Below are 144,179 nucleotides of genomic sequence, written 5' to 3' on the forward strand. Positions count from 1 at the left end.
TCAGTGGTGACTGAGATCAATATATCAAAGAAAATGCAGAAGTGATCAGATAGTGCTACATCCTTAATTACAATGGATGAGATGTTTAGACCTCTACTGATGAGTAAATCTAGAGTGTGTCCACGATTGTGTGTGGGTCCGTGTGTAATAGAGTAAAGAAAGGAAAAACAGAAATCTAGGGTGAATAGTGTCAAAATGCTTGTTTTAGTTATAAAATATTTGTTCTTGTTAAATTAACCGTGTTCATTGATTATTTAAATAATGCATCTTGGAAAAAGGGAAACAACTACAGGCAAGAAGGGTTGAATCAGCCATCTTCTCAGTTCACACAAGCTGTTGAGAAGGATGGTAGGTGAAAAAAACCTCTGGTCAATCGATTAGAAAATGTTGGAAGATATTGTTTTATTTTTGTCTAAAGTTAATTGCATTTGTCTAGAAATGTGTTTGAGAGAACTTTATTCTGTATTTTCTGTTCAGAATGGTAAATAAGTGTGTAGCAGGGTCTTACGTGCCTTACAGGTGGTTGTGCACGCCACGTGCTAATGGCGTCTGCTTTTTATTTCATTTGGTATATTTGTTTGATTATTTTGTTTATTATTTTCTAACAGTTTTATGACCGGACCAGCAGTATTTATTGTCTGTTTGGTGCTCTTCATGTCCTTTCCAGGTATGATGTATTACTTTTCTGCCGTGCAATTTTTGTTTTATGTTTCTAAAAGAAAAAAAAGAGACTGAGTCATATTCGTATGTAAAAAAAAAAGGAGTGTTTAAGTAGTCAGTTCACACAAGCTGTTGAGAACGATGTTTTATGACCGGACCAGCAGTATTTATTGTCTGTTTGGTGGAGGCTACGGGCACACTGGGTTCCCGCTTTTTCTGTAAACATTTGTGAATGTTGCTGCTAATATAGCGGGGACCCGACACATATCACTGAGAGCTGTTATCAGTTGTTTTTGGTTCACCTACACCAGATGGAGAGGGGTTTGGGCCCTGACGTTGTGGCAGCGGCCGGAGAGCTCTCGCAGGAGGAGGAGGTGGGTGAGCTGGGCCTGCAGTCTTTGATGGTTGTGGGGCCCGCCGTTTTTTAGTTGATATCTGGGGGCTTGCAGCGAAAGAGTGGGAGAGTTTGGTCCCAGAATACACCAGTTCCTCCATTTTCTGTGAGAAGCTTAGAAGTGGGGATGCTGGGGAGAGGGATGGTGTATCTGGTGAGCAGGGCTCTGGCTCTGGTGTTTCCGCTGGCTGTGAGATGTCGTTCTGGCTTCCCTGGCTGTTTTCCAGAAAGTCGTCCTTGGGTGCTGAGTCTTGGAGCTGTTGTAATACGTCACAGTCTGCATGTGATGAGCTCTGTGGGCAGGACTCAGCTGGGATGTCCATGAGCAGTGCTTGTTGTGGCTGCGTGGTGTTATCAGTATCCTTGTGGGATGTGTCAACCACATGTTGACTCAAAAGCTGACATGAAGTCCTGTGGTCACTCATAATCGGTCCAGGTGTGTGTGTGCCATTCAGGCCGAGTAGACTGGCACATACCGCTGAAGGATGACGGAGGGAGAAATAGAAATAGATATTGTCTTTTAGCACTCTTGCACCGAGTCTGTTTAGGTGGAGGCCATCCAGTTTAAACAGTTGTCTGTGGCCCCAGAAAAGATTGAAGTTGTCAATGAAGTAGACTCCTTTTATACTGCAGGTTCTTTGTAGCCATGTATTTAGCCCAAGCAACCGTGAGAACATGTTAGTTCCCCTTGCTGGGAGTGGTCCACTGATGAACGACTGGACTTCAAGACTTTGAAGCGTTTCAAAGAGTTCACCGAAATCCTTCTTAAGGAGTTCTGACTGCTCCTTCCGAATATCATTCTTCCCCACATGGAAGATGACTTGTAGTCCTGCTACTGATGTTTCTGATAATAGCATCACCCACTATCAGAGTCCTAGGATCGGCTGCGCTCTGAGCTGAAAGCCACTGTCTGCTCGACCTTGAGCGCCTGTTAGTAGCGATGTTAGCTGTTGGCTGATTCGATCCGTGTTTAGTCACATTTGCGGATTCCTCACCCACATTCATTAATGCTTCAAATCTGTTCTCAAGATGTATAGGGGGTGGTAGGATACCAGTGTTTACAAGTCTTGTCATAGCCGTATCTGGGGTAGAGGATGCTACGGCAGCAATACGAGATACTCGTGATAATCTGATGTCTCGATTTCCTTTGGGTCTCGCTCCCTGTTTGTGCCATCGATTTGTCTGTCGATCTGTTTCGGCTTTTTCCTCTACATGTATAAACTGTTGAGATTCACTAGAGTCACAGGACTCACCGGCTGTATGCTGAGGGGGTCCGTGATGACCATCTGCTGTGTGTTCCACCTGATTTGGAAGTCCAGCAAGTAACTTTTTTTCAAGAACCACAATCCTTTGTAGAAGTCTGTGACAGTTTCTGCAGCAAGTAGATTCCACGGGAGGCATTTCCTCTCGTCTGTTTGGATGTAGACAGCTGTGTTTTTCCATCTCTGGAATGCAAACTGCTGGGAAAGAATCTTAATTTTCCCCAAAAAATGTGTTGTCTGAGCACTGTGCTGATCTGCTGAAGTTAAAATCTTAGAGAGATCTGAGAAAAGTGCAAAAATAGGGAGCAAAGCGCAGAGCAAGTGCAAGAGTGTCTGAACAGTAGCAAAGCCGGAAGAAGGCCAGTCACTCACTGTAAAGCAGTTTCAGAGACTGCTGGGTCTGATGGCAGCTGCGTCCAACGTGATACCTATTGGCCTGCTGTACATGAGACCCCTACAGTGGTGGCTCCAGACCAAGGGGTTCTCCCCGAGGGGAAACCCGCTTCGCATGATCAAGGTCACGCGGTGGTGCCTACGTGCCTTAGACATGTGGAGACAACCTTGGTTCTTGTCCCAGGGCCCGGTGCTGGGAGATCCTTGTCGCCGTGTAATGCTAGCGACGGACACATCCCTCACTGGTTGGGGAGCGGTCATGAGTGGCCACCCTGCCCACGGTCTGTGGAGAGGCCGTCATCTCGCCTGGCACATCAACAGGCTTGAGATGCTGGCCGTGTTTCAGGCTCTGAAATACTTTCTCCCAGACCTAAGAGGTCACCATGTGTTAGTTCGCACCGACAGCACATCAGTGGTCTCTTATATCAACCACCAAGGAGGTCTGCAGTCGCAAACATTTTTCAAGGCACGTCAGTGTCTATAACGTTTTATCTTTTTGAGCATTATCAACTCTGGATGATGGATAGTAAAGCCTAGAGTGTCTTCTTTCCAAAGATACCTAATTTGTTTCTGCAGAAAACTTCTCAGCTTTATTCTCTTTTTGTAATAAAGTCTATTTTCTGGCATCAAAACCCCAAGACTCTGAGAGTGATTCTTCATAGAAAAGGCAGAAGCCACCACATTTCCCAGTGACAAGAATGACTTACTGCAGGTGAGACTTGATATGAATACTTGAATACTTTTACATCAATTACCTCTTTTTAGAAAAAAAATCTATAAATAAACAGGCAAAAAAAATAAAATAACGTTAATTCACCAAAATGTTGTAGCTCACTTCAGTAAGTAACTCACTGAGAGCTACATGTTTAAGTAAAGGTGGAAAGTAATTTACAAAACTATTTGTCCTGAACAACATTAGACACAATATGATCGTACATTTCTGGAGTAAAAGTCTGAGTCCCAGTGTGCATACTATCCATCCTAAATACTATGTACTAGCAGTAGTTTTCAGTACTATTTAGGACAGATAGGGTGGATAGTATGCACATTGGGACGCAGGGAAAGTCTCTTTCTGCTCTAAACACGTTCAGTAAATCACTCCAGAGATATTCATACCAGAAGATGATATTTACCTCATATTCCTGCTGCCCTCAAACTTAATTATGCAGAATAATCCATGTACGACACCAAAAAACAAATAATAGAGAAGACAAACTGGACTCACCCTCACCGTAAACTCTGTTTACACACACAGAGTGATCCTCACGAGCTGCAAAGTGAAGCAGAGCGTCTCGAGCGCCTCCAGGCCCTGCCCCCTCCATATAATATAATGAGACACGAGACAAACTAAATAATTACATTACACTTCCAATATTTGTTTACAAAGATAGTTTTGACTTTGTATGTATTCAAACACGTTCAAGTGTTTGTTAAGTTTGGTTTTAGTTAGTTATTTTATTGTATAACAAGAACAGTAACACAACATACATATATAGAGAAGATCACAGTGTTTTCAACTATTATCAGTTACATTCATAATAGCATCAAAGAAACAAAAGGGAAAAATCTACAGGTGATAACTTACAAGACATTCCCATTAGAAAAGGATTCAAGCATTCTATAAATCCTTTTTATTTCTTAGATCTTTTAAGGCTTCAGTGTAATGCTTAAGTTCAATGATTCACCCAGTAATGAAACTAGTAAAGTATTTATGAGTGAGTTATGGAATCATTCATTCAAACCACTTTTTTATCATTTTAATATAAACAATTGGTGTATTAAATATATTTTAAATACACATTAAAATACTTAACTCATTCAAATCAATTATTTTAAATAGACTGCAGAAATAATATTTTGTGACACATTATTTTGTTTAGTTCAGAATCGTGATCTCTATTTGATTCTCAGTTTATCCAGAATCGTGCAGCTCTAATACGAGATGTGAAATACACACACAGGCATGTCTTCCCTTTGTTGAAACAGAAGTAATGTATTAAGCGTAGAGGAGAGAAACTGAATCTAAAGTATTGATCTTGTCAGGCTCGTATTGATCCAATACCAATATCAACGTTCGTATCGATACTATCAACATTAGGATCAATCTGCCCACCGCTAGAAGGGATGCTAATGTAGACAAACTCATTCAACATCACTCATGTGTGTAAAATATAGTTTATTTGGCAAATAAAAGCTTTGAGAAATTTAAAAGCCCAAAAAGCAATTGTAATACGTCATGACTTTTACATATTACAACTAAAATAAAACTACTTTTTACTGATTCGAATACAATCAGCAGATGATAAAAGTTGACAAAATATAAGCAAAGATAATCTATTAATAAAAAGCTAACATTTAATCAATAATTACATTTAATCAGCAAATACAAAAATGTGCAAACTAAAAGTGAAATCTAATGAGCTGGATCTGTCTCCTACTGACTTATAAGTATGGATGGATATCTGTAAGTTTTTATTGGAGTTATTATTCTTACAATCCTGAAGCAAAATGATACACAAGAACACAACTTTTTGACATTGTTCTTTGGTGACGAACTCCATCTTTGAGTTGATCTGAATCTCAGTTGAATCTGAAGAATAGGAGTTTTGAAGATTATTCACGGTGAAAGCTTTAGATAATGTTTCTTTGTCATGTCACTGCTTGATGTATTAGTGTGTCAAATTTGATGAGGACACAACATCAGAGCTGAAAGAGCTGGATCTGGAGATTATCTATTTACTGTGAATGGTTTTTGTATGTCTGTGTAGATTAGATGAATTATTGAAACACTTCCCACATGCAGTGCAGTGATACGGTTTCTCTCCAGTGTGAATCCTCTCATGTGTTTTCAGATTTGATGACTGACTGAATCTCTTGTCACAGTGTGAACACTTATAAGGTTTCTCTCTAGTGTGGATGATCATGTGTATCTTAAGGTTTGCTGATTGTGAGAAACTCTTTCCGCACTGATCACATGTGTAAGGTTTATCTCCAGTGTGGATCATCTCATGTGTTTTCAGATGTCCTAACAGACTGAATCTCTTGTCACAGTGTGAACACTTGTAAGGTTTCTCTCCAGTGTGGATCATCTCGTGCTGTTTTAAATGGCTCGCTGTAGTAAAAGTCTTCTCACACTCAAAGCACATGTACTCTCTCACACCAGTGTGTATTTTCTCATGTACTTTCAAACTTTGTAGCTGTGAAAAACTCTTTCCACACAAATGACATGAATGTGGCTTCTCCTTTGTATGAACTACCAGGTGATTCTTCAGGTTTGAAGCCGACAAAAATGTTTTGCCGCATTGATCACAAGTGTACAGTTTCTCTCTAGTGTGGATGTTCATGTGATACTTAAGGGTTGATGAGTGTGTGAAACTCTTCCCGCACTGATCACAAGTGAATGGTTTCTCTCCAGTATGAACTCTCATATGACGCTCAAGATGTTGTTTGTTTGTGAAACTCGTTCCACACTGAGTGCAGGTGAAAGATTTCATGGCCCTTTTTTTCTTTAAATCTTTCTGTTTGGGTTTTTCTCCTCAGAAGACTTATTTCTCCTCATTGTCTCCAATCAACTCTGAAACAAAAGTAAAAAGTTACATCATTATAAAAGAAACTAATTACCAGGGAAAGTAACCATTTTTACTTTTTTAACAAAAAAAATATTCAAATACCTCAAACAACTTGGATGCCCCCAATATTAAATGTTAAATGAATGAAATGGTCACTAAATAGAATAAATTATTATTATAAAACACTGTACACTAATCTAAACTATTTTAATGTTTCTGTGGGACAATGATGCAAGAGACACCTATCAAATTCAATTGATTATTGTAAATATTATCAACCCTCTATAGACACCTTGGCAATAGAATCTCCATTGGCTTGTAATTTTTTTTTAAGTTTACTCACCAGACTAATATTAATGATCTTATATATATATATATATATATAAAGCTTATGTTTGGAAAATGGCACAGTTTTTCTTTAAATATTTCACTTAGCATCAGTCAGTCAAACATTATATGATATTATGATAATTTAGCATTAAATTATGATAGAAATGACAAATAATACTGATAAGATAAAACTATGAATTCTACTACTAGTAAGAACAATATAAAACACACTAAGGATTATTGAGCTGCTGGGTTCATGAATATTAATTAGGTTGTCTGCGTTCGCTCGAACTGATTCGCTGAAATCAAAACAGGGAGGATAATAGGTGAGCGCCAGCCAATGAGATTGTTGTTTGCGCATAAATCCCGCCCACTACCGGAAAACCCGGCAGTTCTTAAAAGCTGAAGAATTCCGAAGGAACTCCGTTATTCTGACAGGAAAATACAACAAAGGATATCATTTACATGTAGCGCGTCGAATCTGCATGATACGTTAGACCGCAAACTGCGGACTTGGCAACATAGTGTGCCAACTTGATGCTTTCTCTGAAGACTGCTTAGATGTGGTCGACTTGAAGCAGCACAGCTAGACCGATCGCTGTGTGTCATCAAATACTGTGAGAGCTATAAGAGAGCGGATGTCTCCTTATGCTTTCTCTCGCTGTACTTTGATGTCATACACCGATCGATCTTCAAGTCGAACACACCCAAAGTCTCTTTAAGGGTATTCTATAGTCTTTGACACACCTCTTGTCTCTCGCGTCACGTGACAGCGTGTAGTCGCAGCCTCTGCAGTTGAAAAATCAAAATTTTTCATATCGCGATATTATCGCAAATGCAATTAATCGCTCAGCCCTACTAGATATTAATGCTTATCCAGGACAAGCAGATTTTCTGAAGGAGCAAATGAAAGAAGAGAATTTTACTTGACCGACCGGACAACTTATCTGATTAAAACATCTAACTGCACCGAAATTTCAGCGAGAATGGTTCTGATTTTATTACATTTGGTGTAAGCGGTGATTGATAATGGATAATCAGTTACAACAAGGTCAGGCCAGTTGAAGATCACACAGCCTGTCTATGAGAGAGAGTCTCGTGGAGAAATCAACACAAATGAACACAACTACACACAGAAGAAACTAGGGATGCACCGATACCACTTTTTCCAGTACTCGCCCGATACCGATACTAACATAAAACATAAAAGAATACATAAAAACATTTAAAAAAGAGGAATCAGAGAGGCAAAAACAGCTTATGAGGAAAAGTTGTCAAGTAATTTTACTGACACCAAGGACACAAGGCGCTTATGGCAGGGATTTCGGACAGTAACAGGCTACAAGCCTACTGTACAGGTGACCGACAATGACCCCTCCCTACCAGATAACCTCAACACCTTTTTTTCTCGGTTTGAGATCACAGACAACAGAGCAGCACAAAGGCAGGCACTGCCTCTCACCAACCAGGCATTCCAGCTGACGGCAGACAACGTGAAGAGGGATTTTTCTAACATCAACCCCGGAATGCTGCTGGTCCAGATCATATTCCAGGTTGTGTGTTGAAGGAATGTTCAGAACAGTTGAAGGATGTCTTTACGGACATATTTAACATCTCTCTTAGCCAAGCTAGAGTGCCTATCAGTTTTAAAAGTGCCACTATAATACCCTTGCCCAAGACGCCAAATCCAGTTTCCATGAATGACTACCATCCGGTAGCATTGACCCCGATAGCTATGAAATGTTTTGAGCAGCTTGTCATGAATCATATGAAGTCATGCCTCCCAACAAGTTTGGACCCATTACAATTTGCATATAAAGCGAACCGGTCTACGGAGGATGCCCCATCTACTCTGCTCCACCTCACTTTGACACACCTGGAAAATAGGAACACTTACGCCAGAATCTTGTTCATTGATTTTAGCTCTGCATTTAATACAATCTTGCCACAACAGCTTATTGAGAAGTTGTTGTTGCTGGGTGTGGATCCTGGCATATGCAGATGGATTTTGGACTTTTTGACTGAGAGACGGCAGACAGTCCGTTTGGGCAGCACAACATCTAATATGATTACAGTGAGCACAGGATCACCACAAGGGTGTGTACTGAGCCCTTTACTGTTTACGTTGCTAACGCATGACTGTTCTACGAGTTTCAGTACTAATCATACCATAAAGTTTGCGGACGACACCACAGTTGTTGGCCTCATCACTAACAACGATGAGTCTGCATATAGACGGGAGGTGGCGAGAGTGGTGTAAAATACATAACCTTTCCCTTAACACCAATAAGACCAAAGAGATGGTTGTCGATTTCAGGAGGACTGGTCATCGACACCATCTCCCACTCACCATCAATGGTCATGAGGTAGAGATGGTACACAGTGTCAAGTTCCTGGGGGTCCATCTAGCGGATGAGTTGAACTCCAGTGACAACACCAATGCTGTCATCAAGAAGGCCCAACAGCGACTTTACTCTCTCCGCAGACTGAGGAAGGTGGATCTTCCTATTCCAGCCATGATTATGTTCTACAGAGGCACTATTGAAAGCATGCTCACTTAATGTATCTCTTCCTGGTTTGGTAATAGCACAGCAGAGGAGAGACATAAACTGAACAAGATAGTAAGGACTGCTGAAAAAATTATTGGTGTCTCGTTGCCAGGTTTGCAGGACATCTACACTGAACGCTGCATGAGCAGAGCAAATGCATTCTAAAGGACTCTTTCATGGCATGTTCACACTCCTGCAGTCTGGTCAAAGATACAGAAGTATCAGATCAAGGACTTTTAAACAGCTTTTTCCCTACAGCTATCAGACTGCTTAACTCAAGAACTGCACTTAAAAGACTGTACTTTTTACATTTTATTTTAGTGAATTTTTATTTATTTATTAGTACTTTTATTTATTTTATACCTTTTTTGCACTGAATTACTGAGGTGTGGACGTGTGAAACTAATTTCGTTTTTATGTGAAGCATAAAAATGATAAATAAAGGAAATCTGAATCTGAATAAAATGTAACTTTGTTTTTATATTTATAACAAACAGCCTAGTTAACCAACATGACACGACCAAGAGAGGGAAGTTCCCTGAAAACTACGATTGCAAATTTCATATTTTAAAGAGTTAAAACGAGTAATTAATATACAATTTAGTTCGATATTTGAATCTGATATATTGTCAGCGTTGACTGTTTTTACTCTATTTGGTTAATGCATTATTTTATACAGACGCAGGTAGTCGAAAGTTTGAAATAATTAACATTTATTTTTGACTATTTTTAGACTGTAAAACACTATTTGAATAGTGAAATATTAGTATAAGTATTCTTTAAAGATATTTTCAAATCAAAGCTGAATTTTCAGTATATTCCAGTCTTCAGTGTCACATAATGCTTTAGAAATCATTCTAATTTGCTGCTTAATTATTATCAGTTATTATTTGTGCTCAATTATATTAATAATGATTCTTATTATTATCAGTGCTGAAAACTCTTCTTTTTTTGGAAACTGTCATACTTTAACTTTTTCAGGATTATTTGATGAATATAAAGTTAAAGAAAAAACAGCATTTATTTGAAAATAATTTGTAATAAGTATAAAATCTCATACCGTCACTTAAATCAATTGAATGCAACCTTGTTGAATAAAAGTATTAATTAATATATATTTTTAATCTTACTTCAGACTGAATAGTAATGCATCACATTTTCCACAAAAATATTTGGCACCACGACTGTTTTTAACATTGATAATAATCAGAAATGTTTCTTGAGGAGTAAATCAGCATTAGAATGATTTCTGAAGGACACTGCATTACAGGAATAAATGACATTTTACCATGTATTCACATAGAAAAGAGCCATTTTAAATTGTAACATTGCATATTTCACAATATTACTATTTACTACATTTTTCATCATTGTAAGATTTTTTTTATATTTTTTTCCACAATCGGAGCTCTATTCAATAAAATGACAGATGTCGTCAATATCCTGCAAAATGACAAAAATAAGACCAATAGAAAGGCACCATAACAACACATTCTGCACTACATTCCACGTCTTTCAGACCAAAGCAGAGCAATGTTATATGGACTGATGATATTTTAGTAGGTTCACACTGCTGATATTAAACTGTCCCTAGAAGAGTTGTGCAAAAAGTTTTTTTCAGAATTATTTACTATATGCCATATACCAGGAAAGACTCATTCTAATGTAAAGTAGTATGCCAGTCATTCATTAATGTCAATGATAAGGATTTCAATAATAATAAAAAAAAATAGAAAGCATTTACATTTCTGTACTATGTTATATTTGTATGTTAGTAAGTGGTATTAAACATTGCTCTGTGCATAATGAGCTGGTGGGTTTATGGTGTTGAGGACCACTCTGTGCCAGGAAGTCCAGGGACACTTTTTAGCCCCAGTCCGCGCCTGCAGACAGGTATATCTATGCAATTGTTTTGATAGAAAGATACAATTATAATTTCAACTTTACTTGCATTTACATTTAGTCATTTAGCAGACGCTTTTATCCAAAGCTACTTACAAATGAGGACAATGGAAGCAATCAAAATAAAAAAACAGAGCAATGATATACAAGTGCTATAACAAGCCTCAGTTAGCTTAACTCTAGAGATGCACCGATTGACCGGCCAGGGACTGGAATTAGCCGATTTTCCTTATGATCGGTCCGGACAGTCTGTTGATTCTGAGCCTGTCTTGATAAATGCAGATCTGCTTGATATTTATCTGATGTCAACTTTACAATGTATTTATACATACAAGTATTTAGCTCAGAGCAATAATGTATCTCTGCCCTAAACATACGTGTCTGCTGGTCTGGAGAGGTCTATGCTCCTGTCTGAGGCTATCTGTAGCACACATGGGTTCAGACGGCAAGCCTCAAAGCCTGGCTGTAGAGTCAGAAACTGCTCATCAAGTGTGGGGGTCACATTCTCCACTAAGACCCGGTGTGTAACGTATCTAACACCCTGCAGCACTGACTTTCCTCAGCTGTGACCATGGCCTCGCATTTACCACACAAACACTTAATTAAACAAAAACGTGTTTATCTCTCTCTCTCCTGTGGTGATGGGATATTAACGAGCGTGACACGCCTGATCAACGCTTATTAGTTTCTATTACTGGTAAGTATCAATACACATACTCATAGATGGCCAATACTAGCTCTGCAATTGGCTGATTATATATCGTTAGCTAACGTGTGTATATCTGGAATCTAGTAAACGTTTGTCAATTATGCCCTTCCAGACTCTGTCTACGAAGTAAAGCGAAGTAGCAGAGTTTGGTATTACCAGGCTAACCCTACCGCTTGAGCCATATTGAAATGTAGGGCCTTACAAATGAAGATGCCAAAAGTAAAGTATGTTAAGATCCAACATCTGAAATGGCATTAAAATATCTTTAATACTTCTTGAGTTACAGGCATGCAAACTTTGGAGTAAAATCTTGAAAAGTACGGTTTCCTCATTTTTGAACGGCCACCATTGGCACAGAATGTTACAAAACTTGGGTAAAGTTGGTTTTATATTTGCACATTCACAATATTGATACATTTCCATGTTCAATAACTTTCTAATTATATGTGCAATAAAGTTATTTTTTGCCAATTCTAATCAATGACATCATTGTCAACCTACTTCATTTTTTTTCACAATCGATGAAAATGGCCAAATATTGTTTTAATGTCATATTTACTTGCGAATGTCTGCTGAATGTCCAATGTAGTGTGATTAACACAGTAATTGAATGCAGAAGTGCCAATATAAAACCAACTTTACCCAAGCTGTAAGAAAGACAGCTAAAGTAGGCTTGGCTATGAATGAAAATTGCAATTTTCATATTCTGCAGAAACCCAGGCATTCCGCACAGACTCGCACAATTATTTTCAGAGTAGAATTACTGGATATAACATTATTATTCAGAGAAAAAATCACGTGTTTCCTACATATCTACAAACATATACATGTTTTGCTTTAGAAGAGTCAAAACTTGCATACTGCACCTTTAAGTAAAGAGGATTTACTTTCCTCATTTCATTTGTGAAACTATTTGTCCAAATCTGAATAACTCCATATTCAACTCATCTTTTATGAACGGAGGAACATTAGACACAATGTTCGTTTTTAACAGTTGAAGGGCATTTCTGGAGTAAAAGTCGAGAAGATGACATTTACCTCATATTCCTGCTGCCCTCAAATTTAATTACGCTGAATAATCCATGCACGACACCGAAACACAAATAATAGAGAAGACAAACTGGACTCACCTCACCGCAAACTCTCAGTCCCTCGCGCATGCGCACACCGAGTGATCCTCACGAGCTGCAGAGTGAAGCAGAGCGTCTCGAGCGCCTCCAGGACTCGGTATAGGTCACTAACCCCGCCCCCTCCATATAAACTAATGGGACCTGAGACAAACTAAATAATTACATTACACTTCCAATATTTGTTTCCAAAGATGGTTTTGACTTTGTATGTATTTATCCCGCTGCTGATGCACGTTCAAGTGTTTGTTTGTTAAATAAGTTTGGTTTTAGTTTGTTATTTGTGTTATTGTATAACAAGAACAGTAACATAGAGAGAGAGAGAGAGAGAGAGAGAGAGAATCACAGTGTTTTAAACTATGATCTGTTACATGCATACTAGCATCAAAGAAACAAACAGAAAAAAAAGAAAGAAGGGGAAAAACTACAGGCGATTTTCAACTTAAACGAAATTTCCATAAGAAAAGGATTCGAAAATGTTTTGCTCCTTTTTTGCTCTCTTCAAGTTCAAGTTGAGCTTTATTGTTATTCTGCTACATGTGGGGACATACAGTGGAACGAAATGTCGTGTCTCGCAGGACCACGGTGCTACATAAATACAGACATACAACAATGAAGTAAAAAACACTATAAACCTATACACTACTAACCTACTGACAGATTTAACTATATACTATATATAAATATTTACCCTATACAAACTAAAAATAAAAGATAAAAAATACAAACTATACGAATGCTTCACCTAAACACTGTACATGTGCAAAGATAAACATTGTGAGTCAAGCAGCCGTGTTTCAGGAGGTAGGTGTTTGCATGGGGTTTCAGAGGGGGGCGGGGTGGTTTGAGTTCAGGGCTCTCACAGCCTGGGGGAAAAAGCTGTTGAGCAGTCTGGTGGAGTGGGCTCTGATGCTCCGGTACCGTCTTCCTGATGGTAGGAGCTGGAAGAGACTGTGGGAGGGATGGGTGGAGTCCTTCACGATGCTGTTGGTTTTGCTGGAGCATCGTGTAAGGAAGATGTCCAGGATGGAGGGGAGAGGGGCACCGATGATCTTTGCAGCTGTGTTCACTGTCCGCTGGAGGGTCTTGCGGTCAGCAGCACTGCAGTTCCCGTACCAGACAGTGATGCAGCTGGTCAGCACACTCTCAATGGTGCCTCTGTAGAATGTGGTGAGGATGGGTGGAGGGAGACTTGCCCTTTTCAGCCGGCGGAGAAAGTGTAGGCGCTGTTGTGCCTTTTTGGAGAGTGACATGGTGTTGGTGGTCCAGGTGAGATCCTCTGTGATGTGCACCCCCAGGAATTTAGTGCTGCTGACTCTCTCCACAGTCGAGCTGTCGATGGTCAGTGGGGGGTGGTCAACGGAGTTTCTCCTGAAGTCCATCACAACCTCCTTTGTCTTCTCCACATTGAGGGACGGATTGTTAGTGCCACACCATTCAGCCAGCTGTGCCACTTCCTCTCTGTAGTGCGTTTCATCGTTGTTGCTGATGAGACCTACCACTGTGTCATCAGCAGACTTGATGATGTGGTTGGAGCTGAACTTGGCAGTGCAGTTCTTATTTCTTAGAACTTGGAAAAACAAAAACAATAAATGAAAAGTAACAACAGCGAGTAAAGTCTTCACCTGAGGTTCAGCAACAATTCCAATACAAACATTTCATTTTATATGTAGGAGGTACAATATCTCTCCTCAACAAAATATTCAGCAAATATTCCTTTATTGGATACACAGAAGTTAAGCTCAAAAATTAAAGCATGCCTTTACCCTGCAGTTCTGCAGTGGGCTATCACTGTCTCGATTATGAAAGATTTAAGCAAAACTGTTGCACACACACCACCTCCAAGCTATATGTGTGTGTGGAGGGGGGGGGTCTTCTTTGTTTCTTACAGCTGCACATTTATTTATTTATTTTTTTACTTATTTAGGTTATAATAACATTAAAAATTCAAATCCAGATTTTCAAAGATTTATCCCCAAAATGCAATAAATCCATGACATTTTTTTTCTTCTTCTTCGTAATGCACTAAATCCATTGAATCAATGTTTTTGAATCAATGAAAAGGTTTTTTTTTTCATATTGAAAATACACAACAAAGTAAGTTGATCCACATATGACAGCCTCTGAACTTGGTCAATACTCATTTTATATATAGGCATTGGACTAAACAGCCTACATTCAATCAGTCTTTGCCATGTTATATTCATTTAGTTGACTAGTGCTATACACAGTAGGCTATAACAAAAACATTAGTCAAGTCAAGTCAAATCAAATCAAGTCTGCTTTATTGTCAATTCTTCCACATGTACGGCACATACATACAGAGAATTGAAATTGCATTACTCTCAGACCCTTGGTGCATACAGTTAACATTAAACACTGACAGTAGACGTTCAAATACAGATAAGTACAGTTTAAACATATGTACATACAACCATACAAATATACAAATGAGGACATTGTAAAGAAAATAAAGAGATCAAGTGGCATAAGGCACATGGCAGATAGAGTGCAAACCAGTTAAATAAAACAAAACTGTGCAGATATATGTGTATATTTGGGGGAAGTCGTGGCCTAATGGTTAGATAGTTGGACTCGTAATTCAAAGGTTGTGTGTTTGAGTCTCGGGCCGGCAGGGATTGTAGGTGGGGGGAGTGAATGTCCAGCGCTCTCTCCACCCTCAATACCACGACTGAGGTGTTCTTGAGCAAGAACCGAACCCCCAACTGCTCCCCGGGCACCGCAGCATAAATGGCTGCCCACTGCTCCGGGTGTGTGTTCACGGTGTGTGTGTGTTCACTGCTGTGTGTGTGTGTTCACTGCTGTGTGTGTGCACTATGGATGGGTTAAATGCAGAGCACGAATTCCGAGTATGGGTCACCATACTTGGCAGTATGTCACTTCACTTCATATGTATAGAGTGTATATATATATAGTGCAAGAGGAGCTTATCAGTCTGTTAAAGTGACAGGAGAACAGTCTCTTTATGAGACTATCCAAAGAGGTAGTTTGCAGTCAATGCTGGATGAGGTAGTGATCAGTCCAATGCTGCACAAGTGACAGGTGCTGGTCACAGTTTTTAAGTTTGTGTGTGTGTGGGGGGGGGTGGTGGTCCTGGGGATGTGGGGAGCTGGGGGGGGGGGGGGGTTGTAGTGTCAGTGTTTAGTGTTGCATGGGGTAAAAGAGGGGGGGGGGGGGGGGGGCAAGGCGGGAGGGAGTTCAGCTTTCTGACAGCCTGATGTATGAAGCTGTCCTTCAGTCTGCTGGTCCTCGCCTGGAGACTCCGCAGTCTCCTCCCTGATGGCAGCAGACTGAAGAAGCTGTGTGTCGGGTGGGTGGGATCACCTGCAATGCGCTGAACTACTGGGCCCCAGTGTTCAGTGCGATGGTGCTGGATGCGTTAATGCCGACCCGTACTGCTTGAGGTCTCCCGGTCAGGAAGTCCAACAGCCAGTTGCACAGAGAGGTGTTGAGTCCCAGCTGGACCAGTTTGTGAGTGAGCTGTTGAGGGATGATTGTGTTGAATGCTGAACTGAAGTCTATGAACAGCATCCTGACATATGAGTCTTTTTTGTCCAGATGTGTGAGGGCTGGGTGGAGGGCAGTGGCGATGGCATCATCGGTCGAGCGGTTGGACCTATATGCAAACTGGAAGGGTCCGGGGGGGGGGGGGGGGGGGGGTGCAGACTTGATGTGGTGCATGACTAGCCGTTTTAAAGCACTTCATGAGAATAGGAGTGAGTGCTATTGGATGGTAGTCATTGAAGCAGGATGGAGATGACTTCTTCGGGACTGGAATGATGCTGGTAGCTTTGAAGCATGTGGGGACAACGGCCTGATTTAGTGAGATGTTGAAGATGTCTGTGAAGACCTCAGTGAGTTCCACTGCACAGTCTCTCAGTACACACCCAGGAATGTTGTCAGGACCCGGAGCTTTGCGTGCGTTGATCCTGCTGAGGGATCTCCTCACGCTGTCCGGGGACAGCGTCATCACCTGGTCACCGGGAGGAGGTGAAGTCTTCTGTGCAGTGGTGCTGTTTTGTGCCTCAAAGCGAGCAAAGAAGGCATTCAGCTCGTTCAGCAGGGGATGGTGCTGTCACAGGTCTGTGGTGGGGGCTTGTAGTCCGTAATGGTCTGTATCCCCTGCCACAGGCTCCGAGTGTCTCTGCTGTCGCTGAAACGATGGGCTATCCTCCTGGAGTACTGTCTCTTGGCCTCTCTGATGCCGCGGGATAGGTTGGCCCTAGCTGTCTTCAGGCCCTCCTCATCTCCAGCTCTAAATGCAGCGTTACGAGCCTTCAGAGGTCTGTAGACCTCCCCAGTCATCCACGGCTTCTGGTTGGCCCGGACAGTGATGGACTTTGTGACTGTTACATCATCAATACACTTGGAGATGTAGGCAGTGACAGTCTCTGAGTACTCTTGGAGGTCTGTAGTGTTGTTGTATGTTGCAGCCTGTTTAAACATATTCCAGTCAGTGGTGTCAAAACAGTCTTGAAGTGCCTCTGACGACCCTTCCGGCCACACTTGAATCTGTTTGTGTATTGGTCTGATGACTTTAATAAATGGTCATTACTGGCATTAATAAAAACACTCACACTGACATTTTGCATGAAATTAAAAATAGACTATTCAGTACCAACCATATACAATACTGATTTTGATGAAAAGTTTTTTTTTGTTTAGTTTTTTTGTTAAATGGTGTTTATAGTGTTTTGGAACCAAACTCTTCAATATTTCATCACACATTAATCTTAACAGTTGTTAACCAAGCGACACCTGACCTGTTTTGACAGGATGTCAGTTAACTGTCTAAAGCGCCCTCTAGTTTTTATTCTTTAGAGACGGCGCTGACTTTTTTGAAATTTTAAAATGTCAACCACGTCTACTAAAGTTTTTACTTTTAATTAAAATTATTAACTTCAATTAATTGTTTCACCTGTTACATTAATCTCTTATGTATTTTTATCATGTTGACGAATTAACCGAATCAGGGCCCGTATTCACTAAACATCTTAAGGCTAAAAGTAGCTCCTAAATATTTACTCTGAATATTTCACAAAGCGTTTTAGCACTAAAACTAGGTGCTAAATCTGTGAAACGTTAGGAGTAGTGAAGAGGAGTCCTAAATCACTAAGACCAATTCACAACTATCCTAAAATAACTGTTGCCGCCAATCTGCCTCAGAATATAAACATTTTAGAAACATATGACGATAATGAGCTTTTAAAAAAGGTACAGCCTCTGGTTTTGGAGGTTATTCCAACTCCAAATTTTCCTTTATTATATCCTGAACCAGTTGGGCAAGAAGTAACAGTTGTTATGGTTTTCTTTTACATTTGCATGTCTTACTATCAGCCATGATTATTCTACTCTGTTGATTAAAAGGCTGTTTATATGCATATTCACTAATACGAGCAGCACACATGTAAGAGGCTGACAATTAGCTGAACATATGCTTGTTTAATTAGTGACACTTATTCCTGAATTTTAAAATCTTTATTTGAATGCGGCAATTAACATTATTTTTAAACCTTTATTTGGATATGGCAACATAATATCATGCTCTACAATATTTCTATTGATAAATCTCTGATAGAGACTATCAGCCAATCACTGTGTGCATAGTTAATAAGCATGCTGACATCACCCATAGTGACGAGGTAAACCCCGCCCTCTTACTCTGAGCTTAAGACTTCCCTCTATTCCTTAGTAAAAGTTCGTCTCTTAGGTAAATCTATGAGTGTTATTTAGGAGAAGATAAAATGTTTTGTGAATACGGCCCTGATCTTTAGCTGTGGAGATTAATTCTTTCTTCTCCTGGGGGGGGGGGTCGTAGTGTCAGTGTTTAGTGTTGCATGGGGTAAAAGAGGGGGGGGGGGCAAGGCGGGAGGGAGTTCAGTTTCCTGAAAGCCTGATGTATGAAGCTGTCCTTCAGTCTGCTGGTCCTCGCCTGGAGACTCCGCAGTCTCCTCCCTGATGGCAGCAGACTGAAGAAGCTGTGTGTCGGGTGGGTGGGATCACCTGCAATGCGCTGAACAACTGGGCCCCAGTGTTCAGTGCGATGGTGCTGGATGCGTTAATCCAATAACATACAAATCAGTTTATTATTACAACTATAAATAAGCAGTACAAATATTCTACAACTATTGTATATAAGTATTAAATACAGTATAAATATGAAAACGTTATTTGCTGATGTCATGAATCTGGTCTATGAACTTCACTCGCTCACCACAGGGACTCTTGCACCACACTAACTGTTGCATGCCACATTTTTATGCATGTGAAGGATTTTACGAATAGCCCGTTGGAACATGAGTGAAGTATAAAGCCACATTTAGGCAGTGATCAGTCCAATGCTGCACAAGTGACAGGTGCTGGTCACAGTTTTTAAGTTTGTGTGTGTGTGTGTGGGGGGGGGGGTCCTGGGGATGTGGGGAGCTGGGGGGGGGGGGGGGGGGGGGGTCGTAGTGTCAGTGTTTAGTGTTGCATGGGGTAAAAGAGGGGGGGGGGGCAAGGCGGGAGGGAGTTCAGCTTCCTGAAAGCCTGATGTATGAAGCTGTCCTTCAGTCTGCTGGTTGGAACATGAGTGAAGTATAAAGCCACATTTAGGCTACGTAATACATAATAGTTTAACAACCAAATAATATAAATATGGCAAAAATGGAAACATTTGGATTCTGGCCGAATGAGAGAGGTCCATGGGCGCAATGCCTTTTCAGCTTTGCTTGACGTTTGTGAGCTGCTTATAGCTAATAAATGGAACTAACTTATAGCATGATATATATATATAGAGAGAGCATGAATAGAGAAGAGCATGAATAACTGAAACCATGTCCTGTGGTCTGATGAGACTAAGATAAACTTGTTTGACTCAGATGGTGTCAAGCACGTGTGGCGATACCCTGGTGAAGAGTTCCAAGAAAATTGTGTCTTGCCTACAGTCAAGCATGGTGGGGGTAGCATCATGGTCCGGGGCTGCATGACTACTGCTGGTACTGGAGAGCTGCGGTTCATTGAGGGAAACATGGATTCCAACATGTACTGAGACATACTGAAGCAGAAGTTGATGCCCTCCCTTCAGAAACTGTTTTCCAACATAACAACCACCCCAAACACACCGCCAAGATGACAACTGCCTTGCTGATGAAGCTGAAGGTGATGGAGTGGCCAAGTATGTCTCCAGACCTGAACCCTATTGAGTAGTGTTGCTTTCGTCAACAAAAATTATGACTAAATATCTTCGTCAACGAACCTTTATCACATGACGAAAACGAGACGAGACGCAACGTAAATGCTGGTCATGTGACGATGACTATAATTAAATGTATGATGCAATATTGTTGACAAATAAAAATGAGACTAAATGTGGTTTACAAAATAAAAACTATGCTAAAATGTCTCTTCATTTTCGTTGACCAAAACGAGACGAGATGTTTAGTCGCGTTATTATTAAGCACGTTCGAGTTTAAGCAGCTCTGCGCAGAATGATCAGTTTACACATCAAAGTACCGCGAGAGTGATTCAAAAGCATCAGGATCCGTCTGCTCTCTCATCTCTCTCACGGTACTTTGATGTCATACACTGATCATTCTGCGCAGCACTGCTTCAACTCGAACGCGCCCATTATTATTTTGTGTCTCACTTTGGGAGCTGTATCAGGTCGCACTGCGCAGACGCAGGCGACGTCACTTCCTCAAGCCGCACTCACGGCATTATTTAAGAAGACGACAACAAAAATCTTAACGTGTTTGAGTGATAAAATAAATGCAAATTTAAATCGGAGCATCGGAGCAGGCTTTCCTATAGCTCAAATGATAACAACTTGGGTTGTCCTTGTCCTCTTTAGTCCGGATGACATGGCATCCCAATTTTCCAAAAAGAACTTCAAATTTTGATTTGTCTGACCACAGAATAGTTTTCCACTTTGCTACAGTCCATTTTAAATAAGCCTTGGCCCAGAGAAAACGCCTGCGCTTCTGGATCATGTTTAGATATGGCTTCTTTTTTGACCTATAGAGTTTTAGCCGGCAACGGCGAATGGCACGGTGGATTGTGTTCACAGACAATGTTTTCTGGAAGTATTCCTGAGCCCATGTTGTGATTTCCATTACAGTAGCATTCCTGTATGTGATGCAGTGCCGTCTAAGGGCCCGAAGATCACGGGCATCCAGTATGGTTTTCCGGCCTTGACCCTTACGCACAGAGATTGTTCCAGATTCTCTGAATCTTTGGATGATATTATGCACTGTAGATGATGATAACTTCAAACTCCTTGCAATTTTTCTCTGAGAAACTCCTTTCTGATATTGCTCCACTATTTTTCGCCGCAGCATTGGGGGAATTGGGAATTGCCATCTTGACTTCTGAGAGACACTGCCACTCTGAGAGGCTCTTTTTATACCCAATCATGTTGCCAATTGACTTAATAAGTTGCAAATCGGTCCTCCAGCTGTTCCTTATATGTACATTTAACTTTTCCGGCCTCTTATTGCTACCTGTCCCAACTTTTTTGGAATGTGTAGCTCTCATGAAATCCAAAATGAGCCAATATTTGGCATGACATTTCAAAATGTCTCACTTTCAACATTTGATATGTTATCTATATTCTATTGTGAATAAAATATAAGTTTATGAGATTTGTAAATTATTGCATTCCTTTTTTATTCGTAATTTGTACAGTGTCCCAAATTTTTGGAATCGGGTTTGTATAAAAATATGCGCTAATATAAAATTAAATCAAGTAGTCTATATAAAATCGCAAATAAATCTATTTATCAGTACTTTTTTACTTAAGTACATAAAAAATTTAGTACTTTTGTACTTTCACTCGAGTAAAATTGAAAAAGCAGTACTTTTACTGGAGTAATATTTTATAATACGTATCTGTACTTTTACTCAAGTGCTTGATTTGTGTACTTCGTCCACCACTGCTGCTGGCGATTACATGCACCGCCCCCTAATATTCATGCAGTGCAACAACCAATTATAATTTAATATATAATTTTTTATCTGATTATTTTGTCATTCTTGTTCTGTAATATTGTTTAATGTTTGTTGTGGACTGAAAGGAACTAACAGACATATTTAAAAGATTACGTTTGGTCCCTTAACAAGTGGGAGGCACATATGCAAACTGTTGTAATCCTACACCGTTCACCTGATTTGGATGTAAATACCCTCAAATTAAAGCTGACAGTCTGCAGTTAAAGCACATCTTGTTCGTTTCATTTGACATCCATTGTGGTGGTGTATAGAGCCAAAAATGTTAGAATTGTGTCGATGTCCCAATATTTATGGACCTGACTGTATTTCTACCACTTATTGCAAATAGTGGCAATTATCTGCACATCAGTATTGTCGTAAATTATAAAACAGTACGCAATAAGTTTTATTTTAAATTATTAAATGCATGCCACCTTGTTGGGACAATAAAGCACCTACCTTAACCCTACCCGATACTCTTATTTTTGCATGTCTTCTCTGTGTTGAAACAGAAGTAATGTATTAAGCGTAGAGGAGAGAAACTGAATCTAAAGTATTGATCTCATCAGGCTCGTATTGATCCGATACCAATATCAACGTTCATATCGATACTATCAATATTAGGATCAATCTGTCCACTGCTAGAAGAAGAAGGGTTGCTAATATAGACAAACTCAGTCAATCTCAGTCATGTGTGGAGTAAAATATAGTTTATTAGACAAATAAAAGCTTTATTGAGAAATTTAAAAGCCCAAAAAGTAATTGTAATATTTCATAGCTTTTAGATATTAAAAATAAAATGACTTTTTTCCTGATTCAAATACAATCAACAGACGATTAAAGTTGTTGACAAAATATAAAAAGATGATGCATTAATAAAAAGGTAACATTTAATCAATAATTACATTTAATCAGCAAATACAAAAACAAGCTACGTAAGAGTGAAAACTAATGAGCTGGATCTCTCTCCTACTGACTTATAAGTATGGATGATATCTGTAAGTTTTTATTGGAGTTATTATTCTTACAATCCTGAACATAATATATAACCCATAAGAAAGCACAATGATATAATTTATAGCATGAAGCAAAATGATACACAAGAACACAACTTTTTGGCATTGTTCTTTGGTGAGGAACTCCATCTTTGAGTTGATCTCAATCTCAGTTGAATCTGAAGAATAGGAGTTTTGAAGATTATTCACGATGAAAACTTTAGATAATGTTTCTTTGTCATGTCACTTGTAATGACAGATTTATCCAGATATTTCACTGCTTGATGTATTATTGCGTCACATTTGATGAGGACACAACATCAGAGCTGAAAGAGCTGGATCTGGAGATGATCTATTTACTGTGAATGTTTTTTGTATGTCTGTGTAGATTAGATGAGTTATTGAAACACTTCCCACATGCAGTGCAGTGATACGGTTTCTCTCCAGTGTGGATCCTCTCATGTTGTTTTAAACTGCTTGCTGCAGTAAAAGTCTTCTCACACTCAAAGCACATGTACTCTCTCACAGTACATGTCTTTTCTGATGCAATTTTAAATATTCTGGACACGAAAAACTCTTTCCACACAAATGACATGAATGTGGTTTCTCCTTTGTATGAACTCTCAGGTGTTTCTTCAGGAGTTAAGCTCTCAAAAATGTTTTTCCGCATTGATCACATGCGTACGGTTTCTCTCCAGTGTGGATGTTCATGTGATTGTTAAGGGTTGATGAGTATGAGAAACTCTTCCCGCACTGATCACAAGTGAACGGTTTCTCTCCAGTATGAACTCTCATGTGACGCTCAAGATGTTGTTTGTTTGTGAAACTCGTTCCACACTGAGTGCAGGTGAAAGATTTCATGGCCCTTTTTTTTCTTTAAATCTTTCTGTTTGGGTTTTTCTACACTTCTGACATTATTTTTCTCCTCAGAATTCTTCTTTCTCCTCATTGTCTCCAATCAACTCTGAAACAAAAGTACATTTGTCAGTAACTCATTAAAGAAACAGGAACGTGAAAGGACGTAAAGATGATACATCACAGGAGAGTCTGTAAAGGGTCTACTTTTATTTGTGTATATATATATAAAAAACATTTTTTAACTTTGATGCAAAAACTCTAGGCTACAAGATCCAGTTCTCAAAAGTCTTGTTTATGTATGTATGTTTTATGACCTTATTTCAGTGACTTTAAATTTTGAGTTTTTCACTAACCACGCATAAACATTGTTTTCTCAAAAACACAATCATGTACATGCTGCTCACATATTATTGCAGCCCAGTTTGTGCTAATTACAGTGTTATTAAACTTTAGCCATTAAATTGATTAAAAGCAACTGAAAAGCAGCACAAATGTCAGGGCATGTCAAAACTTCTCCAGGGCCCCAGAGGGTTGAAATAGGCTCAATCCTCATGTTTCTATAGGGAGAACCAGGGCTTGACATTAACACCCGCCAAATGCAGGTGGATTTCAGCTGTGGCGGGTAACACGGTCACTCCCACTAGCTCTGGCGGGTTGATTTTTATATACAGTAACAGACCTAGACATTAATGCTTATCCTGTACAAGCAGATTTTCTCAAGGGGAAAATGAAAGAAGAGAATTTTACTTGACCGACCGGACAACTAATCTGATTAAAACATCTAACTGCACTGAAATTTCAGCGAGAATGGTTCTGATTTTATTACATTTGGTGTAAGCGGTGATTGATAATGGATAATCAGTTACAACAAGGTCAGGCCAGTTGAAGATCACACAGCCTGTCTATGAGAGAGAGTCTCATGGAGAAATCAACACAAACACAACTACACACAGAAGAAACATAAAAATGTAACTTTGTTTTTATATTTATAACAAACAGCCTAGTTAACCAACATGACACGACCAAGAGAGGGAAGTTCCCTGAAAACTACGATTGCAAATTAAAACGAGTGTTTAATATACATTTTAGTTTGATATTTGACTTTGATATATTGTCAAAGTTGACTGTTTTTGCTCCATTTGGTTAATGCATTGTTTTATATACATGCTTGCAGTCGAAAGTTTGAAATAATTAAGACTTGTTTATTTTTTGAAAGAAGGCTGAATTTATCTGATCAAAAAGACAGTAAAAACACTATTATGAAATATTAAATTTAAAAACCTGTTAACTCGCACCAGGCGCCTTACAAAAAATTACTGCAGTACATTGAAGTATATCTGAAGTAAAACTGCAGTGCAAAGTAATATAACTGGACAGCAGTGTAATGAAGTATATCATTGCAGTTCATTAGTTCAACAGCAGTAAAACTGAAGTACAATGACGTGCAACCGTAGATTTGCAGTATAATAAAGTACAGATACAGTATAACTGCAGTTCAGTGATACGCTCAAATTCAGCTGAAGATTTCAGATGCAAAAACTTCTTAGTCTGTCTGATTAAATTTATTTGACCATTATTTGAGCATTCTTTATCAAATATATAGCTCATATGATTATGTTCAGTAATTTCACTTTAATGGCAAAGAGGTTCTGTTCATTGCTAGTAAAGTCTTCTTGTATAGGCCCTGTACTGCAGTTATGCTGTATTGTGCAACATGTAGCAAATGCCATGGTTACAGTAGACTTGGCAAGTGTTTATTATTTTGTAATGTAGACCTATAAAATATTCGTACAAATATATTTTTGTACAAAAGACATTTGCCTATGGAATATTTCACCCGCTTAATCATGTAGATTAATATCCCGCACGTGAGATCTTCCTCCGTTGTCCTGATAACGAGTCTCGCCAGCAGCTGATTACTCGACTTCTCCGTAGTGTCTACTGCAGGATGGATATAAACGTATAAAATACGTTTTGGTTTGACAACATCGTACTATCCGGGCACTTTTGGGGGCCTTAACGTGCCCAAAAACTCTTGAAAATTGGCACGCACGTTGGAACCCGCGGCCATTAGGACACCGCTGAGGCTGGGACCCGGGCGTGGCACAGGGGCTCTACGGCGCCCCCTGGAAAATTGTCAGAAAACTTGATGTATAGCTCACACATACTTGCACGTATTCATATGAAACTCGGTACACATATAGAACTCATTGAGCCGAACAACTTCCGCACAGCATGTCTTAGGCTCCGCCCAACAGGAAGTCGACTATTCAGGGCTGTTTAAAAAGCGCATGCTCTGGAATTTGATATACTCCTCTGAAGATTTCCATAAGATTGCCACCAAACTCTGTGAACATGATCTCAAGACATTGGGGACGCTAAATTGCGAAGATATTTTTGATATCTCGAACGGTTTGCCCGTGGCGAGGCGATGAAGTTATGGCGAAAAATGAGACCCAGGAAATGCCTAATAACGTCCACATACATTGTATGATGTAGATCAATCTTCAGTGATTTGTTCATTGTATGATGCCGATCGGATAGATGTGACTATTATGACTGAAAGTTATAGCGCCACCAACTGGCTGCAGGAAGTGTGTCGTTTTCAAAATGCTTTGAATTCAGCATCTTATTTTTACTCGATTTGCTTCAAACTTCACCAGAATAATGTCAAAACACGGCCGATGTAAAACTGTGAAGGGAAGATTGATATCTAAAAGTATGTTGCCATGGCAATGTGTCAAAGTTGAAAATTCGTTTCTGGTGATTTTGAGGCAGATAACATGTTTAGAATGTCATGAAACTCAACACACATATCAGTATTAATGATAGTTAGACACTGGAAAAAGCTCATAAACGGGCCTATAGCGCCACCTTTTGTCAAAAATGGGGGGGTTAGTTTTAGCTACAGATACCAAACTCAGTGCATAAATTGTTCTTATTAATCCGGACAACTTTCTAATTTACAGTCATTAGATACGAACAACAGGAAATCGGCTATATTTATTTTAATGTGTTTTTGTTTTAAACGGGCTGTAAACAAATTCATACTCCTCCAAACAGAAACACGTAAATCACACCAAACATTTTTTCTCATGATGCCAAGATACTGAAGATGCTAAATTGCGGACGGATTTAAGATATCTTGAACGGTGTTTTAATGGCAATTTATTAAAGTTACAGTAAAAAAAAGAGAACACAATTGTATTTTTTATCTTTTAAGAGCAGCTTCCAAACACTTCATAAAAAATTACATACACAGAACAAGACAGTCTGAGGATATGTGATTAATTTCATGAATTTACAATACACTATGCGGAGGAGAAAATGTAAAAACTATCAGAGATCTCCTGTCACTGTGCTTCTAATGTGTGCGGTAGGTGACTGGGTGAGTGACTGACTGTGTGAGTTCAGTGAGTGTGGAGGGGGGGGAGAGAGGGTCTGTTTAAACTTCTCAAAATCCTTAAAAAATGCTTATAAATCATTAAAGGTGTTATAACTAAGTCTCATTTGTTAACAGTAGGGAATGCATTAACTAACAATGAAAAATATAGTTTTTACAGCATGTTAGTTCTTCATTGATAGTATGAACTTACAATAAAAATATTTTGTTCATTGTTAGTTCAATGTTAGAAAACTTAAATTTTAATAATATATTAACACATTTTGGAATTAATTTTGATCAACATTAAATGGTATATAATTATTAACGATGTTAACTAACAACAGTTAATGTTGTTTTTTAACATTGGTTAATTCACAAATAACATTAAGTATTAACAATATATTTTTTATCAACAATACATATTTATTTATTTGTGTAAGTAAAAAATATTCATGTTACTTCATGGAAAAATAAATCATTAAAAAAATACTTATAAATTATTAAAAGCTTAGGTAACTATAATAAGGTCTCATTTCTTAACATTAGTAAATGCATTAACTAACATGAACTACCAATGAAAAATATATGTTCACAGCATTTATTAATGTTTGTTGATGGTAATCAAAATGTTTATGTTAATTCACAGTGCATTAACTAATGTTAACAGATACAACTTTAAATCGTTTCAGTTTTGAATATTAACAAACACTAATAAATACGGTAACACTTTCTATGAAGCCCGTGTTTATAATACATTATAAGGGTATTCTTAAGGCATTATAATGAATGCATAATGCATTATAAAACACCTTATAATGTGTTATAAAATCTCATGAATAATCATAGCAACAGTTATAATACATTATAGGGTAACACTTTATAATAACTGCACGCTATGAATCATTAGGTAAACATCCTTTATAAAGCATTGTCCCAGCATTAATAGTCATTAGTAAGCAGTTTTTACATACAGCTATAAATGGCTTGTTCTTTATTTATTAGGCATATCTAGTACAAAGGAGATTTAAAGGCTCGGTTATCTTCCTAACAGAAAAAATAAACAAACACAACACAGAGGGATACAGAACTGAAATATTTTTTTCAAGATGCAAAAAATGAAACTGTACACTTTAATTTTTATTTATTTACTTTTTCAATGAAATTGCAGAGGTTTCTTTTTCTTTTTTTTAATCAAGTGTAAAGTTGTTTCATTTTTTTGCATCGTGAAATAATATTTCTGTGTTCTGTATCTGTCATGAATCTGGTCCATTTCTGAAAATCACCATAGACCAAGAGTTTTATTCTCAACTATAGATGCTGTCTTAAATCCAACTGTTGATGTTTTCCCTGATTTGTCTGATTCCTTATGTGAAAACTTTGCGGCCTTTTTTGTCGAGAAGATAACAAGGTCAAGACCTCAATCATCGGCTGCTCTTCATATTTCCCATGAAATAACCGGGCGCTCTTCTACTTGGAGCATGTTTAGTTTTATTTCCCTGCAAACCTGTAAAGACATTATAAATCATCGGAAACCTACGTTTTGTCCGTATGACAGTATTCCATCACACTTTTTTAAGCAAATTGTTGATACTATAGGGCCTGGTCTCCTGTTTTTTATCAATATGTGTCTGAGTACTGGCCCGGTCCCTGACTGCCTAAAACATGCTTCCGTAACTCCTCTTTTGAAGAAACCAAATCTGGATGTGTCTGACTCAGGTCATTTTAGACCAATCTCGAATCTCCCTTTTATCTCAAATCTTGGAAAAGGTTGTATTCACTCAACTACACTCTTTTCTGGATTCTAATTCATTATATGATATTTTTCAGTCTGGATTTAGAAAACTATACAGTACTGAATCTGCTTTACTGAAAGTTACTAATGACATTATGTTGGCTACAGATAACGGGAGTGCTGTTGCTCTGGTCCTTTAGATCTCAGCTCAGCGTTTGACATGGTTGATCAGTCTACTCTCATCTCCCGTCTGGAAAATCTTTTAGGCTTTCAGGGTACTGTTCTGAATTGGATCCGGTCTTTTTTAACTAATAGGACATTCTCTGTTTGTATGGGAAAATACACTTCCTCAATTGCTCATCTTTCTTGTGGTGTCCTGCAGGGATCTATTCTTGCACCAACATTATTCTCTCTATACTTACTGCCATTAGGTTCCATCTTTTCCAAATATGAAGTATCATTTCACCTATACGCTGACGACACCCAATTATACATCCCTTTTAAACACAATGATTCAAGGTTTATAGAGGTTTTGCTAGCTTGTTTTCACGAAGTGAAAACTTGGCTTTCACAAAAATGTTTAGCCTTAAATGAGAATAAAACCGAGGGTATACTGTTAGGTCCAAGTGATTCCTATGACTTTGGTGATCTGGACCTTGGCTACTTAAACTCTCATGTTACTCCTTGCGCAAAAAAATCTAGGTGTGTTGATTCAGGTCTTAAGTTTGGCAAACAAATTAATTCTGTGGTTAAATCCTGCTTTTATCATTTAAGACGTCTTGCAAAAGTCAAACCTGTTCTTTCTATAAAGAACTTTGAAATAGTTATCCATGCATTCGTCACTTCACGCCTGGATTACTGCAACTGTCTCTATTATGGAGCAAATCAATCATCTATCAGTCGTCTTCAAATGAATGCTGCAGCTAGGTTGCTGACTGGCAGTAGAAAATTTGATCATATTTCTCCCATTTTAACCTCTTTGCATTGGCTTCCAGTAAAACTGAGAATAGAATTTAAAATTCTTGTTTTTGTTTTTAAATCACTACATGGCTTAGCACCAACGTATCTTTCTGACATTTTAAAGTATTGTAAGGATTACAGAACCTCAGACACTTTGAACTCCTGAGATGGACAACACACACACACAGTGCATTAACATACAGACATCTGTCTCCACATCCCACTGAGAGAGAATACAAGAAAATGCCTCTCTCACATATGCATCAGTTCCTTTTCATCCCCTTCCTTCCCCCATCCTTCACTCACTCAGCCCACTCAGAATGGTCGATAGCAGAAATGTAATATTCTGCATTAATGCAAGTGTTATTTACAGTCATGTTTGGTATCATTTGAATTGTCTCAGGGCGACTGGTACAATGGTCTCATTCTTATAAGAAGTAAACTAAAAGGTAATACAGATCCCAAGAGTTCAGAGATATTTTACACACTGTAGAGGGCGGATCAGCACCTAGTGGTTTTCATGCAAATTACCTTTTGTTCCAAAAAGGTGTTAACTCGACTTGATTAAATTGCAAATTACAATTGTTAATTCCTGTCTCCAGTTTGGGGAATGTTTATTCTGGTCTGAAGTACTTAAGGAAATTTGGCAAAAGGATCAGGGCGATTCTGTAACCAGAATGCCCGTAGTGTGGGTCTCAATGCTCACACTATGTATTTCTATAAAGTCAGGTATGCATTCTTTACTCATAGATTTATCTTTGAGAATTCTATATTTTGTATTGATATGATTTGATCCCTTTGAATTGCTGTGGAATTGACATAATACATACAATATTTACCTGACTGATAATAAATTGTTACATTTGACATTATTCTGTCTTTGACTCTAGTAGATTACGTTGCATCCTTGTTAAAGACATGAGCAACCGAATGAACGAGTAAATATAAAGTCAAGAGTTAACTAGAATAATCAAATATCAGAATAATAAATTAGAAATGGACAAGCAATCAATTTGTATTTCAAGCTAAATACGAGGTCAAGCTAAAATGGAGTCAGATTAAATAATAAAATGGAGTCAGATTAGAGTTTAACTTAAATTGAAGAACTTTGCACACTGGAAAGACCGAACACGCAGGAACCCTTCTGCCGTGCCATTGGCTGCCGTCGTTGGACCAGTGGACGGGCCTTACAGTATCACAATCCTTCTAGGTCACTTAGATCAGGCAGCCTTGGATTGCTCTCTGTTTGTAGATCTAGGTTAAAACATCGAAGAGACTGAGCTTTTACGACAGTAGACTCTAGAATAGCCTACCGGTATCAATCCAAATGGTGTCATCGCTTTCCTTATTTAAATTAAAACTTAAAACTCATCTTTTTAGTGTGGGTTTGTAATTTATTATCCTAGTGTTTTTGTTTGCTATTTGTGAGATTGTAAATTGTATTTTTATTTGATGACTCTGATCTGTACAGCACTTTGGTCAACCCTGGGTTGTTTTTAAATGTGCTTTATAAATAAAAAAAGTGAATGAATGAATGAATGAATCACCACCAGAGATCACCCACTCACCGCATGGACTCTTGCACTTCACTACAATCCCCATCATTCATTGCACTGACGACACACACAGCTGTTTTCACTGATTACACAGCTGATCACACTATTCACTCAGGCTTTATAAACCATGGACTTCCTCTTGCTAGATGCCAAGTATTGTTTGTGTATATCCTAGCGATAGCTACTCTACGGAGCCCTCTCAGTGATTATAGCCTTGCCTAGTGTTTTGATATCTGCCAATGTTTCCTGGATTAACCCTTTGCCTTATCGTTCGGACTCTGTTGCCCTATTGGATATTGTTGGCCGATCGTCGACCCACGCTTGCCCTAGGATCTCTCGTGTCTTGCCCGTGCCATATCTGTTTGCCTGTGTCTTGACTATGTTTATAAATAAAAGTTTGCACATGGATCCGCAAGTCTCACGTCTTGTTCGCCCCGTTACAGTATACAGATAAATGAGCCTTTCAATCTGCTTTGTAATGCTTTATAAGGTATAAATAGTCCTCACTTTAGATGAGCTCACACAAATAGATGACTGGCAACAGCTAAAATGTGTTATAAATGTTAATAAATTGTTTTATAACTACCTGACTTAATCATGAATTACAGCAGGAAAATGTGTTAAAGCATTTTTAACACACTGAGCAATTATTATGATGCGTGTAAATAATAATATTTATAAATGTACATTTAAATAGTTCTATGTGATTCTAAGTGATCGTACGATCCACTGAAAACTCCTAAATAACTGGTTTGTAAATAACATAATTTAGAAATGTTAAATTGATCATTAATAAAGTATGAACATACAATTATTAAACATTATATATATACGTATATATATATGCTCAAGAACAAAACATTTATAGCTGCATTTATAAAATGCTTACTAATGCCTATTAATGCTGGAACAATGCTTTACATCAGATGGATGACTATTTACTAACGCTTAAGAGTATGATTAATGAACACCATATTAAATATACTTAATTTATAATGGGCTATATCATAGCTTCACATTGTTTAAGATCTGCACAGTACCTTACGACATCTCTTGAGTGCGTGAATGTTTATATAAAACTAATCGTATCAGTAGACTTGGGTTGGGTCGGTAGAATGTTCACATACTTGCTAAGTATCCTATACTCAGTTTGTCTGTCGCATGCAGTATATTCAGCAGACACACTACTAATACTCTCATGACTGCTAGTTGACATGTAGTTCCAGAGTTATAAACAAGAATTTTTAATAAAACATGTGAGCTTAATGGAACAGGGGTGTGCTTAAAGGGTATACAAACGTACCCATTAAGCACAGCAAGACATTTTGCATTTCATGATGTACATCTTTATCAAAATTATTTTATCATTTAAAATAAAATTAAATATTTTTATGTGAGAGATTAATATTTCATTTTAGCATAACTTTTTGTAGAGAAACCAATATCTTGAGCACTAAAAATGTCTGAATGTAGATTTTGGTGAGCTGAATAGGTACGTTTACGCTACCCCTTGAGCCATATGGAAATTCCAGTATTTCTGGAACCGAACCATGTAGGGCAGGGGTTCTCAACCCTGGTCCTGGAGGGCCACTGTCCTGCAGAGTTTTGCTCCAACCTTGATCAAACTCACTTGCCTGTAGCTTACTAGTAATCCTGAACAGTTTAATTAGCTGGTTCAGGTGTGTTTGATTAGGGTTGGAGCTAAAATTTGCAGGACAGTGGCCCTCCAGGACCAGGATTGAGAAAGCCTGATGTAGGGACTTAGAAATTAAGACGCCAAAAGTAAAGTTTGTTAAGATCCAATATATAATACTTCTAGAGTAACAGGCATGCAAACTTTGGAGTAAAATCTTGAAATGTTTTAATGGCCATGTCAGCACAGAATGTAAGAAAGACGGCTAAAGTAGTCTTGACTCTGAATGAAAATTGCAATTTTCACGTACTGCAGAAACCCAGGCATTCCGCACAGACCCACACATTTCAGAGTAGAATTATTAGATATAGCATTATTTTCAAGAGAAAAGACTTGTTTCCTACATATCTACAAACATGTCATTCATACATATCACTCCAGAGCCATTCATACGAGAAGCTGATATTTACCTCACATTCCTGCTGCCCTCAAACTTAATTACGCAGAATAATCCATGCATGACACCAAAACACAACTAATAGAGAAGAGAAGAAAAAGAGGACTCTCTCATCGTACAACTCTTACTCCTTGTGAATGAATGCACACACGAGTGATCCTCACGAGCTGCAGAGTGAAGCAGAGTGTCTTAGCCCTCATCACTGTCACTTTCTAGTCAGCTAACCAATCACAGTAGAGGAGGGGCGGGACTAATGCAACTGAACAACAATGGAGAAGTTAATATTGCTTGTCTCCAAGTATGTATGTTTTTACCAGATGGACTTACCGGAGTACCATAATATTGTTATGAAAAATAATGCTTGGAAAAACATTTAATTCGCGATGCATCTGCCATATTACTTCAGAGATACTCCATATCATAGCAACCACAGCGTTTAAACTGAAAAAAAGAAAAATAAATAAAAAATATGCTGCCTTTGTAAGTGCTCACAGCTGGCTTTGGTGGACACATGGTCTGATTCTAGTTACTTGCAGTTACACATAGCCTACAGCCGGTCTTATCATTATTTTTTAATCAAGTTCTGCAGTGGATTATCACTATCTTGATTACGAAAGCTTTAAGCAAAACTGTTGCACACACACACACACACACCACCTCAAAGCTATATGGCTATAGGTCTTCTTTGTTCCTTTCTAACTAAACACAAAGACAGGAAGCTTGAACTTTATCTTACAGCTGCACATTTATTTCTACTTCGCAGGGACGTAGCCTTCATTTCAGAAGTGAGGGGGAAATAAATGTAATATATATATATGTATAATGTTATAAATAATATGTTTTTTAATAAGTTTCTTCTGCTCACCAAGCCTGCATTTATTTCATCCAAAATACAGTTTTACAATGTACGTCTGCTTTCTATTTGAATATATTGGAAACTGTCATTTATTTCTGTGATCTGCAGCTGTATTTTCAGCATCATTACTCCAGTCTTCAGTGTCACATAAGAATCAGAATGAGCTTTATTGGTCAGGTATGTTTACACATACGAGGAATTTGTTGTAGTGACAGAAGCTCCACAGTGCAACAGAAAGACAGTAACAGGACAGGACACAGGTAATACAACTAAATAACAAGAAATAGCCAATAACCAATGTACAAATCAGCAAAAAAAAAAAAAAAAAACACAATATATAATATAGGCGACTATGTATGTACAGGTCAAGTATGTGCAAATTAGAAATGAGAAAATAAAATGAGTGTGGTGAATGGATAATGTATTAGTTGTGTGTTCCACGTTTATTGTTGAGTGTTCATGAGATGGATTGCCTGAGGGAAGAAACTGTTCCTGTGTCTGGTCGTTCTGGTGCTCAGAGCTCTGTAGCGTCGACCAGATGGTAACAGTTCAAAGAGGTTGTGTGCTGGATGTGAGGGGTCCAGAGTGATTTTACCAGCCTTTTTGCTCATTCTGGATAAGTACAGTTCTTGGAGAGTGGGGAGGGTTGTACCAATGATTCTCTCAGCAGTCCGGACTACCCTATTATTCTCCGTGTATGTAGTCTATCGCATACACTGCACGAGAAGCCCAGGTGAAAAACAAGTGCACTTCCATAATGTACTTAAAGTGCTCTATTTTCGCGCACTAATTTTGTACTTAATATACTAAAAATAATCCTTTAGTACTTCTTAAGATAAACTTAAGATCATCTAAGTGTACTCAACTGTGCTATTTTGAGACACCATGAATATGAACTAAAATGCACTTTTAGCATACTATCTTTGTATTTAAAAAATGTATTTAGCTACCACTTGTAGTACACTTGAGTGTACTAGTGTACACTTGAACCCATCTTTCATACACTAGTACACTCAAGTGTACTACAAGTGGTAGCTAAATAAATAGAGCACTTTAAGTGCATTATGGAAGTGTACTTGTTTTTCTCCTACATAGCCTATATAAAAATTTCCCAGCAGAAGTATGTTTGTTAGCAAGTCATCTTTGTTCGGGGAGGACTTATAGACCATAATATCAGCGTGCTCTTGCGTTATTACCTTATCATTGATCACAAGTGTACGGTTTCTCTCTAGTGTGGATGTTCATGTGTCTCTTAAGGGTTGATGAGTGTGAGAAATTCTTCCCGCACTGATCACAAGTGAACGGTTTCTCTCCAGTGTGGATCCTCTCATGTATTTTCAGGTGCCCTGACCGAATGAATCTCTTGTCACAGTGTGAACACTTGTAAGCTTTCTCTCCAGTGTGGATCCTCTCATGCAGTTTTAAACACCTCGCTGTAGTAAAAGTCTTCTCACACTCAAAGCACATGTACTCTCTCACACCAGTATGTATTTTCTGATGTACTTTTAAATATTCTGGACATGAAAAACTCTTTCCACACAAATGACATGAATGTGGCTTCTCCTTTGTATGAACTCTCAGGTGTTTCTTCAGGAGTGAAGCCCACAAAAAAAAATTCCCGCATTGATCACATGAGTACAGTTTCTCTCTAGTGTGGATGTTCATGTGTACCTTAAGGGTTGATGATTGTGAGAAACTTGTTCCGCACTGATCACAAGTGAACGGTTTATCTCCTGTATGAACTCTCATATGCCCTGTAAGGTGTGCTTTTCGTGTGAAACTCTTCCCGCACTGATCACATGTGTATGGTTTCTCTCCAGTGTGGATCATATTGTGTTTTTTCAGGTCTCCTGACACACTGAATCTCTTGTCACAGTGTGAACACTTGTAAGGTTTCTCTCCAGTGTGGATCATCTCGTGCTGTTTTAAATTGCTTGCTGTAGTAAAAGTCTTCTCACACTCAAAGCACATGTACTCTCTCACACCAGTATGAACTTTCTGATGTACTTTAAAACCTTGTGGATGTGAAAAACTCTTTCCACACAAATGACATGAATATGGTTTCTCCTTTATATGAACTCTCAGGTGTTTCTTCAGGTGTGAAGCCCACAAAAATGTTTTGCTGCATTGATCACAAGTGTACAGTTTCTCTCCAGTGTGGATGATCATGTGTTTCTTAAGGTTTGATGATTGTGTGAAACTCTTCCCGCATTGATCACAAGTGAACGGTTTCTCTCCAGAATGAACTCTCATATGACGCTCAAGATGATATTTGCTTGTCAATCTCTTTCCACACTGAGTGCAGGTGAAAGATTTCTTGGCTCTTCTTTTCTTTAAATCTGTCTGCTTGGGTTTTTCTCCACTACTGACATTATTTTTTTCCTCAGATTCACTCAGTTCTTCTTTCTTTTCATTATCTTCAATCAACTCTGAAACAAAAGTAAAAACAGTAATTTGTCAGTAACTCATTAAAAAAACAAAACAGAAAAGTAAAGGACATAAAGTTAACCCTGATATAACAGCAGAAAGTAGACAATTGATTATTTTGATGCAGTTTTATAAATTATACGTCCCTGAATCTTTCCTTGAATGAGGAATACTGATCTTCAAATTATTATTTTTAAAACATTATAGGCACAAATCTGATGTTTCTTAATGGAGAACTTTTAAAGATGTTTGATCAACAACACGAAGGATCTGAGGATCCTCAAATACAAACTGTGGTGCGACTATACATTTGTGTTATGCTTTTATTTTCTTGTTATTAATTTACAATTTTTTTCATACAATCATTTATAACCATTAGTAATTTATGTAATGCTTTTTTTTTTTTTTATTTACCATTTATATAATTTTATTATTTGAAAATTCATTAATTTATTATTTAATTTTTTTTATATATATTGTATACTTATTTTCTTTGCTTATGTATTTGTATTGTTTAATCTGATGATTGTGAGGTTTAATTAACTGTTTTGTTAATAATAGGAGGGAATGTTTATGGAAACTCAAGGTTTATTATGGGATGTTGTTGTTAGGTAAAACACTACTTGTTGGATTTGTGTTCGTCAGATGAAGTCTGAGCATTGAAACACACAACTAAGATTATTCAATACACTTTGCTCCTTTTTATCATCATCACTTCGTCTCCTGCTTCTGCTCTTCTCTTCTCTGGCTTTGTTCAGTCAAATTCTTGGTTGATAAAAGACTGTTAATACAGTTTTGATACCAGACAAGACTTAATATTAAGGGGTTTTGGGTATCAACTACCCTGCTGACTATTTGTTCAGAGACCAGACAAAATGGATATTTTCTGACAGGATCTGGCATCCAGGACTGGATCTTAATTATCTGGCGTGGAGACTCAATCTAACATACATTTAGTTGAAAAAGAAAAGTACCCAGTTCATAGGAAGCATCCCTTATTATTTGATGCTTCAGCAAAATTATTAAACAGCTTTAAAAATGTTTCCTATTACAACAAACCAAAATCTAAACTGTGTGAAGTTTTCTAACCGTCAGCATTATTAATGAAGAATGAAGAATAAAGAGCAACCTGTTAGTTGTTCAGTATCTTCAGTGTGTTTGATTCTGCAGGGTTCTGGATCTCTCATCTTCTCTCTGTCCTCTTTAATAAACTCAGTCTTTGATCAGATTTCAGCTCTTCCTGATGCTCTGATGCCCGTCTTCACTCATAAACTGATGGGAATATTCCAGCATTTATTGCTGAACTGCTGAATGTGTGATTGTTGTGGGAGGAGCTTCACTGAACATGAATTTCTGTGTGGAAGAAGCAGATTTGCCAAAATAAACAAGAAATCAAAGAGTCAAAAATGTTTCCATTAAATTGCATTGTATTTGTTAAAGGGTTAGTTCACCCCAAAATTAAAATTCTGTCATTAATTACTCACCCGTGTGTCGTTCCAAACCCGTAAGACCTTCATTCATCTTCAGAGACACAAATTAAGATGTTTTTGATTAAATCAAAGAGCTATCTGACACTCCATAGACAGCAACATAACTGAAATGTTCCCAGGCTCAACTTCAGTTTTGCGACGCTACGAGAATTATAATTTTCTTCTTTTGCGCAAAGAAAACAAAAATAACTATTTACTCAACCATTCTACTCCCCCAATTTATGTCTTCCGCCATTTTAGAGAATAAGCAATGCTTCATACACAGATTACGTTCATGCGCACACTTTCCCGCCCGAACGTAAATAACGCTGATTACATCAAATACGTTCTTAGGTACTCTCCAAAATGGTGGAAGGCGTGACTCGGGGGAGTAGAATGGTTGAGTAAATTATGATACTTTTGTTTTCTTTGCACACACAAAAAAAGGGATTCTCGTAGCGTCGCAAAACTGAAGTTGAGCCACTGATGTCACATGGACTGTTTTACCAATGCATTTACTACGTTTCTGGACCTGGGAACATTTCTGTTACATTGCTGTCTATGGAGTGTCAGATAGATCTCCGGTTTCATCAAAAACATCTTAATTTGTGTCTCTGAAGATGAATGAAGGTCTTACGGGTTTGGAACGACGCGAGGGCGAGTAATTAATGACAGAATTTTTTTTGGGGTGAACTAACCCTTTAATTTACAATTGAGGTCAAAAGTTTACATCCCCCTTTCAGAATCTGCAGAATGTTAATTATTTTACCAAAATAAGAGGGATCATACAGAATGGATATTGTTTATTTAGTACTGACCTGAATAAGATTTCACATAAAAGATGGTTACATATAGTCTACAATAGGGCTGCAACGATTAGTCAACATTATCGCCAAAAAAAAAAAAAATGTCTACAAATATTTTTGTTGTCGAGTAGTCGTTTGATCTTATATGACCTAATGAGCCTGCAATACTCTGGGTTGACCAGTGTGGCGCTGTAGTGCAAGACTGTAGATCAGTCCTCCTGGATGCAGGAAGACGACACACACAGGGCTGAGCGGCGTTTGTATGAATATTTCAATATATATTGCACTCTTTCCTCTCAGTAACAAAATAAACAACAAAAACTGACAGCAGTGTAAAAGCAGCAGTTAAAAATGCATCTGATTACAAAGATGTGGATCCCCGCCACAGCTGCAGCTTTTCAGTGACGTCACTCGATTCATTTACAGTCTGGTAATTTATAGTGGAGCAGACGTTAATCACACACTAATTATAAAAGGTGAGTATAATATAGCGCAAACTTAAGTGTAATCATAGTAGTGGTGTACGTTATGTGTAACGATTCGATTCAAGCTCCAACATTACACAGTAGTTGTGAAACTGATCGCAGTTGATCCATGGTCCGTACGGACCAGACCTCAAGGTTCGGTTCGCATGTGATTAACAGACTAATTGCAAAAATGAACCATCATAGAGTGAACGTTTATCATTTGTATGCGTTTTATCTTGCCAATTTACACATTCGAGTGATTTTAAGCCATTCCAGCGCAAGACGAGGCGAACAGAACTTATTTCAGTGTCCGTGCGCTGATTTCTGTGGCCACAGCACAGCTTACAGATTTATAAGCGCGCGCGAACACCGAGTTCATTCTTCATTCGCGTTTCCTTGTGTTTGAACAGATGCATACATACAGAATTATGTGAAAATGGACGTCTCAACAATCATTCTCGATAACGCAGTCACTCATCTTCAGTGAACGAAAACAAGTTAGAAAGAAATAGCATTATATTGGATCCGTGCATTCGGTCTTAAAGGGACAGCTGCCTATGCTGTTATATATGACAGAAGAAAAGGGGCATGGTCCACGGGAAATTCACCCATCGGATATATATATATATATTAACAAAATATTTAGCTAATTCATGGATTTCATGTGACGTCACGCAGTAGTGCGACCGCCATTTGTAGGACCGATTTCAGTTCTGTGTATCTGCTGTGCTCTGGGCCGTGATAACAGCAAATCACAATGGATTACTTACCAAGAGATGTGGATGTATGGGATCCTTTTGATTAAATATTTCTCGTATGCATAGATGCGTTTTTACATTTTAGTATTTTATTTAGCAAGTTCATAATGAAACTTGCAAAAGGTTAAATTCACATTGGAAGCTACTGATTTGCCAGAAAACTTTCGTTATGCTCCACCTAAAGCTAATAAATCAACAAAATGTATTTGATCTTTGATATAAGTAGTTGTGTGAGTCTAGAATGTTTCTGCTGCACTAAACTTTGAGGAGCAACAATCCCATCCGCAAACAAACAGATGAAGAGGAGGATGATGACGGTCCAGCGCATACAAGGAGAATTCTTATTTTTATGAATGTAACAATGTAATTATGTCAAGGATGTTAGAGTGAGGAGGATTTGTTTGTACTATTGGTATTATGATTCTATAGAAGAATGTCCTTTTCAAATAATAACTAAATATATAAGCTAGTTGCAGTGATTTTTACGATGACAGTGTACTGCAATCAAATGTATATGCATCAATATATCTGAGATCATCTGTATTAGCTCTGTCCTGCTTTTACAGTTGCTATGCAAGCAGACTTATATGTACAGGTGCTCACCAACCAAAACACATGTAACTGACGATAACAAAACAGAATCAGTTTTGTGGCCACTTTAGTTGCTTCTTCACTTAGCATGTAGAGACATACAGGAATAACTGAATATTTCTCTTAAATGTGCCACACATTTCTTTTAACCTATGTTTTGTAGTAACCATCGCAGAAGAAATGGCAGATGTTCCTCAGACACCTGTGAACACCGAGCAGTGCTTTGAGTCCAAGACAGTGCACATCATCTTCATTATAATTAAATGTTACAGTCCAAGTTTATATATAAATGACTCATTCATTCAAGTAAATGCATGGGTAATTTTGCAATACGTTAAATATTGTATCTACACTTGTATAACTGCTGGGTTTTTTTTTTTTGCTGTAATTGGTTTTGTAAATAAATTGTTGTGTAAATAAATTTACCTCATGCAATCTTGATCAAGCCAGTTCTTTAATGGACTTTAAAATTGCTTTCATAATAATGAGATGTTATGTTAAGTCATGTTATTTATGTATTATAATCTATATAATTAAAAATTAAAGTAAAAGTTTGGGCTAGGTAACGTTATCAAATGTAGATGCCATATATTAATGAACAGTACAGTAGATATAGAAATGAAACTGGGCTAAGTGTGGCGTGCTCTGAAAGAGAGAACACAGGCACGCAGGCCGTGGTGACGCAGATGAGGCTCTGGCAGCTGAACACAGGACTCAAACTGACCCAAGTCATGTAAATATCAGCAAACGACAAATCGTCAAAAGTCTAAACTAGACTTTAGTAGAGTCAGCAGTAAAATAAGGATCTAATCCCAAAGTATCTATAAAAAAAACATTGTTTTCGTTGTTGTCGAAGTGTTATTTCGGTTTACGATCAGCAAGGAGACACTATGCATTAGTACGCGAGGTCCAAAAGATGGCAAAAAGCCACGTGACTGAAACCCATGAATACATTCCTAGTGTCCAGACTGAATTAATACAGATGCTTCATATGTACAAAATACACAACCACAACACTTGAATACTTTACATCAATTACCTCTTTTTTTGCAAAAAAATATATAAATAAATAGGCAAAAAAAAATGTAACGTTAATTCCCCAAAATGTTGTATCTCACTTCAGTAAGTAACTCACTGAGAGCTACATGTTTAAGTAAAGGTGGAAAGTAATTTGCAAAACTATTTGTCCTGAACAACATTAGACACAATATGATCGTGCATTTCTGGAGTAAAAGTCTGAGTCCCAATTGTGCATACTATCCATCCTAAATACTATGTACTAGCAGTAGTTTTCAGGGAAAGTCTCTTTCTGCTCTAAACACGTTCAGTAAATCACTCCAGCGATATTCATAGGAGAAGATGATATTAACCTCACATTCCTGCTGCCCTCAAACTTAATTACGCAGAATAATCCATGCACGACACCAAAAAACAAATAATAGAGAAGAAAGAGAAGAAAACGTGGACTCACCCGCACCGTAAACTCTGTCTCTCGCGCATGCGCACACCGAGTGATCCTCACGAGCTGCAGAGTGAAGCAGAGCGTCTCGAGCGCCTCCAGGCCCCGCCCCCTCCATATAATATAATGGGACGCGAGACAAACTAAATTCTCCTTCTTCCGTTTTTTTTGGCGCATTACATCCTGTGTGCATATCGCCACCCACTTTTGCTGTTATACAGTCAGTCATCATTTATTTACAATCAATTTCTTCCTTGTTTTAGCTTTTCCTATTCTTACACACTTATAAGCATAAATATTCCTACTTAAATACTTATTCTATGCTCCATCCCATTCCTTCTTCCCAGTATCCACCTGGTGCTGCGTGTTCAGGTCTCCAGAATAAATCCGTGGTCTCCTAAAGATCCAGAATAGAATAGAGCATCCTTATTCTGTATTTAAATCACTTAACCCAGTAGTATGTATTTTATTAGCATCCTATACCCTACTCTATCACTATTAAAATCATATCCTAATAAATATTCCAAATCCTCATTTACCTTACCTTTTTTTGTTTAAATATGATATGAATTCCTTCCTTTCTTCATCATACCTTGTACAGTTATATATTACACGCGCCACTGTTTCTTTCACAGACCAGTCTCATGTATCCCAGTTACGAACAGTGTCCAAATCTCATTATTATAAGCTCTTCTTTTATATCTCTACCACTTATACTTCTTAGGATTTACCTTTTTTTAATATTATATAAATGCCTAGCCTTATTATCTGTATTTCCTGACATTCTTTAATAATATTTTCCTTAATAATAGTTTTAATTTCACCTTTACTTAAAGGAACATTAACATGTATTACATCCCTTTTTAATGCATTTTCTGCTAATTCATCAGCAGATTCATTACCAGCTATTCCTACATGTGCTGGCACCCAGCAGAATCCAACTAACACCCCTTTTCGTTGTATATGCCACAATAATATAAACATTTCACACGTCAAATCTTCTTTAGAAGATTACTGAGAGGTCAATGATATTAAAACAGAAGCAAAATCAGAGCATAGCACTACTCTGTCTGGGTTTACTTCCTCTACCAATGTTAGTCCTGTTATGATAGCATTTCAACAGCATATATTGACCATTTTGATGTTAATCTTTTAGTTATGGATGTATTAAAATCTGTAATATATATTCCTACTCCTGTAAGCCCTGTTTTGGGGTCTTTAGATCCATCAGTATAAATGTGCATACTTGCATAAAATCTTTCCTGTATATACTTATTTACATTATATTTAATATTACCCATTTCCTCCCATTCTCTTTTCTTATCATATATCTTTTAATCAATTTTAATACCAGGAATTATCCATATTGGCACCTCTCCCCATACAGGTGACACACTACATTCTATATTTGCTATCTGATATTTCTCTGCTATTTATATTCCATCCATATCCTCTCCCTTTATTGTTTGAGTATTCCCAGCAATTATTTAAGACATCTTTAGCTATAAATTTTCCAGAATAACTCTTTAAAGACCAAAGACCAATTTAACTCTCCTCAAACTCAATGGCATTTCCTTCGCCTCTACTAAAAGTGCATTGACTGGTGTTGTTTTAGTTGCTTATTCTAAGAGCTCTATACTGTATCCTATCTAGACTCCTTAATAATGTTTCTGATGCTGAACCATAAATCATGCATCCATAATCTACTATAGATCTTATCGAAGCTTAATATATTGTTAACATTGATTCTTTTCCAGCTATTGATCATTAATCATGCTTTTTCCAGGTATACAAGGCATCTAACCAAATTCCCAGATACTTAAAAACCTTTACTTGTTCTTATGGTTTTCCATAAAATAGTAGTTCAAAAACTTATTTTTTCCTACTGAAGAGCATATAGCATGATTTATTTGTTTACATTTTAAAAATCGACTCTACTCCATTTTTCAGACAAACTAAATTATTACATTACATTTCTAATATTTGATTTTTTTCCAAAGATGGGTTTTGACTTTGTATGTATTTATCCCGCTGCTGATGCAGGTTCAAGTATTCGTTTGTTAAATAAGTTTGGTTTTAGTTAATTATTTGTTTTATTGTATAAAAAGAACAGTAACATAACTTACATATATAGAGAAGATCACAGTGTTTTCAATCAGTTACATTCATAATAGCATCAAAGAAACAAACAGAAAAAAACTGCAGGGGATAACTTACAAGACATTTCCATTAGAAAAGGATTCAAACATTATATACTGTTCGCTTTGTTATTTCTTAGATCTTTTAAAGCTTCAATGTAAAGTTAAATTTTAAATTATGTAATGTTAGGTTTATTATTAGACCATTTTTATTTGTGCATATGGTATTTCCCATACATTTAAACATAATTATAATTATACATAATTATCAAATTAATCACCCAATTTTGCTCCAAACTCACCAAAAATATTTGAATCGTATTTGAATTGAATCTTTAATTTGATAAATTGAAATATTAGATATTCAATATCAATCCACAGGATTTAGTGAGACTGTGGTGGGTGGTCCTCGGTCCCTGTAGGGGGAAATATTTGTACATTTTAAAGTTAGATTCATTAATCTGGTGCACTTTGAGAGTTCAAAATGAAGAGCTCAATACAGGTTCAGTGTGCAAACTAAACAAAGAATAAAGCTGCTGAATTTACTTGTACTTGTAATTTAAAGGGAACTCAACTCTCTTTTTAGTTGTGATATAGTGTCTCAGTCTCACTGGTGAACTTGGAAGCCAAACTAATTAGAATAGAATAATAATAATAATTTTATATTATTATTCATATTACAGTAATAGCCATATATTGTAAAACAACTGCACTGTGAAATAAATGAAAATTAACATTTCACAGGTATATTACTTTACCTCACTCTAAAGCAGGGGAATTGCTTTTGTCCTAATTTCTACACTTGCAAGCAGGGCCTAAAATGAACTTTTTGCCACATCTGCCAGTGACTGGTGACTTCAGAAGATTTACTGTCCATAAATAGTTTTCTTTGCCATGCAAAAACGGGCAACCAACCACTGCATTTTAGTCATGATACAAACAAAGATACAACACACATGTAGCATCATATTGCAATTTAGGTTTTAATTTGTTGGTTTGATGGATACTTTGCCAAAGCAATAGCTTAAAACACAACATTAAAGACATATTTCAGCACCCCAGTGCTCTTCTCCCTCTACACCAACGACTGCATCTCTAAAGACCCCCATTGCTAGCTTGTACTTATTTGAACAATGACTGAGACTTGGTGTTACAAGAACTTCCTCTGTCTGATTGCCTCTTCAAGATGAATCGCTTTGTGTATTCCCCAATTGCAAGTCACTTTGGATAAAAGCGTCTGCCAAATGACTAAATGTAAATGTAAGACCTTTTATGTTATAATGAGAAGCATAAATATATCATGGGTTTATTGTGAAACTGTGGCAGGCCGCCATACTCTAGTTAATGAAGGGGAATCACCGATCCAAAATATTTGGGTAAATACATAATCATAAAATAAGTGGATTCTTTCTATAAATTTCAAAAGATGCTTGTAGTCTCCATGTCTCTAAAAGGTTTTGCAACTACTTGTGTCACTGGGTAAATCAAATGAATGATCTTTAACTTTATTGGAGAGACAGCATTTACTGGGTAAATTCTATTCAATCTGAGCATATTACGAATTACAAAAAGGTTTGCATTAGACAATAGTGCTTCCACATATTTTTTTAATTTATTAAATTCATTATCCATAATTTTCACACCATTAATACTTAAAGAATTAGTATATAAGGGGATCAACTCAGAAGAAAGTTGAATAAGGCCACTAGAACTGGCATCAAATACTACTGCAAACTCTTTAGCAGTTATAGGGATCTTATAATAATTAAGAAATTTAGATTTTAGTTAGTTTTGTGATGCTATAAAAACAGGAGTGTGTCGTCATGATTGACAGCTTCTCTGAGTGAACTGAGGCGCCAAAGGACTTTATCGGGATCTTCAGGAGCAGAACAGAGTTGAATGTATCTTATATTAACACAAGCCTCTTCACTGTAAAAAAAGTACTCTGGGGGGTGTTTAATACAACCCATGAAAAACAGTTTTTTCTTTTCAGATTTTACTTAAGCATATTAGTTAGCAAGTAAAATATATAATGATGGATTAATTCTACCAACACTTCCTATTTGTTTTCAGTAATAACTGCAACAGTGGGGGGAGAGCAAGGGGGTTTCTCCTGAAGTCCACGATCATCTCCACAGTTTTGAGCGTGTTAAGCTCCAGGTTGTTGAGACTGCACCAGACAGCCAGCTCCTTAACCTCCTGTCTGTAAGCAGACTCGTCACCGTCCTGGATGAGGCCGATCAGTGTGGTGTCGTCTGCAAACTTCAGGAGCTTGACAGAGGGGTCTTTAAATGTGCAGTCGTTGGTGTAGAGGGAGAAGAGCAGTGGGGAGAGTACGCAGCCCTGAGGAGCTCCAGTGCTGATGGTACGAGTGCTGGATGTGAATTTGCCAAGCTTTACTAACTGCTGTCTGTCTGTCAGGAAGCTGGTGATCCACTGGCAGACGGAGGTGGGGACGGAGAGCTGAGTTAGTTTATTTTGAAGGGTTTCCGGGATAATGGTGTTAAAAGCAGAGCTGAAGTCCACAAACAGGATCCTCACATAAGTCCCTGGTCTGTCCAGATGCTGCAGGATGAAGTGCAGTCCCATGTTGACAGCATCATCCACAGACCTGTTTGCCCTGTAGGCAAACTGCAGGGGGTCCAGTGATGTCCTTCAGATGAGCCAAAACCAGTCTTTCAAATGATTTCATGGCCACAGACGTTAGGGCCACAGGTCTGTAGTCATTAAGTCCAGTAATTTTGTGTTTCTTTGGGACGGGGATGATGGTGGAGCGTTTGAAGCATGAGGGGACTTCACACAGCTCCAGTGATCTGTTGAAGATCTGTCTGAAGATGGGGGCCAGCTGATCAGCACAGATTTTTAGGCAGGCTGGTGACACACCATCTGGGCCTGGTGCTTTCTTTCTTTTGTTCTTTCTGAAGACCTGGCACACGTTTTTCAAATCTGCAGTAGAACTCATTCAGATCGTCTGCCAGATGTTAATTCTCCACAGTGCTGGGGGGGGTGGTGTCTTGTAACTGGTGATATCTTTCATGGTTTGTACCTTTCCACACTGAAGAAGAATCACTGGGGGAGAATTTGTTTCTTAGCTTGCCAGAATTATTCCTCTTTGCCACTCTGATCTCCTTTTCCAGTGTGTATTTGGCCTGTTTATACAAGACTTTATCCCCCTTTCTGTAAGCAGCATCTTTGGCCTGACGGAGCTGTCTGAGTTTTGCAGTGAACCATGGTTTGTCGTTGTTGTAAGGTAGATGATTCTTGGTAGGAATGCACATGTCCTCACAGCAACTGATATAAGATGTTACAGTCTCTGTGAGCTCGTCCAGATCGGTGGCAGCAGCTTCAAAAACAGTCCAATCAGTGAGAGAGAAACAGGCTTGTAGATCCTGCTCTGTTTCGTTAGTCCATCTTTTAACAGTTCTTAATACAGGTTTTGCAGATTTAAGTTTCTGCCTGTAGGTCGGTATGAGATGAACCAAACAGTGATCAGAGTGTCCTAAAGCTGCTCGTGGAACAGAGTGATATGCGTCCTTTATTGTTGTGTAACAGTGATCCAATATATTACTGTCTCTGGTGGGACATGTGATGTGTTGTTTTAAATCTTTTAATAGAGGCAAGAGTCAACTCTCACTCCTACCTTTTTTAATTTTTTAAAATTTGAAAGCAACATTAAATGTTTGGCATTCCTTTGTCTTATTTTGTGAGGTGAGGAGCATTGCCAGCATATATTTGTTTTTGAGCAAAAAAAAAACAATTATATTATTTCCCATCCTGTTGGCAAAAATGGGCACAAAAAAGTACTTGTTCTTAATAATCAAGACATATTCTATTCATTAATAATTGTTTTGTTTCAAGAATAAAAAATACCATTATGGCATAAGGGACATATACTATCTTATTGTTGCTCATTATTGTTTAACATTTACATTATTAAAAAATTGTGATAACTATGTATATGGAATACATTCACAGCGAGTGTCTGAACAATATACCCATAATTATTATTTTTTAAGTCACTGAGCTTGGCCAGTATGTGTTCCATATATTTAAACATGTCACTATTTTGGTAGAATGCTAAAAACATGAAAAACAAAACTTTTAACTTTTAAAAAAAAAATTATGAAGCCAAAATGTTAACGGATACCAGGAATGACCCACATATTTGTGCATTGCAAAAGTATGAGAATCTCTAGGATTAGCTGGTAATTTGAAGGTGAAATTAGAGTCCATCTGTTCAGAGGTGTTTTCAAACAGCCCTGTTTCATTTAAAGAACAGGGATCTATCAAAGTTTGATCATGTTTGTGGAAGTGAATCATGGCACAAACCCCCCCCCCCCCCCCCCCCCCAATACAGTAAAACTGCACATTTTAGAGTGGCCTTTTATTGTGGCCAGCCTAAAGCACACCTGTGCAATAATCATGCTGTCTAATCAGCATCTTGATATGCCACACCTGTGAGGTGGATGGATTATCTCTGCAAAGGAGAAGTGCTCACTAACACAGATTTAGACAGATTTGTGAACAATATTTGAGAGAAATAGGCCTTTTGTGTACATAGAACAAGTCTTAGATCTTTGAGTTCAGCTCATGAAAAATGGGGGCAAAAAAAAAAGTGTTGCGTTTATAATTTTGTTCAGTGTAGTATGCCTAGTAACACCTTGATTAGCTGCTTCAGGTGTGTTTAATTAGGGTTGGAGCTAAACTCCACTGGCCCTCCGGGAGCGAGTTTGGACACCCCTGGTATGGAACATCTTTTCCGCCTCATTTTGTGACATGAAGCCATAGCAGATCACAAAAGGAAGCATTTGACTGGTATTGTGGAGTACAAAGATTATAATACGAACATACATTCTCTTTTGTTGGACAACAGGTTTAGAAACGTCATTACAAGTAAAGTTTAGCTTTAGGCATTTTAATTTAAGCGTGTTTAGCTTAGCTAGCTAACGATAGGCTACCTGCTGCTGTCAGAACAAGTGTAATTACAGCATTCATGCGCTCCACAGATGCTCTCATTTCCTGAGCTGTGCTTTTAAGTCAGAATTAAGTCCGTGTTGAAAACAACACGGACACTCGCACTACTACAACGATTTGTTGGATTTGTATTATCACAGCTTTCCGACTTGTGTTCACATGCATTTTCTAAGTCAATTTTTTTTCACAGAGATGATGCTTCTTGCGCCTGTTTCAGAGAACTAGTGGACAAATATTTCAATCGATCGCTCATGCATTCAGTTCTAGTACATAACGGTTACATACCAGTGCCATATTGGTACCGGGTTTCGGTACCCAAACCTAGTGATACGGTATCTCCAGTGTGGATCCTTTCATGTCTTTTCCGACTCAATGAATGACTGAATCTCTTGTCGCAGTGTGAACACCTGTAAGGTTTCTCTCCAGTGTGGATCCTTTGGTGCTGTTTTAAATGTCCAGCTGAAGTAAAAGTCATTTCACACTCAAAGCACATGTTCTCTCACAGCAGTATGTATTTTCTGATGTTTTTTCAAACTTTGTAGAAATGAAAAACTCTTTCCACACAAATTACATGAATGTGGCTTCTCCTTTGTATGTACTACCAGGTGTTTGTTCAGGTTTGAAGCCCTCATAAATGTTTTGTCGCATTGATCACATGTGTACAGCTTCTCTCTAGTGTGGATGTCCATGTGTTTCTTAAGGGTTGCTGATTGTGTGAAACTCTTCCCGCACTGATCACATGTGTACAGTTTCTCTCCAATGTGAATCCTCTCATGTGTTTTCAGGGTTCCTGACTGACTGAATCTCTTGTCACAGTGTGAACACTTGTAAGGTTTCTCTCCAGTGTGGATCCTCTCATGCAGTTTTAAATAGTTTGCTGTAGTAAAAGTCTTCTCACACTCAAAGCACATGTACTCTCTCACACCAGTGTGTATTTTCTGATGTTTTTTCAAATGTTGTAGATGTGAAAAACTCTTTGCACACAAATGACATGAATGTGGCTTCTCCTTTGTATGAACTCTCAGGTGTATCTTCAGGTCTGTCAAAAATGTTTTTCCGCATTGATCACATGTGTACAGTTTCTCTCTAGTGTGGATGTTCATGTGTCTCTTAAGGTTTGATGATTGTGAGAAACTCATTCCGCACTGATCACATGTGTGCGGTTTTTCTCCAGTATGAACACTCATGTGAACATCAAGATAATATTTGCGTGTGAAACTCTTTCCGCACTGATAACAAGTGAACGGTTTCTCTCCAGTGTGGATGTTCATGTGTTTCTTAAGGTTTGTTGATAGTGTGAAACTCTTTCCACACTGATCACAGGAGAACGGTTTCTCTCCAGTATGAACTCTCATGTGAAGCTCAAGATGTGTTTTGCATGTGAAACTCTTTCCACACTGAGTGCAGGTGAAAGATTTATTGGCTCTTCTTTTCTTTAAATCTTCATGTTTTAGTTTTTCTACACTTTTGACATGATTTTTCTCCTCCGATTCACTAAATTCTTCTCTCTCCTTATTATCTTCAATCAACTCTGAAACAAAAGTAAAAACAGTACATTTTCATTAAACTCCTTAAAAAAAGTGAAAAGACATAAGAAATTGACAGGACATAAAAAACCGACATAACAGCAGACAGTAGACATCCCTGAAACTTTCCATTAATGACATACACTGATCCTCAAATTATTAGTTTTAAAATATACGGGATTATTTGATCCCCTGCTGATTTTGTATTTTTGCCCACTGACAAAGAAATGATCAGTCTATAACTTTTATGATAGGTTTACAGGTGCATCTCAGAAAATTGGAATATGGTGAAAACGTTTTTTTTTTTCCTTGTAACTTATTTCAAAAAGTGAAACTTTCATATATTTTAGATTCATTGCATGTAAAGTAAAACCTTTCAAAAGTTTTTTTGTTTTAATTTTGATGATTAGAGCTTACAGCTCATGAAAGTCAAAAATCAGTATCTCAAAATATTAGAATATGTCCTAAGATCAATCAAAAAAGGATTTGCAAAACAGAAACGTTCAAGTTCTTTAAAGTATGTTCATGTATGCACTGAATACTAGGTCAGGGCTCCTTTAGCACAAACTCCAGCATCAGTGAGGTGTAGCATGGAAGCGAAGCTGTGGCTCTGCTGAGGCACTATTGAGCCTTCAGCTCGTCTGGATTGTTGGATTGACTTTCTCATCTTTCTCTTGAAAATATCCCATAGATTCCATATGGGGTTCAGGTCAGGCATGTTGGCTGGCCAATCAAGCACAGTAATATCATGGTCAGCAAACCACTTGGAAGTGTTTTTGGCTCTGTGGACAGGTGCTAAAGTCCTGCTGGAAAAGGAAATTAGCATCTCCATAAAGCTTGTCAGCAGATGGAAGCATAAAGTGCTCCACAATAGAGCCCTGCGCGGGACTGTTTTCTTCATCCCGCTCCCGCCCGCCGAATTTCTGACCATTACCGCCCGCTCCCGCAACGTGTGTGTTACACTCCCACCCGCTCCCGCAATATGTATGTCCACTCCCGCCCACAACCGCAAAACTCTGAGAATTTATTCCCGCACGATAATAGAGATGCATTGATTTTGCGTCTTCTCCCGTCCCGCAGGAAAAAAAAAAAAAACGTATTGTATTGCTATTATTAAAGAGATTCATGTTTGTTTCTTTCCCTGACCTGCATGTATTCTGACGCACTGGTAGGGAAGATTAATATAGCCTGGGCTATCGGGGACATCTAAAACGCGCGTTTCTTTAGACTTCAAGTACTTTGATTTTGTTGATAATGACATCATGTCGCTAGGCTACCTCCCGATCCCGCAGTGTTTTTTTTTTAGCCGCCCATTCCCGCCCGCAGCAAAGTTCAAACCGCCCGCTCCCGCGAGATTTGCGTTGGGTCCCGCGGGACCCGGCGGGTCCCAATCCCAATGCAGCCCTCTAGTCCACAATCTCCTGGTAGATGGCTGCATTGACTCTGCACGTGATAAAACACAGTGGACCAACACCGGCAGACGTCACGGCACCTGAAATCATCACTGAATTCAGAAACTTCACACTAGACTTCAAGCAGCTTGGATTCTGTGCCTCTCCAGTCTTCCTTCAGACTCCAGACATTAATTTTCAAATGAAAAGCAAAAATTTAAATTTATCTGAAAAGAGGACTTTGGAGCACTGAGCAACAGTCCAGTTCTTTTTCTCCACAGCCCAGGTAAGAAGCTTCTGATGTTGTCTCTGGTTCAGAAGTGGCTTGGTAACCCTTTTCCTGAAGACGTCTGAGCGTGGTGACTCTTGATGCACTGACTCCAGCTTCAGTCCACTCCTTGTGAAGCTCTTTGCTTGACAGTATTCTCAAGCTTGCGGTCATCCCTGTTGCTTGTGCACCTTTTCCTACCCAAATTCTTCCTTCCAGTCAACTTTGCATTTAATATGCTTTGATACAGCACTCTGTAAACAGCCACACCTTTCAGTAATGACCCTCTGTGACTTACCCTCTTTGTGGAGGGCGTCAATGTTCGTCTTCTGGATCATTGCCAAGTCAGCAGTCTTCTCAATTATTGTGGTTTCAAAGAACAAGAGATACACTGAATTTATACTGTAGAGATGGTCAATAATGAAACTCAAATGTAAATGTTCTAATATTTTGAGATACTAATGTTTGACTTTCATGAGCTCTAATCATCAAAATTAATAATTATTACTGTGCTACAATAATATGTGAGCAAGACTGTAACAACAGTAAGGCCACGTGTTCACCAAAGCCAGCTGAAAACGCCCAGCTGTGAACGCTTGAGAGGGCAGCGTATTTTTGTTAGTTTTTTCATTTGAGACGCTGTGGATACTATGATATGGAGTATCTCTGAAGTAATATGGCAGACGCATAGCGAATGAAATGTTTCTCCAAGCATTATTTTTCATAACAATATTACGGTATTCTGGCAATTCCATTTGGTAAAGACATAAATACTCTGAGACAAGCAATATTAACTTCTCCATTGTTGTTCAGTTGTAGTGCAAGCAGGGTGTGACGGTATTAGTCCCGCCCCTCCTCCACTATGATTGGTTAGCTGACTAAAAAGTGACAGTGATGAGCGCAAAATTTTACCCAAAGATGATCATTCTTCAACTCTTGGCGACGAGAAAAAAACACCAGAGTGCTCAGCATGAAAAAGACGCTCCCATTTAAACCAATTGAAAAACTTTGCTAGCCTCGAAAAAAAAAAACACACGGTGGACACACGGCCTAATTTATATTTAATTCTGAGATTCCTTTGCGTACCACTAGAGGAAGTCACGTACCACACTTTGAGAACCACTGGGCTAGAACATTTACTTCAAAATTATGTGATGATAATTCTGCTTACTCATTCACAGAAAACAATATATTGATTAAAATTTTTAGAGAAATGTTTTGTGATTGAGGGAGTGGCAATGGCCTTGAATATTGAGTGATTCTCACCTGAGAGACAAAGGGCCCTACCCCTAATGGCCCCTAATGCCCATCAGTATGACTGTGACTTTGAAGCAGGTAAGAAAGAATGTGAGGAGATTGAAAAAATGGGTTTAAATTATTTGTATTTTATTTACAGCACAGTATAATCAAAACATACATAATGAAGGTCAAAGACACATTAAAAAAGTCGTGACGTATTGTCAAGTATGGTGACCCATACTCGAAATTGGTGCTCTGCGTTTAACCCATCCAAGTGCACACACACAGCAGTGAGTAGTGAACAAATGCACACACACACACACACACACACACACACACACACCGTGAACACACACCCGGAGCAGTGGGCAGCCATGCTGCGGCGCCGGGGAGCAATTGGGGGTTCGGTGCCTTGCTCAAGGGCACCTCAGTCGTGGTATTGAGGGTGGAGAGAGCGCTGTACATTCACTCCCCCCACCTACAATCCCTGCCGGCCGGGGACTCGAACCCGCAACCTTTCGATTACGAGTCCGACTCTCTAACCATTAGGCCACGACTTCCCCTCAAAATTATTGTGCACACAGATCTAACCACAGAGATGTGAACAGACTTTGAGTCATTCCTGCAACAGAGTCTGTTCAACAAGTGAAACAAGTAAATCATACCTGATATATGTGTGCTATTTAAGTGTTTCTGCTACTTTCCATGGATTCAAGAAAAACAAAAATAACCAGTAGTCAAGGATCTTGTTTTACCATAGAATATCAGTGTAGTTGAATATCTGATGTTCGTACAGCGCTCTCAGAGGAAAACAGTTTGAAAAGACTGAACGTCAGCAGGATTCATCTGTGGGGCAGGTATCTATGGAAGCCCGTTTCTGCCAATGAATAATAATAAAAGAAAAGGTTATTGGGACTTTTTATCTCACAATTCTGAATTTTTTTCTCACAATTGCGAGATATAAACTCGCAATTCTGACTTTATAACTCGCAATTCTGAGATATAAACTCCCAATTCTGAGATATAAACTCCCAATTCTGTTATATAAACTCGCAATTCTGACTTTATAACTCGCAATTCTGAGATATAAACTCGCAATTCTGAATTTATAACTCGCAATTCTGAGATATAAACTTGCAATTCTGACTTTTTTCTCGCAATTCTGACTTTATAACTCACAATTCTGACTTTTTTCTCGCAATTCTGACTTTTTTCTCGCAATTCTGACTTTATAACTCACAATTCTGAGATATAAACTCGCAATTCTGACTTTATAACTCACAATTCTGACTTTGTAACTCGCAATTCTGACTTTATAACTCGCAATTCTGACTTTATAACTCGCAATTCTGACTTTATAACTCGCAATTCTAACTTGATAACGTCTCGGTTACGTACGTAACCCTCGTTCCCTGATGGAGGGAACGGAGACGTTATGTCGTGACGACATAGGGGATTTACTTGGAAGCCCCAATCATCTCTGACTTAAGAGAAAACGCCAATGAAATTGGCTAGTTTTGCATACCTGAGCCACTCCCCGTGCATACGGGTATAAAAGGGCGACAGGTGCATCCACTCATCCGGTTTTACCCGCTGAGGAGCCGAGAACGTGTCCCTGGCAACCAGCGATGGTTCAAGATTGTGGCATGGGGACATAACGTCTCCGTTCCCTCCATCAGGGAACGAGGGTTACGTACGTAACCGAGACGTTCCCTATCTGTCGGTCACTATGAGTTATGTCGTGACGACATAGGGGTCATATGGAAAGCGCCACAACCTGAACCCCGTCACGACCTTGTGCATGCAGATGTTGACAAGCTGGTGCGTGACAGACAAATGCCATGCGAAAGTCGCAACCTTCCCATCGCCCCAGCGCAAATTCGCTAACCTTGGTGCCCGCAGGGACCACTGAGTACATTGCTGCTGGAGAACCACTTACCTGTTACCCAACACACGGGAAGAGACTGGCTCCACGCGGAGACTGTAAAATCTCGCGAAGATGTTCGGTGTCGCCCAGCCTGCAGCTCTACAGATGTCTGCCAAAGAGGCACCGTGCGCCAACGCATAGGAGGAGGCAACACTCCATGTGGAGTGAGCCCTCACCCCAAGGGGCACGGCTCGCCTTGGGATTGTACGCCAAGGCGATGGCATCCACTATCCAGTGGGCCAACCTCTGCTTGGAGACAGCCTTCCCTTTCTGCTGACCTCCGTGGCAGACAAAGAGCTGCTCAGAGCTTCTGAAGCTCCGGGTGCAGTCCACGTATATGCGCAATGCTCTTACGGGACACAGCAACGCCAAGGCTGGATCTGCCTCCTCCGAAGGCAGTGCTTGCAGGTTCACCACCTGATCACGGAAGCGCGTGTTGGGAACCTTGGGCACGTATCCAGGCCGGGGTCTCAGGACAACGTGAGAGTAGTCCGGCCCGAACACAAGACACTCTTCGCTCACCGAAAATGCTTGGAGGTCCCCGATCCTCTTGATGGAAGTGAGCGCGGTCAGGAGCGCTGTCTTTGCCGACAGGAATTTCAGCTCGACTGAGTCCAGCGGCTCAAAGGGACCCCTCTGAAGTCACGCCAGGACGATAGAGAGGTCCCAGGAGGGCATCAGGGGTGACCTAGGCGGATTCAACCTCCTGGCACCCCTCAGGAACCTCACGATGAGATCATGCTTTCCCACGGACTGGTCGTCCACTGCATCGTGATGGGCTGCGATAGCAGCCACATACACCTTCAAGGTGGAGGGTGACAGCCTACGCTCCAACCTTTCTTGCAGGAAAGAAAGCACTACTCCAATCGTGCATCTTCGGGGGTCTTCCCGGCGAGAAGAACACCAGCTCGCGAACAGACTCCACTTCAGAGCATAGGCTTGCCTTGTTGAAGGAGCTCTTGCCTGAGTGATGGTGTCTACCACGGCCTGTGGTAGACCACTTAAGTCTGCCGCGTCCCGTCCAGGAGCCACACATGGAGGTTCCACAGATCTGGACGCGGGTGCCATATGGTGCCGAGCCCCTGAGAAAGGAGTTCCTTCCTCAGAGGGATACGCCAGGGAGGGGCTGTCGCGAGGAGAATGAGTTCCGGAAACCAGGTCCGGGTGGGTTATACGGCGCGACCAACAGGACCTGCTCCTCGTCCTCCCTGACCTTGCACAGTGTCTGTGCGAGCAGGCTCACTGGGGGAAATGCATACTTGCGTAAAGCCCGAGGCCAGCTGTGTGCCAGTGCGTCCGTGCCGAGGGGCCCCTCGGTCATGGAGAAATATAGCTGGCAGTGGGAGGACTCGCGGGAAGCAAACAGGTCTACCTGAGCTTCCCCGAATCGACTCCAAATCAGCCGGATCGTCTCGGGATGGAGTTGCCACTCTCCGGGAAAAGTGAGCTGTCGTGAGAGCGCATCGGCCGCACAATTGAGCTCCCCCGGAATGTGGACAGCGCGCAGCGACCTGAGCTGTGTGTGACTCCAGAGGAGGAGATGGCGGGCGAGCTGTGACATGCGGCGTGATCGTACACCTCTCGGCCGGTTGATGTACGACACAGCCGCAGTGTTGTCCGTGTGGACCAACACATGCTTGCCTAGCAGCAGTGGCCGAAACTGCCGCAAGGCCAGATGCACTGCCAACAGCTCCAGGCTATTGATATGCCAAAGCAGTCGAGGCCCTGTCCGGAGCCCCGAGGCTGCCTGCCCGTTGCATGTAGCGCCCCAGCCCGTACTGGAGGCATCTGTTGTGACAACAACATGCCGGGACACTTGTTCTAAGGGCACCCTGGCCCGTAGAAAAGCAAGGTCCCTCCAGAGGCTGAAGGAGCGGCGACACTCGCGTGTGATACTCACCCGAAGTGAACCGCGGCGCCATGCCCACCTCAGGACTCGGGAGTGCAACCAGTGCTGAAGTGGTCTCATATGAAGCAATCCGAGCGGCGTGACCGCAGCTGCGGATGCCATATGCCCCAGGAGCCTCTGAAACAGTTTCAGTGGCACCACAGTCCTGCCTCTGAAGGAACTGATTGGGCGTGCTCGTCCATGAGGCGCTCCGTCATACTCATCGAGTCTAACTCCACACCGAGAAAAGAGATTCTCTGCACAGGGAAGAGCTTGCTCTTTTCCCAGTTGACCCAAAGCCCCAACTGGCTGAGGTGCCGTAACACCAGCTCCCTGTGATCGCACAACTGCTCTTGGGACTGGGCCAGAATGAGCCAGTCGTCGAGGTAGTTGAGGACCCTGACGCCCACTTCCCGTAGCGGGGCAAGGGCGCCTTCTACGACCTTCGTGAAGACACGGGGAGACAGGGAGAGCCCGAAGGGGAGGACCTTGTACTGCCATGCCCGACCTTCGGACGCAAACCGTAGGAACGGTCTGTGTCGCGGAAGGATCGAAACATGAAAGTAAGCATCCTTCAGGTCAATCGCTGCAAACCAATCCTGGGGCTGGATGCACCTGATCATGCGCCTGTGCGTCAACATCTTGAACGGGAGCCTGTGCAGGCCCCGGTTCAAGACTCGCAATCCAGGATTGGTCGAAGACCACCGCCTTTCTTGGGTACGATGAAGTAAGGGCTGTAAAACCCCTGTCTCATCTCGGCTGGAGGGACCACTCGATTGCATCCCTTGCCAGGAGGACAGCAATCTCCTCGCGCAAGACAGGAACGTTCCGAGCTACCACTGAGGTCTCGAGAACGCAGCTGAACTTGGGAGGTCGCCTGGCGAACTGAATCGCATAGCCGAGTCGAATTGTGCGCGTGAGCCACCGAGAGGGGCTGGGCAGCGCAAGCCACGCTTCCAGACGCCGTGCAAGGGGCTCCAACGGCACAATCGACGTACCTGCGGTGGTGCAGCGCAGAGGAGTAGGGCTGGATGGTACAGAAGGCAGCGAATTCTGAAGCATCCTTACCGAACTCCCTAGGTCCCAAAGGGGACTGGCTAGAGGTGCGTGGGGAGGCACTGCGTCCCCGAACCGCACTCTCTTGGCCGCTGGCAAGATGGGTCGCGGGCGAGAGTGAGGAGGCAGTGCGTCGCGCACTGTCAACCCGCAAACCTGATAACCCGGGGAAAAAGGAAATTGCTCTTCTTTTGACAATGTGGGAACAGAATGAAATGATTCTCCCCCCAGCCCTCCTTCGGGGGAAGGAGCGGCGCTGATCTCGCCATCTCCTGGAGATAGAGCAGCTTCCCACACCTCCGGGTTGCCCGTGTCAGGGCCGTTTTATCGCCTCCTTGGACGATATCGGGGCCAGCTGGAACACAGGGTGGGGGGGGGGGGGGGTGGGGGGGGGGTGCCACGCTCCTGCAAGAGGCTCGACGCATTAGAGGTAATGAGTTAGATGGGAAAGACTGAACATTGTGTTGGGTTCACACGGATTATTACTTCATCAAAGAATATTTGTTTTCAATAAGACTTACTTCATTTAAAAGTAGACACTTCAAGCTGTGTGTGGAGAATTCGTCGCGTTTCAGTTCATTTTAGTGATGTGTTTCTAAAAGCAGTTCGCGGAGACGGAGAGAGTGTTCCCTGTTTGTTTTCTTTTTTCCAAAAGCACAAAAGATTTGTTGTTCTTGTGAGTGTACACAAATAAAAGTAGACACTTAACAGTTTCGATTGGTGTATTGCTCTTATCTGTACGATCAAAACTGTAATTTAAGTTCTTTTCACCACAAAACGTGTATTCGCGTTTGTTGACCCCAGAGGATTAATGAGTCAAATAAGTATTTGACCCCTTCACAAAACATGATTTAGTACTTGGTGGCAAAACCCTTGTTGGCAATCACAGAAGTCAGACGTTTCTTCTAGTTTGCCACCAGGTTTGCACACATCTCAGGAGGGATTTTTTCTCACTCCTCTTTGCAGATCCTCTCCAAGTCATTAAGGTTTTCGAGGCTGACATTTGGCAACTCGAACCTTCAGCTCCCTCTACAGATTTTCTACGGGATTAAGGTCTGGAGACTGGCTAGGCCACTTTAATAAAAGCTTGCAAATGCATCCACACGTCTCGTTCACCCCGTTTCAACGTATGTAAATACTTCATAAACAGACTTTAAATATTAACTGATGGTTATTACTTTAAGTTAAGGTTAATGGATTCTGTCGACTCAAATCTGCAGACTGGCTCTGATCTTTGCCAACTCAACTTCTCCAGAGTGTAAATCTGTGGAAAATCGGGGCAGAAACCGTGTAGTGATCTCCAGTCTTCAGAGACTAGAAATAAGTTTACATCCTTTTAAAAAGAGGTTTCATAATGAGGCTAGTTTCTGTGTTCATCCCCATGAATTAAATGTTTCATGTGTTACTAAACTGAACGTGGACTAGTATATATGTTGATATGTGCTTAGATGACACTTCATTATAAATATATAACTGATCAAATTGAATGCCTTTTTGCTTGATTTTAGTGTTCTGCTTTTTTTTGTGATTGACTTTGTACCTTCAAAAATATATATTTTTACAATTATTCTTTAAAAATGTTTCTTAAAATAACCATTTTTAATAAAACATAATGTGGGCTTAATGGGAACAGGGGTGTGCTTAAATGGTACAGAAATACCCATTAAGCACAGCCAGACTTTTGGAATACAATGATGTATATCTTAATTTAAATGCTTTTGTCATATAAAATAAAATTAAATATTTTTGTGTGAGAGATTAATATTTCATTTTAACATAACTTTTTGTAATGAAACCAATATCTTGTGCACTAAAAATGTCTCAATGTAGATTTTGGTAAGCTTAATAGGTATGTTTACCCTAAATGGTAACACTTCACAATAAGGTTCAGTCGTTAACATTAGTTAACTAGTGTAGTTAACATGAACTAAGAATGAACAATACTTATGCAGCATTTATCTTATTGTTAATCTCAACATTTACTAATGCATTATTAAAATCAAAAGTTGTTTGTCAACATTACTTAATGCACTGTGAACGAACATGAACTACCAATGAATGACTGTATTTTCATTAACTAACATTAACAAAGATTAATAAATACTGTAATAACTGTATTTTAATGTAATACTGTAATGAATGTATTTTATACATTGTATGCACATGTTAGATAATACATTAGCTAACATGAATGAAATCGTATTGTATAGTGTTACCATATAGATGTATAGGCTACGTTTATTTGCATCGTTGCAAGCGTCATTATAGTAATATAAACATTTCACCAAAATCAAGTTAAAATACAAAGGTTTTGACCAGCGAATGTTTTATTTTTATTTTTATCTAACTCGTGTCCCATTTTCCCTAGTTTTCTGTCATTATGTGGGCGTTCAGTTTTTTTCTGTTATTTGGCAAAAGTATCATATTGTGAAAGATTCAGCGCTTCGCACAAGCTATTTGGCTGTGACTTGACAACAAATGCTAGACTAAGAAACTCTTCGCTCCTCAAATACAAAAAAAAACAAAAAACACATTAGGCTTTATAAATAGTGTTTTTGAGAAAAGAAATCGCTGTACTTATTCAATCAACAGTTCTTTATTTACCTTCAAACCGCAGACAAGCTGAGATGCTCTAAACTTCGCGCCGCACTTCATTGACGAGAGAGGCGGGAGCAATAATGAGGTTTGACTGACAGTTTGAGGAGCCAATGGCGTTACAAGCTTTAGCGGCATCCCTTACTGATCCAGGATCAGCGATCTGTAGCAGTTATATTTCCGATTTGAGCTTGAGTTTCAGAATGCTTTCTTTGGATAATGTAACGTTAGCTTTAGTTGATGCTACCGCGCTACTTGATCAAAAAAAGAGCTTAGCTACTGAAAAGATTTTTGATTCTGAAAGCAGCGACGCTACCACCACGCTACTGAGAAATGTAGTTAAACTAGTAGAGTCACTACTTGTAGCAACGCTACTGCCCATCACTGATATTTACGCCAAGTTTATTTTTTATAAATCCAGAGTGCATGGGAAAACAGCGTACGCACATCACATTTTTGCGTACACAACGTTTATACATGAGGACACCACAAGTCTACACCACAAGTTTCCACTATGAGCTAAATAAAATTCACCATGACCATTATTTTGTCTCCTCACATTTAACCACTGATTTCTAGTTGTGTCCTCTTTTGGGAGGCTAAACAAAGTACTTTTGCTTTCACAATGAAACAGTGTCTCCAGGACATGGCGCCAGCGGCAGCAACAACACTACAGCGAGAATAATATTTCCGCCTTCTTTCTTTGCTTAAACATTTGGGCAGTGTTTTGCAAATCTTCCCACATCGTGACTTAGACATGTAGGGGCGTGTTTAAATTAAGCGTTTTAGGAAGGCGAGTCTTAACTTTTATAAAGAATATCTCTTTGGTTTTGAGACTTTAGTCTTTGCAACTTCAGGGATCTTATCTATGCATGAACAGCTTGTAACACTCCAAAGAGAAAGGAAAACTTGAAATTGCATTATATGACCCCTTTAAACTACACTGCCATCCACCTCGACCGCGTCACGTGACCCATAACCATCAGCATCATTAGTGAGGAATGAAGGACAAACTCCAACCTGTTTGTTGTTCAGTATCTTCAGTGTGTTTGATTCTGCAGGGTGCTGGATCTCCCATCTTCTCTCTGTCCTCTTTAATAAACTCAGTTTTTGATCAGATTTCAGCTCTTCCTGATGCTCGTCTTCACTCGTAAACTGATGGGAATATTCCAGCATTTATTGGTGAATTGCTGAATGTGAGATTGTCATGGGAGGAGCTTCACTGATGATGCAATTGTTGTGGGAGGAGCTTCACTGATGATGCAATTGTTGTGGGAGGCGCTTCACTGATGATGCGATTGTTGTGGGAGGTGCTTCACTGAACAAATTTCTGTGTGGAAAAGCAAAGAAGCATTAAAGGTACAATATGTAAGTTATCACGACTAGAGGTAGCATTTTATAACACTAGTAAGTAGTGTTTTGGAACTACTGCAAGTAGTTTTTGGATACTTTATTATCTTACATATTGTGTCTTTAAGTGTTGTCTCTGTGTATACTGAACCACTGACTTAAGGGACCGTTCTCAATTACCTCTATTTATAAAAGTACATTACTCTGATTTAGAAAAAAATAAATAAAAATGCTGTAATTCACCAAAATGTTTTTATTATTTTTCACATTCCAACATGTTGTAGCTCATAATCAGTGCGTGAGTTTGGCCACTAGCTTTTACTGAAACATTGTTTTTCACTGAGACTGGAATTTGCAGACGGTCCCTTAACAACAACAAGGGGATATCCAGCGGATATCGAAACTAAAACAAACTTTATCCCGTTATAAAATTAAGTGACTATATTCTATTTGTTCTGCCAAAAATAAATCTCAAAAGGGCAATAACGGTAACAAATTTGCAGCAGCAAAAACAAGGCAGTGTTTAACTGAGAGATACATGTTTAAGTAAATGGGCTTTACTTTCCTCATTAGTGAAACTATTTGTCCTGAACAACTCTGTATTCAACTCATCTTTTATAAACGGAAGATTATTAGACACAATATGATCATGTTTGTCGGTTGAAGAGCATTTCTGGAGTAAAAGTCTCTTTCTGCACTGACCACGTGTTATTTAAGGAAATTACTATAGCGCTATTCATACCAGAAGCTGACATTTACCTCATATTCCTGCTTAATTACGCAAAACAAGCCATGCATGACAGCAAAAATCAACTAATAGAGAAGAAAGAGAAGAAAAGGGGAACTCACTCTTACTGTACAACCAAAGCCTCTAGAACCATCAGCCGAAACCGCTGCATCCTGCGGTGGACATCCAACCCCGCCCACATCCAAGTCTGACATCAAAAGCCACGCCCATAGCCAATACAACCACGCCCACGCCAGAGCGTTATGTCAGAAACCACGCCCCTATCATATATGTCAAGTATGGTTGAATTGGAGTTATGGTCAAATTTGACAAATAAATGTTAATTAAAATAATGTGTTTTGTTTATTATTTTGTTATATTTATTGTAAAGTACTAACAGAGCAAATGGTAAATACAGTTAAAAAATAGATAAGTAAATATAGGCCATTGTATATACAGCATAATTTGTTTTGTGTGTATGTTTACTATTGAATTACTATTGCATTGCATAAGGGTTTTAATTATATTTACTCAGTTTTATTTCTGAGATGAATTATTTTTTGTAACATTTACTTGATTCTTAAAGTATATTTCAATGATTTCACAACTTTAAAATTGACTCAGTATTTTTTTGTGTAAAAACGTTTCACCAAAATCCTAGTAAAAGTTTTTACAGTGTAGGCTACACATACGTATGCTAAATAGAGATTGCTTGCTTTGAAAGATTATACAAGTAACATGGGATTGACATTCAGGCCTTGTTCATCAACAACACTTCATATGAAGTGTGTCCAGGTCCTCCACATATTTAAAGATGAATAAACAGACATCCCTTGCTTCATTAGGTATTTTTATATTTCAAATTTTACAAAAAAATGTTAACCCTAAGCATAACAGTCAGAAATCAGATAACTAAATAAACAAGTGATTAAAAATAAAATATGTGAAAACAATAGACAATAGATAAAAGGACAATAGACAGTATATTGTATTGTACAGATATGCTATATAGAAATTCTGCAAGGGTATGTGGATAGATACATGATATATTAAATCAATAACATATGTATATTAAATATAAGTATGGATAGTTGGGTATTGCACGGTTTATTGCACAGTGGGGAGAACATTTAACTCTTTGGGAGGTGCATTGCCTGAGGCAGGGCTGGACTGGGACAAAAAACAATTGGCCCTGGCATTTTGGCCCAGACCGGCCCACTACATACGATCAAAATACTACCCATCTTTGCACGCCCTTGAATATGTATACCAGCTCCTATTCCATAAAAGCACTAAAGCCATATAATAATAATAGGTAGGAAAGAGTGAGAGTTGACATTAAAAACTTCTAAAAAGTGTAATTTATTACTATAATAAAACTATAATCCACACTGATGAATCCTAAAACTATAGGCCTATATAGTTATGACATCCATCTTGTGTGTGCCTGTGTGTTTGAGGGAGAAAGGGAAGAGACATGATAAATTGGTGAACAGATGATTACTGTTTTCCATAGTATAGCATTAAATTATCTGTAAACTTACTCAGTCAAATCTGTAAACTCCTTGGATGAACCTTTAAAAGCATAAGAAGGAATCCTGTGTGTGTGTGTGTGTGTGTGTGTGTGTGTGTGCGCAGTGGTGTATAAAGTACCCAAAAGCCATACTCAAGTAAAAGTACAGGTATCTTACCACAAAATGACTTTGGTAGAAGTTGGTCTTCGTTTAGAATATTGCTTGAGTAAAAGTCTTATAAATATAATATTTATTGTACTTAAGTACGAAAATTATTTTTAAAAATCTTAAATGTACTTAAGTATTGAAAGTAAAATTACAAGTAAATGCAAAATGGAAAAGAAGCAAATCAATAAATAAATAAGAATAAGAAGCACTTCATCCGGTACTTAGTGTCTTTCATTCCAACATAAGAAAACATTTCTGGCATCTGCATCTGAAATAGCATTAAGATGTATTTATTTACACAGTAAATAAATATATGTATCTCACAGGGGACATGGATGCATTTAAACTGCAGTTACAGATGCATAAATAGGCCTAATGGTGTGTTTTTAACATAAAACATTGAATACTGATATTTGAAATGATTTAAAACATGAAAAAAAAATAGTCAAAATGTGAAATTAAAACCGCTAGTAGGTGACAGCAAAGACTTTGGTGACAGAAAGTGACCATTAATGAGTGAGTCATTGAGATTCAACTGATTCATTCAAATGATTGATTCATTCAGGAACAGAGCATTTGACTGTGTTAATGAGTGAATGAGTGAATGAGTTAATGTGTGTGTTCACTGCTGTGTGTGTGTGTGTGTGTTCACTGCTGTGTGTGTGCACCTTGGATGGGTTAAATGCAGAGCACAAATTCCGAGTATGGGTCACCATACTTGGCCGTATGTCACGTCACTTTCACTTCACTTAGTGGGGGGAAAAGGGTGACAGAGTGTATAGGGCCCGGAGGCCTACTGGCCATCAGGAACATTCCATTCAAATAGTGGGCCGAACGCCGAAACGAAGGAGACCTCCCCAATATTAGATGCTGTTTTTAAATGACAGCGCATGCAAAACCGCAAAGTAGCACTCCCCTATGCATCCGCATAGATCGTTAAAGGTTCTGTAGTGATGCTGGCTGAAAACAGCCACGACAATGAGGTATATTGGAAAACGTCACTAGGCTTGTCAATTCAGCACCATAGTAATTTAACTTGAAGTGATTAACAATGATTACAATTGACAATAATACAAATAAAACGATTTAATATAAATGTTACTCTTATTACATATTGGGGAATATTTTGATTTTATAGAAGGTGTTTTGTAGTTTCTTCATGTTTAGTTTTTTATCTACACATTTTATAGTTTATTATTACTTATTTATTTTTAAAAACATACAAGCATGGTAATAAGGACCATAGTTTTACTTCTTGTGATCACCATACTAATACTAGTCAGCTAAACTCTGGATTATAAGCAAGAACTTCTTTCTTTTTAGATGTTTAACTCTAATAAATTTTAATTGAAGTAAAATGTTAATTTAATAAGGGCCTGGGCCCGGTTGCATGAACGTACTCAAGTAATTTGACTTAGGGGTATCCCTGAGGGGAAAACATTCCCTGAGGTAAGGGATTTCTTTAAGAGCGTTGCAACAAACATCTTAACTGTCACCTTTACCTAAGTGTTTAAACTAAGTGTTTCACGGCATTCATTGCATTTATATTGTCATTTAATTAATGTAGGCTAATAATTGATTAATACTAATTGTTTCAATTAATATAATAATTGATACAACTCATCCATTTTCTTAAAAAATTATATACAAATTTACTTTTGTGTAAACCTGTAATTACTAACACTCAGTATGTGAATTATCAGCTGTTCTGTTCATTCACAGAACAATTAAATCTCACACTGGACACGGAAATTGTAGGTTTTGTTTGGATATTTACATATCTTATTTATCTAAAAGAGAAATCATAAGCAATATCCTGGCTTGAAGAAGAATAACGGCTCAACGATCTGTTCAAATTTAAAATGGTCTTCTGAGCAGTGAGGAGTACATATCGTACAGTGGTTGTCCAGACAGCCTAAACACAACCTTCAGCAATGTCCCTGAAGCGTGGTTGAATGGCAACATTGTGACAACGCAGTAACAACATTAACGACACAACGTAGAACCAACAAACTTTTAGCCATGTTGTTACAACGTTGCTAAAAGGTTGGTTAAGTTGAGGCAACGTTTCTGTGTTTGTTGGGAAGTCCTGCATTTTACAGTTTCATATGTTACCATAGTCATTGCCCTACTATGCTTATATGATATTTTATTTGTGCAGGTCTTAAAGTTGTCTTAAATCTTACATTTGAGATTAAAAATCTTAAAAATACTAAGATTAAGATGATTTAAGGGAGCTGTTTTGGTCCCTTAAATTTATCAAGGTGAAATAGTTACTAAGGACTTTGTAGCAACACTTACGGGAACACTTAGATAATTAAGGGGAATACTTAATGACAGCCTTTAGGTTCCTTTAAATTGACTTTAGGATTTTTCTTGCAACCCAAATTTCACTAAGGGTTCCCTTAACCTTACAGCTTTCTTATTTTAAGGGCTTTCATGCAACCGGGCCCTGGTTAAAGATAAATATTCAATGTCTTAAATAAATTAGGTGTTTATTATTTACAAATAATAAAGTTCTTAAAGGAAAATCACCCAAAAAGAACTTGATTTTGAGGGGGCCCCATAGCAAAATTAGTAAAGTAAAGTAAAGTCGTGACGTATTGTCAAGTATGGTGACCCATACTCGAAATTGGTGCTCTGCGTTTAACCCATCCAAGTGCACACACACAGCAGTGAGTAGTGAACAAATGCACACACACACACACACACACCGTGAACACACACCCGGAGCAGTGGGCAGCCATTTATGCTGCGGCGCCCGGGGAGCAGTTGGGGGTTCGGTGCCTTGCTCAAGGGCACCTCAGTCGTGGTATTGAGGGTGGAGAGAGCGCTGGACATTCACTCCTCCCACCTACAATCCCTGCCGGCCGGGGACTTGAACCCGTAACCTTTCGATTACGAGTCCAATTCTCTAACCATTAGGCCACGACTTCCCCGTGCACAGGGCCCAAAATTCCTAGCGACGGCCCTGGTTATCCTCCCTTCTGTTATGCCGGCTGTTGGCCAGTTCTCAGATTTGTCCCTGTTTTAAAGATGCATTTTGCCTATTCAATGGAGAGGCTTATTACCCCGTTTGTTTTTAGTCATGGGCCTACAAGCACCTGTAATCCTGCGTAGAGAGCGACCATGTGTATTGCAGAATTGTACTGTTTTCTCGGTATGTATGGAGAGTTTATGCTTTGTTTTTAACAAGAGTTTTTAAGTAACTTTTCCTGTTTAATGTCCGGCAAATTTGATTGTACGTCCAGGGGTTTCCGATGATCTTAATTGAAGTCTAACAAACATCAAGTAACTGACTTGCACTGCTGCACTGATTTGTCTTTGTGTTTTAGTTTCAACAGTGTTGTCTGGAACTCACCTGGGTCCATTCTGGTATTTTGTTTGTTTTATTTGTGTTTGAAGCTCTAGCACATGCGCATTTTGCTCAACCATCACAGGATAGAACACACAGGATTGTGGGTATCAAGGCAGCGAAGGATACATCTACTCTGCCTTTAAATATCGCCCAGATGAAGGTATCTCAGGAGACAGGACGTTAAGCTAACTTTGGATTTGATGTGTCTTGATGCCTTCCTACCTTGAAATATGTCCTCTAAAGGCAGCGTTGATTCTGCTCCGGTATCAGAAGGATGCGCAGACAGATGTTCTGTCTAATCTTATTGGGAACATCAAGTCAAGTCAAGTCTGCTTTATTGTCAATTCTTCCACATGTACGGCACATACATACAGAGAATTGAAATTGTGTTACTCTCAGACACTTGGTGCCTGCTTTTTCTTAAGTCTATCTGGTGTTATTTAGAACGTTACTTAAGCTTGTAAGGTATTTGCAACATATTCATTAGGTCACCCAAAACCTACCAATACTAGGGGGGTAATAATCTGGCGGGGGTCAGACTTTGGCAAGAGAATTGATTAGTTCATCTCTCGAGTCTTCGGGTTAGAGTCGTTCGTTCATCACATGAAAGCCTCATAAGCTAAACCTATGCAGTTAGAGCGGGTGTGTCTCACTCGTACTGGAAAGTGAAGCTGCGGGCTCTTTGATCGCCCCCTGGTGGCTGGCTGCAGTACAGGTCATAAACCCCGCCCTCTCTATGTAAACGAATGGGACTTGAGTCATAACAAAAAAAATCATTACACTTCCAATAGAATTTTCCAAAATATGATTTTGGTCATTTAAGGTAGTTGTTATCATGCTGAAATGTGTTCAATTGTTCGCTTTTGTGGTAAGTTTGATTTTAGCTAGTAATTTGATGCTATAAAAACGGGGTTGTGTCGTTATGGTTGATTGGGTCTGCGGGAGTTTGATTCCACGGCTCCACCTCACTACTCTACTGCGCAGACTCGGGCTCCAAACGAATCTCTACTGCGCAGACTCGGGCTACAAACTAATCTCTACTGCGCAGACTCTGGCTCCAAACTAATCTCTACTGCGCAGGCTCTGGCTCCAAACTAATCTCTACTGCGACGAATCTCTACTGCGCAGACTCGGGCTCCAAACGAATCTCTACTGCACAGACTCTGGCTCCAAACTAATCTCTACTGCGCAGACTCAGGCTCCAAACGAATCTCTACTGCGCAGACTCTGGCTCCAAACGAATCTCTACTGCGCAGACTCTGGCTCCAAACGAATCGCAGACTCGGGCTCCAAACGAATCTCTACTGCACAGACTCTGGCTCCAAACGAATCTCTACTGCGCAGACTCAGGCTCCAAAAACGAATCTCTACTGCGCAGACTCTGGCTCCAAATTAATCTCTACTGCGCAGACTCAGGCTCCAAACGAATCTCTACTGCGCAGACTCGGGCTCCAAAAACTAATCTCTACTGCGTAGACTCGGGCTCCAAATTAATCTCTACTGCGCAGACTCAGGCTCCAAGCGAATCTCTACTGCGCAGACTCGGGCTCCAAAAACGAATCTCTACTGCGCAGACTCTGGCTCCAAATTAATCTCTACTGCGCAGACTCAGGCTCCAAACGAATCTCTACTGCGCAGACTCGGGCTCCAAAAACGAATCTCTACTGAGCAGACTCAGGCTCCAAAAACGAATCTCTACAGCGCAGACTCTGGCTCCAAATTAATCTCTACTGCGCAGACTCAGGCTCCAAACGAATCTCTACTGCGTAGACTCGGGCTCCAAATTAATCTCTACTGCGCAGACTCAGGCTCCAAACGAATCTCTACTGCGCAGACTCGGGCTCCAAAAATGAATCTCTACTGCGCAGACTCTGGCTCCAAATGAATCGCAGACTCGGGCTCCAACCGAATCTCTACTTCGCAGACTCAGGCTCCAAACGAATCTCTACTGCTCAGACTCTGGCTCCAAATGAATCGCAGACTCGGGCTCCAAACGAATCTCTACTGCGCAGACTCTGGCTCCAAATGACGTTATTTACTCACGATGGCAGCGGCCATACTGGAATGTTTTGGCTTCACTTTTCTATAATGGAAGGAAGCGGAGACGCGTCGTCCATCTTTTTTTACAGTCTATGAGTTAGAGCCGGAAAGAGAATTGATTAGTTCATCTCTCGAGTCTTTCAAGTCATTCGTTCTTTTGTCACTTGACTTAACAGCATTGGATAAAGAAATAAGTTAATTTACAACCTTCCTTACAAACGGCTGCATAGCATTATTATTATTATTTACTCTTACAGTTACGAGATGCGTTTCTGGTCTCAAATTGTACATTTTTATTTCTTACAGTTTATAAATGTGTGAATTTCTGTAATGATGGCTCTTTTCCATAACACTGAATGTGGTAACAAAGGTAATAAACGAAAGATTTGGATATTATTATTATTATTAAGTCTTTTTCCAGCTCAGACTGCATAGGTTTAGCTTATGAGGCTGTCACGTGATGAATGAATGACTAAAAAAATCCCGAAGACTCGACACAGATTAACTATTTCAGTGTAGAACCTATACGATGTTGCGCATGCATGACTGAACGAATCACTCCCCGAGACGACTCGTTCTTTCCGAGTCACAATTTGAAATGAACGAATTTGTTCAAAATGAACAAATCGTTCAAGAACGACCCATCCTACATTCTCCTTTGAATCTAATTCTAAAATGTTCAAATTAAATTATTGAACCTTAAAGATATCTGTAATATATTTATGTTTGTTCTGTTTACCCTGAGGGGTTATTGCTGCTCTCCCAGCTCTTATCTATGCTAGGCTGCATGGATGTGGAGGGAGTTCATGCCCAGAACAGAACCATACCGCCAATCCAAACTGTATGCTAATTGTTAATCATCTTTGACGATAGTGGTCCTGACAGAATTACATTTGAATAGACTGCAGCAAAAAATATATATTTTGTCACATTATTTTGTTTAGTTCAGAATCATGGGAAAATCGTGATCTCTATTTGAGGCAAAAAAAAAATTATTCTCAATTTATTCAGAATCGTGCAGCTCTATTACGAGATGTGAAAGGAGCGGCATATATAGACACAGGCATGTATATTACATCCGTATCGATACTATCAATCTGCCCACCGCTAGAAGAAGGTTGCTAATATAGACAAACTCATTCAATCTCAGTCATGTGTGGAGTAAAATATAGTTTATTAGACAAATACAAGCTTAACTGAGACACTTAAAAGCCCAAGAAGCAATTATAATACTTCATAGATTTTAGAAATTAAAACTAAAATCATAAAATTACTTTTTCCTGATTCAAATACAATCAGCAGACAATAAAAGTTGTTGATAAAATATAAGAAGATAATGTATTAATAAAAAAGGTAACATTGGCTCAATAATAACATTTAATCAGCAAATACATAAGCAAGTAAAAGTGAAAACTAATGAGCTGGATCTCTCTCCTACTGACTTACAAGTATGGATGATATCTGTTATCTATAAGTAGGGATGTATTACCATTCTTACAATCCTGCTTATTATTAAAAGCTTTCCTGTAGCTCAAATAGTAGAGCATGGTGCTAGCAACGCCAAGATCATGGGTTCGATTCCCAGGGAAAGCAAGAGCTGATAAAATGTAGAAACTGTAACTTGAATGCAGTGTCGCTTTGGATAAAAGTGTCTGCTAAATGCATAAATGTAAATGCTTATTAAACATATTGAACATAATATGAAACAAGTGAACAATATGTAACCCATAAGAAAGCACACTAATATAATTTATATGATGAAGCAAAATTATATACAGTCTACAGGAATAAAACTTTTGGCATTGTTCTTTGGAGAGGAACTTCATCTTTGAGTTGATCTGAATCTGAGTTGAATCTGTGAAAACTTTAGATAATGTTTCTTTGTCATGTCACCTGTAATGTCTGGTTAGAACAGATTTATCCAGATGATATTCTGTTGCTTGAATCATTATTGTGTCACATTTGATGAGGAAGCAGCATCAGACATGGAAGAGCTGGATCTGAAGACGATCTACTTACTGTGATTGTTTATTATATGTCTGTGTAGAGCAGATGAATCATTGAAACGCTTCCCACATGCAGTGCAGTGATACGGTTTCTCTCCAGTGTGGATCCTCTCATGTGTTTTCAGGTGTCCTGACTGATTGAATCTCTTGTCACAGTGTGAACACTTATAAGGCTTCTCTCCAGTGTGGATCCTCTCATGCAGTTTTAAACTGCTTACTGAAGTAAAAGTCTTTTCACACTCAAAGCACATGTATTCTCTCACACCAGTGTGTATTTTATCATGTTCTTTCAAACTTTGTAGATGTGAAAAACTCTTTCCACACAAATGACATGTATGTGGTTTCTCCTTTATATGAACTCTCAGGTGACTCTTCAGGTATGAAGCTATCAAAAATGTTTTGTCACAGTGATCACATGCGTACAGTTTCTCTCTAGTGTGGATGTTCATGTGTATCTTAAGGGTTGATGAGTATGAGAAACTCTTCCCGCACTGATCACAAGTGAACGGTTTCTCTCCAGAATGAACTCTCATATGGTCTGTAAGTTCTCCTTTTCGTGTGAAACTGCTCCCGCACTGATCACATGTGTACGGTTTCTCTCCAGTGTGGATCATCTCATGTGTTTTCAGATGTGCTGACTGATTGAATCTCTTGTTACAGTGTGAACACTTGTAAGGTTTCTCTCCAGTGTGGATCCTCTCATGTGTTTTCAGATATCCTAACAGACTGAATCTCTTGTCACAGTGTGAACACTTATAAGGTTTCTCTCCAGTGTGGATCCTCTCATGTGTTTTCAGATTTCCTAACTGACTGAATCTCTTGTCACAGTGTGAACACTTGTAAGGTTTCTCTCCAGTGTTGATCCTCTCATGTGTTTTCAGATTTCCTAACAGACTGAATCTCTTGTCACAGTGTGAACACTTGTAAGGTTTCTCTCCAGTGTGGATCCTCTCATGTGTTTTCAGATTTCCTAACAGACTGAATCTCTTGTCACAGTGTGAACACTTGTAAGGTTTCTCTCCAGTGTGGATCCTCTCATGTGTTTTCAGATTTCCTAACAGACTGAATCTCTTGTCACAGTGTGAACACTTGTAAGGTTTCTCTCCAGTGTGAATCTTCTCATGCAGTTTTAAACTGCCCGCTGTAGTAAAAGTCTTTTCACACTCAAAACACATGTACTCTCCCACACCAGTATGTCTCAATTCTTCTTTCTTTTCATCTTCAATCAACTCTGAAACAAGAGTAAAAACAGGACATTTGTCAGTAAAACAGAAAAGCAAAAGGACATAAAAATGAACCCTGATATAACAGCAGAAAGTAGATGATTGGGTAACACTTTATAATAATGTTCAGTTGTAAGTCATTTTTAAGTGATTGGTTGATGACGAACTAATCTTTTTAAAAACATTCATAAGCAATTAATAAGTGATTTGCTAATAATTTGTGTATTGTAGCGGGCTGAAGAATCACACGACAGGTTGCAGTGCCAGACTTGTGAATAACAGCAAATAGGTGAAGGTGCCAACGTGCTCCGTGCTCGTCCACAATCTCCAGGTGATTCTCTCGGTCGGCCGGCTGCGTGCAGGGTGCTCTGGGTCCTGTACGTGGGTGGCGGGCTGTGCGATCAGCTGGTGTCTGTGGAAATCAGAGAGACAGGGTTAGTTGGCCTTCTCTTGGAGACATCGCTCCCCAGTGTGTGCCAGCTCGGCCCTTTTCTAGCCCTCTCCAAACGAGCCGCAGCTGTGATCGCTCAGCCCGCTGTGATTGTGAGCAGGTGCAACTCCTTCGTTGCCAGGGCGACGCTGATAGGTGCCCGGGACACTTGTCACACTTCCCCCCCCTAAGCGTCGTCCTGGCACTCCGAGAGAGGGGGGAGGAGGCACCCTGACCGACCTGCAAAAGCTGCCCACAGGCGGGAGAGTCCGTCCGCGTTGGCGGTCCCTGCCCGATGTCGCACGTCAAAGTGGAAGTCCTGGAGCGCCAGGAACCACCGGGTCACCCGAGCATTGGTGTCCTTTGCTCGGGCCATCCACTGCAGCGGGGCGTGATCCGTAATGAGGGTGAACTTTCGGCCCAGGAGGTAATACTTCAGCTCCAGGACTGCCCACTTGACGGCCAACGCCTCCTTCTCCACCGCCGCGTACCGCTGCTCGGTTGTGGACAGCTTCCGGCTGATGTAGACCACCGGGTGTTCCTCACCGTCCTGTACTTGGGACAGCACGGCTCCCAGCCCGGTGTCGGACGCGTCCGTCTGTAACAAGAAGGGACAGTGAAAATCAGGAGCGCGTAACACTGGTTCCGCCGTGAGCGCCGTCTTCACCCTCTTAAAGGCGTCCTCCTCCTCGGGTCCCCACTTCACCCTTTCCGGCTGTCCCTTCTTGGTCAGGTCGGTCAGGGGTGACGCTAAGGAGGAGAAATTGGGTATAAAACATCTGTAATACCCAGCCAACCCCAAAAAGGCCCGTACCTGTTTCTTGGAGGTGGGCCGAGGGGCCGAGAGAACTGCTGCCACCTTTTTCTCCTGCGGACGGACCAGACCCCGGCCCACCTGGAACCCGAGGTACTGTGCTTCCGGCAGGGCGAGGTGACATTTCTTGGGGTTGGCGGTGAGCCCCGCCCGCCGCAGTTCGAGGAGCACCCTCCGGAGCCGCTCTAGATGGTCCTCCCAGGTCTCCGAGTGTATGACCACGTCGTCAATATACGCGGCTGCATAGGCCCGGTGGGGCCCCAGCAAGATGTTCATCATCCGTTGGAAGGTCGCTGGAGCCCCGTGCAGCCCGAAGGGGAGAACCCGGTATTGCCAGTGGCCGCTGGGGGTGGAGAATGCGGTCTTGGGCCGGGCGGAGTTGGTTAGTGGTACCTGCCAGTATCCTTTGGTGAGGTCGAGTGTGGATATAAACCGGGCTCTCCCCAGCCGCTCCAGCAGCTCGTCGACGCGCGGCATTGGATATCCGTCAAACTCGGAGACCTCGTTTAGGCGGCGAAAGTCGTTGCAAAACCGGAGGGTGCCGTCCGGCTTCGGGACCATGACGATGGGACTCGACCAGGGACTGCGGGAGGGCTCAATAACTCCTAGCCTTAGCATCTCTTGGATCTCCGCCTCAACAGCGTGTCGCCGAGCCTCTGGGATTCGGTAGGGCCGCTGACGCACAATGGTCCCTGGTGGAGTGCGGACGTCATGTTGTAGAACTGTGGTCCGCCCGGGTAGTGGGGAGAACACATCGGAGAACTGACCGACCAGATGTTGAAGCTCCGTCTTCTGGGCGGCCGTAAGGTGGGAGCTGATGTCGACGACCACGGGAGACGTGACTGCTAGTGCCGCCACCTGTGTCCTCGTCCCCTCCCAGCGCTTCAGGAGGTTGATGTGGTACAACTGGCTCTCTTTTCGTCGACCGGGCTGGCGTACCCGGTATGTCACGGGTCCCACCTTCTCCGTGACAATATATGGCCCTTGCCATTTGGCGAGAAATTTGCAGGCCGACGTGGGGACGAGGACCAGCACATGATCGCCCGGTTGGAGCTCCCGTGGGCAGGCCGCCCGGTCGTAACGTCGACGTTGCGCTTCTTGGGCAGCAGCCAGGTGCTCCCGGACGAGTGGCATGACGCGGTCAATCCTTTCCCTCATCTCCCTCACGTGCTCGATCGTGGTCCGATGGGCAGCGGGCTGCTGCTCCCAGGCCTCTTTGGCGACATCGAGCAGGCCGCGAGGCTGTCGCCCGAACAGAAGTTCGAAAGGTGTAAATCCTGTGGAGGCCTGGGGGACTTCCCGGATGCCGAAGAGGACGTACGGCAGCATCTGGTCCCAATTCCGTCGGTCGTCCGCAGCCACGCGACGGAGCATTTGCTTCAACGTCCGGTTGAATCTCTCGACTAGCCCATCGGTTTGGGGGTGGTAAACGGTGGTACGCAGTTGTTTTACCTTCAGGAGCCGGCAGAGGTCAGCCATCGTCCGGGACATGAAGGGAGTGCCCTGGTCGGTCAGTATCTCCCGGGGTATGCCGACCCGGCTGCACAGCAGAAACAGTTCCTGGGCAATGGCTTTTGACGTGGCTTTGCGCAACGGGATGGCCTCGGGGTATCGGGTGGCATAATCCACGATGACGAGTATGTGCTCATGGCCCCGGGTGGACTTCGGCAGCGGCCCTACTAAATCCATCCCTATCCGCTCGAAGGGCACCTCAATGATGGGTAGTGGAATCAGCGGAGAGGGGGGAGGAGTCCTGGGCTACGTCCGCTGGCATTCCGGGCACGCCTGACAGAACCGCTTCACTTCCGCGTCGAGACCGGGCCAATGAAAGCAATCCCTGATGCGTTGGGCGGTGTTCTGTGGACCCAGGTGGCCGGCCATCGGATGCGCGTGGGCCAGCTCCATCACTTCTCCGGTTTTTGAGTGGGGTACCACCAGGAGTTTCACTGTTTCCCCTCTCCGCTGGGCGACGCAGTACAGTAGGCCATTCTGGACGACGAAGTGAGGGACTGGATGCGGGGGCGGCTGAACGTCTTGTCCCTCGACTACCCTCACTTGTTTCCAGCCGTGCTTCAGCCGATCGTCCCCCATTTGCTCTTTTGCAAAGTCGCCCCCCCCCCAACCTGTTGAAAGACATCATAAAAAAGGTTAGAATTTTGGGAGGGGGACTCACCATCACGAGCGCTGTCCGAGGCCAGGAGGACGGGGCGCTGTCGGGGACGTCGGTTCGATGTCTTCCTCTTTTGGCGGTTCCCGGCCGGCTTGGCTGGCTGTGTGACTTCGGCAAGCAGGCGCTCAAATCCTGGCCAGTCTCTTCCGAGGAGGACGGGTACCGGCAGATCTTTAACCACGCCCACCTCCACGGGCCAGGTGCCCGGGCTCGTGGTGACGGTGACCTGCCGGGTTGGTACACTCCGGGTGTCGCCGTGCACACAGGTAATGGGCAGGCGGGCTTTGGCCCCCGCCCGTGGGGGAAACAGGGAGGCCCGTACCAGACTCACGGCGCTGCCTGAGTCTAGAAGAGCTTGGCATGGTCGTCCATTCACCGTCACCTCGGTCTGTGGTGCCTGATGCACTACACAGCCTGCCAGCCAAGCGCGGTTCGGCGAGCGAGGTGGCTCCGTGGGCATCGGCTCGTCTTGCGGGTCGGGAACCGCCGGCCTACTGACTGCGCGAGGGGTGCCCTCCGGCGTGCGCCGCTCCTGGAACACCCTCCGGGGAAAAGGCGGTGCTCGCTCCCCAGCTTCGCGCTGTTGTGTTGCCTCCGCGAGCTCGATGGCCTCCACGAGCTCCCCGACGGTCTGTGGGTTCCGCATCCCGGCTGCCTGCCGAAGAGGGCGTGGAAGAGCGTGGAGCAACCGGTCCACGACGACGCGCTCGGCTACTTGGGCCGCGCTGGGTTCCCCGGCGAGTAGCCAGTGGTGGGCGAGGCGGGAGAGATCGGCCGCTTGGGCGCGGGCCGGCAGTCGACTGTTGTACTCCCAGGTCCTGAATCGCTGCGCAGCCGAAATGGGTGACACTCCGACCCGGCCCAGGATTTCTCTTCGTAGGTTCTCGTATGAACCCACCAGGCCGATGGGCATGGAAAAATAAGCCTGCTGAGGCTCGCCAGTCAGCAGCGGCGCCAGAATCTGCGCCCACTCCTCTCGCGGCCAGTCCTCTCGTGCGGCGACGGCCTCAAACATCCGCAGATAGTTCTCCGCGTCGTCGTGGGCCGTCATCTTCGGCAGGAGCTGAGTGGCCTGGACGCGGGGATCGGGCAGCGGAACCCGTTGGGCAGCAGCAAAGTGAAGGGCGGCGACTTCCCTTTCGGTTTCCCCTTGTCGCGCTGCCATGTGCTCCACAATCTGCTGCTGCCGTATGCTCACCTCCGTCAGGTGCTTGAGGAGCTCGTCCATGTCTGGGGAGGAGTCACCGCCTGACAGAGAAAAAAAAAAAAAAAAAAAATCAAAAAAAAAACTGTGATTAGAACAGGTGTGTGGTGTCGGTTATTCTTCAGCAATCTGCCAGCATTCTCCACCAGTGTAGCGGGCTGAAGAATCACACGACAGGTTGCAGTGCAATAAAGACCCCGGAGGGTGTGTTTATTGTGCCAGACTTGTGAATAACAGCAAATAGGTGAAGGTGCCAACGTGCTCCGTGCTCGTCCACAATCTCCAGGTGATTCTCTCGGCCGGCCGGCTGCGTGCAGGGTGCTCTGGGTCCTGTACGTGGGTGGCGGGCTGTGCGATCAGCTGGTGTTTGTGGAAATCAGAGAGACAGGGTTAGTTGGCCTTCTCTTGGAGACATCGCTCCCCAGTGTGTGCCAGCTCGGCCCTTTTCTAGCCCTCTCCAAACGAGCCGCAGCTGTGATCACTCAGCCCGCTGTGATTGTGAGCAGGTGCAACTCCTTCGTTGCCAGGGCGACGCTGATAGGTGCCCGGGACACTTGTCACAGTATGTTTTGTTAATTCATTTATCTGGCATGGAGACTATCTGGCGTGGAGACTCGATCTAACATATATTTAGTTGAAAAAATAAGTACCCTGTTCATAGTAAAATTCCTGAGGCCCAGGTCAGGCACAAACCTGACACTTTCATCTGGCCCACATGCAGTGTGGAATGATGGCACTTGGGTGGTCCGCTCCTGTTTTCCAAATTTGGGTCACAAGTAAGCCAAAGGAAGGCCAAATATCAGCCATGAATAAACCATAAAAGCAGAACTGGTCCAAATCTGGGCCACATTTCTTTTAATTCTGGATCCAGATCCAACACTTTGCTCCAGCCCATATACCATGTGGAACAATGGCATTTGGGCAGTCAGGACCTGTTTGCCAGATTTGGGCCTCAAGTCAACCATAGCATTGCCACACGTAAGCCAACCAAATAAACCAAAACTAGCCCTAATGTGGGCCACAGTTGATTTTTATTCTAACCCTGGTCTTCCCAATATTCCTCATGTGGCCCACATGCTGCATGTCATGGTGGCATTTTGGCAGTGGTCCACAAGCAGGTCACTCCATAGCCCCATTTTAGCTAATAATGAACCAAATAAACCATAAATATTAATTATTTTGGCCACACCAAGGCTAAAGTGAGTTATACATCAACAATACTCTACACATTTTTAAGAACAAATTAAAAATGCCCTCCTTAAATAAGTTTAGAATGCTGTGTACACTGTAAAAACATCCTGACCCAGGTTTTGCACAAGCAGGAATTCAAATGGTCACAGATAAATATTCAAAGACACATTTCAATACTTTAAAATAAGTCTTTCACAAGTTTGAACCTAAATGCTTCTCACTCCGACTCTACTTACACAGTAAGTCTGTAAGTGTCCTGGCTATGCTGTGTTAAAGGGTCATGAAACCCCAGACTACTTTTTCTGAGATTTTAGCATAGGTGTTTGTGTTGCACATCATAGAAGACAATGTTAGTATCCAATAATTTTAACTGTTGGAGAAAACTGGTTAATTTTAAGCTTTTTTGCGCTATTTTCATCTTCCAGGTTTAAAATCTGCATCGTGTTGACATCACAATTTGTGACGTGGAAAGTGTCTGCTTCATAGAGCGTGTGCTGCAGAGAGTCAGATTTCACTGATCACGTGAAAAGAGGCGCTTTCAGTGCGAGCGCTACAGGTGTAGAGCCTGCTTTATAATCGTTGCGTCAGCACGAGCGCGAAAGTGCAGGAGGATTTGGTTTTCAAATCCGCTTCTTAAACCAGAGGTGAACATTTTGGCATTCTTGTAGAAAAAAAAAAAACATGCAAGTCCTCTTAGCAACAGTCAGTTTAGTTTCACTTTTCTTTTTGTTTTCGTTTTGAAAAGCTTGTTATCTTTGCTGTTTACCTCACATTAAGCTATGGAGGCTTTCCTTAATTTTTTAATATTATTATTATTTGATTCCTCAGTGTTTGTAATACAGCATGTGATGTGTCCTATGCCTCGTCTTATTCGTTTTTGTAAATAAATGCTATGTAAGCTAGTTTGTCATTGTAACGTACTGTTTTACCGTTGTTATGCTTTTTAATTAAGAATAACAATGAATCCATCTTTTGTTTTAGTCTTAAAAAAGTGAAAGGTAAAGCATGTAAAGCGTGACACTAAGATTGCAATTTTAAAAGTGAAAGCAAAAAAGGAATTCCTGTTCACAAAATTTAAAACAAATAATACTGATGAAAAAGAACGGGTTGAATGTTGAACACTTTCGTTACCATATAACTATGATAAAAGTTCATCAGCCTGCATTGATTAATCAAATGTTGTATCAAATAAATAAATAAAAAATTGCGACCAAATTATGTGGTCGTATGACCAACTGAGAAAGTTTAGGGGAAGTCGTGGCCTAATGGTTAGAGAGTCGGACTAATAATCCAAAGGTTGCGGGTTCGAGTCTCGGGCCGGCAGGGATTGTAGGTGAGGGGAGTGAATGTCCAGCGCTCTCTCTACCCTCAATACCACGACTGAGGTGCCCTTGAGCAAGACAACTGCTCCCTGGGTTTCAGCAGGTAGGGGTTTGCATGGGGTTTCAGAGGGGGGCGGGGTGGATTGAGTTCAGGGCTCTCACAGCCTGGGGGAAAAAGCTGTTGAGCAGTCTGGCAGAGCGGGCTCTGATGCTCCGGTACCGTCTTCCTGATGGTAGGAGCTGGAAGAGACTGTGGGAGGGATGGGTGGAGTCCTTCACGATGCTGTTGGTTTTGCTGGAGCATAGTGTAAGGAAAATGTCCAGGATGGAGGGGAGAGGGGCACCGATGATCTTTGCAGCTGTGTTCACTGTCCGCTGGAGGGTCTTGCGGTCAGCAGCACTGCAGTTCCCGTACCAGACAGTGATGCAGCTGGTCAGCACACTCTCAATAGTGCCTCTGTAGAATGTGGTGAGGATGGGTGAAGGGAGACTTGCTCTTTTCAGCCGGCGGAGAAAGTGAAGGCGCTGTTGTGCCTTTTTGGAGAGTGACCTGGTGTTGGTGGTCCTCTGTGGAATATGGCAAGCCCGCCATCTGAGAATATGGCAAGCCCGCCAGAGAAAGGCAAGTGCCCTCCAGTCCCTGCTCCTCGCAAGTGCCTTCCTAAGTCCCCGCTGGTCCCGTCCAGCTCCGCGCTGCCAGAGCGCCCCCGAGAGTCCGCGCTTCCAGAGCTCCCCCGAGAGTATCCGCTGGTCCCGTCCAGCTCCGCACTGTCCGAGTGCCCTCGAGAATCCGCGCTCCCAGAGTGCCCCCGAGAGTCCACGCTGTCCGAGCGCCCCCGAGAGTCTGTGCTGTCCGAACACCCTTTAGTGCCTGCTCCTCCAGAGCGCCATCTAGTACCCGATCCTCCTGAGTGTCCTCAAGTGACCACGCTTCCTGAGCGCCCACTGGAGCCTGCTCCTTTAGAGAGGAGCTTCCCCAAATTTTTTTTTTGGGGGGGGCTATATATCCCTGTCTGGGATAACCATAGAGGCCAGGGGGATGCAAGCCCTTCGAAAAAAAGCTCCCGGTCCAAGCTCCCGGTCCCGCCATGGCTTCCCGAGCCTCCAGACCCGCCAGGGCTTCCCAAGCCTCCAGTTCCGCCATGGCTCCCCGAGCCTCCAGTCCCGCCATGGCTCCGAGTCTCCTGATCCACCATGGTCTCCTGAGTCCCTGGATCCGCCCTGGAGGCTTCCCTTGTGTCCCTGCCCTGCACCGGCCTCCCCAGGGCGCCCCCCCCCCCTCCCCGATGTGACTGTTATGGTGCGGGATTCACAAATAACCTGCCTGATTTATCTCAACTGCTCTGTGTACCCATAAATACACATGAACTACATGAAATGACTAGTAACATGGGCACTATCTTCTCTAATACATTAGAAGCTGTTGCCCCCCTCAAATTGAAAAAAGCTTAGAGAAAAACATACTGCACCATGGTACAACAGTTATACCCATTCTCTCAAGAAAGAAACTCGTAATCTTGAGCGCAAATGGAGAAAAACTAACTTGGAAGTTTTAAGAATTGCGTGGAAAAACAGTATGTCCAGCTATAGACAGGCTCTAAAAACTGCCAGGGCAGAGCATATCCACAAACTCATAGATAATAACCAAAACAATCCAAGGTTCTTATTTAGCACAGTGGCTAGATTAACAAATAAACAGACACCGCCCGATCTAAATATTCCCTCAGTTTAATAGTAATGACTTTATGAATTTCTTTACTGATAAAATAGATAACATCAGAAATACAATATCAAATGTAGATTCTACTGCATCTAGTATTTCAGCTTCATTCATCGCACCCAAAGAAAAACTGCAGTGCTTTACAACTATAGGACAGGAAGAGCTAAATAAACTTATCAGTGCATCTAAACCAACAACGTGTTTATTAGATCCTGTACCCACTAAACTACTGAAAGAGTTGTTACCCGTTGCAGAAAAACCGCTTCTCAATATTATTAACTCATTGTTATCTTTAGGTCACGTCCCAAAACCATTCAAGCTGGCTAAAATCCCCCCCTTTGCAACCCTAATCACAATGCACTGGGTCAATTGGTCAATCAGAGTAGACTGCACTTGTCAGAAGGAGGGACTTTGTAGAAAACAAAGTGTTTGAGAGAGGCGGGGCATAGAGGTCCTACAATAATGTACAGTATTTGAAAAATTATATGTTTTTTGAACATTAAAGCATGTAAACATATTCTGTTACACCATATACACATAATAATGATCTTTTATAAAGCATCATATGACCCCTTTAAAAAAAACAAAAAAACAAAAAAAACCTTGCTACGTGTACTGCGTTAGGCTAACCAAGACTTGTCATTGCACTTGCATGTTGTTGCTCTTTTGTTGGTTTTGATTGTTTCTATTGTCCTCATGTGTAAGTCGCTTTTGATAAAAGCATCTGCTAAATGATTAAATGTAAACATCTTTGCCAAAACTGGCCCAGGTACTGTTTAGGACAGTGGTTGGCAACAGGCGGCCTGCCAGCAATAATATATGGCTCGCACCCGTATCCATATTTTGATAGGGGCTGGTTCTTAAATAGATCCGCCATGACAGCAGCAGTTATTCACAATCAGAGTATGTGAGAAACGCATCGATCCATAGGTAAAATAACTGATGAAAATGTACTTTTATTTTAATCACAAACAAAATCTGCACTGCAAAAAGCAGCAATTGTCAAGCAACTTGTCATGTGGTAGGAAAAAAATTTGCGCACAATGAGGGGTCAACTCCTTGAGTAGTGACACAGTGAGCGGACAGGAGGAGAGTTCAGCTTTACTGGAGACACGCGATCGACAAACTTTAAACTTGTGATTTCAAATTATGCTGCACTTTACGCTTTTGCCCACTGTCATATTCATGTCATGACCAATGTGCTGTAAGTAAAATGAGCGTTACCTCGGCTTTATTTAAAAAAATACGATTCCCAATGCACACAAATGTCCCAGAATACTGAGTGCCCTGTTGGTTACAGTGTTTACTTCCTTTTTTTAATTATATTTTAATAAATATTTTATTTATTTGTGAAAATTACTTTGTCTTCTAAAGTATAAGTATGTTTATTTTACACTTTTTTTAATCAATTTTTACATAATTTCAAATTGATTAAATATTAACTAAAATAGATACAATTATATCGGCTTTATATCGGCCACATTGCTTTCCAAGATATCGGCATTGGCTGTCAAAAAACCCATATCAGTCGACCACTATTTTGTACGGGCCATAAGAAGGCCAGCAGTGCCGTATTATTGCCTTAAGTGGCCCACATCCACATGCTATCTGGGTAGGAAGTGTTCCTTATTATTTCATGCTTAAGCAAAATTATGAAACAGCTCTAGAGATTTTTCCTGTTACAATAAGCCATAATATAGAACTGCCTGGAGCTTCATAAAAATGTCATCAGCATTATAAAAAAAAAATAAAGAAGAATAAACACCAACCTGTTAGTTGTTGAGTATCTTCAGTGTGTTTGATTCTGCAGGGTTTTGGATCTCTCATCTTCTCTCTGTCCTCTTTAATAAACTCAGTCTTTCCTGATGATTTGATGCTCGTCTTGTGGTCGCTTCTGCCTTTTCTATGAAGAATCACTCTCAAAGTCTTGGGGTTTCGATGCCAGGAAATAGACTTTATTAAAACAAGAAAATAAAGCTGAGAAGCCTCGTGCAGGAAAGTTCTCCCGAACGTAATCTGCGTCCTCTTTAAATAGCCCTTCCTCCAGGCGTGCTCAATACATTTCGTACATGTGGCTTTACCTTTTTAGTCTGTGTTTTCCTTACATATATTTAGAAAGGGCTCCTTATATGGCCTTGCAGCTGTTGCCCATTTTGAGGGTCTGCTCATCTCATTCGTGCAGGCCTCAGAAACACTCAGGCATATGATTATAATGGAAGAATGATGATGTGATTGTTGTGGGAGGAGCTTCACTGAACATGAATTTCTGTGTGGAAAAGCAGATTTGCCAAAATAAACAATATATCCATGAGGCATTAGGTGTTGTCTCTTTGTAAATCATTACATTACTATATTATACTACTGTAGTGAACCATGACTCTTGAACCATTGTCGGTGGAAAAGCAAACTACCAGCCTAGCTTACAGTGTCTTCTTCTAAAAGTCATCGCTGACAGTTCCACCTCTGAAACAAGAGGCTATTCCAGCTAGGGATGGGTATCGTTTACATTTTATCCATACTGATACTACTTATCAATACTGTTATCGATCCTATTTGGTGCAAAATGATATGATGTGAAAAGTTGTTGAAAATTTCAAGTAATTTTATTAATGCTGAATTTCAGCAACTGTATTAAAGTTCTTCAGTCAGGAGCAGGGAGTTATTTTTCTCTTTGTGTATTATTTTATTAACATTTAAAGGAATAGTTCACCCATACATGAAAATTGTCATCTTTTACTCAATCTCAAGTTGTTTTAAACCTGAATGAGTTTCTTTATTCTGTTAAACATAAAAAAATATTTTGAAGAATGTATTAATTTTATTCTTATGCTGAACACAAAAAAAAGATATGTTGAACTGATGAATGTGGATAACCAAACAGTTGCTGGTGACTTCCATTTTTTTAAGTCAGTGGGGACCAGCAACTGTTTGGTTACCCACATTCTAGGGCTGTGCAATTAATTTAATTCAATTATCATGCACATCTCGTCAATAAAGCCGGTTCAGTGATTGAAACTGTTGTCAATCAAGTTGTCATTTAAAATCCGAACATCATTGGTAATGTTATTGTTTTAGTGATTATGTAAACAAAAAGTCATTTTAGAATCAGAATCAATTTATTTGCTGTTTGTTGATTTTTAAATATAAAACTGAAGTGATTTATGTATCGGTACTTTTTGAACATCTCCAGCACATTTTAACAATACCGTGATAATACTGATAACCGTGATAACTTTGGTCACTATAATCGTGATAATAAATGTTCATACCATCACATCCCTAATACAGGTTTGGTACAACATGACAGCGAGTAAATAATGACAGAGTTTAAATTTTATGGTTAACTATCCCTTTAATGAAAATCGACAGCATTCTGTCCCTGAGCATCTGTTTCTCTCCGTTTACTTTCACTTTAGACATAACTAACTGTGTTTATATGTAAACCTTGTGTGTTTTTGACAGTATTAGAACGATCAGATGATAGCTAAGATAAAGTAATCATGTGCTGTTTAACCGGCCTTTTAGCGTACGCACGCTTCAGGTGTAAGCGCATGTCAGAAAAGCATGCCAATTAAATGTTTAACCAGCAAGGCTTTAAAATAAAGCACACGCAAAAAATTTATTTTTGTGATTGCGAATATGTGCAGTGTCTCGTGAGCTTTGTCCTGAAGCTTACCGGTAGTCCGGTATTGACCCAATTATGTACCGGTTCTCGGTCCCCATCCCTAATTCCAGCCTTAATGTGGTCTCATACCGGACGAGAAGCACAGTGCTGCTCCGCACCACGTCTTTAAAATTCACACACATTGTTTTCTATGAGAGCACATACACCGCGGATCCCAGCTGTGACTCTGGGCGCTGTTCAAATGCCAGGAGCCTATGCAAAATGTCAATTATTTTACCAAAATCAGAGAGATCATACAAAATGCATGTTATTTTATTTAGTACTGACCTGAATAAGCTATTTCACATAAAAGATGTTTACATATAGTCCACAAGAGAAATTAAGATGAATTTATAAAAATAACCCCGTTCAAAAGTTTACACCCCCCTTGATTCTTAATACTGTGTTATTAGCTGAATAAGGTGTTTTTTTTTTTGTTTAGTGATAGTTGTTCACAAACTGTCTGCTGTTCTTCAGAAAAATCCCACAAATTCTTTGGTTTTACAGCATTTTTGTGTATTTGAACCCTTTCTAACAATGCCTGTATGATTTTGACATTCATCTTTTCACACTGAGGACAGTTGAGGGACTCATATATAACTATTACAGAAGGATCAAACACTCTCTGATGCTTGAGAAGGAAAAACCATGCATTAAGAGCCGGGGGTGAACACTTTTTGAATTTGAAGATCAGGGTAAATTTTATTTATTTTGACTAACATGTAAATATCTTCTGTAGCTTCTGAAGGGCAGTACTAAATATAAAAAAAAATATGATATATATAGGCAAAATAAGAAAAATTTAGACCGTCATTCTGTTCATAAGTTTTTCACAGAATGAATTTAAAATAATTTTAAAACACACAGGTTTGTAGTAGGTTCCTAGTGACAAGAATGACTTACTACAGGTGAGACTTTAATATATATATAATTCAACAAAATATTTTCCTTTTGAAGTACATAGTGTCCAGATTGACTTAATACATGTGTTTCATATTTACAAAGTACACAACCACAACACTTGAATACTTTACATCAATTACCTCTCTATAGCAAGAATAAAATAATAATTCAGCAAAATGTTGTATTTCACTTCAGTAAGTGTCTGACTGAGAGCTAACTTACATGTTTAAGTAAAGTGGATTTATTTTCCTCATTTGTGAAACTATTTGTCCTGAACAACTCCGTATTCAACTCATGTTTTATGAACAGAGGACTATTAGACACAATATGATCGTTTTTAACATTTGAACGAAGAGCATTTCTGGAGTAAAAGTCTGAGTCCCAATGTGCATACTATCCATCCTAAATACTATGTACTAGCAGTAGTTTTCAGTACTATTTAGGACAGATAGGGTGGATAGTATGCAGATTGGGACTCAGGGAAAGTCTCTTTCTGCTCTAAACACGTTCAGTAAATCACTCCAGCGATATTCATACGAGAAGATGATATTAACCTCACATTCCTGCTGCCCTCAAACTTAATTACGCAGAATAACCCATGCATTACACCAAAAAGCAAATAATAGAGAAGAAAGAGAAGAAAACGTGGACTCACCTCACCGTAAACTCTGTCTCTCGCGCATGCGCACACCGAGTGATCCTCACGAGCTGCAGAGTGAAGCAGAGCGTCTCGAGCGCCCCCAGGCGGCCGCACTCAGTATAGTCACTAACCCCGCCCCTCATTCAAACCATACGTTGTTCATTCAGGCTCTTTTACGGCCATTCTCATGTAAGTGATGATATTGGTAACGTTCTCACTGCAGTCTGGAATGTGAAAACAACATGATGTACCCATCATTTTACAGACTCCTGGTTAATTTTGTCTGTGAAGGCAAATTAATTGATTACAAAACAAGTACATATTCACTGGAAGCCGGGCTAAATGAGTAAACACTGCCACTCTGACATGGGCCAGATCCTCAGTCACTTCTCATATACCAAATACGAACCTTGCATGCTGTTTTGTAAAACTATTATTTCCAACATAATACAATAAGACCTTTTTGAGTTCAATACTCAATAGTGGTATACAAAAATAGAGACAAATAAATACCATACCTTAATCATCAAATCATTTTAAGTCTCTATCGTAATTCCTCATTTTTACTAAGCTTTACTTTCACCACAGATCCATTTGCAATCATGAAGGTGTTTATACAGGATCCTGGCATTTGTTGACATGCGCCTCAGATCTCTTTCTCTCTCCGTTCCTCCTCCTGAGATGCTGATGGAACTTTTCGGCAGTGGCTGTCGTGACTCCATGTTGCCCTCTCAGCTACCTTCACAGCCATGTGGATAGTCAGAAGCACCTAGAACGGTCCCAGCCACCTTTTCGCCTTCCAACTCTTTCTCCTCAGATGTCATACCACCACGAAATCTCCTGGTTTGATGTCATGCAAGGGAGTTTCAGCAACGTTCCCCTGGGCAGCTTTCACCTGCACCCAGACATTAGACAACAGAGAAGACTTTTCTTTGCAGCAACTCAACATATCATGCTCACACAATTCTGTTGATGGCAGCTGTTGTTTACCTCCATCTAATCCCATAAAAGGTGGGTGACCAAAGAGAATGTCAAATGGGCTCAGGTTTACCCATGCCATTATGGGTATTACAGAGCAGACATCTCTTACAAAAGTTTTCAGCAAAAGTTGTGAACCAGTTTTCAAGTGGTACATCAGAAAGATCTGGACGCGGTGTACACACTTGTTCTAGCACAGTTAGACAACAATGGTGCTCTTCCCCATCCTCCTGCGTAGGAAGGAGAGTAGCAGCATTCAATGTTGTGCATCGTCTAACAGTGATATTCGGCATATCATGCAAGATAGTGTGGTATCGTAACCAATGAGCCGTTGATAAATGCAATGTTTTCCGTTCGTGCAGGATCATGGACACAACGGGTGGCACGTTTAAAATCAGGTCAGAGTAACCTACAAATTCTCTAGACGCCATCATGGTCTGTTCAGCAGCAGCCACCGCCCTCAGACAGTGTGGCAGGCCTGCTGCGACTGGATCTAGTTTGCTGGAAAAATAGGCCACAGGTCTCAATCGGTCTCCATGATTTTGCAGTAAAACAGAAGTCATAAACCCATTTTTCTCATCCACCATCTGAACAAAAGACTCAGTCGGTACCGGTAGGCCCAAATTGTTTCCAATCAATTTTGTCAGTCGACTTCAACCCCTTCCCTATTGTTAGGGCTCTCAGAGGCTGCTCAAGAATTGCATAATTTGGAATAAATGTTCGACAATATGAACACATTTCCAAAAATGCCAGCATTTGCTTCTTTGTGATTGGTTTTGGTACATATTTAATGCCTTGAATTCTTTTGTCAGACAGGGATTTGCTATTTGTTATTATGATATGACCCAAAAATGTAACTTGTTGTTTCACAAACTGCAGTTTAGACAAGCTGACCTTGTGGCCCTCCCGAGACAGATGCTTCAGGAGAGTCACAGTGTCCGCGACACACGTGGCTTCATCACGTACTGTAACAAAGCAGTTCCAGCTGTCAGGGTCAAAGGTTCCAGACTAAGTGCTTCGTTATAAAGAGTGGGGCTGTCACAGTACCCCTGGCCCATTCTCTTGAATGTATATCCTTTACCATCAAATTCAAATGCAAACCAGAATTGACTGTCTTTATCCACTGGCACACTACAAAATGCATTAGCCAAATCTACCACTGAGAAGAATGTTGCATCTTGTGGTATTTGTGACAAAATCGTGTATGGATTTGGAACTGATGGAGCCCTTTGTCTGACAGCTGCATTTACTGCCTGTAGATCCTGCACAAAACGCCACTCTGTGGGTTGAAAGTTGTCTCTTGTCTTTTTCACAGGAAGAATTGAGGTTCTTATTGGGCAATCACTGCAATCAACAATTATGACTTCTTCAAAACAGACACCAGTCCTAACAGGAGTGGACATTCCAGCAAATTCTCCCCAAGATCAGACTGTGTAATGCTCAGATAAATGGCCAACGACCCAAGAACTTCACCACAGGTTCCACAGGCCTCAGTTAAAATGTTAAATTATAAAAATCATGACAGTAAATCACATACAGATTCTGTGCCTCTCCACTCGTCCTCCAGACTCTGGGACCGTGATTTCCAAATGAAATGCCAAATTTACTTTCATCTGATAAAAGGGACTACTGAAATCTATACTTTGGAGCACTGAGTAACAGTCCAGTTCTTTTTCTCCACAGCCCAGGTAAGACGCTTCTGATGTTGTCTCTGGTTCAGAAGTGGCTTGGTAGCCCTTTTCCTGAAGACGTCTGAGCGTGGAGACTCTTGATGCACTGACTCCAGCTTCAGTCCACTCCTTCTGAAGCTCTCACAAGTGTTTGAATCAGCTTTGTTTGACAGTATTCTAAGCTCTAATCATCAAAAAAAAAAAAAAAAAACTTTTGAATTGTTTTACTTATATATGAAAGTTTAAAATATATGAAAGTTTCACTTTTTGAAATAAGTTACAAGAAAAAATTAACTTTTTCATGATATTAATTTTTTTTTAGATGTACCTGTAGTGTAGACCTACTTTAGCTGTTGCGCCATGACAACTGTTGTGTCTGGTGTAGACCCGGTGTTAGTATGCGACAACAACAATCATTGTCATTTAGGAATAAGAGAAAGTGGGGTTTGGATCGAGATTACAATATTTTAATGATTAATCGTGCAGCTCTAATTTCTGATAATATATGTGTCTCCATATACAACCCAAATTCCAGAAATGTTGGGACTTCTTTTAAATTTGAATAAAATTTAAAGTAAAAGAATTTCAAATCACATAAGCCAATATTTTATTCACAATAGAACATAGATAACATAAATGTTTAAACTGAGAATTTTTTTAATTTGATGCACAAAATGAGCTCATTTCAAATTTCATGCCTACTACAGGTCTCAAAATAGTTTAACTGTTTTGTCTATATGAATAAGAGATAAGAGGGAATGTTTATGGAAACTCAAGGTTTATGGGGTGTTGTGTTTGGTAAAACACTACTTGTTGGATGTGTGCTGGTCAGACAAAGTCTAAGCATTGAAACTATTTATCATCATCACTTCGTCTCCTGCTTCTGCTCTTCTCTGGATTTGCTAAGTCAACTTCTTGGTTGATAAAAAAGCTGTTAATAGAATTTTGGGTACAGACAAGACTTCAGAGATGTAAAGTATTGGAGTAAATGTAACTAATTACTGTACTTGAGTATTTTGTTCGGATACTTTGTAGTTTTACTGAGTATCAAAGATATTAGCAACTTTTACTCTCTACTTCACTACATTTTTGAATGAGTATCTGTACTCTTTACTCAACTACATTTGAAATGAGTGTTGCAGTTACACATTACATGTAGCATAGTCTCGCATAGCCAGACCGATGCCAGCTTTCATTGGTCAAGGCCCACCCATGATGCCGTTTGACCGACATGTCAAACAACCAATCACAGTTCGTTTCGTTTAGCGTCACGTTTTGGGGTGTGGAAATGCCGCCACAATAACAGACCGGTGTGTGAAACTCTTGGACGTATTTTAAAGATTGTTTGCCATGAACTTTAGATATTTCACATAGTAAGGTTCCGCTCCATGTCGCAGTAAGCTTTGGGGGTTCATTTTTAGTCCATCTCCTATCCTGAAAAGTCTGTCTTGCAGAGATTGACTAAAATGAGCTCCTAAAAATTACTGCCAGATTCAGGAAGATACATTCTTCAAACAGTGCTACAAGAGGATGTGCTGCTGGTCCTTCAGGAGTCACTCTCAACTTATCTGTCCATAAAGCCTATAAAAATCAGTCTTCATGTATTTCACAACACTTCGCCATGTTATTCTTATTAAGTGAGGGTAATCTTTTAGGATTTTTTACCCAAGCAAAGTCTCTGAGAACCTGACACCTTGTAATTTTGGAAATTCTTTAGAAGGTAGCAGTTCTGGAAAATGATGGCGCTGGAGACTAAATGTTTCCTGATGGTTTCACACCTATTTCTTCACTTTAATTCTTAATTATTTTGCAGTTAACGTGTCTTTTCTTCTCCACCTGTTTTTTTTTCTGTCCCAATGAGCATTTCGCTGTCCAGTGGTCATGCCTTAACTTTGCAATTTCTGGATTACATTAGTTTTGAATATTTCTCATGGGGATTTAATAACATCTCTTTTTTGGCTCATTTCATCTGTAAAAGAAAGCCTGCCGTTAATAATTCTGCACACCTGAATATAAGGAGTTTTTCACTTCCAGCCTTCATGGGGACACACACGTTGTGGGAGTGATTGGTAATGGTCAGAAACTGGGCTTAAGAAAACCATCCCGCGCAGAGCTCTAGGCTGCGCATCAACACACGCTAAGGTTTTTCGCACTACCCCATCTCCACCCCAATCAATAGTGCAGTTTCGTTCTGTCTTTGACAGCACAGATAGGACCATTTTTGAAATAGCACCATAAACAAAATTTATTTCAAATTTAATTCAAGCACTTTCAAGGACCTATGTTTGTTTTCAAGTACTTTCCAGGCCTTGAATCCATATGTCTGAAATTCAAGTACTTTCAAGAAGAGTGGGAACCCTGAAAATCATCAGAGTAGCACTTACAACATTAGTGCGTATGTTACTGTATGTATGTGAGAGAGCGGGAGAGATAGCATATATGATTTCAGAACATAATAAAATGTAACTTTGTGGCAAAAACGTGGAAATGATCTGTCGTTATTATTATATTACTTACTATATTTATTTGTTTGGCCAAGTGTCATTGTGGGTTTTGGTTATTTTGCTGTTGTAAGACCTTTGAAATAACAGAAATCATTTGGTGAAGTGATATGGACATGTAATGCGGTGAAGAGCTGCCTGGAACTACGTTTGCCGTGTGTTTCCCTGAAAATAATTGCAAGCCTTAGAACGTTCATCAGCCAATCAGATTCAAGCATTCAACGGCCCCATAGTATAAAAATTTGTAATTTTGACCCATACAATGTATTTTTGGCTGTTGCTACAAATATACCTGTGCTCCTTTTTTTGCAAAGCCTGCTGCAAAACTGTTACTGACTTACAGTGGAATGTAATGAAGCAAATAATGCTCTACTGAGACATCCACATGATTTAAAATAGCCACAGTACTGAAGTGACTTTACTTAAAATGTGGATTGTACTAGCGTAAAAACAAATTCAGTCTCACATGCTCTGAGATCAACACAGTTTTATGATTCCTAAAAATAAAAATCTAAAAAAGTCTAATTAAAGCAATAATTAAATCTCCTCGGTGTCAGTTTAGTCACATTTCCATAAGAACTTTGAAACATGAATTAGGTCTTAACTATCACAAAAATGATTAACTAGCATTTTAATGATAGTTAAGGTCTTATTTTTATATAAAGGATCTGTGGATGTACCACAAATAGTCATTAAAGATGAATGAATAAACAGCAACCTCCTTGTTCCTCCTGTTTTATTCTCCTGGTTTCTGGTTCCTCGTGTTTTATTCTCCTGGTTTCTGGTTTTATTCTCCATGTTTCTAGTTCCTCGTGTTTTATTCTCCTGGTTTCTGGTTTTATTCTCCATGTTTCTGGTTCCTCGTGATTTATTCTCCTGGTTTGTAGTTCCTCGTGTTTTATTCTCCTGGTTTCTGGTTTTATTCTCCATGTTTCTAGTTCCTCGTGTTTTATTCTTCTGGTTTCTGGTTTTATCCTCCATGTTTCTGGTTACTCGTGATTTATTCTCCAGGTTTCTAGTTCCTCGTGGTTTATTCTCCTGGTTTTATTCTCCATGTTTCTGGTTCCTCGTGTTTTATTCTCCTGGTTTCTAGTTCCTCGTGTTTTATTCTCCTGGTTTCTGGTTCCTCGTGTTTTATTCTCCTGGTTTCTGGTTTTATTCTCCATGTTTCTGGTTCCTCATGATTTATTCTCCTGGTTTCTAGTTCCTCGTGTTTTATTCTCCTGGTTTCTGGTTCCTCGTGTTTTATTCTCCAGGTTTCTGGTTCCTCGTGTTTTATTCTCCTGGTTTTATTCTCCATGATTCTGGTTCCTCGTGATTTATTCTCCAGGTTTCTGGTTCCTCGTGTTTTATTCTCCTGGTTTCTGGTTTTATTCTCCATGTTTCTGGTTCCTCGTGATTTATTCTCCAGGTTTCTGGTTCCTCGTGTTTTATTCTCCTGGTTTCTGGTTTTATTCTCCTGGTTTCTGGTTTTATTCTCCATGTTTCTGGTTCCTCGTGATTTATTCTCCTGGTTTCTAGTTCCTCGTGATTTATTCTCCTGGTTTCTAGTTCCTCGTGTTTTATTCTCCTGGTTTCTGGTTTTATTCTCCATGTTTCTGGTTCCTCGTGATTTATTCTCCTGGTTTCTAGTTCCTCATGATTTATTCTCCTGGTTTCTAGTTCCTCGTGTTTTATTCTCCTGGTTTCTGGTTCCTCGTGTTTTATTCTCCAGGTTTCTGGTTCCTCGTGTTTTATTCTCCTGGTTTTATTCTCCATGTTTCTGGTTCCTCGTGATTTATTCTCCAGGTTTCTGGTTCCTCGTGTTTTATTCTCCTGGTTTCTGGTTTTATTCTCCATGTTTCTGGTTCCTCGTGATTTATTCTCCAGGTTTCTGGTTCCTCGTGTTTTATTCTCCTGGTTTCTGGTTTTATTCTCCATGTTTCTGGTTCCTCGTGTTTTATTCTCCATGTTTCTGGTTCCTCGTGTTTTATTCTCCTGGTTTCTGGTTCCTCGTGTTTTATTCTCCTGGTTTCTGGTTTTATTCTCCATGTTTCTGGTTCCTCGTGATTTATTCTCCTGGTTTCTAGTTCCTCGTGATTTATTCTCCTGGTTTCTAGTTCCTCGTGTTTTATTCTCCTGGTTCCTCGTGTATTATTCTCCTGGTTTCTGGTTTTATTCTCCATGTTTCTGGTTCCTCGTGATTTATTCTCCAGGTTTCTAGTTCCTCGTGTTTTATTCTCCTGGTTTCTGGTTTTATTCTCCATGTTTCTGGTTCCTCGTGTTTTATTCTCCTGGTTTCTAGTTCCTCGTGTTTTATTCTCCTGGTTTCTGGTTTTATTCTCCGTGTTTCTGGTTCCTCGTGATTTATTCTCCTGGTTTCTAGTTCCTTGTGTTTTATTCTCCTGTTTTCTGGTTCCTCGTGTTTTATTCTCCTGGTTTCTGGTTTTATTCTCCATGTTTGTAGTTCCTCATGTTTTATTCTCCTGGTTTCTGGTTTTATTCTCCATGTTTCTGGTTCCTCGTGATTTATTCTCCAGGTTTCTAGTTCCTCGTGTTTTATTCTCCTGGTTTCTGGTTTTATTCTCCATGTTTCTGGTTCCTCGTGTTTTATTCTCCTGGTTTCTAGTTCCTCGTGTTTTATTCTCCTGGTTTCTGGTTTTATTCTCCATGTTTCTGGTTCCTCGTGATTTATTCTCCTGGTTTCTAGTTCCTCGTGTTTTATTCTCCTGGTTTCTGGTTCCTCCTGTTTTATTCTCCTGGTTTCTGGTTCCTCGTGTTTTATTCTCCTGGTTTCTGGTTTTATTCTCCATGTTTCTGGTTCCTCGTGTTTTATTCTCCAGGTTTCTGGTTCCTCGTGTTTTATTCTCCAGGTTTCTGGTTCCTCATGTTTTATTCTCCAGGTTTCTGGTTCCTCGTGTTTTATTCGCCTGGTTTCTAGTTCCTCGTGTTTTATTCTCCATGTTTCTAGTTCCTCGTGTTTTATTCTCCATGTTTCTAGTTCCTCGTGTTTTATTCTGCTGGTTTCTGGTTTTATTCTCCATGTTTCTGGCTCCTCGTGTTTTATTCTCCAGCTTTCTAGTTCCTCATGTTTTATTCTCCTGGTTTCTGGTTTTATTCTCCATGTTTCTGGTTCCTCGTGTTTTATTCTCCAGGTTTCTGGTTCCTTGTGTTTTATTCTCCTGGTTTCTAGTTCCTCGTGTTTTATTCTCCTGGTTTTATTCTCCATGTTTCTGGTTCCTCGTGTTTTATTCTCCAGGTTTCTGGTTCCTCTTGTGTTATTCTCCAGGTTTCTAGTTCCTCGTGTTTTATTCTCCATGTTTCTGGTTCCTCGTGATTTATTCTCCAGGTTTCTAGTTCCTCGTGTTTTATTCTCCTGGTTTCTGGTTTTATTCTCCATGTTTCTGGTTCCTCGTGATTTATTCTCCTGGTTTCTAGTTCCTCGTGTTTTATTCTCCTGGTTTCTGGTTTTATTCTCCGTGTTTCTGGTTCCTCGTGTTTTATTCTCCTGGTTTCTGGTTTTATTCTCCATGTTTCTGGTTCCTCGTGTTTTATTCTCCAGGTTTCTAGTTCCTCGTGTTTTATTCTCCTGGTTTCTGGTTTTATTCTCCATGTTTCTGGTTCCTCGTGTTTTATTCTCCATGTTTCTGGTTCCTCGTGATTTATTCTCCAGGTTTCTAGTTCCTCGTGTTTTATTCTCCTGGTTTCTGGTTTTATTCTCCATGTTTCTGGTTCCTCGTGTTTTATTCTCCTGGTTTCTAGTTGCTCGTGTTTTATTCTCCTGGTTTCTGGTTTTATTCTCCATGTTTCTGGTTCCTCGTGTTTTATTCTCCATGTTTCTGGTTCCTCGTGATTTATTCTCCAGGTTTCTAGTTCCTCGTGTTTTATTCTCCTGGTTTCTGGTTTTATTCTCCATGTTTCTGGTTCCTCGTGTTTTATTCTCCTGGTTTCTAGTTGCTCGTGTTTTATTCTCCTGGTTTCTGGTTTTATTCTCCATGTTTCTGGTTCCTCGTGATTTATTCTCCTGGTTTCTAGTTCCTCGTGTTTTATTCTCCTGGTTTCTGGTTTTATTCTCCATGTTTCTAGTTCCTCATGTTTTATTCTCCTGGTATCTGGTTTTATTCTCCATGTTTCTGGTTCCTCGTGATTTATTCTCCAGGTTTCTAGTTCCTCGTGTTTTATTCTCCTGGTTTCTGGTTTTATTCTCCATGTTTCTGGTTCTTCGTGTTTTATTCTCCTGGTTTCTAGTTCCTCGTGTTTTATTCTCCTGGTTTCTGGTTTTATTCTCCATGTTTCTGGTTCCTCGTGTTTTATTCTCCAGGTTTCTGGTTCCTCGTGTTTTATTCTCCAGGTTTCTGGTTCCTCGTGTTTTATTCGCCTGGTTTCTAGTTCCTCGTGTTTTATTCTCCATGTTTCTAGTTCCTCGTGTTTTATTCTCCATGTTTCTAGTTCCTCGTGTTTTATTCTGCTGGTTTCTGGTTTTATTCTCCATGTTTCTGGTTCCTCGTGTTTTATTCTCCAGCTTTCTAGTTCCTCATGTTTTATTCTCCTGGTTTCTGGTTTTATTCTCCATGTTTCTGGTTCCTCGTGTTTTATTCTCCAGGTTTCTGGTTCCTTGTGTTTTATTCTCCTGGTTTCTAGTTCCTCGTGTTTTATTCTCCTGGTTTTATTCTCCATGTTTCTGGTTCCTCGTGTTTTATTCTCCAGGTTTCTGGTTCCTCTTGTGTTATTCTCCAGGTTTCTGGTTCCTCGTGTTTTATTCTCCAGGTTTCTAGTTCCTCGTGTTTTATTCTCCATGTTTCTAGTTCCTCGTGTTTTATTCTCCTGGTTTCTGGTTTTATTCTCCATGTTTCTGGTTCCTCGTGTTTTATTCTCCAGGTTTCTAGTTCCTCGTGTTTTATTCTCCAGGTTTCTAGTTCCTCGTGTTTTATTCTCCTATTTTCTAGTTCTTCGTGTTTTATTCTCCTGGTTTCTAGTTCCTCGTGTTTTAATCTCCAGGTTTCTAGTTCCTCATGTTTTATTTTCCTGGTTTCTAATTCCTTGTGTTTTATTCTCCTGGTTTCTGGTTTTATTCTCCATGTTTCTGGTTCCTCGTGTTTTATTCTCCAGGTTTCTAGTTCCTCGTGTTTTATTCTCCAGGTTTCTAGTTCCTCGTGTTTTATTCTCCTGGTTTCTAGTTCCTCGTGTTTTATTCTCCTGGTTTCTAGTTCCTCGTGTTTTAATCTCCAGGTTTCTAGTTCCTCATGTTTTATTTTCCTGGTTTCTAGTTCCTTGTGTTTTATTCTCCTGGTTTCTGGTTTTATTCTCCATGTTTCTGGTTCCTCGTGTTTTATTCTCCTGGTTTCTAGTTCCTCGTGTTTTAATCTCCAGGTTTCTAGTTCCTCATGTTTTATTTTCCTGGTTTCTAGTTCCTCGTGTTTTATTCTCCTGGTTTCTAGTTCCTCGTGTTTTAATCTCCAGGTTTCTAGTTCCTCATGTTTTATTTTCCTGGTTTCTAGTTCCTTGTGTTTTATTCTCCTGGTTTCTGGTTTTATTCTCCATGTTTCTGGTTCCTCGTGTTTTATTCTCCAGGTTTCTGGTTCCTTGTGTTTTATTCTCCTGGTTTCTAGTTCCTCGTGTTTTAATCTCCAGGTTTCTAGTTCCTCATGTTTTATTTTCCTGGTTTCTAGTTCCTTGTGTTTTATTCTCCTGGTTTCTGGTTTTATTCTCCATGTTTCTGGTTCCTCGTGTTTTATTCTCCTGGTTTCTGGTTTTATTCTCCATGTTTCTGGTTCCTCTTGTTTTATTCTCCAGGTTTCTGGTTCCTCGTGCTTTATTCTCCAGGTTTCTGGTTCCTCATGTTTTATTCTCCATGTTTCTGGTTCACTCGTGTTCTCCTCACTCTCTTCTTTAACAAACACCATCTTCACAGCAGTAATAGAGATCTCATTTCAGCTGATACTCCTCCAGATATTCCTTCTTGCATCAAAACATAGACACGACTATGAGGATGAGAATATTACAGGTATTTACTGACCTGATCCAAACCCTATATTTCTCTGTTTACAGAAACAACATTTCTAGCTGTTTGTATTAAGCCAGCATCACGAACAAAACAACAGAGAGCGTGGTGAAACTCTTCTTCCTCTGAGGTTTAATGGTGTTCGGCAAACAAACTCATGTGTTTTAGGGCCACCCGCTGGACTGGAGTGAAGCGGTGAGATCCAGGGGGCGTGGTTGGATCTAGATCCAACTCCTCCCATCTTACATATAACTGAACCTACCCGTCTCCACTCCCTGATCCCTAAACCCACCCATCAACCCCGCCCCCTGGATCTTTGTTCTGCAGTGAGGGGCTACTGAAAAAATACGGCGAAATTGCATGCGTCTATAAGGTGCGCTGGTTTGTTTTCCTTTGAAAAAGCTGATCTGCACAAATAAATGATAAATAAATTATAGACTCGCATGGTATTTCATCAACACCATCATATTTCAGTGAAAATCAGTTCCCTAATGGTTAAGGGCCATTCCACCGAATAGTTTCTGTTGCTTCCAAAACTCTTCGTTTTTATTATTATAAATAAATATATATATATATATATATATATATATATAAATATATATATATATATATATATATATATATATATATATATCAGTCATTTTTGAGAAGTGGGACAAAACAGGGTGCAAAATTGTAAAAAAAAATAAAACTTTGTACTCAGACAAATGAAACTACATTGATGTATCTTATATGTACTAAGCTACTGCACTATGCTTTGATGCAACCTCCCAACTTTTCTCTTTTTTAAACAAAATGTGCTTTTTTTTACCTTGGACTGGGTAATATAATTTCAACTTTATCTTTAACAGCATTCAAGATGTTTTTAACATTTCAAAACACTTTCTCATGTTAGCAAACAGATTACACTTTCACATGCGACCAACAATTCCACAACAAATATAAAATATCATAATGAAATATTATCAAAATAGTCATCTGACGGAGGTGACAGAACTGACGGAGTTGACGCATCTGACGGTGGTGACGAAAACCTGAATTTGTAGTATTTTTAACTATCAAATACATTGAATCAAACAATTACTGTGTTAAAACAACCACAACAGGCAGTGAGTATGTTATTGTTTATAAAGCTTTTATTCAAGAGTCACATTTAAGTATTTTGATATATTATTGGAACACAAAATCTGACGGTGGTGACATCTGACGGTGTTGACACATTTGGCATTTCTTTCACAAAACAAATGGAGTTCATGTAGTAGCCATTTAATTTTTTCTGTTGATACTAGATGCTAATGGAACCTGCTTCAGGAGAATAAAATGATCTAAATATTTCAAATAATTTCCTCAGAAATTGGAAGATGGTGTTGACGTATCATGGTTGTGACACATGAAATATTAACATTAGGATTTAAAATATTCTAAAACTATAAAACTGACCAGTGTCTGTCTGACACTGATGTGGTCTGCAGAGGAGGACTGTGGCAAGGGGTCCTTTAGAGTGACAGCTGCCCTGATATTCATTGATTTTATTACATTTGAATGAATGTCTGACGGTGTTGACAAAAAGTGGGGACAAAACTTTAAAACCTTATGAAACATGCATGTGTCACTGAAAAACAACCTTGCGTTGATATGAGATATTATTAAGTCAAGTCAAGTCACCTTTATTTATATAGCGCTTTTTACAATGCAAATTGTGTCAAAGTACTGCACAATATAAAAAAAAAAAAAAAGGAAAATAATGTGTCAATAAGTTTAAATAGTGTCTTTGCAATAAGGTCGGCGATATCGCTGGAAATGAAGCGTCCCCAACTAAGCAAGCCAGAGGCGACAGCGGCAAGGAACCAAAACTCCATCGGTGACAGAATGGAGAAAAAACCTTGGGAGAAACCAGGCTCAGTCGGGGGGCCAATTCTCCTCTGGCCAAACAAACCAGCAGTTCAGTTCCAAACTGCAGCAAGTCAGATTGAATGGGCTCAGCTGGTTCCAGTGGTCTTTTCCGATGGCTGTCTAAGTGGCGGGGTCCTCAATGGGGATCTGTCTCTGGCGTTCATCCAGGTGTTTGGCCTCTGCCTACGATCAGGGACACATACGTCATCTCCCGGCGCTGATCCTCCATCTCAGGTGTTCGGTCATCTCAGATCATGTAATGGTTAGATCCAGACTGAAGTTAAGTGTTGGTTTTGATAAAACAAGCTCTTTTTTTATCGTTAAAAACATTTTTATCCATTTTATAGCATATGAATGATTGAACCCTTCTCTGTGGACACACTGTTTTAGATGTAGTGAGAAGACAATAAGTGTCATAGATTTCACATAATAATGATAAAATTAAATTGAAGGGGGTAATTGTGTTAAATAGATTCTATGATCAATCCCCATAACATTTACAATTGAAAATATTTAAAAAATTTAAACCTGATAGCAGTTACAATTGCTGGACATGTTTTGTCCCATGTTGGACATAAATGGGAAGTGGGAAGTTGTGGCCTAATGGTTAGAGAGTCGGACTCGTAATCCAAAGGTTGTGGGTTCGAGTCTCGGGCCGGCAGGGATTGTAGGTGGGGGGAGTGAATGTCCAGCGCTCTCTCCACCCTCAATACCACGACTGAGGTGCCCTTGAGCAAGACACCGAACCCCCAACTGCTCCCCGGACAAAACGTGTCAGTTTCATGAACTATGATTGAACACAGAGCTTATGTTTTGCTATAATCCAAAAGCCTATGGACAAATCCTATTGGCTTTTTCCTATTTTTAAATCCTATTACACCACAGTTTAGTTCTTTTTTGCTGTTTTAATTGCTATTTAAAAAAAATTAAACTCCAGTACACTTTTGTATACTATATAAAAACATATTATCATACGTCTACTTCAAATGTCTTTTGAGAGAAATATTACTACTTTACCGTAGTAACTTGCAGCGCAGACTATAGCAAATATTTGACTGTTAATTGTTTGCTTTTGTCTTTATTTCCTCTTATATAAGCATCTTATACTTTCATAATGGCTATTATTGTCATAAAATTGTATTTATTGACATAACAGAGGCAGAGTTGTGCTTATTGTCGATCGCTGCTTTCCGTCTATCAAGTAAAGGGTACTGATCAGGGTGACCCGTACCGAATCGTACCGTACTGTACCGTACCGCTCAGTGGAAACGAGGCATAACAGAGGGGAACCGTAAGGGCACTCTCAGAGAGGGCCTAAACTATTGTAAAATATTATTTACATAAAAAAAATTTATGACAAACTTTTAAATATTATTTTTAATAAAATGTTATAATTTGTCATTTTATTTAAGCAATTCAGAATTTGACAATAATCATCTAAATAAAATAAATACAATTTCTGTGGAAATAAACTCTTCAAATCTGCCTGTTCAGTGATTGAGTTAAATGAACGATGCCCATTTCTCCATATTTGAATGTTTCTGTGATTGGTGGTCCAGCTGTGAAATTACAGAGGGCCAAACAGTAGTCAATCAATGGGAGCATAATTTTAAATGACAGAAAATTTGTCCAATCATATTTTTCCTCTAAATGGGCGGGCCTTTTGTTTCGTTTTGTTCTGCAGCTTGCCAGCATCCGTGCGGGGGTGCTGCAGTGTCCATCCTCTGGGGGTTTAACTTGCCATTGTTGCTTGCTGTTTAAAGGTTTTTTTTGTTGTTTGTTCATTATTCCTGGTGAAATAAGATAAATGTGCTCCTGGTGTATAAATTGGTACCATTGTTGCTTGCTGTTTAAAGGTTTTTTTTGTTGTTTGTTCATTATTCCTGGTGAAATAAGATAAATGTGCTCCTGGTGTATAAATTGGTACCATTGTTGTGGTTTAAATTGATTGTGGTGTTTGACTAGTGTTCCAGGATTAAATGTTAGGTTTCCATTTTATTTTTGTCTCTTTTTTTTTTTCTGTGAAGTACAGAATTTGTAAATTGATTAGTTAATTCTCTTTCTTTTTTGTTAATTGTTTTGTTGTACAGCTATACCAGTTTTAATTGTCCTTTTCTTTCTATCTTCAGGAGCTGGGGGATCCAGCGTGGGCAGGCTATCTATTATTATTTTTTTTTGGTGTGGGAGTCCTGTTTTCAAATTGTGCAGTTTTCCTTTTTCTTTTTTTGACTGGATTTCACTAATGTGTGAGTGCTTTTCTTTTGTGCTCGTGTGGAAATTAGTGTGGGCCGCTGGAAGGCCTAATCTTTAGCCTGCCTCGCTCCTGGTGAGCCCCAGTTCCCTGGGTTGGTTTATTTGTATTTTGTTTTCATTTGTTTCTTTATTTGCTCTTATACCACAGCTAATTAAAAAACATTTAAATATGTCATTTTGATGATCAAAGATGAGTTTTAAAGGATAACATTTCTGACTACAGGGGAACTTTTACGGTTTTTATATTTTTTACTCTACTAATATGACCCACAGTTTAATCCTTAAAAAAAAAAAATATATATATATATATATAGGGCCTATGAGCCTTCATCCACAAACAAAACTGGCTTGAATGTTCCTTGTTTTCCTATTTTTCTTATTGAATTTAACTCTCATTTCATACCTCAGGCTTATGAATAACAGAAAAATACAGCAAATGCAATTTTTGATGCATTATGATTATATGAATATTATGATTATTATAATATATTTAAGCTTTTAGATATTAAAAATAAAATTATAAAATTACTTTTTTCTAATTCAAATACAATCAGCAGACAACAAAAGTTGTTGATAAAAAAAGATAATGTATTAATAAACAAAGGTAACATTTAATCAGCAAATACATAAGCAAGTAAAAGTGAAAACTAATGAGCTGGATCTCTCTCCTACTGACTTACAAGTATGGATGGATATCTGTAAGGTTTTAATGATATTACTATTCTTACAATCCTGATTATTAAATATATTGAACATAATATGAATCCCATAAGAAAGCACAATGATATAATATAAAACATGAAGCAAAATGATATACAGGAATAAAACTTTCGGCATTGTTCTTTGGGGAGGAACTTAATCTTTGAGTTGATCTTGAATCTGCTGGTTTTGAAGATGAAGATGAACTTTATTCACTGTGAAAACTTTAGATAATGTCTCTTTGTCATGTCGCTTGTAATGACAAATTTATCCAGATGATATTCTATTGCTTGATGCATTATTGTGTCACATTTGATGAGAAAGCAGCATCAGACCTGAAAGTGCTGGATCTGAAGATGATCTATTTACTGTGATAGTTTTTTGTATGTCTGTGTAGACCAGATGAGTTATTGAAACGCTTCCCACATGCAGTGCAGTGATACGGTTTCTCTCCGGTGTGGATCCTCTCATGTCTTTTCAGGGCTCCTGACTGACTGAATCTCTTGTTGCAGTGTGAACACTTATAAGGTTTCTCTCCAGAGTAGATCCTCTCATGCCGTTTTAAACTGCTCGCTAAAGTAAAAGTCTTCTCACACTCAAAGCACGGACTCGTTGAACGATTTAACCAGACCCTGAAGGAGATGTTGCGACGGGTGGCAACGGAGGACAAACGGGATTGGGACCAGATGTTGCCCTACATCCTATTTGGTAAACGGGAGGTCCCCCAGGGGTCTACAGGCTTTACACCGTTTGAGCTCATCTTCGGCTGGCAACCTCGCGGACTGCTCGACGTGGTAAAGGAGGCATGGGAACACCAGCAGCCCACCCCACACCGATCCCTGGTCGAGCATGTCACCGAGATGAGGCAAAGGATCGACCACGCCATGCCATTAGTCCGGGAACACCTGGGTAAAGCCCAGCAGGCTCAACAGCGCCACTATAACCGTGCAGCTCAGCCTCGGGAGTTCCAGACGTGTGACCGAGTAATGGTATTAGTCCCCACTGCCGCCTGCAAGTTCCTGGCCACCTGGCAGGGGCCGTATACAGTGATAGAAAAAGTGGGGCCAGTAACGTACCGTGTACGGCAACCGGGGAGACGGAGCCCCGAGCAGCTGTACCACGTCAACCTGTTGAAGAGGTGGGTGGGGACCGAAGAACAGATGGTGGCCCATGCCACCGTGGAGCCCGTTCTGGTGGACACCAACCCCGGTCTGTCGGGAGCACAGAAGGCTGAGCTGCAACACCTGATCGGTTTATTCATGATTGTGTCACATTTGATGAGGACACAGCATCAGATGATCTACTTACTGTGATAGTTTTTTGTATGTGTGTGTAGAGCAGAGGATTGACTGAAACACTTCCCACATGCAGTGCAGTGATACGGTTTCTCTCCAGTGTGGATCCTCTCATGTATTTTCAGGTGTCCTGACTGATTGAATCTCTTGTCACAGTGTGAACACTTGTACGGTTTCTCTCCAGTGTGGATGCTCATGTGATGCTTAAGGGTTGATGATTGTGAGAAACTCTTCCCGCACTGATCACATGTGAATGGTTTCTCTCCTGTATGAACTCTCATATGGTCTGTAAGGAATCCTTTTAATCTGAAACTCTTCCCGCATTGATTACATGTGTTCGGTTTCTCTCCAGTGTGAATCTTCTCGTGTCTTTTCAGATGTGATGACCGACTGAATCTCATGTCGCAGTGTGAACACTTGTAAGGTTTCTCTCCAGTGTGAACTCTCAGATGAAGCTCAAGCTGACATTTGTATTTCAAACTCTTTCCACACTGAGTGCAGGTGAAAGATTTCTTGGCTTTTCTTTTCTTTAAATCATTCTGTTTGTGTTTTTCTCCACTTTGGGTATGATTTATCTCCTCAGATTCACTCAGTTCTTCTTTCTCCTCATTGTCTTCAATCAACTCTGAAATAAAAGTAAAAACAGTAAATTTGTCATGTCATCGATGATGTATTTTCATAGTTTAGTCTGATGATTGTGAGGTTTCATTAATTGTTTTGTCTATAAGAGATAAGAGGCAGTGTTTATGAAAACTAAAGGTTTATGGGATGTTGTTGTGAAGCAGTTTGCTAAAACTGTTGGATTTGTGCTGGTCAGATAAAGTCTGAGCATTGAAACATGCAACTTCTTGGTTGATAAAAGACTGTTAATACAGTTTTGGTACCAGACAAGACTTGATGTTAATGTTTTGGATATTGACAACCCTGCTGACTATTTGTTCAGATACCAGAAAAATTTGTATATTTTCTGACAGGATTTGGCATCCGGAAATGGATCTTAACTATCTGCCGTTGAGACTCGAACTAGGGGTGGGCGATATGACAAAAAATATCATATCACGATTTTTTTTCCCCCAGAAATATCACGATTCACGATTTTATCACGATTCTTTGTCATGTTGGTTTTACTCTTTTGTCTGAGCAGTACAGCTAAACTAATTTCCCTGTTATAAAGACAAAGCCTTTCAAGGTAACAAAGTATGACATAAAAAAGTGAACGAAGAAATGAACAAAGAAATGATGATGAGAAGAGAGGAGCTGGATTATGAGGCACAAGTCAGACGGGAAGAGATGTCTCTGAAAGAGAAATAATCTGAAGCTTTTGCTTCGGTCTTTGCAAATTTGGCAGCAGCTCTTCTCCAGAGAAAGTAGATGGACACTCCAGCTTTTCTGTTTGCTTTAAGTGGGCATATATAAAGGAGTTGCTAAGGACACGGGATGTTTCCGCTACTGCTGGTTCCGTTGTCTGGCGCCTGGCTGTCTGGAGTTGGAGGTATGTGTTTGGTTAATTATCTTTTTTTTTTAGTTCCCTTTTTGCGTTCCTAACTGTGCCGTCTTCCTGGAAGGCTGGTGTCTGTTCTGCGCTCTCCCTGGCTGTGTTGTCTTGCCTGTGTGAAAGTTTGGTGTATTGAATCTCCATTGTTTACATTGCTGCGTGCGTGTGTGTGACTGCTGTCTTCCTGTGCAGTAGGTAAATATTTATATGCTCCCTTAATATCTTGCCTATAGTGGATATATGATTTATTTATTTTTTATTATATTTTTGATTAGTGATTAGCATTGAGGTGTTGTTCGGCCGGATGGGTGATGTGCTTCCCGCATGCTGGTATGTTAACCCTATTTTTATGTTTATAAGATTCACCTCTAAAGGTATGCGGATGATTCATTTTTTGTATGTTTTTTTTTCACTTTAGATGTAAATCAGCACAATAGCGTCTTATTCTGCTCTGCTGCTGCATGGCCAGACGTTTAGACGCTGCTGTTTTGCTTTTATTTTTTGTTTCGTTTTGTTCTGCAGCTTGCAGCGTCCGTGCGGGGGTGCTGCAGTGTCCATCCTCTGCGGGGTTTTTAACTTGCAATTGTTGCTTGCTGTTTTGTTTTTTTTGTTGTTTGTTCATTATTCCTGGTGAAATAAGATAAATGTGCTCCTGGTGTATAAATTGGTACCATTGTTGTGGTGTAAATTGATTGTGGTGTTTGACTAGTGTTCCAGGATTAAATGTTAGGTTTCCATTTTATTTTTTTGTCTCTTTTTTTTCTGTGAAGTACAGAATTTGTAAATTGATTAGTTAATTCTCTTTCTTTTTTGTTAATTGTTTTGTTGTACAGCTATACCAGTTTTAATTGTCCTTTTCTTTCTATCTTCAGGAGCTGGGGGATCCAGCGTGGGCAGGCTATCTATTTTTATTTTATTTTTTTGGTGTGGGAGTCCTGTTTTCAAATTGTGCAGTTTTCCTTTTTCTTTTTTTGACTGGATTTCACTAATGTGTGAGTGCTTTTCTTTTGTGCTCGTGTGGAAATTAGTGTGGGCCGCTGGAAGGCCTAATCTTTAGCCTGCCTCGCTCCTGGTGAGCCCCAGTTCCCTGGGTTGGTTTATTTGTATTTTGTTTTCATTTGTTTCTTTATTTGCTCTTATGCCACAGCTAATTAAAAACATTTAAATATGTCATTTTGATGATCAAAGATGAGTTTTAAAGGATAACATTTCTGACTACAGGGGAACTTTTGTTTTTTATATTTTTTTACTCTACTAATATGATCCACAGTTTATTCCTTAAAAAAAAATATATACACTCACCTAAAGGATTATTAGGAACACCTGTTCAATTTCTCATTAATGCAATTATCTAATGAACCAATCACATGGCAGTTGCTTCAATGCATTTAGGGGTGTGGTCCTGATCAAGACAATCTCCTGCTACCGGTTGCATAAACTGTTTAGACTAGTCTTAAAAAGTTAGTCACCTATTTTCTTTTCTTCAAGACTGGTCATAACTTTTTTAATTCAGTTATGAAAAGGTAGATTGGTCTTATTTGTATTGGAAAAGTAAGACTGATTACCCCTTGGCAACTGTTAGCTGGTCAAACTAGTTCTTAAGACACAGTCTTAACATGGTGGCTAAGTTTATGCAACTGGCCCCTGAACTCCAAACTGAATGTCAGAATGGGAAAGAAAGGTGATTTAAGCAATTTTGAGCGTGGCATGGTTGTTGGTGCCAGACGTGCCGGTCTGAGTATTTCACAATCTGCTCAGTTACTGGGATTTTCACGCACAACCATTTCTAGGGTTTACAAAGAATGGTGTGAAAAGGGAAAAACATCCAGTATGCAGCAGTCCTGTGGGCGAAAATGCCTTGTTGATGCTAGAGGTCAGAGGAGAATGGGCCGACTGATTCAAGCTGATAGAAGAGCAACTTTGACTGAAATAACCACTCGTTACAACCGAGGTATGCAGCAAAGCATTTGTGAAGCCACAACACGCACAACCTTGAGGCGGATGGGCTACAACAGCAGAAGACCCCACCGGGTACCACTCATCTCCACTACAAATAGGAAAAAGAGGCTACAATTTGCACGAGCTCACCAAAATTGGATGGTTGAAGACTGGAAAAATGTTGCCTGGTCTGATGAGTCTCGATTTCTGTTGAGACATTCAGATGGTAGTCAGAATTTGGCGTAAACAGAATGAGAACATGGATCCATCATGCCTTGTTACCACTGTGCAGGCTGGTGGTGGTGGTGTAATGGTGTGGGGGATGTTTTCCTGGCACACTTTAGGCCCCTTAGTGCCAATTGGGCATCGTTTAAATGCCACGGCCTACCTGAGCATTGTTTCTGACCATGTCCATCCCTTTATGACCACCATGTACCCATCCTCTGATGGCTACTTCCAGCAGGATAATGCACCACGTCACAAAGCTCGAATCATTTCAAATTGGTTTCTTGAACATGACAATGAGTTCACTGTACTAAAATGGCCCCCACAGTCACCAGATCTCAACCCAATAGAGCATCTGTGGGATGTGGTGGAACGGGAGCTTCGTGCCCTGGATGTGCATCCCACAAATCTCCATCAACTGCAAGATGCTATCCTATCAATATGGGCCAACATTTCTAAAGAATGCTTTCAGCACCTTGTTGAATCAATGCCACGTAGAATTAAGGCAGTTCTGAAGGCGAAAGGGGGTCAAACACAGTATTAGTATGGTGTTCCTAATAATCCTTTAGGTGAGTGTATATATATATATATATATATATATATATATATACAGTGGGTACGGAAAGTATTCAGACCCCCTTAAATTTTTCACTCTTTGTTATATTGCAGCCATTTGCTAAAATCATTTAAGTTCTTTTTTTTCCTCAATGTACACACAGCACCCCATATTGACAGAAAAACACAGAATTGTTGACATTTTTGCAGATTTATTAAAAAAGAAAAACTGAAATATCACATGGTCCTAAGTATGCAGACCCTTTGCTGTGACACTCATATATTTAACTCAGGTGCTGTCCATTTCTTCAGATCATCCTTGAGATGGTTCTACACCTTCATTTGAGTCCAGCTGTGTTTGATTATACTAATTGGACTTGATTATGAAAGCCACACACCTGTCTATATAAGACCTTACAGCTCACAGTGCATGTCAGAGCAAATGAGAATCATGAGGTCAAAGGAACTGCCTGAAGAGCTCAGAGACAGAATTGTGGCAAGGCACAGATCTGGCCAAGGTTACAAAAAAAGTTCTGCTGCACTTAAGGTTCCTAAGAGCACAGTGGCCTCCATAATCCTTAAATGGATGACGTTTGGGACGACCAGAACCCTTCTTAGAGCTGGCCGTCCGGCCAAACTGAGCTATCGGGGGAGAAGAGCCTTGGTGAGAGAGGTAAAGAAGAACCCAAAGATCACTGTGGCTGAGCTCCAGAGATGCAGTCGGGAGATGGGAGAAAGTTGTAGAAAGTCAACCAGCACTGCAGCCCTCTACCAGTCGGGGCTTTATGGCAGAGTGGCCCGACGGAAGCCTCACCTCAGTGCAAGACACAAAAAAACACCTGAAGGACCACAAGATGGTGAGAAATAAGATTATCTGGTCTGATGAGACCAAGATAGAACTTTTTGGCCTTAATTCTAAGCGGTATGTGTGGAGAAAACCAGGCACTGCTCATCACCTGTCCAATACAGTCCCAACAGTGAAGCATGGTGGTGGCAGCATCATGCTGTGGGGGTGTTTTTCAGCTGCAGGGACAGGACGACTGGTTGCAATCGAGGGAAAGATGAATGCGGCCAAGTACAGGGATATCCTGGACGAAAACCTTCTCCAGAGTGCTCAGGACCTCAGACTGGGCCGAAGGTTTCCCTTCCAACAAGACAATGACCCCAAGTACACAGCTAAAATAACGAAGGAGTGGCTTCACAACAACTCCGTGACTGTTCTTGAATGGCCCAGCCAGAGCCCTGACTTAAACCCAATTGAGCATCTCTGGAGAGACCTAAAAATGGCTGTCCACCAACGTTTACCATTCAACCTGACAGAACTGGAGAGGATCTGCAAGGAGGAATGGCAGAGGATCCCCAAATCCAGGTGTGAAAAACTTGTTGCATCTTTCCCAAAAAGACTCATGGCTGTATTAGATCAAAAGGGTGCTTCTACTAAATACTGAGCAAAGGGTCTGAATACTTAGGACCATGTGATATTTCAGTTTTTCTTTTTTAATAAATCTCCAAAAATGTCAACAATTCTGTGTTTTTCTGTCAATATGGGGTGCTGTGTGTACATTAATGAAAAAAAAAAAAAAAAGAACAAATAATTTTAGCAAATGGCTGCAATATAACAAAGAGTGAAAAATTTAAGGGGGTCTGAATACTTTCTGTACCCACTGTGTGTGTATATATATATATATATATATATATATATATATATATATATATGCTGGTCATAAAATTAGAATATCATGAAAAAGTTGATTTATTTCAGTAATACCATTCAAAAAGTGAAACTTGTATATTAGATTCATTCATTACACACAGACTGATATACTGTTGAAGAGGTGGGTGGGGACCGAAGAACAGATGGTGGCCCATGCCACCGTGGAGCCCGTTCTGGTGGACACCAACCCCGGTCTGTCGGGAGCACAGAAGGCTGAGCTGCAACACCTGATCGGTTTATTCATGATTGTGTCACATTTGATGAGGACACAGCATCAGATGATCTACTGTTACGTCCAGAGCCGTAAGGTTCTGTTTGTATGTTCAGCTGTGCTGTTTTTTTCTTTCTCTATCCCTGTCTCTCTTCATAGGAGAAATGGTTCCACCTGATACAGATAATCAATGGCCTGCTGTGATTGGATGCTGGGAGTATTTAAACTGCAAACACCATCAGAGCTGTGTTGGTGGTGGCTTGACTGTGTGCAGCAGCAATGAAGACCCATCTTCAACCCCAGATCTGAGACTTTGTTAAAGCCAGTAGTGAACCGTGTATCTCTACCTTTTATTGTGTGTACTACTTAGTGAAGTAGTTTTCTCTTTTTAGTCTCTTTCTATTTCAATCCCTGATTGAGACTTTAATAGTTAATCATTGTTTGACTTAATGGATCATTTTCTCTTGGTTTATTTGAAGTTTGTTATTTAATTATTTCTTTATTTTGTGAGGTTAGTAGGGAGGTGGGTGCCATTTATTTTGAATCATACTTTTTTTCTCCTGTTTATGCTAGCAAGGGAGTAAGCTTATTTTGTTGTACTTTGGTTTTCTTTTTTTTTAGTTTAGGTAGTATGATTGAGGAGTAAGATTAATTATGTTTGTTATTTTGGCTATACCCTCTTCTGAACTTGATACCTCTCTTTTTCTTTTGCCTAATTTGTAAATAAAACTACTTTCTTGAATGAGATCACTATGTGGTTATTGTGAAACAACTCTGGGTCTGGAGACGGGGTGGCTTCATGCTGTTGCACATTCATTTCACCACCATCCATTTTTTTTACTGTTACATTCCTCCCCTAGACCAATCAGGAAATCGTAACACTACTTACTGTGATAGATTTTTGTATGTCTGTGTAGAGCAGAGGATTGACTGAAACACTTCCCACATGCAGTGCAGTGATACGGTTTCTCTCCAGTGTGGATCCTCTCATGTGTTTTCAGGTGTCCTGACTGATTGAATCTCTTGTCACAGTGTGAACACTTGTACGGTTTCTCTCCAGTGTGGATCCTCTGGTGCAGTTTTAAACTCTTTGCTGTAGTAAAAGTCTTCTCACACTCAAAGCACATGTACTCTCTCACACCAGTGTGTATTTTCTCGTGTTCTTTCAGACTTTGTAGACGTGAAAAACTCTTTCCACACAAATGACATGAATGTGGCTTCTCCTTTGTATGAACTCTCAGGTGTGAACTCAGATTTGAAGCCCACAAAAATGTTTTGCCGCATTGATCACATGTGTACAGTTTCTCTCCAGTGTGGATGCTCATGTGATGCTTAAGGGTTGATGATTGTGAGAAACTCTTCCCGCACTGATCACATGTGAATGGTTTCTCTCCTGTATGAACTCTCATATGGTCTGTAAGGAATCCTTTTAATCTGAAACTCTTCCCGCATTGATTACATGTGTTCGGTTTCTCTCCAGTGTGAATCTTCTCGTGTCTTTTCAGATGTGATGACCGACTGAATCTCATGTCGCAGTGTGAACACTTGTAAGGTTTCTCTCCAGTGTGAACTCTCAGATGAAGCTCAAGCTGACATTTGTATTTCAAACTCTTTCCACACTGAGTGCAGGTGAAAGATTTCTTGGCTTTTCTTTTCTTTAAATCATTCTGTTTGTGTTTTTCTCCACTTTGGGTATGATTTATCTCCTCAACTTCACTCAATTCTTCTTTCTCCTCATTGTCTTCAATCAACTCTGAAATAAAAGTAAAAACAGTAAATTTGTCATGTCATCGATGATGTATTTTCATAGTTTAGTCTGATGATTGTGAGGTTTCATTAATTGTTTTGTCTATAAGAGATAAGAGGCAGTGTTTATGAAAACTAAAGGTTTATGGGATGTTGTTGTGAAGCAGTTTGCTAAAACTGTTGGATTTGTGCTGGTCAGATAAAGTCTGAGCATTGAAACATGCAACTTCTTGGTTGATAAAAGACTGTTAATACAGTTTTGGTACCAGACAAGACTTGATGTTAATGTTTTGGATATTGACAACCCTGCTGACTATTTGTTCAGATACCAGAAAAATTTGTATATTTTCTGACAGGATTTGGCATCCGGAAACTATCTGCCGTTGAGACTCGAACTAGGGGTGGGCGATATGGCAAAAATATCATATCACGATTTTTTTTTTCCCCCAGAAATATCACGATTCTTTGTCATGTTGGTTTTACTCTTTTGTCTGAGCAGTACAGCTAAACTAATTTCCCTGTTATAAAGACAAAGCCTTTCAAGGTAACAAAGTATGACATAAAAAAGTGAACGAAGAAATGAACAAAGAAATGATGATGAGAAGAGAGGAGCTGGATTATGAGGCACAAATCAGACGGGAAGAGATGTCTCTGAAAGAGAAATAATCTGAAGCTTTTGCTTCGGTCTTTGCAAATTTGGCAGCAGCTCTTCTCCAGAGAAAGTAGATGGACACTCCAGCTTTTCTGTTTGCTTTAAGTGGGCATATATAAAGGAGTTGCTAAGGACACGGGATGTTTCCGCTACTGCTGGTTCCGTTGTCTGCGCCTGGCTGTCTGGAGTTGGAGGTATGTGTTTGGTTAATTATCTTTTTTTTTTAGTTCCCTTTTTGCGTTCCTAACTGTGCCGTCTTCCTGGAAGGCTGGTGTCTGTTCTGCGCTCTCCCTGGCTGTGTTGTCTTGCCTGTGTGAAAGTTTGGTGTATTGAATCTCCATTGTTTACATTGCTGCGTGCGTGTGTGTGACTGCTGTCTTCCTGTGCAGTAGGTAAATATTTATATGCTCCCTTAATATCTTGCCTATAGTGGATATATGATTTATTTATTTTTTATTATATTTTTGATTAGTGATTAGCATTGAGGTGCTGTTCGGCCGGATGGGTGATGTGCTTCCCGCATGCTGGTATGTTAACCCTAGTTTTATGTTTATAAGATTCACCTCTAAAAGGTATGTGGATGATTCATTTTTTGTATGTTTTTTTTCACTTTAGATGTAAATCAGCACAATAGCGTCTTATTCTGCTCTGCTGCTGCATGGCCAGACGTTTAGACGCTGCTGTTTTGCTTTTATTTTTTGTTTCGTTTTGTTCTGCAGCTTGCAGCGTCCGTGCGGGGGTGCTGCAGTGTCCATCCTCTGCGGGGTTTTTAACTTGCAATTGTTGCTTGCTGTTTTTTTTTTGTTGTTTGTTCATTATTCCTGGTGAAATAAGATAAATGTGCTCCTGGTGTATAAATTGGTACCATTGTTGTGGTTTAAATTGATTGTGGTGTTTGACTAGTGTTCCAGGATTAAATGTTAGGTTTCCATTTTATTTTTTTGTCTCTTTTTTTTTCTGTGAAGTACGGAATTTGTAAATTGATTAGTTAATTCTTTCTTTTTTGAAATTGTTTTGTTGTACAGCTATACCAGTTTTAATTGTCCTTTTCTTTCTATCTTCAGGAGCTGGGGGATCCAGCGTGGGCAGGCTATCTATTTTTATTTTTATTTTGGTGTGGGAGTCCTGTTTTCAAATTGTGCAGTTTTCCCTTTTCTTTTTTTTGACTGGATTTCACTAATGTGTGAGTGCTTTTCTTTTGTGCTCGTGTGGAAATTAGTGTGGGCCGCTGGAAGGCCTAATCTTTAGCCTGCCTCGCTCCTGGGTTGGTTTATTTGTATTTTGTTTTCATTTGTTTCTTTATTTGCTCTTATACCACAGCTAATTAAAAAACATTTAAATATGTCATTTTGATGATCAAAGATGAGTGTTAAAGGATAACATTTCTGACTACAGGGGAACTTAAGTTTTTGAATATTTTTTTACTCTACTAATATGATCCACAGTTTATTCCTTAAAAAAAAAAAAAATAATAATAAAATATATATATATATATATATATATGCTGGTCATAAAATTAGAATATCATGAAAAAGTTGATTTATTTCAGTAATACCATTCAAAAAGTGAAACTTGGATATTAGATTCATTCATTACACACAGACTGATATATTTCAAATGTTTATTTCCTTTAATTTTGATGATTATAACTGACAACTAATGAAAGTCCCAAATTCAGTATCTCAGAAAATTAGAATATTGTGAAAATGTTCAATATAGAAGACCCCTGGTGCCACACTCTAATCAGCTAATTAACTCAAAACACCTGCAAAAGCCTTTAAATGGTCTCTCCGTCTAGTTCTGTAGGCTACACAATCATGGGGAAGACTGCTGACTTGACAGTTGTCCAAAAGACGACCATTGACACCTTGCACAAGGAGGGCAAGACACAAAAGGTCATTGCTAAAGAGGCTGGCTGTTCACAGAGCTCTGTGTCCAAGCATATTAATAGAGGGGCGAAGGGAAGGACAAGATGTGGTAGAAAAAAAGTGTACAAGCAATAGGGATAACCGCACCCTGGAGAGGATTGTAAAACAAAACCCATTCAAAAATGTGGGGGAGATTCACAAGGAGTGGACTGCAGCTGGAGTCAGTGCTTCAAGAACCACCACGCACAAACGTATGCAAGACATGGGTTTCAGCTGTCGCATTCCTTGTGTCAAGCCACTCTTGAACAAGAGACAGCGTCAGAAGCGTCTTGCCTGGTCTACAGACAAAAAGGACTGGACTGCTGCTGAGTGGTCCAAAGTTATGTTCTCTGATGAAAGTAAATTTTGCATTTCCTTTGGAAATCAAGGTCCCAGAGTCTGGAGGAAGAGAGGAGAGGCACATAATCCACATTGCTTGAGGTCCAGTTTAAAGTTTCCACAGTCATTGATGGTTTGGGGTGCCATGTCATCTGCTGGTGCCATGTCATCTGCTGGTGTTGGTCCATTGTGTTTTCTGAGGTCCAGGGTCAACGCAGCCGTCTACCAGGAGGTTTTAGAGCACTTCATGCTTCCTGCTGCTGACCAACTTTATGGAGATGCAGATTTCATTTTCCAACAGGACTTGGCACCTGCACACACTGCCAAAGCTACCAGTACCTGGTTTAAGGACCATGGTATCCCTGTTCTTGATTGGCCAGCAAACTCGCCTGACCTTAACACCATAGAAAACCTATGGGGTATTGTGAAGAGGAAGATGCAATACGCCAGACCCAACAATTCAGAAGAGCTGAAGGCCACTATCAGAGCAACATGGGCTCTCATAACACCTGAGCAGTGCCACAGACTGATCGACTCCATGCCACGCCGCATTGCTGCAGTAATCCAGGCCAAAGGAGCCCCAACTAAATATTGAGTGCTGTACATGCTCATACTTTTCATGTTCATACTTTTCAGTTGGCCAACATTTCTAAAAATATTTTTTTTTGCATTGGTCTTAATTGATATTCTAATTTTCTGAGATACTGAATTTGGGACTTTCATTAGTTGTCAGTTATAATCATCAAAATGAAAAGAAATAAACATTTGAAATATATCAGTCTGTGTGTAATGAATTAATCTAATATACAAGTTTCACTTTTTGAATGGTATTACTGAAATAAACTTTTTCATGATATTCTAATTTTATGACCAGCACCTGTGTGTATGTATGTATGTATGTATATATATATGTATATATATATTGTGACGAGCGTCCCGTGCACTCATCAGCGTTGCCCTGGAGAAAGAAGCGAGACACCTGCACTCGCTCATCACGGCTGGATCGGCCACACCTGTCACCAATTTGCCCACGTCCAGATAAGCCGTGTGAGGCTGCAGAATGGGGAGACTGGTGTCTTGAACGTTGAGAACTACCGTGTCATCTCTATTTGATTTTCAGAAACAAGCATGTGACCGAGCCAGCCCTGCTACGAGCACAGCACCGATTCACCGCGCCAAGGAAATCACACACAGAGAGCACCGCACCACCTCAGCAAGCCACTCTTCACCCTGAACCCACTGTTTGTTAATAAATCCACCCTATTATTATATATTAGGGTGGATTTTATTTTATTTATTTTAGCTCTCCTTGTCGCGTGATTCTTCCACCCCATCACAGTGGTGGAGAATGCGGGCAGATTAAGAGGAAATTTTCACCGACAAGTGATCTCCATAAACTCACGTTGGGTTTTTTTTTTTTTTTGGGGGGGGGGTTAGGCTTTCCTGTAGCTCAAATAGTAGAGCATGGCGCAAGCAACGCCAAGATCATGGGTTCGATTCCCAGGGAAAGCAAGAGCTGATAAAATGTAGAAACTGTAACTTGAATGCAATGTAAGTCGCTTTGGATAAAAGCGTCTGCTAAATGCATAAATGTAAATGTTTCCTCCAGACAGGCGGTTACTCCTCCCCTCAGGATGGAAGAACTTCTCCGGCAGTTAGCAGAGGTCAACCTGCGCCAACACCAGATCGTTGAGCATCTTGCCACACGCCAGAGCCAGGCTGACCAGCCCTCCGCATGGCCGCCCGCCAGCGCGTTCCGTTACCGGACCCTCGGGTACAGGCCGCCCAGCTACTGCCCAAAATGACTGCGCATGACAACGTCGAGGCTTATCTACAAATGTTCGAGAATACCGCTACCACGGAGGGATGGGACCCGGACGACTGGGCCCGCGCACTAGCCCTGCTACTCACTGGTGAAACCCAGCACACCTTTTTCAGCCTCCTCACAGCGATGGCAGAAACATATGAAGACGTAAAGAGGGAAATTCTGGCTCGAGTGGGGCTATCTCCCGTTTGCGCGGCCCAGTGTTTCCATGACTGGGCATATCAGCCATGACGTCCCGTGGGAGGCTTGTTAAAGATTTACCCGTAACTGTGTTGCTGGGCCGAGACTGGCCGGGCTTCGAGGCCTGGAGGGTGCTTACGGATCTTCGAAGGGCTGGACTCACTGCCAACCCTCGCAAGTGTCACCTGGCTCTCTTGAGGCAAAGTACCTGGGCTTCCGGGTTGGACGGGGCCTCATCAGGCCACAAGAGAAGAAGGTGGAGGCCGTCCGCACTGCCCCAAGACCCAGGTACGAGCGTTCTTAGGGTTGGCGGGGTATTACCGCTGTTTCATCCCTAACTTCTCATCTCTAGCTGCCGCCCCCTTGACAGACCTGACCAGAAAGGGGCAGCCTGAGCGCGTCACCTGGAGTCCAGAGGCAGAGGAGGCGTTCCAGCGAGTCAAGGAAAAAATTTTAGACAATGTTTCTTTGTCATGTTGCTTATAATGACAGATTTATCCAGATGATATTTTATTTTATTGCTTGATTCATGATTGTGTCACATTTGACGAGGACACAGCATCAGATGATCTACTTACTGTGATAGATTTTTGTATGTCTGTGTAGAGCAGAGGATTGACGGAAACACTTCCCACATGCAGTGCAGTGATACGGTTTCTCTCCAGTGTGGATCCTCTCATGTATTTTCAGGTGTCCTGACTGATTGAATCTCTTGTCACAGTGTGAACACTTGTAAGGTTTCTCTCCAGTGTGAATCCTCTCATGCAGTTTTAAACTCTTTGCTGTAGTAAAAGTCTTCTCACACTCAAAGCACATGTACTCTCTCACACCAGTGTGTATTTTCTCATGTTCTTTCAAACTTTCTAGACGTGAAAAACTCTTTCCACACAAATTACATGAATGTGGCTTCTCCTTTATATGAACTCTCAGGTGATTCTTCAGGTCTGAAGCTCTCAAAAATGTTTTGTCGCACTGATCACAAGTGAATGATTTCTCTCCAGTATGGATCATCTCGTGTGTTTTCAGATTGCTTGACTGACTGAATCTCATGTCGCAGTGTGAACACTTGTAAGGTTTCTCTCCAGTGTGAACTCTCAGATGAAGCTCAAGATGACATTTGTATTTCAAACTCTTTCCACACTGAGTGCAGGTGAAAGATTTCTTGGCTTTTCTTTTCTTTAAATCATTCTGTTTGTGTTTTTCTCCACTTTGGGCATGATTTGTCTCCTCAACTTCACTCAATTCTTCTTTCTCCTCATTGTCTTCAATCAACTCTGAAATAAAAGTAAAAACAGTAAATTTGTCATGTCATCGATGATGTATTTTCATAGTTTAGTCTGATGATTGTGAGGTTTCATTAATTGTTTTGTCTATAAGAGATAAGAGGCAGTGTTTATGAAAACTAAAGGTTTATGGGATGTTGTTGTGAAGCAGTTTGCTAAAACTGTTGGATTTGTGCTGGTCAGATAAAGTCTGAGCATTGAAACATGCAACTTCTTGGTTGATAAAAGACTGTTAATACAGTTTTGGTACCAGACAAGACTTGATGTTAATGTTTTGGATATTGACAACCCTGCTGACTATTTGTTCAGATACCAGAAAAATTTGTATATTTTCTGACAGGATTTGGCATCCGGAAATGGATCTTAACTATCTGCCGTAGAGACTCGAACTTGGGGTGGGCGATATGGCAAAAATATCATATCACGATTTTTTCCCCTCAGAAATATCACGATTCACGATTTTATCACGATTCTTTGTCATGTTGGTTTTACTCTTTTGTCTGACCAGTACAGCTAAACTAATTTCCCTGTTATAAAGACAAAGCCTTTCAAGGTAACAAAGTATGACATAAAAAAGTGAACGAAGATAAAAATCGTTGTCATTATTTTATCTTTATTAAAAATAAGAACAAAGATACACATTACAAATAAACATAATACAAATAAAACAAACAGTGCTTTATTTTCCAAGTACAGTAGCTGAATTTAGCAGTTGCATTCGAGAAATTAACAAATATAAAAAGTGAAACACTATATACTACATTGTACATTGATTCTTATTAAAACAACTGTATTAAAGTTCTTCAGTCAAGAGCAGTGAGTGATTTTTCTCTTTGTGTTTTGTTGTTTTATTAACAATTAAAAGACTAGTTCACCCAAAAAGAAAAATTCTGTCTATCAATTCTGTCATAGTGTTTTATTTACTCACTTTCAGGTTGTTTTAAGTCTGAATGAATTTTATCTGTTTTACGTTATCTATTTGTTAATTTATATTATTAAATTCAATGCGGATGTTGGAAACTCAGAAGGGAAGACCAGAGCCCCTTTCACACAGAGATTCCGGAAAATACACGGGTAATGTGTTTCGGCAATTGTCTTTAGATTTGCTGCATTCACACTGCCAGTGATTTCCCGGAATCTGTGTTTGCGTTCACACACAACCCGTAAATGTTCCGGAATGACACGTGACGTCATCATGTGATGTGTATAATGCGCCGCGAACCATTTCACTAAACTGGCGAACGATTTCAGCTTCAGCGCGGATAGTGAGGGGCTCCGATCGCTGCTTCATTCCAGTTTACATATTTTTCGTTGTGTGAATGTTGATCTGCCTTCAAAACACCCAGTAAAAGAGTCGCATGATAACGCGCGTCATCAGCCTTTATGGCATTGATCCGGCTTTTGTTCACACAGCGCTTGTTCCGGGATTGAACCTGGCAATGTTACTAGGTCCCCAACCCGGGATTGATCCCGGAATCAATCCAGGGGTCGTGGTTGCGTTCACACAGAAGGCACTCTGGCAATTTTCCGGGACCAACGTGCAGTGTGAAAGGGGCTCAGGAGACTCTTGGGTATCTTCATGTGCTGCAGTCATCAAAAGTCTAACTAAGGCAGTGGTACTTCGTAGAAATGGAGACAAAGCACCTGGGTGAGCATGCAAATTAAGTATTCAGATATAGCAACCTGCCCCATTTCACCAGTCCTAATTCAATCAGCCTCACTACTAAAATACTGGGGCAGAGGCACCAAGAGCCATTACAAACAAAAGGTGAGAGTCTAAGTAATCTGGCTCATTTGACTTGCACTAAGAGAACAGGAACTGACAGGAACTTTTCTTGATGGAATCATTTGTCTGATGTCATCATATTTACCTTAAATGATAAATACATTGTACTTTGCCTTTAGTTTTTCATGCACAGTATATTGAGAACTGCAGCTGATTGAATAGCACCATACTACGATATTTCTCCAAAAGCAGATCGTGGAGACATTTTCTTTCCATAATGAGGAAACAAACATAAATAATTGTGACTGTACATTAGTGATGCCAAATTTCCTTGCTTACATGAAGAACTGCCAGTAGCGATTGACACAAAGTTCTAGATCAGTCAATCAGAAGTCGAGTCACTCAGTATTATCAAACCCTTATGCCACGTTCATCCCAGGAGAATGAGGAGCGGGAATGGAGCTCTTCGTCCGGTGAGTGCGTTAGTTTGGTCTCACCGTGTTTCATGACGATCTTCAGCATAGCAGGATACTGAAGAAAGGTCTGCAGACCTGCTTACAATTCCTTCCGTATTGCACTGAAGGAGCTCCGCTTTTTTGCCGTCGCGGGAGAGAAGTTGGGGAAGAAGCTCAACATCGCACCATCACCCGCTTTCACAGGGCATCTCGTGGCATCTCGCTTCATTTAGAATCAAATTCCTGTCGTTGTAGCGTAACACTTTGAAGAGAAACACTCATGGTTTGGAGTGATCAGCTGAAGCTCTGGAGTAAACTCGATGCGCATGTTCGATCTCGATATCTCTGCCCACAAGTGATGGGATCCAAATCGGCAGAGACAGTTTCAGAAAGCCGATCGGGTCATCCTTCTCGGCCCCTTCAGGTAGTCCCAGCATGCGGAGATTACTGCGTAATCTGTTTTGTAAGTCAGTCACCTGCTGCTTGAGGGAATCCACACGCCCTGTGTATTCCCCGATCAAATTTTCTGCTCTCTCAGTTCCCCGATTAAATTAGAGCATATATTCTGTATTGTGAGAAGGGCGAATTCAGTGTGCACTGCTGCTAATTCAGCCTTCAAAATGTCCTCAAATCGCTTTATAGTGACTGCCATATTGTCTTCAATGTCAGCTCGGCCCGCTGCGCCAGTTAGTTTTGTTTTCTTCTTAATTGGCGAGGATGATGGTGAAAGATAAGCGAGTTTCCGACTGTGTGACATCTCCAGGCCAACGACAAACCAAAAAACTACCCCAAATGTAAAAAAAGATGATGAACAACAGTAAAAGACGGTAATATACACGGAGCTCAGCTAATGTGCGACTTGGCTCATGAAAGTGTCACATGATCCCCCAACCGTCAGCATTATTAATGAAGAATAAACACCAACCTGTTTGTTGTTGAGTATCTTCAGTGTGTTTGATTCTGCAGGGTTCTGGATCTCTCATCTTCTCTCTGTCCTCTTTAATAAACTCAGTCTTTGCAGATTTCAGCTCTTCCTGATGCTCTGATGCTCGTCTTCACTTGTAAACTGATGGGAATATTCCAGCATTTATTTGCTGAATGTGTGATTGTTGTGGGAGGAGCTTCAATGAACATGAATTTCTGTGTGGAAAAGCCAAAATAAACAAATCAAAGACCCATTAAGTGTTGTCTCTTTGTGAATCATTACTATATTATATTACAGTAGCTAACCGTAACTCTTGAACCTTGGCCCTCTCCCTCTACCCTCGTCGGTGGAAAAAGCAAACTACCACGGCACTCGCATAGTTTTACATTAAATTATATTGTATTTGTCCCAAATTATTGTTAATGTACCAATGAGGTCAAAACTTTACATCCCCCCTTTCAGAATCTGCAAAATGTTAATTTAGCAAAATAAGAGAAATCATACAAAATGCATGTTATTTTTTATTAGTGCTTTTAATCGATTAAAAAAAATCACGATTAATCACAAATTTAAAATACTAGGATTTACCTGTATTTCAAAGTGTTGAAATAAAGGAATGCATAACAAACTAGATTGAGGAAACAGAACCTTTCACATCTCCGCCAGGTACGAGACATTATCATACCTTTATACTGGCAATATAACATTTACCAAGCCACATCATTTCAATCCCAGTACACATTTACCCATCTATTATCAAAAGCACTTCTAAATAAATACAACAAAACATTTTCTTGTGACCTTACATGAAGTATTGTGATATAAATGAATTATGAAGAAGAATTGGACCTGTTCTGCAGGTGCATTAAAGCTAACATTAGCATCATGCTACATAAGACAATTTATGAGATTAACAGTACACTTTACTCAGAACTCACTTTATACCACCATCGAGTATTTGTAATAACTTCCTTTCGCGATCACATATACACTTTGGGCAGCCGCAGTACATTATAAAAGTAGCCCAAATAACCGGCTCTGTAATTTTTCCCCCGACTGTATTTTCAAAATAGCCCAATTGTGCGGGGAAAATGCAAGACTGGTTCACTGTGCCCTTATCACATATGAGAATCTGCCCAAATAGAAATGGGAAGATTCTTGATCAGTGTTATGGCTCCATTAAATCAATACAAATTTATATAATTTATATACATTGCTCCATTAAAACCTCAACATGTCGAGAACACAACTGTCCAATGAAAAAGTGCGTCCCCCGCGTAATCTACGCCCCTGGGTGAAACCATGGATACTCCAGAGACAGGCTCAAGGGGCTTTCCCGAACCTGTGTCGAGAGCTCAAGTTAGGTGAAACCTCTGATTTAAAAAATTTCTCTCGGCTTTTTCAGGTTAAAAGAACTTATCAGTCCAATCGTACAGAGGAGAAACACGAACTACTGGGATTGTATCTCCGTAGGGGAACGTCTGATGATTACACTACGGTTCTTGGCAACAGGCAAGCAAGCTAAAGGTTATTTGTTATTTGAATATTACATTACAACGCTTTTTCAGTTGTGTTTATGTCGGTGTATCATTAAGCATTATAAAAAAGAAAATAATTTGATTATTTCGTATGGCAGTTGGAGCTTACTTAAAAAGAGACAACAAAACATAATTGTGCTTGTTTATAGCACAATGCCTTTAATAATTGATAACAATAATCTGATTTAATGTAATGAAAATGCATTAAAAGTGTTTGATTTGACCTTGTATTAGGTGTGGAACATCGATAATAGAGTTATGTGATTGTAATCTTTGCAGGAGAAAGCTTCAAGAGCCTTTCTTACCAGTTCCGAGTGGGAATGACTACAATTCGGCAATTCGTTCCTGAAACCTGTGCAGCAATCTACCAGGTCTTAAAAGAGAAATACCTGAAGGCATACATGCATCGGTTTTATTACTTTTTTCTTCTTCAACATTTATAGGGCAGTTTGTACACATTCAGACAGTGAAATATGCCAAAATGACTACAAGTTATCAAGGGTCGACAATTAAAACTACTTTTTGTTTTAATTCTGTTGTTTTTCAGTGCCCAGACACAGTGGAAGAGTGGCAGCAAATAGCCATTGGATTCCAGGCTCAGTGGAACTTCCCAAACTGCCTGGGTGCTCTGGATGGGAAGCACATCAACATTCGTCCCCCACCAGGAACTGGATCAACATTTTACAATTACAAGCATTCATTTTCCATAGTTCTAATGGCACTGGTTGACAGCAATTACAGATTCCTGTATGTTGATGTGGGCTGCAATGGGCGTATTTCAGATGGTGGAGTATTTGGTGGATGCTCATTGCAGGATGCCTTGGAGAAAAGAACATCAAACATACCTGCCCCTGCACCACTTCCTGAATCTGACCAGCTGGCCCCTTACTGCATTGTGGCAGATGAGGCATTTCCCTCGAAGGACTACCTAATGAAGCCATATCCGAACCGCAGGCTATCTGTAGAGCAACGCATATTCAATTACAGGGTTTCGCGAGCTTGGCGGGTGGTTGAAAATGCATTTGGCACCTCTCGCGCACTGGTTTGCCAGCTGAACAGCCAATCAGAATGATCAGATGGACCGACTGACCGACGACCCCCGACGCCGATTCAACATGTCGAATTGGTTGAAAACAAGCCGACTAGGACCAACTTCAGCCGACGCCGCGGAACACACTGAGAAGACTGCGTCGGCCGACAAACAAAAACTGACCGACGGCCGACCGTCGGCTTGGTGTGTACCGGCCTTAAGAGAAAATAGTTGAATTTACAAAAATGACCCTGTTCAAAAGTTTACACCCCTTTGATTTTTAATACTGTTTGTTTTGTTTTTTGTGTAGTGATAGTTGTTCATGAGTCCCTTGTTTGTCTTGAACAGTTAAACTGTCTGCTGTTCTTCAGAAAAATCCTTCAGGTCCAGGGGCGTGGGCACAGAACCCCCCCTCCCAGTTTATTATACAAATATAATATCTGTTAAATAATTATCGTTTAATCTATTTTAACACAATTAAAAAAACTATTATAATATCTCAAATAAATAAAACTCTTGATGAGTTTGATTGACAGCAGTGTTAGCCAATTGTTATCCAGACTGGTTTGGGGATGTTGTGCCTGTAAATGTGTGTGTGTTCACCCATACAGTTGGACTGTAATTTGCAGCTGTGTGTTAGAAATTGCCAGAAAAACAGCAGCAATGCATAATTCTGTAAAAAAGACTTAAAAACTTGCAATGACGAGGGAGAAAGCCCGTCCATCAGTCTGCAAGTAACGGTAAGACTTTTCAGTTCCACGCACGAACCGGAACATTCTGTAAAGCCGGGAACACACTACAAGCCTACTGTCAGGCTGATTATGAATGTCATTTGGGCTGAGGAGGTGTTTTTAGTAGGTGTTGATCGGCGGCCATCTTTGAAACGCCTCAGGCATCCCAGAGCAGCTCCTATCACTTTGAATGGCTAAACATCAAATTCTCCAAAACTGTTCACTAAGCTTACGATTCAATTTCATATTTGAAATCACCAATGAAATCGGACAACAACTGTGTCATAAATGTTTCTTTTGCTCAAATAGCATTATAAAAAGCTTATTTCTCAGGCTTGATCAGCCAGCACGCGTCTCAGAGCGCTGACTGTTTCTATAGCAACCGCGACTTCTAACAGTAGCTGCAGTGACGTGCTGACTTTACCGATTAGCAATTGGCTCTTTCATTCAGAAGGTGGGGCTTCCTGCGATTGAGCGGCCATATTGAGCGTTGCATTTTTCCCCATTCAGAACGAGTGACACGTCTTGGGTATTCTATAGTCTTTGGCGGTGTCTAAAGAATTTAAGAGCAGCTGTTGCAGTCGTCCTCACAAAGATTAGCCTATTTTTTTAATAATTTTTTTTTTAGACCATATCAATTTTGTGACTGACGCCAGCGATTACCTGCACCTGTTTCCGAATTTGTAGGCCTATTAATTTAAATAATGAATTAACTACAACAACAACAAAAAAACTCTGAATAAAATAATAATTGTATACACTTTAGTTATAGGCTATTTAATTAGGCATTTTCAATTATTGTAGGCCTGTTACACTCTTCTTATAATTAGGCCTATTATTATTATTACTACAGGGATGCAAACTCATCATGCGTGAAAAAGGTGACAAAGACACGCAACCCCCACCCAAACAAAATGCATTTTTTAAAACACTTATGTAATATTTAAAAGCCTTGTAATTTTTTTACTTTACAGTTATGCAGTAAAATTCACTTTAAAAAAATCACTTTTCATTCATGGAGATGACGAAAAAAGGTGCCAAAAAACCTTGTGGAAAACAAAGACTTTTGATATGACAATTACATAAAATTACCATTGTTTCCAGTAGATGGCAGCAGAGGATCACTCAATAGCTCAGTTGCCATTTCCACTCCCTAGTTTTCAGGTCTTGATTCTGAATTTATTATAAAATGATGATTATAACAAATTTAAGTACTATACTGTACTGAAGTAGTACAGCAAGTATAATTAAATAATGCATTAAATATTTTGAACTATTTTAGGTTTTAAAAACTACTTTTTTAAACATTGCCTTAAAAAGGACACATCAAAAAAATGTTTTAACTGTAGAAGCAGCTAAATATATTCAGCCAACACAGGGCTGGGTAAAAAATATTGATTCTCCGATTTTAATCGATCTTCAATTTGATGAAACGATATGGATTCGAGAAACCCCCGAATCGATTCTTAATGTGGTGCTTTACTTGAGAGGATGTGAAAATTTGCCTCTCGTCCTGAAGGTGCCGCTATCTTTCATGTTGCTCCAATTAAAACAGACCAAAAACAAATCAAAACAAAACAGAGGATCACCATGGCGGAAGGTCACGGCAGCTAACTGAAGCCAGCGCCGGCGAAGTTGATTCCGATGTGTGGAAGTAGGTCATGTTCAAAAGCAGTGAGGGTAAAGATGAGGCAAAACTACTGTTGTGTGTAAGTTGTGCCCGCAAGAGCTACTATTCTGCAACAACACAACAAACCTACGAAACCACTAGACGCTAGACCGCTAGACGTTGCATTTGCCTACAAACTACAGCCAGATTCACCTCGCACTAAGAAAATAGCAGGCGTCATTGCCATGCTGATTTGCAAGGACTTATGCCCCTAAAGCATCATTGAGAACGAGGGCTTTCAAGATCTTCTTAATGTTTTGGAACCACGTTACGTAATGATAAGCCTCAAGTACCTCAGTGAAATGGGAATACCGAAAAAGTATGCAGAAGTTAAGAACAATGTCGCAGCATCTCTCCAGTCGGCAGAAAGAGTTGCCCTTATGTGTGACAGCTGGACATCCAGGGCGACGGACTCTTACGTCACCAGAACGTGTCGCTATATATCTCAAGTGACTGGACACTCGTGTTGCATGTTTTGCAAACCCGGTTTGTCCACACCAGCCACACAGCAAGTCACATCGCAGCATTGTTGAATGAGGCCATAAATGAGTGGAATATTTCCCGGAAAGAACAGGCTCTCGTTACCGACAATGCAGCGAATATACGGTCCATGCGGCGGAGCTAATGAATGTGCTTCACGTCAGCTGCTATGCGCATATGCTGAATTTAGCATCGCAAGCAGCACTCAAACTCCCAAAAGTGACTCAATTGCTAGGCAAAGTCAGACGAATCAGTGCCTTCTTTCATTGAAGCTGTATCGCCACCCATACTCTGAAAGTCAAACAAAAGCTACTGGACCTACCCTCGCATAAGCTGATGAACTGCACGGCTGTTACAGGAGATCAGCGTTTCACCCAGCGACTCCACAATCATCAAGGACTTTAAATCTACTATACATGACAACCTTATGTCAAGGTATGTTTACAGATTATTATTTTTTTATTCTTTAGCGGTGTTCAGCTATAAACCCTATACAGACTAAATGTAGATTGCATACATGAAATAGCTTTACAACCATACATAGATTAAAATAACAATGCGATCAATAACACTAATAAATACTGTGTGACTTTGACTTCTGTGTATAGCTGTATAACTGCATATGACAAAAAGTTCTTTAAATGTGTGAAATCTCTTTAAGATATGCTGGCCTGAAGGAAACATTGCAAACATCATCAGCACTAGATTCTCATTTTAAGGCCCTTCCCTTCTTGTCTGAAGAGGACCATGACATTTTCAAGGCCGATGAGGGAGACTGTTAGTCTGGAGCAAATGAAATCACAGAGTAGTGTTGAAACAAAATAGTGTTCTTGGTTTATTTTGATCATAACTTTGTAATCATTTATTATTGTAATTATATTTTAAAAGTAATTTTTAATTGCTTTATCTTTAAGCAGCAAGGAACTGATGGTGGACTTCCCGGTGGAGTCACTGTGCCTGTTCAACAGAATAATGTGAGAGATGCAGAAGCCCCCACATCACCCAAGAAGACAAAGATATCTGCACTGATGGATCTCCTTGGACCAGTCTACAAAGACACAAATGGCTCCACCAGACATGTGCAGAGGACAATGGGATCCTTGATGATGATGAGTCCTTGACTTGCAAGGATTGCTTATTTCTGATATGAAGTTTAATTTTAAAGTTGAATGTGTTTAAAAGACATGTTGGGTTGTCTTTTGTTCATGCAGGTCTCTTTTCCCAGTTTTTGTATAGATAAGCCTACATTGTTGCCTATTCAATGAATTCTTCTCTAAAATTATTTTGTTATCTATATTAACACAACGTGTACATTTTTGACTTCTCTAGATATTTGTTGTTTCTGACATATTGTGGTTTCTTTGTGTTCCAGATGTAACATTTAGGCAACTAGTTTAACCAAACAGATAAAGACACAAAATGTAGGCCTACTAAATTAACTCTACCAAACATGTTACGCACATTTAACCAGATGTGTTTTTGCCGTTTGCTTTGTAAAAATGTAACTATTTCTAAACCAAAAAATGTTGTCCCAGATTTCAGCCATAAGTGTCCCAGATTACAAAATCCACAAATTGTTTCATGAATCGGCACAAGGAGCACTAATATATGTGCAATTTTCCCATTAATTATAATATCTGAAAAATGTATTCTGATTTAGATAGGGAAAATCTTGGGGATTTCTTAATGATATAACATATAAAATTGGCGATTATTTTCAATTTAACGCGTTCAAATTATTTACCGCCGTTAACGCAAGGGGCAGGGCCTAGGGTTGGCCACCACACACATAACTGCTAATTCTGTCTCGTTTTCTTGATAAGAAGTGTATTTATTCAGTCGCAGAACGTCTTTACAAGCATATCAAACAGGAGACGTTTCAGACGCGTGCGTCAACTTCACTGCAGCGTCAGGCGTGAGTCAAACGAGCGCGGAAACTGTACTGTGTTTGCAGCGCGTACTCTTCAATAAACGCACAAAGGTGCCGGCGCACGCATAGCCTGTATCATTTCATATCAAATTGCGGAAGAAACTACGAGCATGCAATGTCGTGATCAGTTAAGGCGTGAACTTACCAAAAAGGCAATTAAAGCTGCCATAAAACTGTGCATGCATGAGTTACATTAAGAACTTTTCTCTGAAATGGTTTTCATCCTAGCACTGTCCCCTCATCTAACACACTCGATTCAACTCATCAGCTCATTAGAAGAGACTGAAATGGGTCAGAAAAGCTAGAGTTGAGAGAAAATACGGTGTGTGTCAGATCTGCGTTGTGTTCAGTAGCGGCAGCTGTAGAAGATTTTTATTAGTCAAAAGATGAATTAATCAAGTATAATTAATGTGAATTTAGCCACGTATCAAGTTATTCTACCATTATAATCACATATATATATATGCCTGTGTGTGTCGGAGGCCTGCATGGATGGAACGTGCAGACCCTCGAGATAGGAAACATCTGGAAAAAATATAAAGGGGGCCTCTTTCCTTACTATAACACGTCCAGGAGCCCCTTCTCTCTAGGGAGGAATCAAGTATAAGGAAAACACAGCCAAAAAAGGTACAACGCATATGTATTGGACACGCCGGTGGCTTTACCTTTTAAGGCTGTGTTTTCCTTATAAATAGAGAGAAGGGGCTCCTATATGGTAAGGAAAGAAGCCCTTTTGTACTTTTACAGCTGTCACCTATTTTGAGGGTCTGCACATTCCATATACAGGCGACGCACACAGGCATATGATTATAATGGAAGAATAACTGGATACATAAATGGCTAAATTCACATTATTTATACTTGATTAATTCATCTTTTGACTAATAAAAATCTTCTACAATAGCAGCCTAAACAACCTAATAACCTGCTGCTGTGATGTCTGTTCATCAAGAACAAAAGAGAGGAAATCAGTAACTTTTATAGTTTTAAGGATTCATCTGTATTTAATTTAGAATTTAGTGTTTGATAACTTTATTCGGTTTCTGTATATTTCTGCTGAGGGACACAAGTAGATACATATTACATTTATTATAATGGGTTTATGTGAAGATTGTTTTAAGTTTATTTTTAAAGTCTAATAAATGTTAAACTGGATAGCTGTTAATTATAATGTAAAGTTGAATAGCTATAGTTGAATTCTTGCTAAATATGCAGTTATATTACGGGTCGTTGGCAGGAATTGTACTCGTGATGGAGTGCTCTTGCAGCAAGGAGGAATATTAGACACAATATGATCGTTTTTAACGTTTGAACGAAGAGCATTTCTGGAGTAAAACTCTTTCTTCACTGAACAAACACGTGTTAAAATAACTCCAGCGATATTCATACGAGAAGATGATATTTACCTCACATTCCCGCTGCCCTCAAACTTAATTACGCAGAATAATCCATGCACGACATCAAAAAACAAATAATAGAGAAGAAAGAGAAGAAAACGTGGACTCACCCGCACCGTAAACTCTGTCTCTCGCGCATGCGCACACCGAGTGATCCTCACGAGCTGCAGAGTGAAGCAGAGCGTCTCGAGCGGCCGCACTCAGTATAGTCACTAACCCCGCCCGCTACATATAATATAACAAGAACAGTAACACAACATACATATATAGAGAAAATCACAGTGTTTACAATCAGTTGCATTCATAATAGCATCAAAGGAACAAACAGAAAAATAAAAAGAAAGAAGGGAACAAATCTACAGGGGAAACTTACAAGACATTTCCATAAAAAAAGGATTCAAATTATATTCTCTATTTGCTTCTTTATTTCTTAGATCTTTTAAGGCTTCAATGTAATGCTTTTAAATAATGTAATGTTAGGTTTATTATTAGACCACTTTTGTTTGTGCATATGGTATTTCCCAAACATAATTATCAAATTAATCACCAATTTTGCTCCAAAAAACCATTTTTTTACACCAATATTTACATTAGTATTGAATATTTAGTTTGATCAATTTGAATATTAGATGTTCAATATCAATCCACAGTGTTTCCCACAGGATTTAGCGAGACTGTGGTGGGTGGTCCTCTATGGAAGCGGAATAATGCCAATAGTTTTTGAAACATAAAGCATTCTGAATTCCACAAATCGGAACAAAAGATGCATTACATTTAACAGTGCTTGCATTTTAATGCCTTGTATTTCCAGGGCTTGCATTTTTAAGTCCTGAAATTTAACATAGTTGTTTATTTAAGCTGTGAATATTTCAATTCTAAATATTTCACACACATTTTCATAATTAAAAATTCAATAATTCATATTCACCTTACAGAATTCACTTCCAAAATAATTAATCTGTTTAAAAATGCGATGTATAATATTCGACAGGCAAATTTCGGTCATTTCATTTCACTTTCCGAATTCGCTGCCACAAATTCAGTGGTTAAAATTCAGCAGAAAATTCAGCGTTGCACATCCGGGACCTGCAGGAATAGCAGTAGAGCACCGATGCATGATCTCCAGCTGATGTCAGCCGCTCACCAGCAGGTGGCGCACTCGGCTGTTGATGAAGGCCATTCATTCACAAAAACTGATTTGCAGAAATGGAGCAAGCGCTAAGTAGAAGTTTTGATGATTTTTAATTCTTTATTTGGGTTGCTTAGTTTCTGTAACTTTGTATCATGGCTTGTGTGACTGTGCTGTAATACTGGGGTTCCCCGTCACACTCCAGGATTGCGTAACGCGCCTCAGTGATATAAATAATACAGTGATACAAGACCTCAGATCTCAGAACACACTTTACTGATGAGTATGCCAACTATATCATAACAAATAATATACATAAATATAAATACATTGTATGGGTCACAATTATCCATTTTTCTTTTATGCGAGTCCACATAAGCTTGTTTTTCCATCAACCGGTCAAACTTTACAGCAAGCCATGCAAATTCGGTCCGTTTTTGGCCAGACAGAAACTGCACACAGGCTGAATGTAAATATAAGTCTCTGTAAATGCACTCTCTGACAGCAAGTGGTGCTTTGTATGGAAAAGCTGAATTACAGTTGTTTACCGTAAACACCGTGGACAAAGCTTAAGCAGTATTGCAATTACGAACAGTACTTTTAGGTATTACATGGAGCAAAGATAAAAAAAAATACCATTGAATCATTTCTGAAGACAGTCAGAACCCTCAGAGGTGATTAATTCATATATTCATTAGTATAATTTCCTTAGCACTCTTTTAAAACCTCCCAGCTTTTCCGCCCTGTTTTCACTAAAAACTAAACTAAGTTACTCCGCTGCTGTGCGCACGCGAGACTGTTACTTAAACTGTGCTTTATGCTGGACAGTATTTATTTATCGGGAGTTGTTCAGATCCCGGTAATCAAATACAGTTTTAATGATAATTAAAATATGAAACGGTAATACTAACCGTGGGGGATTTTATCGTGATTTATCGTCAAACACGGTAATTGTTACATCCCTAATTCTAAGCATGAGCTACAGATTTGTTGTCTGTCACTTTAAATGCTCGAGCTCTTTAAAGTTGAATGAATTCTAATTGGCTGTCAATGCTTTTATCATTCATGAGCTAAAATAAAAAATCCAACACTATAAAAGAGATTCCAACAATATAATTTCTCTGTGCAGTTATTGTTAGTTGTGCTGTGGAATCTGCTATTCTTTTATACAGAAGTTTATTTTTTTATCTTTATCTTTATCCTTACCGTGCTTGATGTGAACATGCCTTTAGCCAGGACAGAGAAGGTATTGAGGATTGTAATTGTTGGAATAATAGCTTGCCAATATTTCTGGCCAGAGAGACCCCCTCACTGCTGTATGTCAGTAGTTCAAGAGAGGTCACTGAGGGGATTCTCCACCCCAAATACTCATCCTGATAATGTCATTTACGTTTGCAAACAGAAAGTATTAATAAATGTGGCTGCAAGCAGGAATTTTTCAAGTCAGAAACAAAGTGACAAGCTAAGCAGGCATGACAGGGAGTATCAGGAAAATGCCCATTATATTTCAACATATGTCTCTGAAGCTTTTACTCAGGATTATGATTAAAACTATTTTAATGACACAGATTAATACAAAAATTATTTCAGTTATGGGAACAATGGCAATGTTATCTCTCTTTTTGGCAAATCGTCATTCAGAGTAACAAATACATTAATGTAAAAATTAAACAATATACTTATTCTGACCTGTACTTATTAAAATATAAATAAGAATATGTGATCATATTAAATTATAATATATTTTAAATGATTTGCACTTCCTTGGCAAAGTATTAATATTAGTATTAAATAAAGTTAATTGATATTTGAGGGCTGCACTGTGATGCTTAAATAGTCTAAATGACATAATACTGTATGCCATCAAATGATTCAAGTTTTAAATATGCCTAACAAGATTTTTTGGTATATAAATATTGTTACACTAAATTACATTTTAGTGCGTGTCTTCTGTCAAACATGGTAAAAAATGCATGATAATTATTTTTTGTTCATAAAAATATAAACTTAATCAGAACACATTCTAATGTATGGGGGAAAAACAAAACTTAAAGCTGTATTGCACTTTTATTTATTTTTTATGCTTATCGTCTTTGACCCACATTCATTATAGTGAAACAAAATATTATATCAAACAGCGTTGCCTCTTTTCTGTTTCATTTAAAATACACTAGCCACATAAATGTAGTACATGCAACGCATCCACGCATTAAAATAAAACGAAATGATATCAAACACCACTGCCTTTTCGTTTTCTTCAAAATATAAAACAACCCTTTTCGTTTTAATTTTAAAAATATAAAACATTAATATGTGGTTTTGGTAATATGGGCACATGATACTCTGATTATCTTCACTGTATGTATAATAAAATGACAAGCACAACTTTTTTTGTTAAATGTCTGTTTTAATGAACAATAATAGCCATTATAAAAGTATAAAGTATAATAAACTTGTACATAAATAAAGACAAAAGCAAACAACTGTCAAATGTATGTAACGTTAACAAAGTCAGCGCTGTATTACGATTAATAAATGAATGAATAAATAAATAATTTATGAAACATAACTTTGTGCTCAGCCAAAACGATATGACCTGGAAGAAATAATAGATTCATGAGCCCAAAGATTGCCTGTTAGATTTACCCAAAACAAATTTTACCTCATGTTTAACCACTAAAGAGACATCAGAGCCAACTGATGCATTATCTCACTAGATTTGTAACTTAAATCATTTATAAACCTGTGCCTTAAATCATTTATAAACTTTATTTATATTTCTAAGTATGCGATTGATTGTACATCGCAATTTCAAAATAAAGGTTTCTGACTTTGCATGTGGCCAAACATCGCCAGGCCATTGGCGCCCTCTGCAGGTATTTTTATTTTTTAATGTAGGCATATTACATGTGTTTTAACAGTGAAACCATTTAATTACCTCGTTTTGATAATTTATTTGAGCCAATTATTATTGCCTCGCATGAGTTTATATATAAATATAGTCATTTTAAAGCCTGTTTTTCAGCTCGTAATTTTCCAATAGTATGATACAGCTTTCTTTCTTCAGGTCAATCATATATTCATGTTCAGTTTGAATAAGGACAGCAGTAACTTTGCCATAGTATCCTTTCAAATGTTAAAGTTGCCACAGTCATTGCGTTCTTTGCGTGTGCAGCACTTCATTTGTACCATTTTGTTTTATTAGTTGATTTATCATGTAGTTTCAAGGAAAATCATTTCAAATGTTTTTTGTTTGTTTACCAAATAACCCTCTGTATGCCCCCCCCCCCCCCCCCCCCCCCCCCCAACCCTCGGAAAAAAGTTCAGTGCTGTGGAGCCTGCGGTGAAGTTCTTGGATTGTCGGCCATTTCTCTGAGCATTACACAGTCTGATCTTGGGGTGAATTTGCTGGAATGTCCACTCCTGTTAGGACTGGTGTCTGTTTTGAATGTCTTCCACTTGTGAATCTTCCTCACTGTTTGGAAATTACTCTTCCAAGATTGATGGCAGCAACAATTGCTTCTTTAAGATGATTGCTGATGTCTCACCTCCTTGGCATTGTGTTAACACACATCTGAAGGCTCCAGACCAGCAAAATGCCAAAACATCTGCTTTGAAAGAGGTGCTCAAACTTGCTGATGACGAGTTAATCAAAGGCATTCGATTAGCAGTGTCTGACTGCTACTAACCCTCTTAATTCTTATGTTAACAGTAAGGGTGTCCTAATTTTGTCACCCATGGCTTTTCCATTTTGGCTTTATTTTTCTTAAATAAACAATGAGGTTTTATTTTCCAAATTTTAAGACCAGGGGCCCGTTTCAGAAAAGAGGTTAAGTGAAAACTTACACCAAAAGAAACAGAAGAGCACCAGTTTGGTTCCTCTTCAGGAACTCGAGCTGCCTCTGGAGACGCTTTGGGGAACACCTTCAGCGTGACCGGCTCTGAATACAAATGAAATCTGTCCAATGGATGGTGGGACGTCACAGGCGAAGTGACGTAATGACCAGCTGGCATGAAAGCACATGCGGTGAAACTGGCGTCAGCTTTTTTTCTTTCAGCTAACGCTCCAGATCTCCGTGAGTATGTATGTCTGCACACCATGGTGGTGTTGCGCGCATGCCAGGCTGACCTACTCAAGGAGTTGGATGAGGGCGAGGGATTTAGTGCGGAGGACATCTGTAAGAAAAAAAAAACTCTGCAAAACCGCTGATTTGTCTCTCCGCGCCGCCAGGGAGACCGTCGAGCGTTTAGCCCTGGTGGCGGCGAAGAGGCATCTTTGGTTGACCCTGTCGGATTTAAAGACCGCACAGGGTCTTCCTTCTGGACGCCCCACTTTGCCTTCTGGCCTTTTCGGTTCGGGAGGCTGGCGGCGGCGTTTCAGCGTTTTTTCCCTCGCCGCTCTTTAGCTCACGGGGCTGCTGGGCGAGAGCAGCCCCTGCCGCGTGCTGGCTCCTCGTATAGGCAAGCTCGCCCCCGCGGGAGCGGTTCGGGGCGGTAAGAGGGGTACGCGGTCAAGGACCTCCCAGCCAAGCAGGTGAAGAGGTCTTTGGCCAAGAAGCCCTGATGTGAGTGGGATCAGGGCTTATGAGGGTAACCCCGCTAGGGTAGAGCACGATTCACCGCAGCGTACGGTGCTCGTCTTCCCCCAGTGCCCTCAGGAGATCGATCTGCTAACCCTGCCACATATGGTGTTCCAGGGTGCAGCGGTCTCCAGCGAGCACATATCTCCGTCTCTTCCGCCCGGAACCGTAGCGGAGCTGAGATGCTCGGCACCCCTTCGGGGGTCTCTGGAGCAGCTAGTTTGGCCGTTCCCTGCCGGTGTGACGTTCCAGGGCACCGAACTAGCCGCTCTGGTTACACCAGAGGCCAGTCTCGAGAGACTGGTTCCCTTAGTAGACTATTTTGCAGCGTGGAACTACTGCCAAATGTGTCTCGATGGGTCCTGCACACTGTAGAGAGAGGCAACAGAATCCAGTTCGATTCTCATCTGCCTCAATTCAACGGGGTGAATTCCATGTTAGTGGGCCCCGAGCAGGCTCTGGTAATGGAACAAGAGGTAGATGCTCTCTTAACCTGTTAACCCTCTCCAGAGCGACGTCGCTCTGAACGCTCTTTGTTTGCATGTGTTATTGTTTTCTAATAAAATAAATGAAACGGGACAAAGTTAATCTTGACACACTATATATCATTCTCACATCCCAGTGAGCACTTTTAGTCCAGCGAAACAATAACGTTGTAATAAGGATGCATATTCCTTTGTTTACATTTCATTTCTTCTGGAGAGTTATTGTTCGCGTCCGTTATGGAATAAATTACGCTCAAAAACAGCGTCTTGGTGGTAAAAAAAACAACACGGTGTTGTAGCATACAGTTTTACAAGTCTCAGATAAGCGGAATATAGTTTATTTGAATTTGGCGCTCTCTCCAGACAACGCGTGACGCACGCTGTGACGCAGTTGTCATCTGAGCGGGGCGTAACTTAGCGATCTGCTTTTTCCATAAAGATTTTTTTTTTTTTTTCTTCAACATTTTTTATATGTGTGTGTGGGGAATGTGGCCGTATCTGCATGATTATCATCTGAATGGAAGCACATCAGCATGTGATTACTGACTGCATGACCATGTCTGCCAATATCACTTCATGTCTGGCAATCAAAATATATACTTCAGTATACACACTATATACAAAGCAATTTATTTATTTTTTATTTTTTATTTTTTATTACTCAAATAATTATTTTTGTATTTTTTAGTGCTCAAATAAATCACTTATATGATGTCTAAAATTCTGTCTATTATTTAATAATTGAAAAACTATTATATACTATAAATAATTGAAAGGACTATAAATAGTTTCAGAAAAAATATTGCAGGAATCTAATTTTTCATGGTATTGTCTTCAAATTTGAAGTATAAACTCATGAGATACGGGGCTTTCAATCCATTACTTTTCTGGATTGCTCCAGGACTTATTTCATGTATTTGTATATGAAATAAAAAAAAACATTCAGTGTGGAAAAACATTTTTCAAGGCACGTCAGTGTCTATAACTTTTTATCTTTTTGAGCATTATCAACTCAGTAAAGCCTAGAGTGTCTTCTTTCCAAAGATACCTAATTTGTTTGTGTAGCACACTTTGTCAGGAAGTGTTACCGTTTTAATTTAGGTAGGTTATTTTCACCTGTGAGGCCCAAAATGGTGGACGAAGGTTAATAGGTTAAGGAAGGAAGCCATCGAGGTGGGTCCTCCTTACGAAGAGAGTCCGGGTTCTACAGCCGGTACTTCATAGTTCCAAGGAGGGCCTGGCACTCTCACCCCGCACTTTTACGAGGGTGTGGGCGCCGCGTTAGCTCCGCTGCGGCTACGGGGCGTCCGCAAACTCAATTACATCGACTATTGGTTGATTCTCGCTCAATCAGAGCGGAGGGCGGCTCAACATTGAGATGTTGTTCTCGCTGACTTAAAAGTGTTGGGGTTAAGACTGAACCCCAAGAAAAGTGTGCTTTCTCCATTACAGAGAACCACTTATCAGGGGGTGGTGGGGATTCGACCACGGTGCAGGCACGTATGTCTCCTGCTCGGATCGAGTCAATCCTCACAAAAGTCAGGAGGGTGAAAGAAGGCCAGTCACTCACTGTCAAGCAGTTTCAGATACTGCTGGGTCTGGTGGCAGCTGCGTCCAACGTGTTACCTATTGGCCTGCTGTACATGAGACCCCTACAGTGGTGGCTCAAGACCAAGGAGTTCTCCCCGAGGGGAAACCCGCTTCGCATGATCAAGGTCATGCGACGATGCCTACGTGCCTTAGACATGTGGAGACAACCTTGGCTCTTGTCCCAGGGCCCAGTGCTAGGAGCGCCGTGTCGCCATGTACGCTAGCGACAGACGCATCCTTCACCAGTTGGGGAGCGGTCATGAGTGGCCACCCTGCCCATGGTCTGTGGAGGGGTCATCATCTCGCTTGGCACGTGCTTAGGCTCAAGATGCTGGCCGTGTTTCAGGCTCTGAAATGCTTTCTCCCAGACCTAAGAGGTTGCCCTGTGTTAGTTTGCACGACAACACATCGGTGGTCTCTTATATCAACCACCAAGGAGGTCTGCGGTTTGTGCCCCCTGTGCAGGCTGGCGCACCAGATCCTTGTGTGGGCTATGAGGCCGAGCTCTCCTGGTTGGTCGAGCTGGCATTGCTCCCCTCAACTTTGAGGGTCACCTTTGAGCATGCAGCTCCCTTCTGAGCGTCTGAGTTCCCTCTCATACTGAGAGTTCAATTTCAAGTTCAAGTTCAGTTTTATTTCTAGAGCACATTTAAGCACGAGACAAAGCCGACCAAAGTGCTGCACAACAAATAATAATATATGATGAAGAGAAAATAATAAACAAATTAAAACCATTTTGGGCCATTTAGGGACCCAATACAACAACCAAACCAAGTTAACACCATTTAAGCACACATACTACGTGTTAAAAGCCAGAGAGAAAAGATGCGTTTTAAGATATGACTTGAACTCAGATAAAGTGGAAGCCATTCTAATGTGAACTGGTAAGTTGTTCCAGAGGGTAGGGCCAGCCACTTCAAATGCTCTAGATCCTCTGGTTTCTGGCACTGTTATCCTCAACTTAGAGGGTCACCTTGAGCATGCCGCTCCCTTTTGAGCATAACAATAATGAGATAACAAGGAGGGCAGGGTCAGACAATCTGGTGGCTAATCAGGGCACATCAGGGCAGAGCAGGAGGATTGTGAGCAGACACTGCCGCTGCCTCGGAAGCCTTCAGGAGGATCGTGAGCGGGCTGCATCATTGTATCCCAGACCCTCTGCTGCACCACCGAACCTCAGGGCAAACTTCCTCACGTCAGTACCCTGCTGACGGAGGGACCTCAGGGCCTGAAACTGGAGGATGCGTTGGTAGAGGGGGCTGCTGACGTTAGAGGCTGGTGGATGGTGTGAGCCCATTCTCCGCTGAGTCCTCATTTGGCTGTTTTGTTTTGTCATGGATCCGGAAGAGAGATGAGGCGAGGACTCAAGTGCAGGAAAATGGTGGGTCTTTTAATAATAAAATGAAACAAAAACTGAACAAAAACCACCCCGAGGGAGAATAACAGGCAGGCAGAGAACTGCAGTACATATACACATACCCACACACGACATTACGCATCCAACATGAAATGACGAAACAGCACAGGACTGCAGACACCAGGAGAATAAATGGGGAAACAAACGAGGAGGACACAGGTGAAGTCACTGAAACAATAATGAGATAACAAGGAGGGCGGTGTCAGACAATAGACAGGAGAGCACATGGCACAAACCACAAACAACAAGCCATGTGCTCAAACAGACGCACATTGATATCTGGTGGCTAATCAGGGCACACCAGCAGGACGTGACACTTTTATTGTTAAAATAACCGCATCATCCGCAGCTCTTAAACTTGGCACCGGTGTCCTGACATCCCAAATAGCACACGCACTTCTGCAAGATGTCTGTTAATTATCTCTTGATCTGGAAAGCATCTGCTGTTTACAAACGTCTGACAAGCATCTGCTGTAAACAAACGTCAGATGTCAGTTTTACATACATTCTAAATCATAAATCTTAAAGACATCTAATATATGTCTATTTGAACAACAATATTTAATGCATCTGCATTACTGTAAGGGGTAGGTTTATGGTTGGGGTAGGTGTAGACGTTAATAAAACACAATCTAATAGGTTGAAAAAATTATTTATTGTTGATATCCGGTAGCCGCATCCCTTCTAGCTACAACCGCAAATATAATACTCAATTACTGTATATACACTACTGTAAGGGTAGGTTTAGGGTTGTGGTAATTGTAGACATTAACCTATTAACCTTCGCCCCCATTTGTGGGCCTCACAGGTGAAAATAACCTACCTAAATTAAACTGGTAACAGTTCGTGACAAAGTGTGCTACACAAACAAATTAGGTATATTTGGAAAGAAGACACTCTATGCTTTACTATCTATCATCCAGAGTTGATAATGTTCAAAAAGATAAAAAGTTATAGACACTGACGTGCCTTGATAAATATTTTTCCACACTGAATGTTTTTTTAGTTCATATACAAATACATGAAATAAGTCCTGGAGCAATCCAGAAAAGTAATGGATTGAAAGCCACGTGTCTCGTGAGTTTATATTTTAAATTTGAAGAAGATACCATGAAAAATGAGATTCCTGCAATATTTTTTCTGAAACTATTTATAGTCCCCCCACCCCCCTGTTTGAGGAAAAAAACCAGTCTGGGAACTGGATTCTCGGAATTCGGGGTCGGCACTCCTGGCCGAGGTCTGGGAACTAGATTCGGGATCGGCACTCTTGGCCATGGTCTGGGAACTGGATTCTCGGGGTTCGGGATCGGCACTCCTGGCCGCAGTCTGGGAACTGAATCCAGGATCGGCACTCCTGGCCGTGGTCTGAGAATGGGATTCTCGGAGGTGCTCTTGCAGCGCGGAGCGGGACGGAACCAGTGGAGACTCAGGTGGGCTGGACGGGACCAGCGGGAACTCAGGTGGGCTGGACGGGACCAGCGGGAACTCAGGTGGGCTGGACGGGACCAGCGGGAACTCAGGTGGGCTGTAATCTGGAGATTGTGGATCCTCCTCTTTCCCCAAGTAGTATGAAGACCCAGCGATCCACAGGGCGAAATTCAAATATTGAGCCAAACTCCAATCGGAGTTACCTGATGGCATCAGCAGTTGAATCTCCTTATCCAGTCCGACTCTAAAACCCTCCATTAAGGTGAGGTCACTGCATAAGGCCTGGTAGCTGGTCTCCAGAAACTCCACCACATATTCCTCCACATCCCATCCTTTCTGGAAAATAACTTTTGTGTAGCCTCCAGAAAGGTCGTCCTCCTCACTGGGCCACACATTAATAGAGGCTAACTCATACCTCATCTTCGGTAAAGGTCCGGTCTTCTGTTACAGATGAGGACAGAGGCAGATGAACAGTGCAGGTAATGTTTATTGATAACCCGATGGATAGCAGGATAGCGGGTGAGTATGAGCAATGGAATTCTTGGCAGGGGTGAATCGGAATGAACTTGCGTAATGCTTTCTTGCAGGTGACGCCGCACACACGGAGAGGAGTGAAGAGAGCACACACACCGCCGACTGGGAGCTGAGACTCAGGAACTCTGGAGCAGACGAGGAACTGGATCCTGAGGGTACAGAGTGCAAGTTTGATAAGTAGCAGGTAAGTAAACTTCGTAGCTATACACACAAAAGCTTGGCGTAGTCGAAGTAGTCCTCCTTTGTTAAACGAGACCGGACGTCGAGTGTCAGGCGGTGTGTGGTTTTATGGTGAGCAGTAACGAGGAGCGTGACGAGGAACAGGTGAGTGTAATCAATACAGGTGAGAGTGATTGCTGTGGTAATGTGGTGGCAGAGCCTGGCAGATCTGTAACACCTACGATCTGACATAATTTATCAAAAACTAATTTTCTACAAGGATTATAATAATTTATAACAGAAAGCTGCCCTTGGTTAGTCCATATTTTTATTATGATATACTCTTCTTCCTTTCCTTTTGCAATAACTTGATAAGGAATATTCCTTTTGATAAACGTAGCACATCCACCTCCTATACCATTTTCCCTATCACCTCTTACACTAATATAATTATTTACTCTAAAATCTAAATTCAGTGTCAACCATGTTTCTTGTATACATAATACATCAGGTGCTATTGGTAATGAATTGATAAAATGTTTAAATTCCTGCCCGTTTGCCACTAAACTTCTTGCATTCCTTTGTAGTATAAGAACCATTATGTCATCCAACACTTGAAACCTCCTGACTAGCCTGAGCACTTAATTCATTCCTCACCTCCTCCCAGGACAATTCAGCAAGGTTTAGGTGATTCACAGCTGCCTTTACTATTATTTGTATCCTTTCCGTTTTTGATTTTGCTTCCGTTGTAGCATTGATGACTCCTGTGATGAAAATAATTAATTTCTTTAAATCAATCAGTACTTTACCATCTTTTGTCTGTTCCTGATGATTATTGTTCAGTTTTCCATTTGTCTTCCTAACATTCTCTCATCCCTGCAGTTCACCATCTTAACAGCCTCTGCATATGAGATCTTATTTTGTACTCTAATCTGCTGAATCTCTACCTGCCTCTTCATCACTTCACATCCTCCATACGCCATACTGTGATTCCCTCCGCAGTTACAGCATTTCAGTTGTACTTCTCTCCTACATTTCTCATACGCATGATCCTCACCACATCTAGCGCACCTTCTTTTCTCTTTACAATTCATAGCTGTATGCCCAAACCTCTGGCAGTTAAAACATCTCAAAGGTTTAGGGACATACTCTCTCACATTATATGACATGTATCCTAGTGTTACTTTGTTTGGAAGCATTTCGTCTTCAAATTCCAGCAGCACACTTTCACTGTGTTGTCTTCTCCCATTTTAAAAATTTTGTAATCTGCTTACATTTTTCAATTTTCCTCCTTTCAAGTTTGCTTTTATTTCATCCACATTAACATCAACAGGTATCCCCCAAATCACCCCTCTATTCCGCATGTATCTCTTCTCCACACGACTCACACTTATCACTTTATGTCTTCCTATCTCTTTCATTCTACAAACCCTTTCTCTTTGTTCTTCATTTATACACATCATTAGTAAATTCCCATCTCTCAAAACTTTAGCCATCTTGACATCTCCAATCTGATTTTTCAATATTGAAGTCAACTTCACTGGATTCCTGTCATGTACTGCTTTTTCTTCACTAAATCTAAGTATTACCTTGAATTCATCATCCTCCCCCTCCATATTACCCTTTCTTTCATCAGAATTACTCATCATCTTTTTAAATTTCTTTGACCCCACTTGTACAGTCTCCCTTCCCTGTGTATCTACTTGTCTATTCATGGCTATAAGGACCTCTCCAGCTTGTGCAGTTCAAGTGGAGATGGGTGAGTTACCTCTAAATTTATGATTCAAACAGTTGATGATGAATTATTGGGCAAACCTAAAAGGGCATAATGAAAGAAGGCACCCTACAGTAAAGTATCTAAACCCATGTTGGGAAAGTACAAAGGGAAAGGTAGAATGT

The 144,179-nt window shown here is 40.3% G+C and overlaps 3 protein-coding genes and 1 long non-coding RNA gene across 5 annotated transcripts; all 4 read right to left on the reverse strand.

Annotated features, from left to right (window-relative positions):
* Positions 1 to 34,456: 34,456 nt before the first annotated feature.
* Positions 34,457 to 42,321, reverse strand: LOC306852831 (uncharacterized protein). Its single transcript, XM_079389930.1, has 2 exons — positions 42,305 to 42,321; positions 34,457 to 36,744 (listed from the first exon to the last, which is right to left on the reverse strand). The coding sequence occupies exon 2, from the start codon at positions 36,566 to 36,568 to the stop codon at positions 35,516 to 35,518; it is 1,053 nt and encodes a 350-aa protein (XP_079246056.1). The 5' UTR covers positions 36,569 to 36,744; positions 42,305 to 42,321; the 3' UTR covers positions 34,457 to 35,515.
* A 5,027-nt stretch (positions 42,322 to 47,348) lies between these two features.
* On the reverse strand, positions 47,349 to 63,569 carry LOC306848801. Its single transcript, XR_013782281.1, has 3 exons — positions 63,494 to 63,569; positions 62,315 to 62,624; positions 47,349 to 50,935 (listed from the first exon to the last, which is right to left on the reverse strand). It is a non-coding gene; the product is annotated as an uncharacterized lncRNA (long non-coding RNA).
* Positions 63,570 to 71,607: 8,038 nt separating this feature from the next.
* Positions 71,608 to 87,790, reverse strand: LOC306852837 (uncharacterized protein). 2 transcript variants are annotated; one of them, XM_079389943.1, is made up of 4 exons: positions 87,754 to 87,790; positions 84,301 to 84,797; positions 73,950 to 74,092; positions 71,614 to 73,688 (listed from the first exon to the last, which is right to left on the reverse strand). In XM_079389943.1, the coding sequence occupies exon 4, from the start codon at positions 73,630 to 73,632 to the stop codon at positions 72,463 to 72,465; it is 1,170 nt and encodes a 389-aa protein (XP_079246069.1). In that variant the 5' UTR covers positions 73,633 to 73,688; positions 73,950 to 74,092; positions 84,301 to 84,797; positions 87,754 to 87,790; the 3' UTR covers positions 71,614 to 72,462. The 2 variants fall into 2 exon arrangements, with proteins under 2 accessions (XP_079246068.1, XP_079246069.1); XM_079389942.1 differs by lacking the exon at positions 73,950 to 74,092 and having other exon boundaries at positions 71,608 to 73,688.
* Positions 87,791 to 112,477: 24,687 nt separating this feature from the next.
* LOC306859106 (uncharacterized protein) lies at positions 112,478 to 122,309 on the reverse strand (the record flags this gene model as incomplete). The annotated part of the gene is made up of 4 exons (XM_079399943.1): positions 122,184 to 122,309; positions 118,373 to 119,068; positions 112,605 to 112,898; positions 112,478 to 112,512 (listed from the first exon to the last, which is right to left on the reverse strand). Exons 1-4 carry the CDS (start codon positions 122,239 to 122,241, stop codon positions 112,478 to 112,480), a joined length of 1,083 nt encoding a protein of 360 aa, XP_079256069.1. The 5' UTR covers positions 122,242 to 122,309.
* Positions 122,310 to 144,179: the final 21,870 nt, after the last annotated feature.

The sequence above is a fragment of the Barbus barbus genome (assembly GCF_936440315.1).
Source record: "Barbus barbus genome assembly, chromosome: 3".
NCBI classification, from domain to species: Eukaryota; Metazoa; Chordata; class Actinopteri; order Cypriniformes; family Cyprinidae; genus Barbus; species Barbus barbus.

Coding starts and splice junctions, on each gene's coding strand:
- LOC306852831 (XM_079389930.1), bottom strand. CDS start 36,568: ATGAGAGTTCATTCTGGAGAGAAACCGTTCACTTGTGATCAATGCGGG.
- LOC306852837 (XM_079389942.1), bottom strand. CDS start 84,358: ATGAGAGATCCAAAACCCTGCAGAATCAAACACACTGAAGATACTCAA. Junction 73,689..84,300: donor AGATACTCAACAACTAACAG/GTTGGTGTTTAT, acceptor CTCTTGTTTCAG/AGTTGATTGAAGATGAAAAG.